General features: G+C 33.4%; 6 protein-coding genes and 1 pseudogene across 10 annotated transcripts; 3 read left to right on the top strand and 4 right to left on the bottom strand.

Moving 5' to 3' along the window:
• Positions 1-35,603: 35,603 nt before the first annotated feature.
• LOC125056567 lies at positions 35,604-68,575 on the bottom strand (annotated as a pseudogene).
• Positions 68,576-71,588: 3,013 nt separating this feature from the next.
• Positions 71,589-72,809, top strand: LOC125056834 (peritrophin-1-like). Its single transcript, XM_047660139.1, has 3 exons — positions 71,589-71,723; positions 71,792-72,324; positions 72,578-72,809. Exons 1-3 carry the CDS (start codon positions 71,717-71,719, stop codon positions 72,635-72,637), a joined length of 600 nt encoding a protein of 199 aa, XP_047516095.1. The 5' UTR covers positions 71,589-71,716; the 3' UTR covers positions 72,638-72,809.
• A 3,229-nt stretch (positions 72,810-76,038) lies between these two features.
• Positions 76,039-84,720, bottom strand: LOC125056564. Of its 4 annotated transcripts, none has more exons than XM_047659721.1 (6): positions 84,359-84,720; positions 83,571-83,740; positions 82,871-83,021; positions 80,288-80,419; positions 79,605-79,767; positions 76,039-77,962 (listed from the first exon to the last, which is right to left on the bottom strand). In XM_047659721.1, exons 2-6 carry the CDS (start codon positions 83,704-83,706, stop codon positions 76,664-76,666), a joined length of 1,881 nt encoding a protein of 626 aa, XP_047515677.1. In that variant the 5' UTR covers positions 83,707-83,740; positions 84,359-84,720; the 3' UTR covers positions 76,039-76,663. The 4 variants fall into 4 exon arrangements, with proteins under 4 accessions (XP_047515677.1, XP_047515679.1, XP_047515676.1 ...); XM_047659723.1 differs by having other exon boundaries at positions 84,600-84,715; XM_047659720.1 differs by lacking the exon at positions 84,359-84,720 and adding an exon at positions 84,138-84,270.
• Positions 84,721-85,290: 570 nt separating this feature from the next.
• On the top strand, positions 85,291-102,766 carry LOC125056466. Its single transcript, XM_047659572.1, has 5 exons — positions 85,291-85,507; positions 93,131-93,243; positions 99,771-99,931; positions 101,593-101,779; positions 102,349-102,766. Exons 1-5 carry the CDS (start codon positions 85,472-85,474, stop codon positions 102,500-102,502), a joined length of 651 nt encoding a protein of 216 aa, XP_047515528.1. The 5' UTR covers positions 85,291-85,471; the 3' UTR covers positions 102,503-102,766.
• Positions 102,767-103,661: 895 nt separating this feature from the next.
• On the bottom strand, positions 103,662-112,662 carry LOC125056465 (activating signal cointegrator 1 complex subunit 2 homolog). Of its 2 annotated transcripts, none has more exons than XM_047659570.1 (5): positions 112,512-112,662; positions 109,040-109,138; positions 108,056-108,181; positions 105,463-105,642; positions 103,662-104,919 (listed from the first exon to the last, which is right to left on the bottom strand). In XM_047659570.1, the coding sequence occupies exons 1-5, from the start codon at positions 112,584-112,586 to the stop codon at positions 104,701-104,703; spliced, it is 699 nt and encodes a 232-aa protein (XP_047515526.1). In that variant the 5' UTR covers positions 112,587-112,662; the 3' UTR covers positions 103,662-104,700. The 2 variants fall into 2 exon arrangements, with proteins under 2 accessions (XP_047515526.1, XP_047515527.1); XM_047659571.1 differs by having other exon boundaries at positions 109,040-109,135; positions 112,512-112,661.
• An 8,675-nt stretch (positions 112,663-121,337) lies between these two features.
• Positions 121,338-124,251, bottom strand: LOC125056778. Its single transcript, XM_047660065.1, has 3 exons — positions 124,108-124,251; positions 123,508-123,616; positions 121,338-121,673 (listed from the first exon to the last, which is right to left on the bottom strand). Exons 1-3 carry the CDS (start codon positions 124,123-124,125, stop codon positions 121,432-121,434), a joined length of 369 nt encoding a protein of 122 aa, XP_047516021.1. The 5' UTR covers positions 124,126-124,251; the 3' UTR covers positions 121,338-121,431.
• An 8,496-nt stretch (positions 124,252-132,747) lies between these two features.
• Positions 132,748-136,123, top strand: LOC125056782. Its single transcript, XM_047660068.1, has 4 exons — positions 132,748-132,779; positions 133,371-133,498; positions 134,367-134,490; positions 135,589-136,123. The coding sequence occupies exons 1-4, from the start codon at positions 132,756-132,758 to the stop codon at positions 136,111-136,113; spliced, it is 801 nt and encodes a 266-aa protein (XP_047516024.1). The 5' UTR covers positions 132,748-132,755; the 3' UTR covers positions 136,114-136,123.
• The last annotated feature ends 8,056 nt before the right edge of the window (positions 136,124-144,179 follow it).

Here is a 144,179-nt window from a genome sequence, read left to right as displayed (position 1 = left end):
TTCTCTAGGAAACCTACTCCGATGTTATTTATAGACAACGTATGGCTGACGTTACTCAACGCTACATAACGGCCGTTAGATAACGGCACAGCTTTTCTAGGAAACCTAAGCTTAATTATTATTTCAAGTGAAGCAGACAGCGAAAAATAGTGTAGTTGTTTAATTTGTGTATATTCGAGTAAATCATTCTATAGTATGAACGCAAATACGTAAATCCCTAATAAATTGATCTTTGAACGTCAGTTTGAATTAACGCGATAATATACTTGAAGACTAGGGAACCGACATTTGTACGGTTTTCACCTATGACTAACTTGACTTAAGGTCCTATGTTCCCTAAGTGGGGAAGAGGGCATCCAGAGTAGAAAACCAGCCTGATCGGTCTTGGATAGTATACAGTTTTCACCCATACTCTATACTTATGTGTTATAAATTAAATAAAGTGATTATCGCGGAAGAGGTCCCATAAAATCTTGTCAAAATACATTCCGAAAGCTCGTATATATAACAATGTAGACGCGGAGCTTTTAAAATCTCTTTAAAAAAAAATAACGCAATCAAATTGTTACTATTAATAAAACAAAATGAAAAATATTTGCGGTAATGTCCCGGTGGCATCCATCACTTGTTAATTGAGTAATGGCCGATGTGACAGCGGCTGATTGATCGGCGGCTAAATATGACGTATCGCTGTTGCGTCTAACGCACGCTTAACTTTGACTAAATGTTTATTTGGTTAGTTCGGGAAATTTGAGGCTACAATAGTACCACATAAGGGTAGCTTTAAATTTCTGTATTATTAATAAATTTTATCGAACGACACAATTTTCGGCTACAAATCAGTTGACGTTTATTGACGCGCACTCTGAAATGCGATATTACAGTATTTACTTTTTTTATTATAAACTCTCAGAGGCTCATCTAGGCAAGTGCCTATTAGATTACCTGATCATTTGGTAATCTAATAGAATAAATCGAAACAGATACAGAAATCTGAGGCCCAGACCTAAAAAGGTTGTAGCGCCATTGATTATTTTTTATTATTTAAAGCAAATGTAAGCAATCAACTTACACTTGTGGCCAATAAATTGTAATACGTCAGTTTAGTAATAACTGTGCCCTTTAGTTTTTCATACACTCATAAATTTTAATATAACATTCTCGTTACCGATAATGTCGACTACACTTATATTGAAAATAAAATATTATTTATTGCTACCAAAACTTATGTAGAATTTATTGGATACAACTAGAAGTTATGCTAACCCTAACCTTATAACATACTAAAATATATGTAAATTAACACTACAGTTATGTTACAAATGGCAATTTTGTATGGGGCCAATTAGTACTCTAACGGCAAGGGCTCCATCAATATGATACATCATTAGAAATCCCTGATACAAACAACGTCTTGCACAGAAAGTTTATCACCTACTTTTTATGGCACTTTTATATGGCAATGGATTATTATTATGAAATCAATATATCATATCTTTTTGCCTTTTGCCGAACCGCAACCACTTAGGAGGCTTTAAGAAAAGAGCGTACCTAAAAGGCTGGCCACACATTTGCAAACCTCGTAGAGTTGCAGGTGTAAGCACATAATTCTAATGAGACCTGCCTGCTTGTATGCGTCATGTCCCATAAACAAATAAAATATACTCTTTTAGACTTTACGCCGTGACGGAAAGAGAAAGAATACTGAGATAGACTGATTTTATTGAATAGGAATAATTGTTAGTATGCGGGTCATTTATTAAATATTGGGAGCCTTTGAGTGCGCATGTGATTCATTTTGTTAATCTCTAGAGATCTCATCAATGTATCATTGTCACAAACCTAAGTATCCGTGGGCATATATAATATTTCGAACGGTATAAGCAATAATAACATCTAGTAAGTGATTAAGCTATTTAAGTATAAAATCAAAACCATTCATTAACTAGGCGATATGGTTGAAAGTGTGCTTTTCAACACTTATATCGCGCGTTCGAAACCCGTTTGACAATATTTCTGTGTGCATAATTAAAGACGAGTACGTTGTATGGTGAAGAAATTTATCGTAGGAAACTGAATATTTTAGTGGGCAATCAATGATATCGATTTCATAGACATCAGGCGATCAGCCTTCTCTGCCTGACGCACACCGTTGACTTTTTGGGTCTAAGGCAAGCCGATTTACTCACGATGTTCTCCTTCACCGTTCGAGCAATTGTTAAATGCGCACATAGAAAGAAAGTCCATTGGTGCACAGCCGGGGCTCGAACCTACGACCTCAGGGACGAGAGGCCAACACTGCTCAATATTTGGTTTACGCTTCTAATTATTAACTAAAATATATATATGTAACGTAACTAATGTTAGGTTACATAACTTTCGCAATAGAATCTTTTATTTCCTATATAAAATGAGTTTCCATAATTTCTTTCACTTCAGAAGATTATTGCACGAACGGCATTATAAAAACGTGATAAAAATATTTAAGTAACATAAAGTTCTGTACGACAATAACATAGACCGCGGACGATAAAAGTTGAAAACACACAGTTTTATAAGTCCATAAAAATAACATTACAACAACAATAAAATGATTTTTAAAATTTCCGCAATGTGAACGATAAATTTTAATAGGTTAAGGGAATAACGGTTTAAAGAAAAACACATTAATGAACGTTGCTTAAAAGACAAGTTAAAAAACTCTAAATATGATTCAAGCGATTTGCTACAAAATATTTCTCCATAATTTTTTTTGTACGATATAGCCGTGTTTAAAAACGTGTTTTACCCCTTTTTCCAAGATGGCGGCCGCAAACCCCACTAACTTGGGTTTAAGCTTGTATTGACCCCCCCGACATGTCCCATAAATAAAATTGCGTCCTCTAACAAATTTTAAGTTTGGCCCTCAAATTGTAACATTTCAATGGACTAAATTACTAAAGACACGATTAGAAATAATCTAACACAGAACACCTGTTACGTCTATACGCCTCATTATAGTACTCTAAATCCCGCCAATTAATTATATCGACGATTCTAGACGTAAAGTGTCGGTAAAACAGTTAAAAAACAAAAGCATAACGCATTCGATTTTTTAACCAAGTACTTTGCGGCATTACGACGCCAATTCTCTTGTCTATGATCGTTTCAAGTGATCCTACTTGAAACAGATAAAATCAATACTCCTTGCAAAGATTTTTCCACAGATAATACAACAATATAACCGTTTATCGCTTCTGTACCAACGTGCTTCGGGCAAATTGAGCCAATCGACACACCTTTGTAGGATGAGCGAGTTTGATCAAATATTTGCTGCTTCTAGGGAATTTCACATAACGATGTAACTTTGTTCCAACTTATTGGCACATTTCAAACGATTTAAAGTTGAGCCTCTTTTTGTGTATATTGAAAAGTGTATGTCAAGAGACGTACTGAAATATTATATTGCATTTAAAGCATTACTGTTTTTGCTGTTCGGGAGTCATACTTAAGTTTTAACTCTGAATTTTCAAACTTAGAGGTTGATGCGTACTGAGTTCGATTCGTCAAATATTTCTGTTGTCAAGATTCAACAAGTATAGTAACTCTGTGTAAATAAACAAGTATTTGGGGTATGGTGCAGACACATCTATACTTAATATTATAAAGAGGAAAGATTTGATTTTTTGTTTGTTTGAAATGAATAGGCTCCGAAACTACTGGACCGATTTCAAAAAATCTTTCACCGTTGGTAAGCTACACTATTCCCGAGTGACATAAGCTATGTTTCATTTTCAAAAAAAAAAGGAATGCTTACTAAAACTTGAATAATCTAACCCAAGGTGTAAAAAAATAAACAAAAAACTTCATTCAATCGCGTGCGCTGCGAAAACTATTAATGATAGAACAAAATGATGTATTACAATTTTTCAGGACATATCACTATCTATAAAAATGTCTTGACAGCATGTGTCTATATTTTATAGTTTCGTCACAATAAGCGTCCTTTTATTAAAATACCACCGCTAGAAAAGGCTCTTTATTCGTATTCGTATATTCTTTCGTATATTATTATTGATCCTTATCAAAATAAATACCAACGTTTCACATAAGCTACAATTTAATGGCATAACTACCAAAAAAGCATGGTGGATTGGTGTTCTCCTGCCGTTTCTCTTGAATAGTTTACTACTATGTAATATAACAAAAATCTTAGCCACAGCAACGCTTGGCCGAGTCTACTAGTTTTGTAATATTTTATTAATGACAATTCCTATGGCAAGCAGGTGCTGAGTTTTTGTGTCTGACTAATCATTTTTTGTGTCTAATACATTTGTTCTCCCACCGTTTTCCAAAACCGTGTTAGCAAGTGTTTATTACATAATTGAATGTACGCAAACTAATACTAATAATTCGTGCAAATACACGAAATAAGAATCGCACACTTAAAAGTAGCCTCTGCATGTGACAGACATTATTTGACAGATATGTCAAATGGAAGAGACTGCCCACGACACAGGGAAACCTGGTGAGAGCTAGTGCACTTTCTCTTTTAACTTACATCCATTTTATTATGTGTTGTGGTTTTTTTTGCAGATTATCTCAACAAATATAGCATTCCTTCATATATACGGTTAGATTAAATTTTCACCACGATTGAAAACAATAAGTTTCCAATTTGTGTGGCTATAGTAAACACATAAATCTCTCACGCCCGTTCGAGCACGATCGGATATTGATAATTTTTACCCCGATCCTGGCAAACACTCCGTGACACTCCGGAAGGTTGTCCAAATTGAATCATTGATTGTTTCATTCGTGATAATTGTAATACACTCTATTGACATCATGAATATATAGAAAGAAAACAGATGTGTTTCTATGCTTTATATTTAAGTTATGTCTGTCAATTAAAAAAATAATATTTTATTTGTACAAAAATCTTATTTTTAATTAAGGTAAAGCGGGTCAAATGACTCTTCTGCCTACCACCAACGTTATGGATAATATATTAATTGTTATTTACTATCAAAAGTTATGTAAATGCTATGCAAAAGCAATATAATTTAAATGAATAAAATTTCTATAGTAACTATATTTCTCTATTTGTGAAAGATTCCCTTCCCTCGAGAAGAAATATGAAGGTGCTAAATCCGCATCTAGGCGTCCTTCTCAGGACCACCAGGTGGTAGAAGCACAGGCTGCCCTTCGTATTTTTGGGCAATTCTCCGTCAATAACTCAATAAAGTATGAAAAACGGCAATGCACTTGTGAGTCCTCTGGCGATGTCTATGGGCGGCAGTATTACTTAAGATCAGGTAAGCCTCCTGCCCATTTTATTTGTGTTTTTTATTCAAAGTGGCGTTTGTATTTTTGTATGTTAAACAAAAATGTTACACAGAAGGATAAAGACGCAAGAAAGAAGTGGCTGTTTGATACTTGCTTCGTTCCTTGCATCTATCTTTGTTACATGGACAAAAGTTCTTTAAAATTAAAGTTAAGTTAAAGTTTTTTAATTGTTATAAACTATGTAAGCAAGTGATGACATTTATTAAACAAATTTTAATTGACGTCCAATATAACCTGGAGCCTATGTTCAGCCTTCTACCGGTTTGCCCCCTGTGATATTAAAAAAAAATATATTTTAATCAGGTATAAACTTAAAATGGAACAAGTGCTATCTATATTCAAGTATGGCCCATCAAAATATATGAAAGAAAATAATAATATACATATCGTAGCAATATAGCAAGTAAAAAAAAAATCCATTCTTTCACTTGGAAGCATACAATCAACAAACACAAGTGTGAAGTTTTGAAATATCTGGTACATATCCGGTACAGCCTCTCTGTCTCGTCATAGAATATAAATAGCAGATGCTCTAATAAAAAAAGCAATGGAAATACTTTAGTTATGGACTCTGATTTTCGAATTTGTTTTTATTATATTATTCTTAACAGGCAAATTAAATTTTAGAGTCTAAGGCAAGCCGGTTTCCTCACGTTAGTTGTTATTGTCAGATGCATAGAAGGAAAATTCTACTACTGTTCGGTTGAGTTGAGACTGACACACCTACTGCTAGCCAGCAGCTAGCAGCTACATCTAAGAATGTAAGTGAATAATGAAGGACGGATCTGGTAAGCATTTTTTTACTTTTAGAGAAAAAAAAAACTTTATTACCCAACAACAAGGATGTATAGCTCGTGTATAGTCGTTTATAGCGGCTCTCTTCCATTTGACATATTGGTGGTTTTAGGAAATTGACGTAATAAATTCTACATAACTAGTTTGAGCATAGGACAGGCTTAAAAGATGTTGTAGTATTGTAAGTGTATAAAGTTTCGAATCTATGGTGAAAATTTTGTTTTTGAGAAAATAGTTAAAGAAAAAGTGTTGGGCCTAGAAAGTGTGTTTTTAGGTTATATGTAGGTTTGCATTGTGTATGATCTAGTGTTGTCGGTGTTTGTTTCAAAAAAGGTAGTAAGTAGTCTAATAGTTCGAAGTTTTGTTTCATAGTACAATTTTTATTCATAACGTTTCTTTTACCTAAACCATTCAAATGTTCTACATAGAAATAAAAATCCGTGACATCTAACATATCTCAACTCTATGAGTGGGTAGTGTGACAATGTGCTACGGAAGTGGGGAGAGGGGTGAATGTTTGTGACATTTTCATTTTTCACATTCCACGTTTACAAAAAAGCACACGAAAATTTCGGCAGCCATAAATATTATGTGATTTATTTGTCATATCAATTTTGCAACGTAGATTAATCCATTAAATTCAGGCATAAATTTCACTCATAGTGTCATTTCCGTCTGGTTATAATTATACACTTTAAGCCTTTGATATAATATTTTATTATATATTTACAGAATATTAAAAGTGTTTTAATGTTACTACTATATTTGTGGCCCTAAAGCAAGTTTTGTTATAGAAGTCTTAACTACGGATAGAACTAAAAATACGAGGAAATGCTGCCAGCGTTAAAGGTGCACTACCTAAGGGACCAAACTTTTAAAATTTGTTTTAATATTCTTTTATTATTACTATGTAGTAGGTATAATTGTGAATATTGTATAATTGATTGTAATAATTAACAAATGATATGTATTTCCCAAAAAAAAATGTTGACGACATTGACCTACCCAATAAAGCTCTTTCTTCGGTCAACGCCTTCCTATTTCAGAGGCCATTCTTTAACCACTTTCTCAAAAACCATATTTTCACTATCGCTTTGAAAGTTTATACATTCCCTAACAATCTTAAGTAACATCTTCTTAACCTGTTCTATGCTCAAACCGAAAGTATTCTTCTTGTGTAACAGTAGTTTATTAATAAAATTGTAAGTGTTATGTAGAATTATTTACGTCAAATATAGTATAAGATCCCGCTATACAACGACCTTCACCGAGATGCTTATTTAATGAAACTTATTTTATATTTAATTTAATATGTCAATAAATATAATCCATATGGGTTGCCTAGCAAATTTCAGTCCAGAGTATGTATAATTAATATTTAAAAAAAAAATTTTTTTTTATAATTTGCATGTAGTAAATTTTTTGAACTTTTTTCAATCAATATTTTTAATCAGGGTAGTATTATATATGTATCACTATAACCTTCTTTTATACTAAAGATGTATATATACTTTAGTGTCACATAAAAAATATACACATAAATAATTAATTGATTAAAAACAACCTAACGTTTGCATATTCTATGGGCTTCATACTTTCGATTGGTATAGAATTTATCTAATAATCATACCGGTGAAATGTTTAAAAAAATATATTTTTTTAAATTAATTAAACATACTCTGGACTGAAATTTGCTAGGCAACCCATATGGATTATATTTATTGACATATTAAATTATATATAAAATAAGTTTCATTAAATAAGCATCTCGGTGAAGGTCGTTGTATAGCGGGATCTTAGACCAATAACTTAAATTATTAATTTGTCAAATGGAAGAGACTGAGTCAAACGTCAAAATCAAAAATCATTTATTCATATAGGTAACACAATGTATACTTATGAACGTCAAAAAAGAAATGTACATTAAATGCTTCTAATTCTAGGAGCTGCCTACGACACAGTGAATCCTAATGCAAAGTGCTCTTCTTGTTAAACATCCATGTTTATTCTGTTAACTATTTCGTGTTTTTACAAGAAATTATTTGTATTTGTGATATTTTAATATGCATTTATCGTTGGTTGGATTGGGTATCATCTAATATATAAAATTCTCGTGTCGCGGTGTTTGTAGTTAAACTCCTCCGAAACAGCTTGACCGATTCTCATGAAATTTTGTGTTCATATTGGGTATGTCTGAGAATGGGGCAACATCTATTTTCCATCCCCCTTAACGTAAAGGGTAGTCCACGCCTAATTTTTTTTTAAATTTTTAGATACATTTAATTTTTTTATGATACAGCATTAAAAAATACATGCAATCCCTAATTTTCACCCCTCTACGATCAACCCCTTATTTTTTATTATAAATGATATACATGGCAAAACGTCGTTTTCCAGGTCAGCTAGTTTAATTTTATAAAAATATCATGAATAACTTAGACTGTGAAGACTGATTTTGGTTTCAACAAAAAAAATCTCTTTTTTATGTTAGTAGGTCCATTATACTTGCCTTAAAACCAAACAGATACAAATAATGTCAAACAAAAAATAGACTAGCAAGCTAAATGGAAAATCGAACAAAGAAAATGCATTTTTCATGTAGAAAAATTTAATAGGTTTCCGGTGAAGCTTACAAAGAGCAGGGTCAAATGTCGGCCCGCTGTGGGGTTGCATCATTATTGTACAAACCCTTGTCTAATTGTTTCCTTCGACGTATCAATTTGCAAGCAATTTCACCTCGAAAGTGAACTTTTGAAGCTTGAAAGTTCAACTGTGGAATGACTAGGAAGGTTTTTGAAATTAGAATAGATATGATTTTAATTATTTTATTATAAAATCTATATAATACAATAAGTAATATATAGATTTTATTCTATATATTCATTATACTTATGGTATTATTGTTAATTATACTTTATTGTCATTAATATATTACACCATACTGGTTACCAGGATTTAGTAAAAACTTTAATTCAGGAGTCTATATTTAATAAATTTGATAAATTAAACTAATTTGAAACACACGCATCGAATTATAATTTTCTCGTTCGGTTTTCAAAGATAATTTTAACCATTATATATTTTATATTTAAAAATATTCATAAGAATTGTTGTGTCGTTAGCATTACAACATTACAACCGTCTTGAATAATTGAAATTCAAAATCATTTATTCATTTAGGTAACACTTGGACACTTATGAACGTCAATAAAGAAAATACATATTAAATGCTAAGGGTCTGTTTCACAATGTACGGATAAGTTCCACATAAGTTCCAAATTAGCTATTTATTACTTATTTGTAGGATAAACACTATTGTTGCGTTTCACGACTGTCAGATAGCGCTATTCGTCACATAAAGTCCATCAAAAGTTATGAGTCCGATGAATGTCAAATAGAACAATTTATCTTCCAAATAATTTATGTGTTGCATAGCTATTTGGTACTTTATCCATACATTGTGAAACAGACCCTAAATGTTTCAAATTTTACATTTACTGCTTACAATTGACAGATTTCTCTGTCTGAGACTCCGAACCATAGGTACATTCTCAAAATCACTTACACTTATATACTATGTTCGCTATTCCTTAGCTACGGAATTCTTTTATTCAAGAATGCACCCATGAAATCCGATACTGATCTTGTTATATCAATCTCGCCTGACATCTTAATGGATTATAGAGACGAGGGGAGGCTGAGACAAAAAAACTTGCTGATTCTATACTGTGTAATTTGTTAAGTCATCCAACGAGATACCGTGTGTCGTATATCGATCTTTATTAGGTTAGTTTCCCGAAAATATCTACTGTATCGGCTTTTAACTTTACAAAATAAACGATGTCACTGTTGTAACTTTTTGTTACCTATTTTTAAATTCGGTTTTCCGACGCCATATTGACAGTTTGAAAAGATTCTTTTCGAGTTTTTTTAACAGTCAAAAGGCTAGCCAAGTGATGGAACGTCATCGATCCAAGTCATTTGCCTGTTTAATCAAGTGGCTGAACATGTTTCAGGCAGCTAGTTAAACGGCGCCGTTTAGTTAAACGGCTAGGCTGTTAATTGAACGGCTAATAATTAATTTTAAAAAATAAAAATTTGCATTTGTGTGAAATGCGGTCAAATTCTAGTTCGAAATGTTAACAAAAAACATTCCAACTGTTATAAAATACATCCATTATATATATGTTTAAATATTGTATTTAATATTGATCGGAGGGCGTTACGGTAGGCCTATGCCGAAGGACGTAAAAACAAACGCATAATTTTTAATTATTTTTATTATAACTATGCAGGTTAAGAACATTGTGAATTCTATATATTTGATTGTTATGGTTATAGTACGGTAGGTAGCAACAAATTCATTTTTAGTTTTTCTTATATTTAAATAACATAATATTAAAATTACAGACATTCTAAAATACTTTGAAATTTTTATAAAAAAAAACTTAAAGTCAGGTAGACTTATTTAAAAATTAAAAATTACGCTTCTTAAAATGCTTTTAAAATCCAGGATTATTACCGGACAGATAGGATGCGCACTAATCAACGCAACCGCTACCGCCAGCCAGATTGCCCAGACTCTAACCGGAAGTGCAAGAAGGAAGACATATCACAAAATCAGCTGACCTGAAATTCTTTCTCGAAAACGTTGCTACCTCCCGTACTATTAGGTTTTAATAAACGATAAAACTATATGTTTTTTGGTTAACAGTCTTTAATCAGTTTCTATAACAGAAATCGAATTTCTCCAATGATTAAAATAAATTTGTGTTCGACGATAACGCCCTATTTACGCCCTTATCGCTATCACGCAGTAAAAGCAATTTATTATGTTTATAGAGCTATAAGCCTTAGATGCAACTGCTCCTAAATAGAATCACGAACCGCCCATGCTTTTAGCTGAAAATAGTATCGCGAATACTCGCCCGAATTGCGACGATGTGGCGCCGACCAAAATTTATGTGGAAACTGGGGAATCGAATACCTTAAACATTGAAATTTTCTATTTTGGTTTAAAATTCGTTGTATTTTTCAATATACTTTCGGTTGTAATATATAATATACCTTAGTACATATAGAATAAAACGAAATGAATGTTTAATAGATAATTATGCGTACTCAAAAGTTATATGCAATTTTAAAATGTTATTGCATTTCGATGTACGACTCCGTACTTATAAACAAATTTTGATACGGGTAAGGCTGTTTAAGTTATATTTTTCAATAAGAATAACATTTACTTACATGAAAAAAAAAATTACACTTACTAAGGAAATATAAACAGTAGGTAGGGAACGGAAGACTTATTAATTTACAATATAAAATGCCAATAATTATTATAAATAAACTACTTTAAACTAGTAAATTTTATTACTACAAAGATTTAACTAAATTTTATTACCCTTGATGTCGCAAAACTGTCGCAAATATATCCAGTGACAACAAAACTGAGCACGGTTAAGTAGCGTAATCATATGCGGTATTAGTGACTGCTGGCGGAGAACAGGTGTCCACTCAGACAGCAGCTTCCGGGATCTGAAATACTTTTCAGGCACATACAGCTTAAGGAACGCTGGAAGCAGGCTCACGCAGTATATTCTATTTCGTGCAAAGTAGATTGCATATTGCTCTCTACGTAATTTATTAGAAAGAAATTTGTTATTAGACAATAATAGAATAGAAAACAATAAAACTACCTCACCATGCCTCCTGCTGATAGAGGACAAATCTTTGTTTTAAATTTATTTTATTTATTACTTAAGATGTCATGTGGAACATGGTGTAATGGTTGCAGTTCCTTACAAATGTTGTGTAAACCAAAAAACTTGGCGATTCAAAAGAGTGGCGGAGAGTTCATTGCCAGTTCTTTTCTTCCGTTCTACGCCCTTGATTTGAGAAGTGGTAGTAAATGTAAAATTAGAAGCATTAAATGTATACGTATATTTCTTTTTTGACGTTTAAAAGTGTAATTGTATTACCTATATGAATTAATGATTTTTGACTTTTGGATACTACAAAATATACAATCAGACAAGACTGTAATTTAATTTTTTTATACATAAATAGAATCGCATCTTCTATAACGCGGCCATAAGTACTAGTTAATATCCTGAGATTAATAAAAAAGCAATGACATCATATTAAATACTTGGCTTGTAATGTTGTAGACTTCAGCCTAATAATTATTTCAGTTTACGTAGCTTTTCTTGCCTTTAACAAAAAATATTAATTGTTTTAGTCTATGATCTATAAATGATGTCACATATTAGGTACTATTGTACATTAAACTTATCACTAAAGTTAAAAGTTCTTATATAATCCTAACCTATCAGTCGAGTTGTATATTTGTCAAATTTGCAAAACGTCTCCAATAATAGGGTGTACAGGAAAAAAGCCTTATAAAGTCGATATATAAATTATGAAGATCACTCAAGCGTAGAATGGCAACAGGAATCAATTTATCTTATGAAAGCATCGTAAAAGTCAAATATATAAAAATAATATAATTTATTCAAGTATTACCTTGTCTTTATATATTTTTTGTGAGACTGTTGGTCTAGTGGTTTTGATGTGGTACTCTCATAGCGGAGGACTCTCGTAGCAGATAGAACCGCTCGTAAATCATTGGAATCCGGCATACTTTAGACCTAAAAGGTCGATGACCTGTGTCATAGAAGGCTGATCACCAACTTGTTTATTATGAAAAATAAATGATCACGAAACAGATACAGTAGTCTGAGACCAGACCTTAAAGGTTACACGCTACAGGCGTTTTGACTGTTGATTTTCCATAAATAAGTTTTATTGCCTTCCTTAGTATGTATATAATTTAATAATACATCACCCAGTATAATACTACTTCGTACCTATGTTTCGACAGTTTTTGTCTTAATATATAAATGTTAACTGTAGTATAGAGACCCGACGTCGAGTTGAGGTTGCTGCAGTGCTAAGATATACTTTTTGCAACATATTATATTAGTTCCAATACTCGTAACTGACGCGCCGGTTTAAAACAGGTATCAAGATATTTGTAACCACAATTGTCTGTGTTTTGCTGTTGGCAAGATGATCATCATGCATCTCACGATGTTTTCCTTCATTAAGGACTGTTAATTAGGCTTTTAGAAAAATTCATTGCTTTTACCGGGGCTCAAACATACAACCTTTTAGTTGAATGTCACGTTAAACTGATTTTTTATATACAACAGGGGCAAACGGACAGGCTCACCTGATGTTAAGTGATACTGCCTATGGACTCAATGCCAGAGGACTCGCGAGTGCGGTGCCAGCCTTTGTTGGTACGCTCTTGAAGTACGTCGAATTGTATCGGAAATACTTCAGTGGGCAGCTGGTTCCACATAGTAGTGGTGAACGGCAATAACTGCCTTAAAAAACACTCATTTGTGGAACAACACAACTCAAATAAGTTTAAAAGGAAACCTATCCTAAGTCTAGTATTGATTCCTAACGATCGCAATTCGATGACAATTCGACAGACTTGAATTATTAGCATAAAACATCAAAACTCGCATTAAAGTGTCCGAAATTTCTGCAGCATCCCTTAAAATATTCTCCCTTATCCCCCGGGTTCAGTCGAGCGAATGTATGGGGTAAGTTACAAATTGAAGAGTGTTGTTTAAAAACCTAGTAAAAAACGTTACACACTGTCAGGCGTTTTTTTGAATTCAATCAAAAGTGAATGAGAAAAGTTTATATATATTTATTAATCCCGAACTGTAAAACGCAGTCGCTTTCCACCAGATTTATTTTTTTTGTCGCCATACGAAGTCGCGTACATTTTTGTATTATTTTTAATGTATAAATGTTGGATCAGAAAAAAAATTACATAACTGCCCTGCGATTCTGTAACTCACTTCACGAACTCACACAGCGGTTTTCGCATCGGCGGTCTCTCTCAAATCAGTCGTGAAGCAGTCATTTTATGATTTGGCATTCTGATAAACAATAAAGTACAAGCTCCCACCTTTTCAGAATGCCAAATCATAAAATGACTGCTTCACGACTGATTTGAGAGAGACCGCCGATGCGAAAACCGCTGTGTGAGTTCGTGAAGTGAGTTACAGAATCGCAGGGCTGGATCCTTGAATCACGCGTTTTGACTAAATAAATCTTTAGTAAAATAAAGACAATGCTTACTTTCGACTCGGTGCAAAAGTCTTTACTTTTCGGGGTTTGTCTTTGATGAATCAAAAATCAGAAATTAATTCCAACATTGCAAAATGTTGTTCCCGTGGGTCTTGACATAAAATGTAGTATGACAAAAAACAGAAAAACTAAAAATTTATCGATCAAAACATCAGTCGCCTAAACTTAGTTAAAAATGGTATAACAAAACGCAAACCACCACCCATTTATTGCAAACGTCAAAGCTGTAATGCAATAAATGGGTGGACCGATTTTGATGAGTATCCACTTAAGGATTCGAGAATAGTTAAGATTATTTACAATTAGATGTTTTTATTAATTGTTTTTAAGTTTTAATTTTTGTATTTCAGATGTGTGTACAGGACAACGTCTGTCGGGTCCGTTAGTCATTTAAATTAACTTTTTGTTAAGTAGTAATCGCACCAGTCAACCACTCATATTATTTATTTTTTATTTATTTAATCACACTTCGTTACATTAAGTAAAAAAAAACAAATAACATATACATAAAAATTATAAGGGATGTAACGGGCGGCCTTATCGCTAACAAGTGATCTCTTCCATGCAACCCTAGTAAGGGAAAATGTAAAAAAAGAAAAATTATGAGTAAGGCAAGAATTAAGCACACTAATCAAATTATAATCACTAGTATTCAATATGTGCTTATAGATAGATAGCTAGATATTGCGTTAATAAATCGCGCACCATTTACCACTTGCACCAAAATGTATGAGGCTATATTTTATTCAGCTACATAGAAATACTTGAACAATAAAATAATTATCATTTATCGGTAAGGAATTTATGTTTTGGAAGGAAATCCCTCTTTGAAAGTTACAAACAACAGGCTTATCTGGCTCGTTCTCAATTAATGTCAATAAAACTTTAACTAAACTTAATACACTGACATTTATATTTAGATTAGATTTTTTCGCTCGTATACACAGATATACAACCTCTTTTATACTTATGCTCTCTACAAACCTTCTTTATGGACGCCTAGACTGCCCAGAACACGTAAACTTTTCTGTCCCTAGACGTATAACGTACGAGTACTACGTATGTACTCTTTTCTCTGTTTAACATAATAACAAAATCCCCATAAGTACAATTTGTGTCCAATATAATGATTTTCTTATATGTGTTTAATAAAACAAAGGCCTCCTGTAGGAAAACATAGTGTTTAGTACACGCACACACATATGAACGCAGACACTAATATTCATATTTTATTGCTAAGATTTTTTTTATGATTTAGATTTAAATTTTTGATGACGTTTTCTGTTGGATACCTAAACAAATAGATACCAATTTAAGCAACAAAGGGAACTTTGTTGCGGTTTGGGTTGGGTTGTATTCTTTTAATGAGCTTTAGTGGCGTTTGTTAAGGAATTATTAAATAAACAAAATGACTGTTAAAAATGTCAACTACATTTAATATGATATTTTTGACGTGATAACGTCTTTAAAATCGTTTTAGTCGAGTGACATATTCAGAAACTTGTGTCACACCAAAACCTCACGAGTGCGATCGCAGGTATAACGAGAGAGAGACGGACCGATCTCCCGTCTCATCTCGAGCGCTGCCAGTCATTCCGTGAATGTATGAAGAAAAATGTATATCATAGTCGAATAAGTAAACTTGTCATTTTACACCCGAAATTTATCATCAAAAGTGTGAATAAAACGATAGATGTAATTTAAAATTTGAAAAAATTGTTATCTTCATTAATTCCTTACTTCCCAAAAACTTATATCACCAATAAGACGTTATCACGTAAACATCTCGATCGTAAACCTACTTTACAAACAACCAATATTTTTTTTTAATGTTATCCTGCACGGGGCAACTAACCAACACAGAGTATTATTAAAACAATAATATGCTAACAAGAACTTAAATCGATTTAATATATTTTGATATGTCTAGTCTACATTAACTTAAGTTTATTTGATATTGCGCTTTTAGTTATTCTATCGAACTTGTCTTGGGTTCGGACTTTTTAATCATACAAATTTCACTTAAAATAAGGCATAAAAATAAGATGTTTCGATTTATATAATCTGATTTTCTGTTTTCGATTTATATTTCTTTAAAGATGTAGAACGGAAAAGAAGAACTAGCATTAAAATCTCCGGCACTATTTTTAATCGCAAAGTATGTTGTAAAATCCACATGACTTCATTAAATAGGTTTATTATATTTAAAAGTCCTTTACCAGCAATGGTCACAGCGAAATGAACGCACTTCCATTATAATAAAAACATTTACGTTTGGCTTTCTTAAGATAATTCTATGTTTCCACTCGCGTTGAGTTCTGTGATATTGATAGGAACTAGCAAACACTAATAAATTATTATATATAACTCGTCGTCGTGTCGTCCTTTGTTATATATTGTGGTGGATGAAACATTCAACAATTATTAAGGTGGGTACAGACTGGTGAACCGTAACATGCAATGTGTCATGCAATGAAAGAATTTACCGTACACATTGCTGCAATGTATCATGAAAGGTAACACACAATTTCTCATAGTTTGGACGTCTTGTGCCCGCGAAATGTACATTTCACGCACACGCTACGAGCATTACAAGCCGCGCGCGGAGCGATCCGTGATTTGTCGGTTTTTCGAACGAACACAAAGGGGTGCGCGGTGCGCCAACGTGGACGGTCGTTTTGAAATCAACACGTGTACGCAACGAACATGGAGGACGACACTGCGTGGAGTGAGGAAAAGGCATTTTGCTTGATAGATGCGTACAGAGTTCGTGAAATTTTGTGGAACCCGCAAAATGAAAACTATTTTAAGAAAAATCTTAAGGTCTTCGGCGTGTTTTTATGAGTCTATGTATTATTAATAATGAAGTACTGATAATCGTCATAGCAAGAACATGGTCTTCGGACTCCATGCTTCGTGTGATCGACCGGTTTAAAAACGTGTATCGAACACGGCCCGTGTTCGCGGCAGAATGGCGGATCAAGACGAACGCGGGAGGTTCGTAGTGAATGCGCGTTAAGAGCGCGCTATGCGTCCACGCTTACAGCGAACATGCAATGAAAGGCAGAATAATACATTTCATGTTACGTTTCACCAGTCTGTACCCACCATTAGACGCTAAAGCCTAAAAGTAGAACAGAGTTTTAATAGAAATTAATTTGAGTATGAATTGTTCCAAATTTAAATTTATTCTTAACTGAGTTTTTATAACATTCGACCACATATTATGTACAGTTATGATGATAATACTTTTGCTCCAAAACACGAAATTTAATGGTTAAAGACAAAGTAAACTCAAGCGTATCTACATTGCTGTTACTCGCACCGTCTCTCCCGTGACACTTTGTCACGCTTTGTCACAAAGGGCTTTGTGTGTTACTTCCTACGTGCACCGCTTTGTACAAATATTATATACCAATAGCGCTACAACTTGTTAGGTCTGGGCCTCAGATTTCAGTAACTGTTCTATGCTCATTTCTAATAGGAAAGTAATTAGGCTTATGTGTCTGATACACACCGTCGACTGTTTGGGTCTAAGGGTGAGATCTATAGTGCGCACTTAGACTTTGCTCAGACTTAACTACAACCATTCTTTACTTTTTTAAAGGATAATAAAGAAGGTATTGCATGAAATGAAACATCAATTTCTGTCTTAGCTTGAGCTTAGCTTAATCTCACCGTTAAAATGTCTATAAATATACTAAATCATAGTTTAACCTTAGTGTTTTTCGTAAGTAAAGTCTGAGCAAAGTCCAAGTGCGCACTATAGATCTCACCCTCAGGGATGCCAGTTTCTTAACGATGTTTTCCTACACCATACGAGTACTAAAAGTGCATACATACGTACGACCGACGTACGACGTAGGGATGAGAGTCGAACGCTGAAGCCACTAAGCAGTGTTGCTGCTTAAATTAACTAGTACATAATATATTTTGTGTTACAAAAGTAGCATCATTTACATAAGATCTGCATCTGTTACATATATGTACGACACAATATATAAATAACTGCAAGCAATCCCGTGTACCATACACGTTTGCATGCGACGAAAATCCATTGGTGCAGTCGAGACTCAAACTCACGACCACACGATTGAGAATCCCATGTTTAGGCGTCATTTCTCTCATTTAGGTATTTATAGATAATACATATACGTTTTCATCTACCGGCAGTAGTGCCTCGATTGTGAAATTTGTATTCGTTATTGGATTATTTGTGAGATTTCTACGAGAGCGGTGTTGGCTTCAGAGTGCGACTCTCGTCCTGGAGGTCGTAGGTTCGATCCCCGGCTGTGCACCAATGGACTTTCTATGTGCGCATTTAACATTCGCTCGAACGGTGAAGGAAACATCGTGAGGAAAGCATGCGTTAGACCCAAAAACTCGACGCGTGCGTCAGGTACAGGAGGATACCTGCCTATTAGATTTACAAATAATCATGTAACCGATATAGAAACTTGAGGCCCAGACCTAAAAAGGTTGTAGAACTAGTTTTTTTCAATCCTATATATTTTGAATTAAACTTAATAATTTTATTTTACTAACGTAACATTTCCTGTTCCATTTGTAAAGTTATCAGTATACAATGGTATTGAAGTAGATGAAGTTCATTAGGTATTCAGGACTAACTCCATAGGGCATCGCCTGTTACTTTGAGCTATGCACTTAATGCGTGGCAACGCGCCGCATAATCATCCCCATGTACTGAACGTCTTTGTTACTATCAGTTTGTTAAAATTCACGAATAAATAATTTATTATTATTATTACGCCTTTATTGCTGTTACACCCAGTATAATATATTTATACTTATTTAAGTTACATAACCTAACTTAATCTAATAGATCATACGACCCGTTTTTGGTAATCGGCGTGTCATAGGCCTCTTCCAGCTGCTGCCATTCTTTTCTGATGATAGCTCTTCTTCTCAAAGTTGTGCCTTCTATTCTCTTTATATCGTCTTCCATTCTCTTGCTCAGTCTTCCTCTTTTCTTTTTCAATCGAGGTTGCCATTCTGTAATAATATATTTTGTCAGTTTCTATCGAGTATATATGAGTGCTATCTCTCGTCATGTGCCCGGTCCAGCGCCATTTCAATTGCCTTATTTTCTTTATAATGTCCTCTACTTTGTGTCGTTGATCTTACCTCTTCTGCCCTTTTTCGATGTTTCAGTGTTACACCCACCATGCGTCTTTCCATTTATCTTTTGTCACTTATTATATATGGTTAGGATCTTTTATTTATTTACAGAATAAAATGAAAAATAATCGAATAATTGGCGCTAACCTTCTTAGGTCTCTGCTTCAGATTTCTGTATCTGTTTCATGCTTATTTGTCGTTCTAATAGGCAAGTAGGTGATCAGTCTGTACCTGATACATGCCGTCTACTTTTTTGGTCTATGGCAAGCCGGTTTCCTTATGATGTCTTCCTTCAACGTTCGAGCGAATGTTAAATGCGGACGTAGACAGAAACTCCATTAGCACTAGCCCTCTGGCAATGTGAGTGTCTATGGGCGGCTGTATAACCTCATATCAGGTGAGCCTCCTGCCCTTTTGCCGTTTGTAAAAAAAAAGATTATACAACGCATGGATAAATTTTCAATCGATTAGTTCTAGAAGCTAGATGTTCTTTGACAATAAAACAAAAATAGCATATTTGAATTAATTAATATTGAATGTTATTTGTTTTATTAATAACTTTTGTTGTATATATTAGAAAGGACGGAATAATTCCCTCATTAAATTCTAACTTCGGTTATCAAAATGATTATATAACGAATACACAGTTAAGAAATATTTATACTGATGTCATTTACTTATTATATTATAAACATATATTAACCAATTAGCTTCATTTCCATGCTGGAATAAAAATATAGCTCATACATTGAGCCGCGACATGAATCTGCACTCAGTACCTACACCCTCATTGGAACTGAGATTGACATTTTACTCCCAAGTGGCTATCTCTGGTTACATTTAAATATAGAAAGGAATATTTCATATAAAACTGCTGGCTTGTGTTAAAGCTTTATTATATTTTTTTTTTATAGAAGTTGATGTTAAGATACCTTTGCTCATGGACACTCTCAAAGCCAGAGCGCTCGCGAGTGCGTTGCCGGCTTTTTAAGAATTGGCACGCTGTTTTTTTGAATGTATGAAGGCAGGGTCGTACTGCTTGCTGCTTGTCGATGAGACCAGATCTTACGTGCAAAAAACATTAGAGAACGCATGAAAGCAAAATGAGACCCGAGGGTTTATAACGTGAATTTCTTTCATTAAAAAGGTTTGCCAACAGACATTACAATAAAATCTTACATGTACACACAAAAGTAACAATGACTGATTGTGCACCAACAAAAACCAGTGACGCTTCAACCATTTTAGGTCCGGGTTAGTAAAACAACTATTTTCTCTCACCTCAGACTGTGTTATCTAGCTTGCTAACCTCAGATCAGACGCCTTTTAAGACATTACATAATTTGTAAGTCTAATCTCACTTAAACAATTCCTACGTGAAGAAATATAGAGCCTTAGCTTGTACAATAAAAAATGGTATCAAAAACGTCACGACTTCCTTTAACTATAATACAGACTATGTATTTATAAACTGCGTTAAAATTCTGGGATTTCATTCCTGTGAAACAATAACTGGATTTTTGTTGTCAAATAATATACCTATATTAATGAAACTGTTTCGATTAATGAATGTTAATCACCTATTGACACTATCACTTACATATTTTAGAGCCTAGTAGCCAGGCGCGAGACTCTCAATTATGAGGACATGGGTTTGAACCATGCTGTGTACCAATGGGGTTTCTTACCTATGAGGTGAGAGGGTGAAGGAATAACGTTGACAAGAAACCATCACACGACAGCATGCATAATCTCACTCACTTGGCTATAAAGAGAAAAAATAAAGTAGATTAGAAATCTGATGCATCCAAATGAAGTAAAGATACTGTTTTTTATACATTTAATTTTTATAGTACTAACCGTGCCCATTGGTCATTAATTCGTTCGGTATGTTATAATTTCCTCGATAAAAAATAGTTTCACAAGAAATACGTACGCTTACACTCGAATCTAGGTAATATACCCTAAACACTTTAAGCCTTTTCTTTATAAAATATACATAAAAAAATCATAAAGGTAAATCGGTTGAGTGCGTTTTCGATTTTTGAATTATTTTGAATTTGGAACACGTATATTATTTTAAACCTTCTTTCGATTTTGCGGCATTGAAGATCAGTGGCGAAATTTCCCTCGGAAACAGTGCGTCCAATCCATAGATTCGTGACCAAACAGATTAAAAACCTGTATAAAAGCCAAAGTTGGCCATTTCGAATAGAATATTTTTATTTTTTGTTGAGACTAATAAATATGTAGGTACAAATTTGAATAATATTACAGCACTCTATTTAAAAAATGCATTTTCATTTGTAACAGAGATTATGGCTGGACTAGACATATTTTATTTTAAGGGTTTTCAAGTTGCAAATATATTAAGTTCTTGATCAACGGTGAGTGTTTACAAAGTTAAAACGATTTTACGTCCGCCATAAATCAGCTCGGTAAAAAGTTTCCAAAACCAGTGAAGGCTTTTAACCAAAATGAATAATAAATGAAGATTCACGATGAAAATTAAATTAAAACGTTTAGACAAAGATGTGTTTCGTTATATAAAATATTTTAATACTTTTAGAGTTATATTACTATAAGTAAAAATCTATACATTAGGCCATTACTATCAGCATATCATTAGAATCAGCTATTCTCAGACTTACTGAAAATGAATAAAAAATTTCATAAGAATCGGTTGAGCCTTTTCGAAGTAGTATGGGATCGAACATTGTAACACGAGAATTTTTATATATTCGATTTATGAAATATATGAACATATTCTTCTCTGACATAAACGCGCATGTGCCGTTTTTCATTTGACGTATTCTGTTCTTTACGAATTTACGTAAAACATCCGCCCAAAGAAGTGAGATGGTCAAGTCGGAGTAGGGAATAGAATATAAAACAAGCTTTGGCACATGCGCACAGGCATTCTTCGTTTAACTTTGAAGTAGGTAATGGATAGGAAATTGATGTAAAATTAGTGAAGTGAAAGAAGTGAATTATAGTGAATCAAGTAATGTAGTGTTTCATTTCCCACCCTTGATACCGGATATATTATAAGTAACACTTGCCGTGGTCGGTTTCTTCTTCTCTTACATATCAATTTCTGCATCTCTTACATAGTAATAATTAAAAACAAATTTAAAAAGTTTGGTCCCTGTGGCAGTGTTCCTTTAACGCGGCAGCATTTCCTGTATTGCGATATATTTTAGTTGAGCGAGGAAATGCTGGAAAATAAAAATTAATAGGTCCGTCAGGGTTCTATCGTATTACCAGGGTTGAGAGAGTGTAAAGCAATCCACAACACAGTAAGGTAGACTATCATAATCCATCGACTACCCAAGTGATAAGAAAGGAAAAAAACAAGTTGATCGCTCGTGCAAACATCTCTGCAATGTACTCTGTATAAAATGTCTCTTATTAAGTAAAAAACTCGAAAATTACTCTTGTATTCGTATACTATAATTTACACATTAACTTCGACCACCAAAACTTCAGAAGCACTCTCGCAGATTAAAGCGAAAACCATACTTTTGACATAAACATAAACTTCCTCACTCACTAAGTATTACCCTAAGAGGTTTTTAAATTTATTCACCCTTCATTTCCGTACTTGGGAGTTCGACGATTAAATCGACCGAGTTAAGGGTTAAATTTGCATACAGTATTGTCTAAGATGTGAATAGAATTTCTGAATATTGTCATTTAATTGTCACAATTAAACCTCCAGTTGCTTTAGGTCCTTTGCTATATATATAAAAGTTCCGAACGATTCTGAACAAGCTCTGTAGCTTGCGGAGTCATTACAATTGACTTATATTTTTTGGGGCTTTATGATAAATAATAAGAGACGTGATGCTCATGTTCTCCATCTCTTATATTCCATCTTGTTCAACCCTATAACTTCTTCCTATCTCAAAAATGATTTCAAATTTTTGGGAGCCCATAGCGAAAACTATATCTATCCTTGAAATCCCATCTCATAACTCCTCCTTTCTTGGCGAGTATGCATGTACTGCAACGGAGTATTAATAGATAAATAAATAAACGTTTTTTTAGGTCTGGGCCTCAGATTTCTGTATCTGTTTCATTATCATTTGTTAATCTAATAAGGCAAGTATCAGCCTCCCGTGCCTGACGCACGCCGTCGCCTTTTTGGGTATAAGGCATGATGTTTTCCTTCATGGTTCGAGCGAATGTTAAATGCGCATATAGAGAGAAAGTCCATCTATATATTAGAGGAAGCTATACGTGTATAAAACAATACTACAGGCTACATAAAATTAACAATTAAATAATGAAGAAATGTGAAAGATTACTTACAATTACGTGTCTTACACATGCAACCCCTACATTCTATGAGCTTTCATTAAATGAAGTCATTGAAAATGCCAAGTATATCTAGTATACATTTGTATGCATTACACAATCCATATTGCATTACTATCAAACGATGTACCGCTGATTCGAACTTTTTTAACAAGAATCGTTCTGGCACAGATCCACTATAGGTCCTTTTTGAATGAGTGCAAATTGTTTTCTCTTTGGCAACAAACCAAACCGCTTTACCACCGCAAATGTTTCGCAAATAAATTTATACTTTGTTTATGCTGATGTTAACGAAAGTATAAAAAGTATTTTCTCGTACCTTGATACGTCTACTGAGTATGTGCGTGCTAGAATACACATTTGTTTTTATTATTATTATTTATTATATAGACATATCATTTATTACAAACAAAACACACACAAAATAACAATAATCAAAGAAAAAAAATTCAATAAAAGAAATATAATTTTTTTTCTTTTTCCCATTCGGTTCGTTTCAAGTATGTAATGCGTGTGTGCTGTAGCTGTAATTGGCCCTGGCTCAGCATTATGCTGAGGAGCAGAATGTTCCACAGCGCTGGTCATTCTGCCAAAACAAAAAAGAATGTATTAATACTTAGTAGAAAATAATAATATTAGTAAAAGTTAGCAGAATATATTAAGTGAAGATAGGTGTAATATTTGTTCCTTACACGTACCTTATATTTAAAAATACTTGATAATGAAAAACGGATCTGGCAGTAAATGTAAATTACGAGACATTTGGGTTCATTAAAATAAATAAATTAATCATTGGCGCTACAACGTTTTTAGATCTGGGCCTCAGATTTCTGTATCGTTTTCATGATCAGCCTCCTGTGCCTGACACACGCCGTGGACTTTTTGGGTCTAAGGCAAGCTGGTTTCCTCACGATCTTTTCCTTCACCGTTCAAGCGAATGTAAAATGCGCACATATAAATAAGGTCCATTGGTCCAGCCGAGGATCGAACCTACGACATCAGGGATGAGAGTCGCACGCTAAAGCCACTAAGCCAACACTGCTTTCTTGTGTTCAGTAAGATACATTAATAAATATATTTTAACCTGGACTTCTTTGCCTTAGATTTTAAGTTAAGTAACATTGTTTAAAGAGGAGGTTCTGGATTCCTGGCAAAACAATATATTTCATAACTTAATAATAATTACTTCCACTTTATTTTACACATTTTTTTAAACAGATCTTTTTTATTGTCAAATAGCCTATTCCATTGTAGTTATGTATTCCAAACGAACGCCGCGTTCGGAATAAGTATTATACGGTATACGTTTTGCTGAGAAATTTATATTATAATTCAGTTCATATCTACTTCAATACATACGTTATATTAGGGACATATTTTGTTAGGGATAAGCAGTCTGGAACAAAAGGGCTTCAGTATTTTTATACAAAACTAAATAATTAGATTTAACCTTTATTATTCGGGGATAATGTAGTACATTTTATGAAATCAGTCCATTCAATTTTGAGTTTGCACATTATACAAAGTTTTTAATATTATAATTAATATAATATTAATTTGAAAACGTAACAATATATTTTAATAATGTGAGATTTGATCACTACAAATAATATAAATATAATAATATGACTACGTATAATGTATATATATAATTCTATGTAATATTACTTTTAAGACAAATTTGTACGCCATATGTGTGGCAGCATATGCGACCTTTAGATCACATTTTTGTTACATATTCTTGCAAATTATTTTATTATTAAGCCATTGCATAGCTTTTATCGCGGGCTTTGAGCGCGGCGACCGAATCAAGGAATTCCGTAACGACAAAAACCTTATACACGATGACGTAATATAGGTGCGGCCATACGCGATAGAGCGGGACAGAACGCATACTGCATATTCCCATCTCTCTGACGAGATCGGTGACGTGCCGGTACAGCCGGTACGCGTTAGAGTGAGACAGACTATATAGGCGTGTTAGTCTGAGTCTGGTAGAGTTGTAGACTGAATTAATACCAAAGAAAAAAAATTGCATAAGTTAATAAAAAAAGCTATGCAATAGCTTTACCGCGGCAGTCCCCAAGTGTCCACACGTTTACCTTCTTATAACGTGTAGTGCGTCCGTTACTGTTATAACTCTAAAAATGATATACATACTTGTAATTTATTTACATCAGCATTTGGTTGTTCTAGCTTCTTTAGTGGCTTACGATGTTGTGTTTTCCTCTACCCTCAGCAATCCCGATTTATATAATACTAGCAAACTCGGCGAACTCCGTTTCGCCACCAGATGGCTTCGTTTTATGTAACATCTCGTTTGGTGATCCCGCTTTTCTGTTGAATTTTTACCTCAATTTTCTTTGCTATAAACCTCACGGAGCCCGAAACCTTTCCAACGAATGCAAAACCGTGGAAATCGGTTCGTGCGTTCTGGAGTTATAGCGTCAGGAAGGAAAACCCGACTTATTTTTATATAGTAGATATAGTTTTTTTATCACAAGATACGATGTTTATGGAAACCGGAAATACTAAAGAAATGTTTTTTGTATGACGTTATTATTATTATTCTAATAGGAGTAAGTTTTTAAAGCGTTATTGGATATCAATTCATAGTACTGATTGTTCGTGCAGATTGTAGGGAAAGAGATAGTAATTAGATGTCTTCTAATAAATGTACTGTTTTAAGTGCTTGAACATCAAATGACTAATTGTCTCAGTGACTTGGTTAACATGGCGTAAGGCTATATATATATAGGCTCCGTTGATTCTCGGCGAAACAATATTATTTTTATTAGGGTTGCCTGGAAGAAATCGCTTGTTAGCGATAAGGCCGCCCGTTGCAACAGGTTACAACTTTTGTAACCTGTTTTTTTATTTTTGTTATGTGTATGTTTTTGATTAAGGTAATAAAGTATAAATAAATAAATAAAATAAATATTTTTTTTAGATTAGTGAGCACATAATCTTACTTGTAAATAGTGGAAGGAGAAACATCGTATCACCTTCATATATTTCGTCTTTTGTAGAAGGAGAATATAGATGAAGAAATATCTGACTATATAAGTCATTGTTTTTACATTTATTTCTAAAACTGCAGACTCAGTTCTCAAGTATTTCGCGAAAAACGTCAAGGAAACCGTACCTAGGTAACCAACTTTTAAACATTTCCTAATTAACCCTAGATGCTAGACAGCTACCACAGCTCTTTATAAGGAGCTTGAAGAGCTCGTGAACTAAGCACTCTCCAATTAGAAGCAACCCTCTGCGAACTGGGGAAGTGTTTTTAAACGATTTCACGGCTATAACACAGTACCGGCACTTTAGACTATCCGACACGATGTCTTACGAGTACGATAAAGTACAGATAAAGTCTACGTGAATAAACCCAAGTATTGGCGTCCTAAACGAGAAACATCCGCCGGTCCTGTGCCCTGTTGTGTTGCTGGCTTTTAAGTGCAGTAGGTTATCCTCCACTCTGTCTTATATTTACTTCGAGTTTTTAAGTCAAGGACGTATAAGAAACAAACCATGTGGCTCTAAACCGTGAGGTTCAACTATTAAACCATGTTCCACTATTGTTGATAGGTTTCAAAGCAAAAATTCTATTAGTGAATGAATTACCATGAAATTACCTTCGCTGTTATAAATTGGTCATGGGAAAATAAATAATTTTCAGGCAGAAAGGTCTATTACATTATTTTTGTTTATGGGCAGACTTCTGTGATTTTGGCACAGGTTAGTAGAACATCACAGCTTCTTAATTCTCCATAAAATTTTAATTATCTGACATTGAATTCTGGTCGTATCGGTCTACGTAAAGTCGCACCACAGAGGGATGCTTCGTAGCGTTTGATACGCACTTTGGTAGAAAAGAATTACAGGAAACTATTATTAGCTCTAATATACAGTATCTATTCCAAAGAAATATTTTTAAAACTATTTTAATTATACTAATTGCTTTGTGAGTTTTACTATATAAAAGCTATCTTGAATGAGGACTTAGAGAACATTTAAAACTAGGTGCACCTATACAAAATTGCTATGCAAGTATACAGAGTATGTCTAGGCCAGTGTTTCCCATGAGGGCCCATGCCCCACAGGGGGGCAATTTGACTTTTAAGGGGGGCTATTCAAAAATATTACTTACTGTGAAAATTTACTTACTGTGTTTCGTTAACAATTTCCTAGTGATGTCTTCCTAAAACCTATCATTTAAGTCTCTTTAGTGAACAATTCAATTTTTATATAAAACTTATGTATGTTACATATGAATTTTAGAAAGACATAGTTGGGGCATGGCACAAAAACCCTAAGATCATGCGTTCCAATCCGCAACTGAGCTGAGCAACAGTTTTTTTTTACTGAGCCTCCACAGACCGATTTGATCGCGGCAGCTTAATACTTTTAGATATTATAATACGCCTGTTTATGTGCAGAATACACTGATATTTTATATCTACATACTCCGATTGCCCAACACGACTAGAGTATCATAAGAACAGACCATTGACCAATAGCTTTTAAGCTTAAAGATACCATTGAAAGTTTGCTTAGAAAAACGCAATTTCATATGGTCATCATTCCTCACCCGGGACTTGAACTCGAGACGTTAGGGGACAAGAGAATAGCGTACCTAAATGGCCGTCAACGCACTAACAAACCAGACAGAAAACACTTAACTGAAAACCTGTCAATGAATTTTGGTGGAAAAACGCACTACATTTCCATTTAACCGACTTCAAAAAACCCGGAGGTTGACAATTTGACGCATTTGTTTTTAATATATCTTATCTTTCATCCACTTTGATCCAAGACTGCAGGAAATCCCGTTGAGTTCGAAGGAAATTGAAGTTTTCTGGAAGCCAGTCGCAATTAACTTACACCAAGTCTTAATTGAATAACTTCTTTGTTAAAGACGAGTCTTTTAACTCAGGACTTTTCTATTGAATTGTTTCTTAAACGTATAAAGCTCATTGTTCAGATGAACATTTTCGATAGGAAATTGTATTTTATTTGACATTTGTTTTATTTTAAATGATATTGAATAAAAACGAACGAAAAAGAAACTATAAATAGATTTATAAAGTAATAATCTTTTGACCTTGACTTGTATTATTAAAAATTAAAGGCTATATATATATATTACAAGGCTAATACTTTCTTTTCATGTAGCCGCTACTTTATAGAATCACTAGCTGACCCGGCAAACGTCGTTTTGCCATGTTTTTCATTTATAATAAAAAATAGGGGTTGAGCGTAGAGGGGTGAAAATTGGCAGTTGTATGTATTTTTTAATGTTGTATCATAAAAAAATAAAAAAAATTTTTTTTATGTAAAATTAAAAAAAAAAAAATAGGGGTGGACTAACCTTAACATTTAGGGGGATGAAAAATAGATGTTGTCCGATTCTCAGACATATGCACAAAATTTCATGAGAATCGGTTGAACCGTTTCGGAGGAGTTTAACCACAAACACCGCGACACGAGAATTTTATATATTAGATATGTTTAAACCTATTCAATCACTTTGTCTATTGAGAATAAGTTCCGACTCCGTTCTGTTTGACACCGACTCCAAGAATTTGTCCGAAAGATCTTCAAACATTTAATTCTCTACTAGCTGGTGTCCGCGACTTCGTCTGCGCAGGATAAGTATTTCGAGTAGCTTATATATAAGCTTGTCGTAGAAAAAACCTACTAAAGATATTGTATATTTAAGATAAACATTTCCATCATACATTACAAATGTCTAGCGGTTTTGCAGCGCACGCCAGAATAGCTCGCAGATGGTAGATTGTTCCTACTTACTTGATATTTTGGACAATTCACACAATATCTTTATAAATTGTAGCCTATGTATTATTCTGATGTATTATCATTGTAAAGTTTCATTAAAATCCATATAGTAGTTTTACGTGAAAGAGTAACAAACATCCATCCATACTTACAAACTTTCGCGTTCATAATAATAGTAGGATTATATAGATGACAGATAGTCTAAAACAGTAACCGAATGGACTGGTCCAAAAGGAAAAAGAGACAAGGGCCAATAGAGTGATGGGCCGACGGGATCGAAAGGTAGCTGAAAAAAGAAATAAACAGGAAGGAAAAAGTTAGAGGAGGCCTTTTCCCGGACAGGGACCGCATCTTAGAGAAGTATTTTTTATATGTTTGTTTGTTAAATGTATATCAATAAGATGTGAATGAATAAAAAAAATATAAAAATAAGTGTCCCTACAACCTCTTTAGCTCTTGGCCTTAGATTGCTGAATCTGTTTCATGATCATTTTTCAATCTAATCTAATATGCAAGTAGGTGATCAGCCTCCTGTGCCTGACAGACGCCGTCGACTTTTTGTGTCTAATGTAAGCCGGTTTCCATTTTCCAGTTGCTCCAGTAAATATGAATATTAATATGAGTGTATGTATGAAACCAAAATCCTCGTCTTATATGATAAATACATACAATTTGTTTGACAGCGTTAGAAATGTTTCCACGCGAATCACAAAAGGTAACAAATTATGCTCTTAGCACACTTGAGGGTACTGATAAACACTCGTAAGCGCAATGAGGTGTGAACAAGGATATGACAGGACTATATCTCAAAACATCGATAAATCGTCTTTATTGTTCGAGAAATGTTTCAAGTTATATCAAATTTGCTTAACGTATTATACTTTATCATTCATTCATTCAATTTAACCTTAATTTAATCCAGTTTAGTAAATTAACCGACCTAGTTAGTCGTTAAAGGCATAGTCCGGAGGTCCAATGTTAGATTTTAGCAATATAGTTTGGCTTAGTTTCAGCGTGCGACTGTCATCCCTGAGGTCGTAGGTTCAAACCGGGGCTGTGCACCAATGAACATTCTTTCTATGTGCGCATTTAACATTCGCTCGAACGGTGAAGGAAAACATAGTGAGGAAACCGGCTTGCCTTAGACACAAAAAGTCGACGGCGTGTGTCAGGCACAGGAGGCATCTTGTTTATTAGATTGACAAATAGTCATAAAACAGATACAGAAATCTGAGTTGGCAAACTCTGAAGTTAATAAGAACTAAAAAGGTTGTGACGCCACTGATTTATTTTTATTTAATTTAAAAAAAATATAAAAAATAATCATAAGAAAGTAATTTGGAAAAACAAATTTGAATAATAAGAAATACAAAAAAATAACTATTTATTATAGGCACTTACAAATAATAGAACTTTTGACAGTTTACTCAACTGACAATGAAAAACATCCGATAACCTATGTAATACGTGGACTAAATTAATACAGCGAATCATGTGCCCTTTTCAGAAGGTTAGTCCTAGGTGTGGGCAGATGAAGATACGGCGTACAATGTCACCTTTTGACGTACCCACATTGAAGCTAAGGCACTGTAGTACTGCCGAATTACTGTCCGTGCCAGTAACAATTTTATGAAGAACAAGCGCCAATTCTCGGCTTACTCCAAGCTCGTAGGCCACAGAATCAAGGATTACTAAGGTCGGATACATGAGTGGGTAGATAGGGTACACACCGTACATCCTAAAATGTGCCACAAATGTTTATATATGTACATAGGTATATATATGCATTTATGTTTACCTAAATTGTCATTCATTTTAGATAAAAGAGTTTGCAAGATACCGTATACTGACGGCCGACCTCCAGTAATGGAGAGGCACTAAAAGAGAAGAACATACCGTAGATATGTTCTGTATGATGTGGTACATTTGAATAAATAAATAAATACATAGGCCAACAAAAGGTATCAATGGATGATAATAGTACTGTGTTAAAAGTCAGTGCCTCACGCATATACACCCTCATCTTTATTAAGGGTTTCCCTTAATAGAAATGAAAGGCAGCCCGTGAAACCCTTACTCAACTTACATGCCCAAGTTATAGGATACAGCCGGGATACAAAAAAATACTGGAAATATTAATATAAATATAATATCTAAGTAGCAGTGTTGGCCTAGTGTCTTCCTGCGACTCTCATCTTTGACTTCGTAGGTTCGATCCCCGGCTGTGCACCAATGGACTTTCTGTCGGTGCACATTTAACATTCGCTTCAACGGTGAAAAAATCGCGAGAAAACCGACTTATCTTAGACTCAAAAAGTCGACGGCGTGTGTCAGGCCCAGGAGGCCTGATCATCTTGTCTATTAGATTGACAAATTATCATAAAACAGACACAAAAATCTGAGGCAAGTACCTTTTTAGGTCTGTATATTAGCCATAGGTATAGTATCCAAGGATAATTTGTATAAAATATATGCCTCAATGTTTCGGACACAATAAGCAATGATAGAAATGCGAAGTTGTTTTATCATTTTTATATTTTTCTTGTGAATTATAAGCTTAAAGTTATGTTTTATTTTATTAACATATCATCTTACTCATACAAATGGAATGCGTTAGATCTAAAAATGTGTGTTAGTTATAGAAGGCTATTGTTTGCGTATTGAGAAAATAATATCGTTAAACACACAGAAATCAGAGGACAAGAACTATGGGTTTGGACTGTTATTTTGACGGAAGAGTCCTTTGATTTTTTTTGTAAAATACAATACAAATGTTAAGTGATAACGCCGTCCATGGACACACTCTATGTCAGAGGGCTCGCAAGTGCGTTGTTTTTTACAATAAAACACACATATTATAAACTAGCCGTTTCGCGCCCGCTTTGCTGGACGAATTAAAATAAATTTTATGTTTCATTATTTTATTTTTTTTCATATTTTTATTATTCTTCTTTTTAACTTCCCGCTAAGAAAATTTAAATATTTCGAAAATCGAGTTTTTAACAGATGTTGACGTTTAGAGGTTCTAGGAAGCCTCCCCGAATGTTTCCGCGGTGAAGTCCGTATGGATAAATTTTCATAAAAGTAAAAGAGCAATAAAAAAATGAAGGAACGTTGGAATTTAATAAATAAATAGCCATACACCATCTAGGAAATTTCGCATCGAATGGTGGTAGTTTCATGTCGATACGATCAGTGGTTTAAGCGTGAAAGAGCCTCAAACGAACACCATTTTCTTTTTATATATATAGATATGCTTCCGCAACACAGATATTTTAATTTAAATCAACCGTACTATAACGCTCTAACTCATGGCACACGCCAAACCAATACAGAGCAATGTAGAAGTTGATATCAATTATTTAACAATGCAATCGCGGGTGCCTCCAGCCCTCACGTAAATACTTTAATACTCTGTATCCAGGTCAGAAAACACGGGATCCGTGTCATACAAATTATTTAGCATTACATTTTTGCTTTAATATAAATTCTGCTGATGAGTCAACGAGTCGTCCATTTTTTTATTAGTGAGACTACAGCCTAACCAGCTTCTCAATAAAATCAGTGGCGCTACAACCTCTTTAGGTCTTGGCCTCAGATTTCTGAATCTGTTTCATGATCATTTTTAAATCTAATAGGCAAGTAGGTGATCAGCCTCCAGTACCTGATACACGCCGTCGATTTTTTGGGTCCATGTTTCCTCACGATGTTTTCATTCACCGTTTAAGCAAATGTTAAATGCGTACATAGAAAGAAAGTCCATTGGTGCACAGCCGGGATCGAACCTAAGACCTCAGGTATGAGAGTTGCACGCTGAAGCTACTAGGCCAACCTGCTGCTCACAGCAAAGTAAAATCCATTAACAATTAGGCAGAGCTAACGTACCGCGTAACAGACATGCATAATAATCATATATATAAAATTCTCGTGTCGCGGTGTTTTTTATTATAAATGATAAACATGGCAAAACGACGTTTGCCGGATCAGCTAGTAACTGTATAAAATTGTGCGTCAAAGTGGCGATACAGCAATTTAACTAAATCAAATTATCGAGAATAGTTGACAATTGACCTAAAGAACATATTACGTCATTTAATTATGAATCCTATTGAATTAAATACTATGTAGTGATGTTTGATTAAGAGTTACGAAAAATTTATATTGCAATCGAAATTCCTATAAAAGTTCGTTATTCCGCCCAAAAATATCACTCGCCGTTAATGTCATGAACGACAAGTCTTAGTATATTTACTACTACTAGGTACTACTACTGTCAATGTGTATGAGGAACTATCTTATAATATACTATATAAATATGTATGTTTCCCACAATGTTATGGGTTCAATTCCTGGAATTTGCACTGCAAATCGCCACGCCATAAGACATTCTGCACTTGGTATGCTGGTCATGTCTGCTGAGAGAATGTATGTCTCGTTTGTATATCATATAAATTTTATATATTAAAATTAGACAGATCAATTGAAACATATTTAGAGTATTTACATTTTTTAATTATTAATAATAATAGGATATATATAAAACAAAATTTTATTTAAAAGTTTGGTCACTGTTGCTCCTTTCATTCTGGCAGTATTTTCTTGCTGTACTTATTCATTGAGCGAGAAAAACTCCAGTGGCTCACCCGTACTATCTATCAGGCGCCAACTTCAATATAATTAGGGCCTGTGTACTTGAACCCCGGCCCAAGAGTCTCTACTCCAAAGGGAACAAAATCTAATAAAAATAATTAAAATTTATATTAAAACTAGCAGACCGGCCATGCGTTGCTGTGGCTAAGGTTTTCGTTATATTACATAGTAGTAAATTATTCAAGGGAAACGGTAGAAGTTATGTGAAACGTTGGTACTTTTAACACAGCGCCTTCTGTTAGAATTGTATCAAACAATAAACAAATATTTGCAATAAAATAATATTGCGGGTATAAATTGAGATGTAAGCTATCCTATCTTTTAAGTTAGATCAAACTGCACACGGTGTGCAAATTTGATTGATATCGGTTCGGTAGTTTAAGAGTCCATTGCGGACAAACAACCTGACACGTAATTTATATATATATTAAGATATATGTTTGGATTATATGCTTGAACCGATTTTAAGAAAGAAGTAACTTTTTCGCAATACCTAAAATACAAAACGATTTGACCTGATACAACTGTGGGAACCTTGATTTAAATCAATAAAACTATTCGGAAATCTAAATCTATCACTTTCCGAGTGAATAGTGTAAACTTACGAATTTAAGTTCCCACAACAGTTGAAAGTAAGTCTATAAAGGTGACATTCGGAAATGAGACTTAGCACGTACTTCCATATGTCAAAAAACATTGATGTCAATACATTTTAAAACCTAAACATAACAATCAAATAAAGAGTATTTACAATTTTCTTTACCTACACAGTAATAATAAAAATAATTAAAAATGTTTTTAAATAAATCAATTAGTTTGGTCCCTGTGGCATTGTACCTTTAAAGTTGACAGCATTTCCTCGCTGTATTGCGATACTTATTCGTTGAGCGAGAAAATTACCAGCTCTGGGGTCACCAGAACAGCACAGGCGCCAACTTAATTCTTTAATTAGCGCCTGTGCACTTGGCCCAAGTGTCTCTACTTCAAAGGGAACAAAATCGAAGTTGGTGGAAAGATTTTTGACGTAATCTTACCCTACGTTTAATATATATTAATTATGTTTAACATCTATAACGAAGGCTCGTTAACTGATACTGTAAATCCTTACAATTCTAAAGCAATGGATTATTTTGAATCGATTTTGATAAATTGTTGTTATCGATAATATAATTATTGTTCCTGTTGCTATATCAAATTGTTTCTTTTCCTTTCTCAGTAACTTAAATTCTCAAACATAACATGTTAAAATGAGGATAATTACGAAAATATGTTATTGAAAGTATATACCTACTCGTGTGAAAATGACATAAGAACTTAAGAAACCAGATCCATGCAACTTCCTCACAATCCATTTTGAAATATATATACGTATATAATTGTTTAAATAAAAAACATGTAGGTATATTTTAAAAATTTATTTCAAAAATTTAAACCACTACTATTCTTATCTATACCATTCTATTGGTTCTCTTTACATAGCTATTATGTTTAAAACATACTCTTTTGTTTGGCCTACATATTTTACAAAACATTACGTGATATTTGTAAACTAATTAATCGGATTTAGGATTAATACCAAATCTGTAATAATAATTTACTTATAAACGCCATCAATGTTGTTAATAGAAATTATTATTAAGCGTAAATTTTTAATCCGATAAATCAGTTTCTGAAATTGCCATTTTGACGTTGATGTTGACGATAAGTCAAAGGTAAGAACAATTGCTTTGATGAGGATGATATTAATTTATCCCTAATGGGAAAGGCAAAGGACTTTAGCCCATACAGCCAGGTCTTGTTAAATGCCGAAGCCACGTCTTCATTGTTCATCCATTTTAAATCATTTTTCGACAATTGCTTTGATTCATAATGACAATTGACATTAATTTTCAACATTATATGGTGGTTCAATCATTATCTACAACGTTTTATTATTACTTTGACCATGGAATTGATGAATAAGAAATAGCCGCAGCTGGCGTATCACATAATAATCATACATTATACCTGTAAAATTGTGGGTCAAAGTGACACATCGATCTAACCGCGGCATATCAATTGCGATTTCAATTTTCGAGAATAGTTGACAATTGACATAAAAAACACATGATGACGTCATTTAACCAGAGTCCCATTGAACTACTAATTCGTACTGATGTTTATCATGTGTTGAAACTTCATTTTGAACTAGAAGTATCACTCGCCATAGTTCATCAATTCCATGAATGACAAAAAGATTTACTCAAAATATTCACTACATTTGAAACGATTGTGCGTAAAAAAATTATCACTCGTGAAATCAATCTAAGTTAAAACTATCGTGTGCATTTGTTACATAAAATAAAATGAGAGGTACGAAATTTAAAACAGATGCAAATAAATATTTTTAAACAACTTCCTTCCTTATTCATAACTAAACAATTCTAATTACATTCTTAAAGTGTCTTTAATCTCGTTCTGATAAATTGTCCATACGCCGTAATGAAAACAGAGATACTTTTTATGAATTGTATTGATTTTTGCATCAATTATAAAGATCAGTCTAATTAGGAAAGCATCGTCGTTCAACAACAGTCGCACAATCCACCCTCGACATCTCTCTAAAAATCCTCGACAAATTAACCAACATATTCGCATCATTGTTCCTACATATCCAAAGATTCAATATATTCTCTGTGGGAGAGCACGTGTTCGAGAAATAGTAATAATACGACGTCAATTTCAATTTCTCAGCCAGCAATCTCCAATCGTTCCCTTTCGACGACTGGCTGTCCAACAATTTACACAATATCACCCTATCGGACTTCGTCAACACGTTAATCCTATAATAATTATTGTCCAACGTGTAATTTCTGTTTCCGTTCCTGTAAATAAAATCATACTTGTCCTCTTTTTTCGATAACGACGAATAATTGAATGGATTCTCCAGAATATTAACTGTATATCCCATCTCCGTGCCGGAGTAGCTAAATCGTTTATTACAATTGAGATTGGAATTAAAATCATTCGTTTTCAAATTGAAATTGACGGAATTCGATTGTTTCTGTTTCTGATACACCGTTATGTTTAGTTCCAGGCAATTGATCGCGTCGATTTGGGTCAACGCGAAAACACAGTACAAAGACCTAACGCTCATGTTCCAAACGTGTAAGTACGAAAGCTCCTGGTACTTGGCTTCTGGTTGTATTTTCCACCCCGTTCCCACATCTCGAACGTTGAAGCAGAGATCGGAGCAATTCTCTTGGAAGTACAAGGTTTTCGGCTCGCACAACAAGTACCCGCCCGCGCGCCTTTCGTTTTCAAAACACTCGTAGAACGCGTACGGTGTATCATTGCACACTCGGACGTTTAAGCAATAATGATCGTCGCTGGTTTTGTTAACAAATATGCCTAGCTTCAAAAGTTTCGCATCTAGGCCATTGAAACTTCGGCCGATAAGAACGAAGTCACTGAGAAATTCACACACTAAATAAACTTTAGTTGGATCGACTTGAGCGAATATTGGTGTTCCCGGAGTTTCTTGACCGAGTGTTAGAACTTTTCTCCATTCTCTTGAATTGATTTCCTCGGGCTTTTGCAGTATTGAGAGCATCCAGCTTGAGCTTTTTAGGGCGGCACAGTGCGGGAAAGTGAGGACGACCCCTTTAGAGAAGTGGAAGTTTTTGGGGCCGCACCTGATTACTGGGCTCAGTTGAGTTTCCCCTGTAAGGAATGCTTAATAAATAAATCTAATTCAGGGCAAGCGATTTTAGTTCGATGTTGGAAAACCTGTGCAAAATAAGAAATTAAGATGGAATAACAATAAAAATAAACTAAACGTTCTGGCATTAATTATAATGAAAGAGATCCTTACTTTAAATAGGATTTTATGAATATAATTTTAATATTTAAAATAAATATAAGATAAAATACTGACAAGCTAATCTGTTTTTAATTACTATTTAGTAGGTCGGAGTGATATTTTAAGGGTATTGAAATATCTGGGTCAAGTTATTAGTGAGCAATCACGAGGTGAATTAAAGGTTAATGTTGGATGTTATACCTAAATAGAAACAAAGTTTGGTAGCTTGGACTGAAATATTTTTACAGAAAAGTGTATCATTTTATTAAATTATTTTATACAGTTTTCCTCTTTCTGTCAATTTATACTAAATTCATTATATAGTATTTACAATATTCTTAACCTACATAGTAATAATAATAGTTAAAAATGAATAAATAGAAAATTAATGCAAATTTTAAAAGTTTTCTCCCTGTGGCAGACCTTTAATGCTAGTATTCCCTCGTTGTATTGCGATACTTATTCGTTGAGCGAGGAAAGCACCAGCCCTGGGATCACTGGTACTACCAACTAGGTCCCAACTAAATCTTTAATACTAAATCTATATATCTATGCTTTCTATTATTAGATTAGTATCATTCCTAGCTGATATTAAGTGACATAATTCCATAACTTTATTTTAATTAATTAATTCCGAATTCAAAGATCCATACAAAAATAACTTTTTAAAGATACGTAGATAAAGCCAACCAATTCCTAAAAGGCCGGCAAGGAACTGGCGAGCTTTCTGGCAATGTGTGTGCCAATGGGCCGGGCCTCCTATTACATAAAAAAACTACGATAATACGTCTTACTAAGTAGAGTTGGACTCCATAGAAACAACGAAAATATTTTTTGGCCTTTGGCCTAAGATATAAATATCTAAAGAGTAGACTTTTTACAACCTACCTTCTTGTAATATCGGCCTATTCCATTCTTCATCAGTGACGTCAAGGGAAAAGAGTTCCTCCCCTTTCTCCACAACCCCATCAGGGATGAACAAACTAACTCCACACTTATTCAAATTCAACCAATCGCCATCACCCAAAACAATCTTCGACGTGGTAGTTTCCAAAAATTGATTGACTTTAGAATCGACGGAGGCGTGGTTTTTTAATGATGGCGACATATCTACACTTTCATTGCCATATGATGAACCAGCTGGAAGAGAATTATCTTTAATTCGAAGAAAACTTATTGTTTTTGATATAAAGTCCCGTATTAGGGGGAATGCACATTTTTGCCTGTTTCATTAATATTGTTTTAAGGTGTAGAGGGCAAATTCGCAACAATTAATCGCATCTTTGCTATGCTCGGTGATAGAGGAGATATTAGGGTGTATCACTTATAATATATTATATATTTTTAAGACAACCATTAGTTAACACTGATTTGTGTCATTAGTGAAAAATATATAATACGCTTGCATTTGCATCAATACATAATTATTGTTTTTATTATTAACTCAGATGTGAAGTAAAGAAGATATTCAGACCATGAAAGAGTATTTAAAGTTGTATTGAACTCTGGAAAAAAATATTTTTTTTTTAATAAATATGTATCAAGCAAGATCCACTCACAGCTCAAAAAGCAGCTGGAGTCAGACCTCTCAGACTCTACGGGGTCTTTGCAAGCGAAAATCTTTTCGTTCGGCTTCCTCTCTTTGCTTACCTCATGGTCTATTGGTGTCATATAGCTGTAATAAATACGTAACATTACTAACTACAAACATGAAAACAAAAATGTCAATAACAATCCAATATACTGTAAAGTTGCCAATTGCTGAAAATCCCGTATTAGATTATTACGTAGAAACGCAAAAAAATATGAAAAATATTCTATAAAGTAGCTACCTAGTACCTAATAGAGGAAAATTTCAATATTGCCGCGTTTTGTAATTATGTATTTATTACGCATTGGGCAATTTCTCTCACGAGATCTCCATCACCATCACCATCATTTAACATTACGTATTACATTCTAAAACTCCATTTTTACTTAAGAACTTGTTCTTCTGTAACCAGCAATTAAGCTGTGGAGTAGTTCAGAGATACATTGATGTAAAGTTAATCTGTCTTAAAGTTGATCTGTATTATACATACAATACTAGAAGAAAAAGAATATATAATATAATAAGATATATTATATAATAAGATATATTATATAATAAGATATATTATATAATAAGATATAATAAATATAATAAGACTAGAATCCTAAAAAACCTATCCTTAAACTCCTAGAGCTAGTTCTCTCTTATTCATAACATTAAATCTTTTATTTACATTTTACTTTCAATTTGTGAAACGCTGAAAAGTTTAAAACTATATTTACGTTAAATACTCACGGTACCGCACCGTATCTCTGAAGATTAATTAAAACAAATAAATAATAATACTAACAATTATAACTGCAAATGAGAAATATATTAAATTGCATATTGTCTTTTATTTTTATTGTACATTTTCTTTTCTCGTTTATCATTGTAATGTTTTCCTTTAAATGTTGTTCACACTTGTCATTGATGCACATGCATGTATTGTGTTTTTGTACGCCGAGTATTCTCTGTAAGTGTTTCGTTAGTGTGCCTTTTAAAAATCAATAAAATAAAATAAAAATTATACGCAATATAACGACTGAATATACAAAGCAAAATTGTCCATTATAAACTTGTCTTTAAACTAACCTGTTAGCCAATTGAGGCACCTCATACAAATGTTCGTGACGGACACTGGCATTTGGTGGTCTGTGCGATTGTCTTGTTAACGCTACTGTTTGAAATTCCTCGTGGATCAAGTCTGGCTGGTTTGTAAGTGTTCTCTTTATTACGCTACCAAAATAATTTGACCCTACAAAAATATAAACGAATTATTTTACGAAACTTATACTTTGATTCTGAATGTTATATGAAAAATTTGATATTGAAATTTAAGTCTCACTAGACTTAAATTTTGTGTCTAATTGGCTCAATATCGTTGCTAAGCTAAGACAAGAAATATTTTTGATTCGATTTTGCGTAAAGTGCCTTTTTTTTACGTTTATTTTCTTCATTGTTCAACTCGTCTATATACTGTAAAGAATAACCTTATGCAGTTTTGAATGCGCAACCATCTTAGACCTGCACGGCTACCAACCGGCTTCCCTCTTGCGTAAAGTGTAAACATCAGAAAATTTATATGACAACAGAACGTCAAATGACAATAGACAGATGTAAAGTGTCATCTGTCAAAATCTGAATTAAACCTAGAAATTGTCTCATCTATTATATATTATCTTATCTACAAATATACTAAATAATTACCTGGCGGAGGTTTCACGTAGGGTGAGTTTTCCGTCATTTTTATTTTCATATATTTTATAACTAACACAGCGACTATAACGAATATTAGGAATGCTATTGATACTATTATGAATAAGGGCCAATATGATGAACCTGTAAACGAATAATATGTCAGAAATTACTGAAAACAGTTTTTGTTTGTAATAGTCACATTTCATTAATATAAGTTTTATAACATAGTCGTTTGTTCTTCAACTAAAAGAACCTTTATATACTTTTCGGCCAACATTTATGCACTAGGTTCATCAAAATATTCATTTATTTCATAAAATTTAGTTAATATTTTTCTCATCTTTATCTCCGTCTAAGTTAAATACTAATTAATAATAAATAAGTATCGTTAGTTAATTCTATTTCATAAATAATTGTCTCTCTTTTCATCACAGACTCAACACAACATGTAAGACAGAGACTAGAGTATTTTAGTGCGCAGTTTAGTAAATTAAAAACCAAATTTTTAAATTTTGTTGTAAGGAGGTGGGTAAAAAAAATGTATCTACCGTCATGTAACAGATCAGATTTCGATGTTCGAATACAAAGTGGACATTGTGCGACTTGATAATCCTTGCCGAGGCAGGCCGTGCTTGTAACGCAGCGCCTACGACGCGTTTGTAGACAATCCGAGTCGCAACGGGACCATTCCGACCATTTCGACCAACGACCTAGAAGGCAAAATTGTCCCGAAACATCCCAGTGACACACTTTATAAGGCACACATTTCTACGTATGTTCCATTGATGTAATTATACAGGCTTGGTGCTTTAGGTTTCTGAATGAAATATGCTCCTAGGTAAAAATATACAGAGGCAAATTTTAACATGTGTTTAAAGATTGGTCCTCTAATTTTCTTACTATTTTTATATAAATAGCGGCTGTCAACCTGGCATAACACATACGAATCTAGAAGGTCTGAATTCTGTTCCCGGCGATACAAAAAATAGGACACGGACGGCTGACTACGTTCTTACCTTAAAAATTTACTAATGAAACGACTTTGTAACTTGTAAACGAATAGGAGGCTCATCTGATGTTAAGTGATACCGCCCATGGACACTCACATGGCCAGAAGTCTCGCAATTGCATTGCCGGCCTTTCAAGAATTGGTACGCTCTTTTCTTGAAGGACCCTAAGTCGAATTGGTTCGGAAATACTTCAGTGGGCAGCTGGTTCCACATAGTATGCGGCAAAAACAGCCTTAAGACACTTCTAAATTGACATAGAATAATGTGTTATGTGATTTTATATTATTAAAAGTACAACGATACAATACTAAATTGACTAATTCAACGTAATGAAAGAATATTAATTAAAATTCTTACCAATAATAATATCCGACGATTCATCAGCCAGCTCATCTAATGTGTCTACGTAAACATCTGAGAAATATATTATTTATTTATAATCGCAATACAGCGAGGAAATGCTGCCAGCGTTACAGGTAGACTGCCACAGGGACCAATAAATTTGTTTTTATTTTCTTTTGATTTATTTTTATGATTTCTATGTAGGTTAAGAAAATAGTAAATACTGTATAATATTTGATTGTTATGATTAATAAATTTTTATTTATAATTGATGATTGTGTGGATTGTTATAATTGATCGTTATAAATGTACCACTTTCTTGCAAATAAATGATGTATTATTATTATTAAATCAATCTGAACTACTCTAGGAGTTTGATTCAACTAAGACAGTGCCAAGTATGACTTAATACTATGAAATTAGAAAGTCAACAGACTGTGATTACACTTCTGAATTTAGGATATCTTGACTAACTGAATAATGACTAAGAAAGCTTCTTTACCCAAATCACAGTCAAAACAATCCTGCGTTCTCTGAATACTAGGTCCAACGCATGCTTGACCGCCATTCATAGGTCTTGGGGACGTGCAGGTCCTCACTCGTCTCCTGCCGCGACCCTCACGAGGCTGTCCAGCACAGAAGCAGTCGCTCCATGTAGACCATGCCGTCCAGCCTCCATTCACTAAAATTTTGTTGGCAATTTTGACGATGTCAAGGATTGATATATATAGCTTTTGTTTAATGTTGTTGTATAACGAGCAGTGTTGGCCTAGTGGATTCAACGTGCGACTCTCGTCCCTAAGGTCGTAGGTTCGATTCCCGGCAGTGCACCAATGGACTTTCTTACTATGTACACATTTACATTGAATGGTGAAGGAAAACATCGTAAGAAAACCGGCCTTAGACCCAAAACGTCGACGGCGTATATCAGGCACAAGAAGCTGATTACCTACTTGCCTATGGCGAATGCTATACGCTCGATATTTATCGTGATATTTGGATCGTGATCCAGAATCACGATGTGTAGTACAGGCGTATCACGATACGTGATACGGATCGCTGGATTTCTAGAAATCTAAAAATCCACGATCCGTATCAATTATCGTCGATAAATATCGAGCGTCTAGTCTCTGGTCGATATTTATCGCGTCACAATTAATTCTGCCAGCGATGGAAGAGGACGCGCATATTGAGTCGGCGCCCGCCGCACTTCAAACAAACGACCAAAAACACTTGAAAGAATTTATACTTGTATTAGAAACACTACCTGAGATATGGGACAGCTCAAATGCAAACATAATTAATAAAGTGAAAAGGGTGAATGCGTATGAGCAGCTGCTTCAAATTTTTAAGAAAATTAAACCAGGCGCGACAGCTAAAGACGTGATTGCCAAGATCAATTCATTAAAATCGAACTATAGAAAAGAATTAAAAAAAATAACAGATTCGAAGCGATCGGGTGCTGCAGCTGAAAATGTATACAATCCAAAGTCTTGGGTATTTCATATGCTGAAATTTTTGAATAAAAATGAAAAGCCGATTGATAGTCGTCCATTTCTTGGTATTCCCGAATTTAATTTAATAAATTCAGATGTGTATATTTTTCTCTATCTTGAAACCAATGTTTCGCCCATTTCTTTCGCTTTATACGTTTTTTCAATGCTATCGCTAATATAATAGCAACGCAAGCTTTCTTAATATTGTTACTCATTATTATAATACGAAACGTACGAGTGTACTCAATGAAATTTACCGTCGTACTGACGCGATTCGTATCGAGTGTGTAGTATACTAAAAAAATACAAGATAAATATCACGATAAATATCGAGCGTGTAGCATTCGCCTATGAGATTGATAAATGATCATGAAACAGATGCAGAAATCTGAGGCCCACACATAAACAGGTTGTAGCGCCACTGTAGAGCGGGCGAGAAAAACTGGCAAGTGACTCCGTCAATCTTTTTAATCACCATGGTTTTAGTTAACAAAGACATTGTAAGAAACTGCAGCCATTGACACTATTCTTATCATTGAGCACCATGATTCACTTAGTTTGAAACACTGATTCATAATAATAAAACAACAAACGCAAACCGTCGGCAGACAAAACACGCCCGCACTTTCATTATATTTTATGATCTGAAAATAAGTGTTGTACCAACTAATGCTTTTTTAACGTTCCTTAGTTTCAACCAAATAAATATATCTCCTTTCTCTCTGAATTATAATAAATCTGTATTATAATATTAAACTACGCTTTGCGACAAAAGTGATGCAATACTATATTGTATACTGGAAGTAATTGAGTAGTTGGTGTATGATGAAATCAGTTCAGTTTTAAAGTTCCGTAATCTACAAATCTTTCCTCCCAAATATACAAATATTTTGTATTTAGTATAGATTATTTTTTTATAGAACAAAACGACAAGGGGGTAAACGGGCACGATGATACGGCCCGCCCATGGACACTCTCAATGCCAGAGAACTCACGAGTACGTTGTCGGTCTTTTAATAATTGGAACACTCTTTTCTTGAAGGATCTTATGTCGTATTGGTTTGGAAGTACTTCAATAGGTGGTTTCACATATTGGTTAATAAAAATATACTACTAGCAATAAACTAAGGTTTAGGATATGTTTGTAACAGAGAAAAAGTTTAATCTATAAATAAACATAGTTAAAATTGTTTGTATAAAATAAATATATCAGTGGCTACAACCTCTTTAGGTCTGGGCCTCAGATTTCTGAATCTGTTTCATGATCATTTTTAAATCTAATAGGCAAGTAGGTGATCACCATCCAGTGCCTGACACACGCCGTTGACTTTTTGGGTCTAAGACATGTCGGTTTCCTCACGATGTTTTCCTTCACCGTTCTAGCGAATGTTTCTTGCGCACATAGAAAAAAAGTCCATTCATGCACAGCCGGGGAGAGTCGCACGCTGAAGCCACTAGGCCAAAACTACTCCATATTGTATGTATACAAGGATTTAAAAATGTAATTTTGTCTTGAAATTTGATAACAACTCACCAAAGACTGTTAATAAGGCGGGCTCAGACATCCTTTTCCCCGCTACGTTCTCAGCGACGCAGGTGTAGTTCGCCATATCCTGTGAAATTTTATCTTTAGCAAAATATTTTTGCAAATTTATTCTACGCTCGGATATTGTTTTCCCAAGCCTAGATAAATCTTATAAAATATTACAATTGAAAGCAATTTTTTATGATATACGATAGTCCAGTATTAAACATTCGCTTCAGATATTTAATAATCATTTGAAATAATGTATGAAAAAAAGCAGTTTTTTTTAAATATACAACTATAAAGGCTTAGAACCTTAAACGGGGATAAATATTTTAGAAAAATACAAACATTTTTTATTAAAAAAATGTATTTAATTTATATATATAATTGTAAAATATTATTAGGAGAACAAAAAGAATAGGTACGACGGGGACCTAAAAATTACAGAATTAGATGTAGCCAACATTACAGCAAAAAATATATAACCTAACTTACATACTATCTTAAAGTACTAACATATAGCGATGACAGTTGAGTGTAGTGTTTTACAGCTGTTATTGAAACAATAAATTAATTAACAAACAAATACCTAAAGCAATAAAACCTATATTTATCGTAAATTTAATCTTACCAATAAAGTGGCCTGTTTAATAACCAAATTGCCTTCTTTAGTTATTTGTACATTGTCATCGGCTACGACGGGTCCGCCATTTTTCAGCCAGTACGTTTGTGGAAATGGCGCCGCTTGGGGTGGCTCACAACGGAATGTCGCTCCACTATTCAATTTCACCAGCTGAGATTGGGGTGCTAATATGAAATGCTTCTTTATATCTACAAATATGTAATAATATTAGAATAGAGCTGTATTGACATATCGTATAACTTAATGCATTTGTTTTGACATTTTCAACTTGGTGTAAAATCAAACAGTTTAAGAGTTATTTGATTAATTTTGCGGTATTATTTTTTTATAACTTACAAACACAATTACAAATTGCAAAGTACACATGTCAGAAGTGAAACTTCTTTGGCAAACTAATTTTTAACTCTTGTTTATATTTATACAATACTAGCTGGCCTGGCGAACATCGTACCGCCTAACAGTCGATTCTTTATTTATTTAAAATACTTATTCTACTATTCGGGACACCGGTCTAGCTAGTAAGATAAAAAAAAGAAAATTGATAAGACAACAAATACATTATGTCAAAAAATAAAGATTTACCTTCCCGGAACCCCTCCACTAACACTTGAACTTTATGCTATGGTATTAAAGTTCAAATTGACTTAAGTATTATTACGAATATTTTGTATGGGAATATAGAAAAGTGTTGTTTTTAGACTTGTTTACTATATTTTTTTTAATTTTTCTCCGTAAGAACCATCCTCGTACTTCAAGGTATATTATAAAAAAAAAATCAGACAAATCAGTCATGCCGTTTTCATGTTATGTCGTGACAACGGAAAACGGGTTTCATTTTTATATATATAGATATATAAACAAGATATATTTCCGAGACTTAGAGGGAGGGAAAAAGGAAGATTTGTTAGGAATTTAATGAATTTAATTGTCACTAAAATATTAAAAGTGTCGAAAATTAATACCCACAAATTATAAATTTAATTTTTTAATTTATTTTTTCGATAAAAAATTAAATTTACACGTGGCATTTTAATTTACAAATCATTGTCATATGAGATTTCAATAAATTATTTTGCATAAAATACTAATATTTCATAAATTCTCTTAACGAAATTTTTTTAAATTTTAAAAATATAATTCCTATAAGGTACGTCCCTTCTCACTCTTTCTCAATCGGTCTCAATCACTCTCCCCCTTTTTTCGACAAAAACGCTGCACATCTTCGTGACGTTCCGTAAAAATAGTTTTTATGTTATATATGTATAAAAACTGTATTATTAAATCCAAAATGAATCTTATTACACTCAGCGGTTTCCGTACGGTAAATGTATGATTTAAATAAAGTGTGTTATAAGACCAATTAATTACTTAAAAAAAATAATGGCCAAAACTATTATTCGAACTCTAGTCTCTATGAACCATTTTTTGAAATCCTAATATCAAAAGTTTCTTCTTCTAGAAGATTCTTCTGTTTGTCATAACCAGATTTTCAGAATTGAGTCACTCTCTCCTTGGTATATATACAATAAATGTTACAATAAATTTTATAGAACACATTTAGAGCTTAACTTGGTACAATATTAATAAACAATCTATAGATTGGAAATTAAAAAAAAATAGTGGCGCTACAAACTTTTTAGGTCTGGGACTTATATTTCTGTATCTGTTTCATGATTATTTGTCAATCTAGTAGGCAAGGTGATCAGCCTCCTTGGTTTTTGGGTCTAAGGCTAGACAGTTTCCTCACGATGTTGTCCTTCACCGAAAGAACGAGTGTTAAATGAATCGGGAATCGAACCTATGACCTCAAGAATAAGAGTCGCACGCTGAAGGCTAACACTGCTTTTAATCTATTGATATGAAATACTTAAACAACAATTAAATTGTCAAGTACTTTTTATAAAAAGATTAGCTATTTCATTAATATTTGACCCGAGAAAACTCTATCGATTTCGTGTAATTTAGTATTTAAGTTTAGTACTTACATATTTATTTAAGTTTTTAGTTATAAAAATAATATTATTAATTATTATACAACATCAAATTCGGAGTTACTGGACTTTTTGCTTTGTTTATAAAAAAAAAACATTAAATTTAAGTTTTAACATATTTGTGTTAAAAAGGCAAAAAACGCTTGAATTTAGCTCGCGTGCCTAAAATTATTACTAGTTCCTTCAAAGAGCTTTTAGGGAGGCTCACATGGGAATGGCACTTTTCAATTTCACTAGGATTGGGGTGCTATTGTGATACGCGTATATATAAACGGATATATATAGATATGTTGAAGTAAAATCTTTTTCACAAAGTGCTTCCATATCGCAAAAGTATTGTTATTTACAAAGATAATGAATGAATAAATAGTTTGTACATAATTGTTTTTCAGTTGTCCTCAGATGGGAGTTTTGTAACTTTTGTTTCATACGATATATTTAATTTGATTTATCTCATTTATATTTTATTATAAACTTAATATTATTATACACTCGAAGCATATATTTATCGGAAAACTTTAGCAGTTATAGTATTTTTATTTATTTAGCCCCGTGCTGTGTTAAAAAATAGCTACGCCATTGTTGATCAAACTATCTAATCACCTTGCTTCAGAACACCACCGTATAATGCTTTCAAGAGAAAGGTGTTTAGATTGTTAAAGTAATGACACGGTGCTTGTATAATGTAAGGGAGTTCTTAGATAATACCTTTTAAGTTACTAAGATATAATATAACAATACATAATTGAATTACCTTTAATTAAAATTGTTTTTAATTCATCCATCATAATATTATGTACCGACTTTTAGCCAATTTTTTTTTATGTTACAAGAGGCAAATGGGAAGGAGGTTCAGCTGATGCTAAGTGAGACACTCGCACTGCCAGAAGGCTTGCAAGTGCGCTGCCGGCCTTTTAAGGATTGGGGATTGGTACGCTCTTTTCTTGAAGGACCCTAAGTCGAATTGGTTCGGAAATACTTCAGTGGGCAGCTAGTTGCACATAGTGGTGGTGCGCGGCAAAACTGCCTTAGAAAACGCTCAGTTGTGGAGCGATGGACGTCAAGGTGATACGGATGGTATTTTGTATTCTGCCTTGACGTATTTAAAGTTTTCGAGAGTTTTCAAGCATTGTCAGTTACAATTATGTTAATAACGTTTTTATCTAGCGTATTCTTTCATCTAAAAATGTTCGTCCATTATTCTAAAAAAAATCTATTTAACTTACAAGCAAGTTCAATAGTCGCAGGCTGACTCCACACATGACCTCTGCTAGTCCAGGCAAAGCAAGAGCATTGGAATTTCTCACTTCCAAAATATTCATCGACTTTATCTCTTGTCACTTTATATTCCCCTTCAATAATCCTAACTCCAGTTTGAGGGTCCACAAATTCGAAGTTCGTTGATAGAGTTTTAACTCCATTACAGTTAAAATATACCTACAATAATACGATATTAATAGAAAGAAATCCAATAACTTTGGATGCTAGTAAGAGTACTTCACACTTAAATACTATTTTGTTTTTATTAAATCTAACTTATGAGATTACAAAACAAATGTGGTCAGCCAGAGACTGTCGGACCAAGACAGCATAATATTTAATATAATTATTAGGTCCTATTGAAATGTGAGAACGATAGTAATATTGATATTAACGTCATATATTCGTCTTCATCGTCAAAAAGTTAAGTTATGAGTTAAATAATTAACCATTAAATTGATTATTGTTTGCCCAAAGAAAACCTTTAATCTCAAACTAAGTTCTTTCCCATAGTAGTCATTATCATAATTTCTTAATAATGTGCTATGTATTATTCCTTACTTACATCTAAAGCATTTGCAGCGCTGCATTTTAAAATAGCTGGTTTATTTTTAACAACATACGTATTTTCTGGTTCAAGCAAGAATACTGGTAGATTATCATTAGTTGGATGTAGTGGGATCTTATCATCAATGTGTGATTCATCGTTTTTAATTGTGGTCTCCGTTGGGTCCTTATAATTACTGTCTTCATAGTCTAAATAGGTCTGTTCTGCTTCGTCTTCTTCCTCATCCTCTTCCATTTCCTCGTGATTGGGAAATACAGCTGGTAAGAAGTAATCTTTGATCTCACCCTTTGGGTGGTTGGTAAGAAAGTCGAGAGGTTTCTCGATTTCTTCTCTAATATCATTTTTCCCTTTGTTACCTTCATCTTTTTCAACATCTAAAATATTTTAATGCTTTAAGTTTATTTGAGCTTCACTTTTGTTTAAAAATTATTTAGGGAATTGAAGTGTTTTTTTAATAATTTCTTACTATCTTACCTAAAGTATGTCTCTTTTTGTATATCTACCTTTGCTCTATGATGAAAAGACACAAGTGCTTTAGTTAAAACAGGCTCAAACAAGTTTCAATAATAAAGACAATCAACTTACTAGTCACCGCATTAATGAAAAATACCAATTCAACCAACACTAGGTAAACCAGAAACTTCACTTCCATTTATAAGTAATATTTTTAAACTTTACATAGACACCATTCCTCTTTCGGAATTTATTCTGTTCCATATCCACTATCACATTTTTCCCAAAACTCAAAGGAAATTCGCGTAAAAGTTTCGGATTTCTCGTCACATCGCAATAGGAGCTAACGTCATGGGGTGCGGAATGGTACTGAGGGTGATTCGTAAATAATGGGGTGACTGAATTTCAAAGTGGCAAAGTTGTGTGCGCATGCGTGAAAAGTTATCCCTAATCGACGAAGTTGGGGATGTGATAAATGCTGATGAATTGATGTTTTGAAGTTTCGAGACTCATTAGCAATTGATGGACCTCAAAATTAAGAGCTTTTTACTTCACGTCTTTGAATTTTTTTTTTGATCTTTATAACATGTTAAAGGCTCATATTCTAATTCGTAATACTTAATCTTGTCGTGAGAACTGTGAAACATTTCAAACTTCGTACCGAAAAACGGTGAAGTTAGATTAGCGTTCTAGAATACGAACCTAAATGTAATAATTCAGTTTATTTAAAAAATAGTGGTATACGGCGAAAATTTCACCTTTTTTATATGAGAGGTTTTTTTTTTTAAAGTCAATTCACACCAATTGACCGAGTCCCATGCTAAGCTGGTGAAGCTTGTGTTATGGGTACTAGGCAACGGATATACATACATATTATAGATAGATAGACATATAAATACATATTTAAACACCCAAGACCTAAGCACAACACCAAATGCTCATCACGTCGATGTTCGTCTCAGCCGGGGATCGAACCCGGGACCCATGGATTCGCAGTCAGGGGTACTAACCACTAGACCAATGAGTCGTCAAATTATGAATAAAGTACAAACACGTACTCACCGTAATCAAACAAGTCTTTGGCTTCGATGTAAAAAACATTCAATTAATGCAAACATATTTATTTCAATAATTTACATAACCTGTAAAATAATGTTGTTAATATATAGGTTTAAAGACTTTCTCAAAAAGACAAAAAAAATGTCACTTACATGAGAATAATACTCTAGATATATGTCTGTTACATCCGTCAGAAAAAAAATCACTTCACACCATTAACAAAAATCGTAAATTATTTTGAATATACCTACCTATGTTTAGCCCGCGTTGATTTTGTGTGAATGGCAAGTTCTTATATGACCTCACTAGAAATAATCGTTATATTTCAGTTACATATTCGTCAGTATTTTATTTTTTTTATGTGACGAGGGGCAAACGGGCAGGACTGATGTTAAGTGATACACATTGCCAGAACGCTCGCAAGCGTTGCCGGCCTTTTGATATTTTGTTTTTAAGTTACCAAATACAGACAGTTATCAAATGCAGACAAACACAGCCTTCTTTACCAATATGTAATATCACTTGAAACAAAATTGTATACAAGTCACAGCTTAACATATCAGTTAGCCTCTTTTTGCAGCTGTATGTGGATGGACGAGGGTCCCAGCGAACAACTGCTGAGTGTTTGACAGCAGTATGAACAAAAATGGATGATCAGCCTTGAATTTGACAGTTTTCGTCAGCGACATTTGAAGCATGCTTGTTGCTAAAACACAATAATAAAAATTCATTTAGGCCTTAATATATATTTTGACATGACTCTGAGGTTCCAAAAACTAACACATATGCAGCCTTGCGATTCTGTAACTCACTTTTCGAACTCACGCTAATATATACGCGATAAGGAGGGTGTAGTTTATTGTTTAAAAGAATGCCAAATCGTAAGATGACTGCTTTACGACTGATTTGAGCGCGACCGCCGCTGCGAAAACAGCTGTGTGCGTTCGAAAAGTGAGTTACAGAATCGCAAGGCAGCGCTTATAACAACTCTCAGCCATACTATTAAATACAGTGTTATTATACACATCCATCAACATACTCATACGTTCACACATACTTAAGTTCTTAAACGAATTTGATTCGAAGTAACATTACGACTACTTTTTCTTTAAAAGATGTTTTAAACATGCACCAAGTACCACGGAATTGTAATCTAGTTACCCACAGGGGGCTACCTAGTGTGGAGACTAACGTTAGATCAATTTTGTCACAGCCATATTTCTGCCATGTATAAAGTTTTTATTTGTACCTAAGTTTAAAGTACAGACTCTTTCGCAACTGCAATAATAATTTTCTAAGCCATTCTAGCCACGCTGTGCTGATACCGATTTTTTATTTTTACCCACGATCCCACTGTACTGCCTTGCGATTCTGTAACTCACTTTTCTAACTACAAGCTCCCTCCTTATTAGAATGCCAAATCGTAAAATGACTGCTTTACGACTGATTTGAGCGCGACCGCCGCTGTGAGAGATCAAAAAGTGAGTTACAGAATCGCAAGGCAGTAATTGGGTCAAAGAAAGAATACTGTTGGGGTTCGAAGATAGGACTAGTCTAGGCTTAAACAATAGTTTATAATTCAATGCTGAAAAATTTGTGTGCGTAGCTCAGTAGCTTTTCGAATTTCAAATTTATTTTCGTTAGACAAAGGGCATAATTAATAATCTTGACATTAGATGGCGTATCAATTATTGTGTTGTAAACTAGCTGTTATTGACACGTGATTTTTATTGTTATTGCTTTATCAGTTTTACAATGGAAGTATTTTTATTAAAAAGGGGAATAACCCAAATCAATTTATGAGTTTGAGTCATTATTTTTTTATGAACACAATTTCTATCACCTTTTCAGTTATAGCCACTATAAAATTGTCTACTTGTGTGACGCAGATAAGTATGTACGCCTATAAAATAAATAAATAAATAAAATAAAAAAGCCTTTTATTTCCAGTATTATATAAGTTTACACTTCTTACAATTTATTTTTAGTGTTAGTTCATGTTATTAATCTATATTAGTTAAAAATATATACATATATATTCCTTTTAAATACTTAATCTACTGGAACCCCAAGTTGGGTGTAGGCCTCCTCCAGTGACGCCCATTTATCTCTGTCCTCGGCCACTTCACTCCAATTTCGACCAGCTATCGCTTTAATGTCGTCTTCCCATCGTGTAATAGGTCTACCTTTTGTTCTTTTGCCTAGTGGGCCTTTCCAGAAAGTTACTTTTTTAGTCCATCTATGGTCAGTTAGCCGGGCAACATGTCCTGCGCACTTCCATTTCAGTTTTTTTGCGTAGCTTAAAGCATTTGTTGCTTTGGTTATTTTTCTTATTTTAGTATGGCGTATTTTATCTGATTTTCTGATCTTTAGCATACTTCTTTCGAGTCCTCTCTGACAGACGATTATCTTTTTTCTTGTTTCAGCAGTGAATTTCCACGTTTGGCAACCATATGTCAAACAAGGCAAGAGGCTTGAATTCATGACTTTGGTTTTAATGTCTTGTGGTAGATCACCTTTAAAAATTTCCTTGAGACCCCAAAATTTGTTCCATGTTAATTTTATTCTTTTCTCTATTGCTGTATTTTTATTTTTTCTGTGAAAACTTATGGTTTTTCCCAGATAGACATAATCTTCAACGTATTCCAATGGTTTGTTATTGATTGTTATTGGTCTTTGAGAGCTGTTTGTCATTGTCTTAGTTTTTGTAATGTTCATCTCTAGGCCTACTTTTCCACTAGCTTGGTTCAGGGTTTCTACCATGCTCTGTAGTTGGGAAGATGACTCGGATAACAGTACTAGGTCATCCGCGAATCTCAGGTGACTCAAGTAAGTACCGTCTATGTATAGACCTTGTTTACTCCAATCTAGCTTGCTAATGATCGACTCAAGAACAGCTATGAATATTGTTGGAGACAGCGGGTCCCCTTGTCTTACTCCTCGTTCTATTGGAAAACTAGGGCCTAATGTTTCAAGCTTAATTTTACCTTTATTGTTTTTGTATATGGATTTGATGATTTTTATATATATTTCCTCTACTCCCTGTTCTTTCAAGCTTTCCCAGATGCTGTTATGTCTTACTGTATCAAAGGCTTTTTGGTAGTCTATGAATGATATATAGAGTGTTCTTTGTTTTTCCTGATACTTTTCCATTATCAACTCAAGGGTATGGATGTGGTCGACTGTTGAAAAGCCCCTTCTGAAGCCTGCTTGCTCCACTGGCTGTTTTTTTTCCAATGTGTCTCTAATCCTTATGTTTATAATTGTGGAGAAAAGTTTATATAGACTCGGCAGCAAGCTGATTGGTCGGTAGTTTCCGATATCCTTCGGGTCGCCTTTTTTGTAAATTAGTATGATGTTGGATTCGGACCATTGGGAAGGTGTTTCCGACTCTTGCAAGATCTTGTTAAACAGTTCCGCTAGCGGCAGTGCTAGAGTTTTGTGTCCAATTTTTAGTGTTTCGTTCGTAATATTATCTGAACCAGGGCTTTTATCTAGTTTCAGTTTCTTTATTGCTTCAATTATTTCTGTTGCGTCTATGAGTTTAACGTTATTTCTAGGTGTAGCATCTGTTTCTGTGACAAGATTAAATGATTTCGTGTCTCTGTTTCTGTAAAGATGTCTATAAAATTCTGTTGCGGTAGATATGATGTCGCCTCTAGTGTACATTTCTGTATCTTTTTTCCTCAGTCCTTCTATCCATGATGTATTAGTTTTGAGCTTCTTATAGGCCTTCTTTGTACTTCCATTTCTTTGTAGATGTTCTTTTATTGTGTCTTTCCTATATCTTTTGTAGTCTGCTTTTATATACTTATTGACTACTTTGTATATTGCGGACAATTCATTTTTCTGACTTCGTGATTTGTTTTTAGTTTTCTGTAGTTCCTTCCTTCTTTTTAGTAGCCTTACTGTACTTGCCGATAGTATTTTATGTTGTTTATTTTCTTCTCTCTTTGGGCGAGCTTGTTTCAAGCTAAAAGTGATAGCCTTTTCTATCATGTCGTAGCAGTATTGTACCGTGGTGTTTTCGCAGCTAGTTGTAGATAGCTGTGATATTAGGTTTTCGTTGAACTTACTTATTTCCTCTTCGCTCTTTAATTTGCTATTTTGGCTGTTTGTAAACTTGGCTCTTGATATTTTTTGTTTGTTTAGTGTTATTGTTGATCTGACTATTCTATGATCGGAATTGTAGTTCAGATTGAGCGTCTCGATGTTTTGGAATATTCTATGTTGGTTAGACAAGATAAAATCGATTTCGTTTCTGTATTGTCCGTTAGGAGATCGCCAGGTCCATCTTTTGCTCTGTCTTTTTTTAAAACATGTGTTTATTATCATTAATTTGTGTTGGAGCGCAAACTTTACTAGTCTTTGTCCTCTTTCGTTTCTCTCGCCGTATCCATGTTTTTTAGTAACTAAATATTCGTCAGCTTTGGGGGTTACAAGCTTGGCGTTGAAGTCACCCATTAATATTATGGTTTTTTGCGCTGTGCCCAAGGCTTTCTCAACTGTAGTGTAAAATTCTTCTATATCAAGGTCGCTTGCCGCTTCTGTTGGTGCATAAACTTGTATAATGGATATTTTATGTCCCTGTATATTTATGTTTAGTGTTGCCACTCGCTCTGTTATGCCATTGAAGCTTATTATGTGTTTTTTGAGAGACTTATTTATAATGAAGCCAACTCCATGTTTGCCAGGGGTTTGCCCTATGTAGCACAGTATAAAATTTTCGTACTCTTCTATTTTATTTCCATGTCTTCTCATTTCAGATATTCCGATGATATCGTATTTAATATCTCTTATAGCCTCTTCAAACTCGAGCAAACGGTCATACGATGAGAGGGTTCGGACGTTGTATGTTGCGATCATTAATTTGTTTTTATGCAAGGTGTTTCCCTGCTCCGTTGGTGTGATCATTGGAGGGTTTTGGTCATACTGTGTGTTGCTGTTAAGTGTTGCTATATTTGTTGCCATATGTATCCTGTTGGATGGAGGGTAGTAGTCGCTGAGCCCCACGGTGACCAGCCGGCTTGGGGTGGTTGGTGCATGTTTTCTTTCGTTGTCCTTTGTTGGTGTTGATCTACAGTTAGCATTGTTTTTGTTCCGGTTGTCGGGGGCAGTTAGTTGTTTTTTGATAACTCTGAAAGTGAGCTAGACCTTCCCCTTGCTATATAATTTAATAAATTAGGTTTTATTACATCCTTTGTATTCGTTGCAGTTGGCATCGTTGCTTTGTTAGGGTTTGACCTCTTTTGTGTAGGTGATATCGGCGAGCCACTCTGTTCCCGCTTCCTTTTTTCACGGCCTTGATCATTTGGTTTCTTAACGATTAGCTTATCATATTTGATATATGCAAAGTTACCCTTGTTTCTTTCTTCCTCTACTTTTGGTTGCAGTTGCTTTCGGGTTTCTAATATGTGTTTCGGGTAGTCTTCTTTTACATAGATCCCAGATGGAAGGCTGGATTTATTTTTAAGTATCAAATGTTTTTTCCAATTTGTCGACAAGGAAACGACAACTGGCCGATTCTTGTTAGTTTGTGCTCCAATTCTGTAAACATTGCTTATTTCTTGGCTGTCTAGATGTAAACCTGTATCTGTTATAATTTCTTTGATATAGTCTACCAGTTCAGATTCCCTTTTTCCCTTTTCTTGAACTCCAAAAAATACCAAATTCTTTTTTCTTTTATCTATTTCCATTTGATCTAGTTTTTGTTCAAGTTTTGCAATCTGAGTTTTTAATTTTTTGTTTTCTTGAATAATTGAATCAATCTTATCATTTATCGCTTCCATAACGTTTGTGGTTACAGCTGATGTTATAGTTAGAGTTTGTTGGTTCAATTTTTCCTCTAATTTTTCCTCTAATTTTTCCCAAAGCATTTCGATATTTTTATCCATTTCAGGGAAAAGTGGAATTAATAAATTGTAACACCTTTTAATAATTTTTTAAATCTTGCAACACTGCCCGGCACTGCTGCGTAGGTTGGTACTAGATGAGATGTCAGTTGTCAGACGCGAATTACGATTGAATTGTGTAATGGCGGACTATGAACTTTCACTTTTTACTGGGATATCAGAAGTTGTTTCGGGATTGTTTTACGATATAGTTTTTAATCGCACTGTTTTTATAACTGTATTCCTTATCTTTGCACTTTTCTTATAACTTTATTGGTGAATTGTAGTTGTATGTTCAGTATTTTGTCACTTTTCACTATTTAATTACGGAGCTCAATTTTGTACGTGTTTACGTTTACGACCAGTGTTGCCAACTCCCGCCTAAATAGAAAAAAAAAAAATGTACGCCTATATAGAAAATTAATTAAATACATACAGATATATGTTTGACTTATGCCTCCAGACCTACCTTCCTATGACTGGACATCTATGAATTTGAATTTAATTCGTTATAAATATACAAAAATCTATCAAAAAGGAATGAGCCATGTTTGTAATAATTTTGGCAATCAATTTCCTCTATATAAAACCAGTAGGTACCTTTGATCAGACTACTGTATCTATTGTTTCATCATTTTTTTTTTTGCTAATAGGCAAGTAGGATCAGCCTGTGCCTGTTAGCCCTACGTTATCTTTTGTTGCTAAAACTTAACATACACAAAAAGTCCACAATCGGGGTTCGAACCTACGACCTCGGTCGCACGTCTAGCGTCTAGGCCAATACTAATTTCAATTTCCTCTATAGCTTATTAATGCTTATTCTATGAATTGAAATCGTTAAATATGTCGTGAGCATCGTCAACTACTCAGAAGGAATAAGTATTTCTATGAATGTAATGTAAATTTTTAATAAAAAATGAATTACTGATTTCGTAATCGTATTTTCATTTGGTAAAAATTATACTTACAAGACGAAGCTGCTGCCTCAGTGCCTCGTTCGTTCACGTCAATAACTGCCTTTTGTTTCGCTTTGGAGACGGTAACAATTTTATCCCTCACAATACCAGTTAAATCGGAATCGTATTCATTGAATATTTTTCTTATTCCCACCTGTAATATACGTAATAGGCATAGGTAAAAATAATAATCACTCCAAATATTATAATAGCTGTTCCCTGCCACGATTCGCTGTGGCACATTGTGATTGAATGAGAAATGAGAAACAAAACAAAGAAAAGATTTCATATAAGTTTTATTTTGAAGTACTTGTGGAAAAAAATGAAAAAATAAAATAACAAAAAAAAATTAGATAAAAGCAATCCTTGATGCGGATTATATATCATGCTAAAACTTCAGCTCGATCGGTGCAGAACTTTTTGCGTTTTTGAAGCGTACACACTACACAAACCAACATAACATTTTTATATACACTGACGGACAAGTACGCAAGAATAACAAAAGAGCATCGTACATCTATAGAGTTAAAAGTCATTCCACTACTATTGGTAATATGCTAAGTAAGATTGACGACCTTCTTAGCCCTTTCTTAAATCTACAAAGTAGTTTTATCGATATTAACAAAATAAGCAAGTCATTCTCACGAGCAAGACAAGGCTTATCTAAATTTTTAAGTGCTTGCTTTTTATTAAAATTCAGCTATTATCGATCTTTTAAAACAGTTCAAACCAAAAAATCTTATACACAATATTGCTTGAAATTAATTTTGACTGTATTTTATTTCAAGCCATTTTCCTCATGATATTGCATTCACACTACTCTTAAAGACGATATTTTCATCTTCATAAATATTCGTACCTTTTCATACATTTTCCTCAAATCCATTTCACTTTCTAACCTGAACTTCGGTATCGTAGCCTGCACTGTGTGCACCAACATGGAGTTTAAAGCGGAGTCTAATATTTCTGGTGCTAACTTTATTTGATGAAGGAGAAGCGGCAAACCGTTTCGCGCCTTGGGTAATATAATTATTAGAGCAGCTGTTCCACCGGTGTATGGGAGTTTGAGAATCTAAAAAAAAAATCATTATTAAAAAAATGTTTTTGTAAATTACGAATTTTATTTTAATTATTACACGGGTCAACACGAATTTTGAGTCTGCGTTCTGTACCTCTGATTTTGATTATTTATGCCTAACTAATTAAAGAAAAAATATTTTTATCTATTAAAGTTTGCTTTTGTAGTTACTACAACGAAATTTATTTTTTATGAAAGAGCTCTATTTACATTGTATTGTATATACATTGCGTAAAGGTACAAAAGCAAACTTTATTTATTATAAATAGAGTTTCTGCTTCTTTTTCGATGTATACAATCAGAAAATATTCACTAAATAACAGACTCAAAAAAAAATATTTTTTTTGTTGACTTGTGTTATCCAATTTTACCAGTGAGGGCCCTAATAATGTGAGATAGTCTTAGTGTCTGGTTATATTCGAATTATCAATGATAGCTTCAGTCGTAGATTTTTCTATTAATAAAATTCTTGTTCCGCCAACTTTTTGTCATTGTATTGTATAAAATATATCTTTTTCCAAATAACTAAACCGAACATACAAAAATAATAAAAATTGATCCAGCTGTTTATGAGGAGTTTGATTGACATCGCCAGAATTTTATATACATATAACAACATCTAAACTCTGTGGTTTCAATCAGTACGATGACGTCACATCCCGAATGGCGTACAATTATTAATAATTTAGATTGGATGATCAATACACTTTCCTGGAAAGAATGTATAGGACTATTATAATGTATATATGTAATGCGTAGATTACAGAATATTTATAATACCTGTGCATTGAGGGCCGCACTTTCTGTATAATTGAAATGCGAATTTACAGACATCATATTTACGCGTCGAACATCTATGGGCGTATGAAATGTCGCCGTTTCTAATTTTTTAAATGGCGTTTCCCACTTTCCCTAAAATATAATTTAAGTTAAAAATATGGGACATATATAAGTGGCTTAGTCGAGAGACGGGAACTGTCTGCGTTCTCTTCTTCTCTCTTCTGCGTCTATATCCAGTCCAGTTACTTTCCAATGGCAAACTCTCAAAGACACACACACACGAAGACGAAGCCTTTGAATCGTAAATGAAGTCATTTTACTGTGTAATAAGTCATCCACATAAACAAATATTACTATAATAGACATGTATGTACTCGGTGTACGCACACACCCACAAATCCTTTTTTTACACGCTTTATATTAGCTTCACTCGTATGTATGTATGTATGTATGTATGTATGTAACCGACTCCTTCGGACTCGATTTTGACCCACTTTAAACGGACAGATTTTATTCAAATTTTGCGCACGTGTCAAAGATCGATGACAATGCAATAATCCGAAAAAGAAAAAAAAAATAACTAAAAAATAAATAATAGTTAAAAAAAAACTAAAAACACGCTTTTAAAGCACATCAAACTAAAAAGTGTTTTGTTCATTACCATTTTCAGCCTAAATTAGGAATTGTTTTTCACTTTTTAGTTTGATGTGCTTTAAAAGCGTGTTTTTTAGTTTTTTTTAACTATTATTTATTGTTGTTGTACTCATAGCACACACGCGCCAAAAAGTATATTGCTCCGAATATATTAAATTTCTTCTTAAAAATAAGGTTAAATTTGCGTAGCCGAAACAATTAGGTGAAAGTGAAAGACTCATTCCCCCATTCCTGACACCTCAGTAAGAGAGAGACGCGCTGGACACTGATGGCTACAGATGTTTCGCTCTAGATGTTGCTGTTTTTATTTATAGAACACTGGCAGGACGCTTACCAGATGTTAAGTGATACCGCCCATGGACACTCAATGCCAGAAGACTTGCGAGTACGTGCCGGCCTTCTGAGAATTGGTACGCTGGTTGTAATTCACTTGAATCTTATCTTTCTACTCGAATAGAATCGCGTGTCTTCTTTCCAAATCTCATACATTGTTTATATTGCGCACTACATGGCGCTGACTCAAAACAAGGAACATTAACCAAAGCAACTATAATAAATAGTTATTTGTAGTATTACAAGTGTAAGTAAAGGCGTTGATTAATCCAATTGCATTGTAAAGGTATTATTAGACTTGAACAACTATTTATAAAACGCCGCTTCCACAAGTTCCATGAGACATGATTATTTTCTTCAACCTATCCGGTGCATTCTTGACAGAGCGGTCGTGATCGTTATGAAGTATGAATAGAAGGGGCAGATGTGATGGGCTTCACGACGTTTCGCCATCGTTGCCTATTAGAGGTCATCCTGCTGCACTGATTTAGTGAGTCTCCTACGGCAGACTTGATTTGGTCAGTCCAACGCGTAGGTGACCTTCCGCGCGGTCTATTCACAATAAATGATTATTTTACTTACATTAAAATATATAGCATTTATCATAATTAAAGACATCTCTGGATCAATTTCCTCTGGTGATATCATGTCGTGGATCATGTTAGCTGTTTGGGACTCCACCTAAAATTATTACAAGCTTTATATTAGCTTCACCTGTATGTATGTATGTATGTAACCGACTCCTTCGGACTCGATTTTGACCCACTTTAAACGGACAGATTTTATTAAAATTTTGCGCACCTGTCAAAGATCGATGACAATGCAATAATCCGAAAAAAATAAATAAAAAAAATTTAACTAAAAAATAAAAAATAAATAATAGTTTAAAAAAAACTAAAAAACACGCTTATTAACACGGTATTATTGTGAAAAGGCGTGGGTTGCTCTATAGACGAAAAATACGGCCAAGAGCGCCCCACGCTTTTTCACAATAATACCAGTATTTTTTGTTCATTACCATTTTCAGCCTAAATTAGGAATTATTTTTCACTTTTTAGTTTGATGTGCTTTAAAAGCGTGATTTTTAGTTTTTTTAAACTATTATTTATTTTTACTCTAAGTCACTCTGACAAATTGTGTTCACATTGTTATATTGAGAGAAAGTATTTTGTTTTTCTTAAAAAACATTTCATTCATTTGATTTTTATTAATGAGAAATAGTAACTGTTATATTGTAAACGTAAAATTTATTTAAAATTTTGATTCAGTATTTTTCTACTTAAAATTATTAAACAATAGTAATACACGTTGACTATGAGTGACTCTTTATACTTAAATGTGCTGTATGTGTATTGGAAATTTCAGAAAAAAATTCGTTACATAATACTTGAACGCTCCCTTGGACACTTTCTTATGTTAAATATTCTAATCAGTACATTAGGTGTTAGACATAATTTACTATTTCTACTACCTACTTTATTTAGGATCGTAATTTTCCATGATTTCTTAGTAAAGACAAATCTATTAAAAGAAATGGCTTTGACCCGAGTGCAACAGTGTACGAGGATCATAATTAGATCCTGAGCCACAGTAACCATGTTTGGTACATAAGAACAATAATAATAATCGATACAACCCTATAGGATCTTGGCCACAGATTGTATCCGTTTCTCTAATCAGTTTATTTCATAGACAAATCCATCAGCCTGCTGTCTGACACATGTCATCGATTTTTGGATTTTGACACATGTCGTACGAGCAAGTGTTTTTTTTTTTCTATGATTCAAAGTGGCTGTGGTTTGGATGAGCTTATAAGCTAAACTATAATGTGCGTCTTTACACACTTTGTAGCATCTTTGTAGCTTGTTACATGGACAAAAGTACTTTAAATTGTTATAATACAAGTTTTTTAATTGTTATACATTAAGTAAGCAAGCGATGACATTAATTCAACAAATGTTTGACGTCCAATATAACCTGGACCCACTGCACCCGGGCAGTGGCTTAACAATAGGGTGGCAGGGCTGGCAAAATGCCACGGGCCCCCGACCCAAGAGGGCCCCTGACCAAGAGACATTATGTTCTTTGGATAAATGTGAAGTCTCCAATACGTATTGGGCTACCGTGGAAACTACAGACCATTCCCTCTCGCCTAAGAGAGGAGGCCTATGGCCTTTAGTGGGACATATACAAAGTGTAATGAGTACGCTGAAAATCTCGAAGTTTATTAAAACTAAACTGAGTACGTGTCGATTTTTATTGGCCCCATCAAAAGAATTTGCCACGGGCCCCAGATTGTATAGTTACGCTACTGCCTTGTGCCTCAGCTCAGAACGAGGAAGTGTTAGGCATTTATTTAGATACTGGTTCAACAATGAAATCTTAGGGCATAAGAATTGAAGCACTCTCTCTAACTCTCTATAATAATACACATAGAAACAATTACCCATCCATTAATCTTGTCCGCAGTTATAACTGGAGATTCGAAATCAACTCTTTCTGCGCTAGAACTGAATATTTCCTTCGTGTCTGATTCAAATGAAGATGTTAATCTGGCCTGGGTACTGATGTATAGTCTACTAGCCATATCCAACTTCACACCAGGCAAATAACGCAATTCCGCGATCAAGTGTTTAAAATGTGATTTAATCTGTGAAGTAATCTCAAATATGACAACTGTCTTAGTTTAGTACAATTCTGGATGTTTATAATATACTTCGTTTTTAATGTACTGTCACCACGGGCTCTTTAAAGTAAAACTTCTTTAGGCGCATGAGGTTAAAATTTTTACGGACCGTCACGAAGTTGTGCAGCGTTTTTGTCGAAGAAAAGGGAGTGATTGAGACCGATTGAGAGAGAGTGAGAAGGGTGACCTTCTCTTTTTGAACCTTATAGAAATTTCGTAAAGAGAATTTATGAAATATTAGTATTTTATATTTTATGCAAAATAATTTATTGAAATCTCAAGTGACGAATTGTAAATTAAAATGCCACGTGTTTTTATAATCGAAGAAATAAATTAAATGTATTATTTATATTAACTTTCGACACTTTTAATATTTTAATGACAATTCAATTAATATAAGTGCAAGTGCGGTATCTCGGACACATAAACATAGTGTCAAAATATTATAGAACACTAAGACTGTTAATGAACATTACCTTAGTTTAAGCTATTCATTAGTATTGTAAAAAGTTAGGTCAAAATAATATTACTTATTAGCCATAATTATTGTATTGACTAGATTGTAATACATGTAAAGTCGCACTCTTTTTTGTGAACTTTATTGTAAGAAAAAAAAATGCAGAAGAGTTTTAATATTTATGTTAGGTAACCTACCTTCTTTTGACTTATAACTCCGATAGCCTCAAGCATTTCATCCAAACTGGTGTTAACAGCACCGAGAGCAAGTTTGCCGATAGGTAGCAGCGCTGATATTGGGGAACATATTGTATTGGAGTCTAAATTATCTAGTGCGTGGGCCTATAAAATAAAACACCTTATTCATATAATTTACATGATGCTTACTGTGTAATTGTCCCGTTCTCTCAAATTGTATTCACGCTGTGATGAAAAGAGATGCCTTATGTAAAGGACAAGAGAAAAGACAAAATTGGTTCTAAAATGTAAATGGTACTTCCTGTCCAATTCCTTCCCGAATGTCAATGACAATGTCCTTAGGCGTTGGTATCACTCAACATCCAGCCCGTTTGCCTTTTGTTCTTTCAAAAAAGACAACTGCCTTATAAAACGGTGTATAAAGTTTGTACCGTATTCGTTATCAAGTCTTCGATGTAATTTTCATATTTAACTTTAATAAGGCTATCATGGTCACAGTTATTTTTTTTAATAAAGCGATTAATAAGTTCGAATATTGTCCTTTTTTTTAAATTCTGTTCAGACTCCACACGCAGCTAAAATAATAACGCTTTATACGAGAGATTAAATTTTTTATGTAGACTTAAAGTGGCGTACGTCTCCCAACCCGTCTTGTGTCGGTTGTAATTAAATTTTTCTATGTGAACAATGAATACTTGCTCATACAGTTAAGGAAAAACATTGTAAAAAACATATCGAAGAGCCAAAAATCGCGTGGCTCATTGTGCTTAATACAAAAATGTATCAATAATACAGATACATAGCGATCCAGACATTGGGTACAAAAACATCGAGATTTTCGTTATAGTTTTTGCTAGTTTTTGAGTGAGATTCACAAATCAGACAGCGTGACTCCGGTACAACAAACAAATCATTTTTAAATCTGTTACGACGAAATACATTTTTGACATCATTTTCTTGTAGCGTCTCCTTTTGGAGGCTGGCAATCACCATGGCTTCTTTAATTTTGAATACCATGCTTCTAAAACAATATCCTGGTGCTTTCCATTTACCTCCATAATAACCTCGCATAATGCGGTCATATGTATTTATAATTAAAGAATGCCTGGATTTATAATATGTTTTTGGATTTATCTTCGTCCGTATTATAATTCTAGGGGAATAGAAAAGTGCAGCAACAAAGTATTAAATCGGTTCCTAAGGTACAATAAACTCAAAAGAGAAAGAAAAAACATGGCAGAGAGTTGCACAGTGCAGACAGAAATAACGTGATTTGGAGGAGGCCTTTGCCACAAATAGGCACACAGATATCTAGCCATTAAAGAGATGATATCTATATAAATGTATTCTATACATTGTATTGTATATCTGAAATTAAAGACTTTTATTATTATAATTCAACAATAAAGAAATGTCAAATAATTAGGCTATGGCTCGACCATTGTTATAAATTATATAACAAAACGCAAATGACAACTCACGTCTATGGTTTGTTTTTAAATTACCGTGGAGGAACACGTTGAACATAGAGTTTTAAGTTGTCTTTATATGAGAAAAAAATCGACTGTCCGTAAAGTCGGTTTACTGACTATAGTTGAACGTGACAACGTCATAAGAAAATACTGGTGGAATGGTTGCATTTTTCAAAAGAAAATTTTAATGTTATTTGTTTGATAGATATTTTGTATGGATATAGAGAAGGAGGTAAATGGAAATCACAATTGAATTGATCAAGTTACATTTATTTGTACGCATAAATACAATTATGTCAGTTTTTTAACGAACGAATGCTGCCGAACGCGGAGGCCGATTGTGCCTCTTTGTCGCTCGTTCCGCGCTCTCGCTTGAACTTCAAGCCTTAAATGGAACGCCTAACGGCCTGGCCACGGGGATCGGCGGTGCGAACGGCGATGCGGGAGGCGAGGCGATCATTCGCGCGGGGCCGTTTGCAGGCCACGGACCAGTCACGTTTGCCGCCGCGACCAGTAAGGAAGTTCGACAGCGAAATGTCTTTATCGAAATCATCTCGATATTGCTTGGAAAGTAATAAATAGCTTTTGGTGCAAGACCTAATATTTGGAGAAATTGTGGAGAATTCCACAAGAAGTATGAGAAATTCAGAATATATCCAGAAATATTTTTTTGAGTATACCAGAATGAGTATTGAACCTTCAATTATATTCTTATGAATATTCAACCAGAATTGGAGAAAAAAGTTAATGCAAATAGAATTTTAAGTGCCGCTGAAAAATTGTTTTTGAGATTAAGGTATATTAAATTAATGCTGTGGATGGCCAGACTTCCAAATAGCTGGTATAGCCAGTATTTCAGTAACAAAAAACTCTGTATTCATTTTTCGCCGCGACCACGACTAAACTTATTTATTCCCTTCTCTATTCGCCGCGACTGCCGCTCGACTCCGTGGCTTGCACCGTACTGATTCATGCATTTGTTTCGCTCGCCCGTCGCGACGTCAGTCGCCCGCGCGATTCGCTCGGTACATTTTGCCGGTCGCATCGCTGGTCGCCGTTGCGCGTGGCTTGATTAGTACATTGCTATGAGTTTATTTCAGTCGCTAGACGCATCGCGGTTCGCACCGCGCGAATATTCGCGTCGGCGAATGTCCCGTGGCCAGGCTGTAAGAGCGAGGTAACGCCGCATGCGTCATGTTTTTTCGTACAGCCGGCTCCATCGAATTATAAGACGTTGTCACGTCAAAAGTAAAACATTTCCGAGCATGAGTTTAAAATAAACAACAAAATTACCACAAAAAACGACTTTCTAATCCTTCCTCGCATATCTAGATTCTTATAAGAATTCGTTTCCAGGCTTCCCCCTGAATCTCTCATCTTTTTCTTTCTTCTTGTGTCGATTCCATTGACAAGGAGTATCATAAAAACTAAAACAGAGACATGAAAGTAGAATATGAAAATATTTCCAAGACCTTCTCTAAATGTTTTTCACATTTTCTGTAAGAGATTCTAATATCTACAATAGATTTATTTGTAGCATTTTTACACGCCCGCTGCTCGCAAACAGCTCGCGAGCTGCAAATTCGCGGCATATTTGCCAGATGTGGACGCACCCTTAGGTTTATTATTTTAGTTCCTATCATATTCCAGCTTTTAGTCGAAGTATGCTTACTCAAATAATCTCGACGTCTCTGTTTCTGAATGTATTATTTTGTTGGAATGTCGAATTTTAATTTTTAATACCAAATCATTGTCAAAGTATTGACCGCTTCTGAGTAAGAAAAGCCAGATGCGGACGCACCCTAACAGCGTGCTGGCGGCAATAGCGGGAAGGCTGGACTAGTCATTGCAATGGACTGCAAGTACCCTTTTTAGTTTTGTGATTTGATATACTTTAATAAAGTGGTACATTCCGATTGATTAATTTTAAAAATCTGCACAGTCAGCCATATATAAATAGGCATGCAAATCATATTAATTATAATAATTACAAAATATTCTCCCACACTTTAAAGGTACCTTTAATTTTGATTTAATGTTTGAAATTTAATCACCTTCCCCTTGAAAGTATTACGCAGCAGTAATATATAACTTCTAGGAAGGTGATTAAATAGTTTGAAATCCACCCACCGTAGTAGATTAGCCATTAATTTACGAATACATATAATATTTATTTTATATACGTATATATAACGCACGACTTCTTCAGTCAGCGTTGCCCATGTTTCATCATCAGCCAACTAAAGCGAAGGTCATATTTAAGACAATATTGTAACAATGACAATCATATGGACTTGTTTTCCGCTTGAATAAATAATAATTATGAATAATAATAGACATCAATAAAAAACTTACGAATAAAAAGTTTCATATTCGCAGTAATTGTAATCGTGTGATTAATACCGATGCTTTAAACAATATGCAATAAATCTCTTATCTAGCTGATTAGTTTGACAGTACGATTTTCTACGTATCGATCAATAAACTAGCCAATCTAATTGGGAAATAACTATTTCGACATATTCATTTAAAATAAGGAAGCACAACATACATGGTACCTACTTGTTTGAAATAACGTATCGAAAATATATTTAGTTATAATATTGGTTAAGAATATTGTCAATAATGTATATGTACATTATAATAAACAAAAAATAATAAAATAAATCAGCGGCGCTACAACCTTTTTAGGTCTGGGCCTCAGATTTCTGTATGTGTTTCATGATCATTTGTCAATCTAATAGGCAAGTAGGTGATCAGTGTCCTGTGCCTGACACACGCTGGCAAATTTTTGGGTCTAAGGCACCCGGTTTACACAACGTGTTCTTTCACCGTTCGAGCGATGTAAAATGCACATAGAAAGAAATCGGGGATCGAACCTACGACCTCAGGGATGGGAGTCGCACGCTGAAGCAACTATTACGTTAATATAATCGTAAAGCTTGTTATGGACTTTTTCGGCTCCCGGGTGCAGCGTTTTTGGTTTATGCGATTACTAAAAAAAATGCGCCTCAGATTTCTGTATATGTTTCATGATTATTTGTCAATCTAATAGGTATGAAGGTGATCACTGATCAGCCGGTTTCCTCACGATGTTTTCCTTCACCGTTCGTACTAATGTTAAATTCGCACTTAGACCGTTAGTGCACAGCTGGGGATCGAACCAACGACCTCAAGGATGTCGCACGCTGAAGCCATTATTTCTAAGTTATATTAATACATTGTTTATTCTCGTTGTATCATAGTGCGTAATAATTTCAGCAAAGATTTTATTCTAAGAAACATGACTTCCTTAGAAAACACTCAGGCGACAGGCCGTGTTACTCGTGACGCCTTGGAGTGTCACAAGTGCATCCTTGTAAATTACATGCCCCTAGTCCTTAGAAACAAGACATGTTTTTACCATTGTTTTCCACGTACGATAAGGCTACAATTATGCGTAATATACTTGAATTACGTACCGCATACCGCCGTAATGAGTGTGCGATTCTTTCGCGGGTTTTCTTATTTCAAAATTATGAATTTTCATTATTTAACAAACAAATAACAATCACTAAACATATAGCTAAAGTTGGAGTATATAATACACAAAGGTTTCAATGTTTACGAAAGTAAAACATTTATAAAAATGATTAATTGCATTTATATCTAAGCAATACCTAATTCGGCTGTGTTGTGTGATGGTGTGAAAGTAAGGTTATGTACAAGAGGTTGTGTAATGTGTATGTGGGGTATGCTCGTGATTTATTTATTTACAGCCCATAAATGGCCTTAACAAAAACCACTATAAAACTTCAATACAATTACGCCACCTTTACACGCTTAAGCGCTTTGCGTTTCGTTATTAATTATGCTTAAACCAAATTTTATCACAACCAAATCCCTACGAAGTTCTAGTGAATCATACCCTAAAACCCCCATCAAGAACTTAGAAGGGTAGAGGTAAGGAAAGATGTTGTACTTTCTTTTATATAAATTTCTAAGGAACTTCTTTTGCACCACGTGAGGATCGTAAAACAAAACACGATTACGAATCTATTGGGCAGGAACATGGAAGTGCAATTTTTCTAGAAGTGAGCTGCAATTAATTTCATTTGAGATGGCATGTAGCATTATTTCGTATTGTTTACGTCGAGAGTCTAAAGTATTAATTGTAAAATGTTCATTGAAAGGTTTCATTGTTGAAATATGTTCTTGAAAGATTATAATTAAGGCTCGTTTTATATTTATTTTATCGAATTCATTTAAGTTGCCGTTATGATAGAAAAAAAAAATAATAATATGATACAAACTTCTATGAGACCCCAGATTATAAGTATCAATCGTGCCTAACACATATCGTCTTCTAAGTTCAATCAGGGATTCACGATGTTTTCCTTCACAATACGAACAATTGTTAATAGAAATCAATTTCCAGGCGGTGTTTGACCGTTCGATGGAGTATCATATCCTTAGGCCGTTTCACCACTGCTCCGGTCCGGCAAACGTTAATTACCGATCCGATTTAGAAACTCACGACAGTACTTTGGTACTTCTCCACTACTCCGGCATCCGGTTTTTAACGATCCGATAACTTGCTAGATCGGAACGCGGTGGTTAAGTATCCAAGAGGTTATATAATTATTATTCACAGGTTTATTTATAGTTTGTTTAATTTGAAAGAATCTGGATAACCTGGACCAAACCAAATTATGTTGCTATTTATTTATATTTTTATATCATAGTATTAGTGAACTATTTATTGAGTAGATTATAATATTTTAAGATAGACAATATAAAAAAAGTAATAAACTTGCCAGGGCAATAAAATATTCAGAATTTAGAACGATTTCTTAATTAAATAAAGTATTTGGGTTTTAGTTAATATAGGTGTTGCATGATAAATATACAAGTATCGATTATTGTCGGATCGGATATTATATGTAGTAGAGAAGCGCAATCCGGCATTCCGATAATTTTCTCATGACTCATTTCGGTATCCGACGCCGGACCGGAGCAGTGGAGAAAGGGCTATAGGATTGAATCACCCACACCATTCCTCATACTTGGGAAATATCAGTTTTTTTCTATAGTAACTTATCTCATAATATATAGCCTAGTAAAATACAAAAACTTTGTCTAGATTAAAAATTAATATATTTGACAATTATCTTCATACTCTATAAGATGCCATGTCATTCACAATGTGTAGACTAATGAAAAGCGATGGTATTTTTGTACGATAAATCGGCATTGTCCTTGAACAATGAACATATCAATTGACGCCTATTTTCAAAGAGCTCAATCATAAATTACTCAAGCCTGATAATATGTTTTATGTTATTATCATATTCGTAATTTTATTTACCTTTAATGAAAAACATCAATTTACTTTCTTCCGATAGACAATTAAACAATAAACTTTATCATCTTTTACGGCTCATGTTTTATCAGAACTTTTGATAATATTTCAATTGCTTTGATTTCAAACGATAACGATTTTTAAGTTTCCTATAAATACTAATATAAACCCACTCGAGACAAGCATTCATACACCTTTGATCAATCATGAAAGGTAAACTTGAGGATTCAATAAAACAAAATACGTGATTCGATAATTAAACATAATTGTATCTTTTCCAGTTGCAGGTTTATTATTTTTGGCTGTGGCCACACTGGCCCAACGCGACAATCCCTGTCCACCAGAGCAAGCCGTTGATTGGACAATTGAGAAATTGTTCGCCCACGAAGATTGCAATAAGTACTACCAGTGCACACACGGTTATCCCGTTGAAAGAATCTGCCCAGAAAGTCTCCACTTCAACGAGCGCGAATCGATATGTGACTGGCCAGCTAACTCAAACTGCCAACCGAACACCCCACCAGAAACAGAAACCGATGAACCAGAGTTAGCATACCAATCAATAGTCAATCATGCATCAATCCAGAACCTATCAGACGAACCGGAAATTGTTGACGGGGATGTAACAGAAGTAGAAGTCCTGCCAACAGAGAAGCCAGGCATTGAGTTTCTGGAGAATGGGTGCCCAGTAGATCCCTTTATTCATTGGCTTGTGTCTGAACCAGAAAACTGCGGCGTTTTCTACGCTTGCGTATGGGGCAACAGAGTTGCAAGGTCATGCCCTCCTAATCTTCACTTCGACAAAGAACAACAGGTCAGTTATAAACTATAAGTAGCACACAAGTATAATTTATTATTATTTCGCATTACTTTGTGTTCGTCACATTTAACCAGATTTAGAAAATATAATTTTACGCGAAAAACTATATTGGTGTATTATATTGTAGCTATTTTATAGAAGTAGGGAAAATGTGTTTAATAATGTGTACTACATTCATAGATCTAGCCCTCCAACACTCTGCAGCAGAGCACCACCTAAAAATAATTAACAAAATAATTTGTTACAGGTATGCAACTGGCCTGTTTTCGCTGGATGCCAAGGAAACGCAGATGGTAAAGCGGAATAAGACAGAAAAAATACCTTCTATTTAAATGCTTTAATTATTGCTTTAGACTCCGAAGTTTTAATAATATAATTGTACAACATATATCTTTATAATCACAAGAAATTATTTGATTAACCTACCTACAACTAGACGTTTTTAGATTATTCTTAATAAATATGAATTGAACTTGAAATTATATACGTTTTATTCTCCTATATTATCAACAAACTGAACTAAATAAAAAAAATATAATCAAGAATTATTATTATCATTAAAATGACAGTTCGTCTCAACAAATTTTCATACAAATTTAATTTTCGACTTTCTACATTCACTACCTACTGTTAAGGCATCTTGATTAAACCCCCTGAATACAATGTCTTGATAAAATCGTAAACTGAAAATCTTTTAGATCATATTATTCAGTTACTATCCTGAAAAGCCATTATATATATTTATTGCCACAATAATTAAGGAAATCATACTTTTTAACTCAATTAACTAATACTCTTTATGATAAATCTATAATATAATGCTAACACCTTTTTAAGCTTTAAACTATCAGAATTTAGCGTTATATTTAAAAGTCTGTGGCTACAATATGACATATCTACATTATGTCTATGAATTTGACAACTGACAATTGTTTTATTCGGTTTCGGAACAGGGTTCACAACCGTACGATAATTATCGTACATTTGCGATAATTTCATAACTACGTACGATGTACGATGGTACATGACTATCGTACGCAGATTGTACGATAATTTCCAGTCTGATAAAAAATTTGATGATTACACAGATAGCCCAATAAAAATTACAGTTTTTAGTGTCAGTGCCATCTATTGGCTTATTTTTCTATTAGGAACTCTGCTGCTAGGAACTCGGCTGTCACAAGGCAACTACAGCAGATGAACAAAGCGTTAATGTACAAACACAAAAACGCATAAGAATGCACAGCCAAAAAATTCACGATTTGTATGGTGACGCAGATTTGGAAGTCTTCGATAACATTTTAATACCTAACAAATTTTAAGTGATAAAAATAATATGCGATGTTTACGGACAATAGGTATATCACTTAGAGCGAACACCATATTGTTCAACGAGAAAATATTGCGTATTTTTGTTCCTCTTTGACGGAAGAGATTGAATTATTATTATTTTTTTCAATTTGAAAAACACAAGTTTACAAGATTTAAACTATAAATCGTTTGCAACATTTTATTTTCACGATTCATCTGATTTTTTAAAGTATTTTTAGCAATTTTCCTGACTGTACGATAATTTATCGTATATGGATCACATATACGATAATTTTACGGCCCTGGTACGATAACTGCCTGGCTTCAGGTTGTGAATAGGGATGGCGATTCTTTACGAAAAAGATCGATTTTTAAATCGATTCGAATCGTAGTCTAATGAATCGATTCACGAAAAAATCGAGGCCTACAAAATCGATTCTTAAAAAATCGATCTTTTTTTCAAGTTTGCGTTTACAATGTAAATTTGTATCAATTTTACTAAAAACAAGATTAATATTGCAATTAACGATATCTTATCAATAAATAGATAATTGGACATAAAGTAATCGTGAATGAAGTATGAACACTTCCATCAATAAGAATTCCACATATTACTTATTAGTTATTTCAATGCTGATTATTCCTGTGTAAAAGTAAATTTAAATGATAATCACAACTAACAGAACAAACTGAAAATAATAGCGTCAAAGTAAAAAATAAGAAGCGCTTTACTTATTTACTTACCTACTCTCAATTAGTTATTATTTCGCAACAAACACTACATGAAAATCTGATGAAAATCAATCATGAAAATACTTATATTACGCTAATAACAGTATTCATTAAACGACAACAACAAATGAATAATGCAATATCAATCGTCACAGATTATAAATACATAAAGTCAAAGACTACAAACGTAACTTTTTTATTAAAGAGAGGCGAGTAAAGGATACTAAACATACAGCCATCTCGCGAGTTTATGAGTAGTTAACTCTTTAACCGGCAGCACTCTTATAATTCAGGCACATTCAACTAAATGCAAATAATTGTATGGTTTATACCAAAACAGAAAAAATCGAATGTCGATTTTCAAGGGTGATATATCGATTCAGTGAATCGATACAGTACTTCATATCGATTTAAAAAATCGATATTTTCTGCTCGAAAAATCGATTCTTCGATTAATCGATCTCAGATCGCCATCCCTAGTTGTGAACACTGTTTCGGAATTCGGCATTGTTCAAGACTCAAGTGTTTTTGTATTTCGGCTGTCTCTACTCTGAGTTACTCTCTAGGATTCCTTAGTAGTATAAAGTATTGATTATTGCCAAGGTCAAAGAGACTTAAGTAGTAATAAATACATTTATCACTTTATTGTATAAACCTATTTCGTAACCCAAAAAATGATTCCGAGTGAGATCTTTGCTGAAGATATGATGAGTACCATCATTCGGTACGGACTCTACATTGGGGCAGCATTTCAACTAGTTTGCTTACTGGCAAGTGTTACCCTAACGGACGACCAAAGTGAACCTTACCCATATGAAAAGGTATTGTAATTTGTAATATATACTAAACAATTATAATGTTATAAGTTGTGTGCTGTTGTCTATTTAATGAGAAACCTATCATCTACGCTCCTAAAATTTAATACTTACATTGACGTACCTTATTGCTTTGTAACTTTAATTCATGAACTAATAACATTGCTAAGTTCAATTAGTATGTATAATATTAAAAGAACATAATACTATTTAAATTTATGATGCAAGTTTTAGGCATCTACTTACAAAAACACAAAAGCCAAAACCACCTACTTGCATTAGTAAGTTACATGAGAGCAATTTGTATTTTGATACAAATCATAGTGAAAGATTATTGCACCTAAAATAATTATAATATTTTCTAAATGTTTAGTCCTACACCGACAGCGATGAATGTAGTTCAGAACAATCATCTCCCGGACATCGAGCAACAATCTCTAGAGCACGAAGGCATGACAAGAAAAAACGGCGTTAAGCTATGAGTGCTACTTTTATCAATTATTGTTTAGTTCAGAATCAGTATAATTGAAGTTGAGTAAACTTAGTTCTGTTTAGCTTTGATGGGTCAGTTTAAATAATACTTTTAAATTGTGGAAATGTTTAACTAAGTAAAGCAATTGGCTTAATTTGTCATAGATGTATTCATTACGTATTTAATAGAAATAGATCTCTAAAATGTATTGCATTTAAACATGGCTGTTAATTAAAACCGTTTTGTAAAGAGTTTTATAATTTTTTTATAATTATTTGGTAGATTTAAGTGAAGGGAATACTCAAATATGAAATTCAAATAGCTTTTAAGTTTTTACGTATTATATACTTTTAATGTGAATTGAGAAATAAAAGACTATTATTATGAAAAGCGTTTATTATTGAGACTAGAAAGTTTACAGCTTGTGATTATTGCTTTTAATATCTAATAAAATCTCATTTGATTTGTGCAAGGCACTTAGGTAAGTACTATAACAATGTTTAAGGCACATTTTCGGCACCATATATTAAATTACATATACACATTAAAAAAATTGTGATGGCACATTAGTTTCGTATTATACATATATTAAAATATATATCTCTATATCAAGAATACTACAAAAATATCTTACCTAATTTTATAACATGAATAAAATTTATTTTATGCTCTAACATACTTTAAATACCATATTTTTGTACATAATTATTTAATACTATACCATCTTTGGTTGTAGTTCTTTTTATAAATATTAATTTATAGCACCTTGTAAAAATATTATTAAATATATTTATTCAATAAAATGTGGTTTAATATCACTTTTGATCAATAAAATAGAGTATAATTATAATTTTTTAACAATAAATAAATAATTTATAACTTTAAATTCATCGAAAACATTTAGTTCTTAATTTCTAATGTACAGCACCAGACAGTGCAATTTCTGTATGCACACAAATACATATAAGTACACAAATAAATGCATAATCATTACTACGAAAAGCTAACTCGTTGTCATATTAAAACTTGGTGTCTTCAAAGCCGTTAACAAATCATTATTAAGAAAACGTTTAAAGGTCTCCACATTTTTAATACAAATAGTAACGCAACAAGATTTTTTATCTCTTTTGTCATTGGTTTGACAGCAGGTGCTATTATCTGTATCACAAGAACATGTCAACTTCTTTAAACTCTCGGCGACACTGGCCGGCGTGTCATCGTAGCACTCGTGCGTATAGACTCCATACTCTTCTAAATTTGAATTATTATGTCGTTTATGATAATCTAAGAACGTGTTGTGGTTTGTATCTGTGGCTTTACCGCATCCAACTGCGCATTTCATTTCGGCGTGATTGCATTTGCAGTTCACGCATGAGCATTTATCTTCGCAGCAATCTTTGCTATTTGATTTTACGTCGTTAGAACAATTACCATTGGGATCGCATTTACAATTAACGCAGGAACAAATGCCTGCATCGGCCGCTAATTGTTCTAGAGCATTCCTCTTCTGTTTGCCGAATATATTCTCTGTCCTAACCACATACATATCGGATGGCGGTTCATTGTCAAATAGAAGTGTGTCTTCTAAAGCGAGATCCGTATTAAACAGTACGGAATTGGAAGGATTAATTTCAATATTGTGCTGAACTTTTGGGGGTGGCGTATTTAGAGATCTGTCAATCGAAGGACCGGGTTTAAGAAAATCTATTTCTGTCGGACGATCGAAGTTTGTTACCAATTCACTGTCATTAAACACTTTATCGCTGACATCTAGTATGTTAGGCGTATCTAGGTCGAAAGTTTCGACATTCGCTGTAGGTACTTCTGAATTAAGGTCTATGTAACTTTGCATGTGTGTGGGGACAAAAGTGGCAAGGGTGAATATATTTTCTGGTGTTTTCTCTTTGATGCTGACTGGGGTTTCTTGTATGGAAGCCGCTAAAGCTGTGACGTCAATCCACGGCGCCTGTAGTTCCACTTCGTTGGCTAGGGCTAATTGCATCGCTTTGGGTTTGATGTCCATATTTTTATTCCAGTCGATTTTCTTGGTCTTATCATCGAAGGGGATTAGGTCAAGATTTGTGATGTCGTAGTTAGCGTTATCGTTAGTGTTGTCAAAAAGTAGTTCGGTTATGTCGACGTTGTTAGAGAGAGGATTAATATCGTCTAGGCTGCCGTCAGTGGAGTTGGACTCTGTGGTGATTTTTCCGAAGGATTCGAGGAGGCTATCCCAATTCATCCCATCTGGCGGTTTACTGGGAAGGGGTTCTGATACTTTAACTGGTTGCGGCTCACTTTCCGTCTGAAAAGTCAAATGGGTAATATAGTAATTGCAAAACCTCTAGTCCAATCTGTGAAATATATTATTCTTGGCTGAACGTGCACAAACGGCTGTGTGCACAAATGACTCAGATTGCAATTGTTTTTTCTTTAGAAAAATAAACAACTTCAACGGTATTTTGTTCAATGTATTTTGAATACACAAGAGAATAATATATCCTACTGGTTTAGTGTCTTGAAGCACACTTTCAAATAATAATTGTTATGCCGATATGTTGCTGAAAGTTTATAAAACTTGCCAACTACTGCTGCTGTCGTTTGGCCACTGAATTAAAAAAAAAACAACATATCACTACAACCTTCTGGTCTAGGTCTTGCATTTTGTATCTGTTTCGAGATCATTTTTTTTTTTTCAAATAAACAGTGATCAGTCTGCTGTGACTGACACATGTCATCGAACATGAGACATGCCGTGAAAGTGAAACTTCTTTGGCAAACTAATTTTTAACTCTTGTTCATATTTATACAAATCTAAAACTTTAGATTTCCGAGACTTAGAGGAAGGGAAAAAGTAAGATATGTTAGGAATTTAATGAATTTAATTGTCATTAAAATATTAAAAGTGTCGAAATTAATACAAATAATAAATTTAATTTTTAAAATTTATTTTTTCGATAGTAAAAACACGTGGAATTTTAATTTACAATTCGTCATTTAAGATTTCAATAAATTATTTTGCATAAAATATAAAACCCTTCCCACTCTCTCTTGATCGGTTTCTCCCTTTTCTTCAACAAATACGCTGCAAATCTTCGTGACGTTCCGTAAAAATTTTACCGTCATGCGCCTAAAGAAGTTTCACTTCAATAAATTATTTGTTTTTGTGAAGCGGCAGTAATTTCAAGTTGTTGCGCCTCAAAATTATTTTAACGCGAACAAATGAAATAGGCTCAAGCAGGGTAAAACATTAGCACCATCTTATTTTTACAATTACATGATAGCTTACTTAACTTCAAGTAGATGATCCTGGGTGTTGTATCGTTGAACAAAAAAAAATACCATTATAACAGCGGATTAGTCATTTAATAATGCTTTCTTTAAAATTGATCAGCCCACTACCGAATATATCCAGCTCCGGATAATCCGTCATAATCGCGAAGAATTCGAATGAGAATTAGAGGTTACTACGAATATTATTTAAATACATATAAAGAAATAATTAATATTAGATTAGATTCTTTAGATTATTGATTATATATTATGTGTTTACCGATGTTACATTAAGTTCGTTTGTTAGTCTGTGGAAAACACGCTAATAGTCAAAAATCATTTATTCATGTTGGTAACACAATGTACACTTATGAACGTCAAACGCTTGGCTTGTCATTTAAATTAATTCGATGATGTGTTTGTTAGAACATTTTGGATTATAAAATAGAATAAAAGTGATTCTTTTAAAATACATATTTCAGCAACACATTTGAGTTTCATTCATACATTAGTATGTTATCAACAATTATTTCTTAAGTATAAGTTGTGTGTTAGGTCCATGGAATAGATAAATAAGAATTAAAATAGTAATTATAATCATACCGCAAGTGTATAACGCGTCATTAAACAATCATACAACTAATGGTGAAGCCGAAAGGCATAAATGTTGGTACCTGATGTTTAGCAGCGTGGGCTCTTAGACTGGTGGGCGTTGCGAAATGTTTTCCACAAGATGGTGCGGCGCACGCGTGCGGCCTCGAACCCGTGTGCGTACGCGCATGTGCCTTCAAATGGTGAGACGCGGTGAATGATTTACCGCAACCGTCTGTTCCACATCTGAAAATAAGATATGAAGTTGGAATGAAATAATGAACGAGATTATTATTAATATTTATTAAACCAAATAGTTAATATTTCTTAACCCCTAGACGACATGTGATCTGTGTCAGTGATAATTGGATGGATTGCTCTGATTCAGATATGCGTACCAGTGCTATGTGGAACCAGCTACCCACAAAGTATTTCCGAATCAATTCTAGGTCTTTCAGGAGAAGTGTTCTATTAAAAGGCCGGCAACATATTCGCGAGCTCTGTGGCATTGAGTGTACAGAGGCTACGGTATCACTTAAAATCTGGTGAGCGTCCTCCCCGTTTGCCCCCTGTTATATTTAAAAAAAGTGACTTAAAGCCGGTGGTGTTGCAACCTTTTAAGGTCTGGCCTAATATTTCTGTGCATGACACACGCCGTCGACTTTTTGGTTCATCGTAAGTGCGTTGCCGGCCTGTAAAAATAATCTGAAATTGCTATTAAAACCTTGTCTATCGTAAGACGTTATGCTAAGTAAATATATCTCACTTGTACGGGCGCTCCTGTGTGTGTGTTCGTATGTGTTTCTTCAAATCGCTTAGCGTCGTAAAGAACTTTGTACAACCCTCAGCCTTACAATTAAATGTATCACCACTGTGTAATCTTTGGTGAGCTCTTAATCTGTAATTGTAAATGAGACGAAACAGATAAAAAAAGTTCGTTCGTTTTTTAAGGTAATTCAGTCAAATTTTAGTATAAACTTAAAAAGCATAAACAATAAAATTCATCACGTAATGTCAACAATCAAGACCGTCAACCTTATATAAGTTCGGCAACCAGTGCCATAGAGTAACACAGATAAGTGCATAAAAAACAATTGACAAATGACTTAGGGAGCGTTCAAGTATTACGTCACGCAATTTTTGTAACGTAACCATGTAACGCGCCGTAACGTTTTTCTGTACCCAATAGTAAAACGTTTCGTGACCACCCAGTGATGTAAAGTACTCTATTATGTGGTGTAAAGTACTGGAAAGTCGATAATAATATTAACAATAACGCGTAATTCAATCCCCGCCCCGCATCGTAACGTTTTACAAGAAGACGACCCCCCCCCCCCTTCCCAAAATTTGTTACGTAATAGTTGAACGCTCCCTTAGACGGTGCAAAAGTAGAGTACTACTGATAAACTAGAACGTTTCTTGAATTACAATTACTGAACCATTTATTTATCAAATGGTTAAGAAAAACGAATTTTCAATTAAAAAGTATTATGTTCCAAATTAGCTCAATAAACAACAATATAGGAAGCGTGCCAAATATCTAGCAATTCTGATCTCTGGCACAATACATTTAACGTGCGAATATCTTCCTATCAGCAATTTGTCACCTATCAATCCTGTAACATGTTCGACATGTGATGTGATAATTGCGATGTTTTATTTATTTCGTTACCTTTTCTTCCAGACAACCAAGGTATGGAGAAAAAAATATAAAAGTACCTACTGAGGGTACAGTACAAGTGCAATAAAAATTAAATGACATGTATTCACTAGAATTAATACTAATCTAAAAAATTGTTTTTGAATTTTTTTTAAAAAAGTCTAAGAGCACCTAGCTAATTGTTCAAAGTATTTCTGGACCCCTTAGGTTACTTCTAGATTCCGGCAACGCACCAGCGAGACTACTGACAGTATTTATGGATATTACTTAACATTTGTGTTATATTTTTCTTAAATATATATAAAATTCTCGTGTCACAATGTTCGTTTCCATACACCTCCGAAAAGGCTCGACCGATTCTTATGAATTTTATGCATATTTAGTCAGTCTGAGAATCGGCTACTATCTATCTTTCAAACCCCTAAATGTTAAGGGTGGGCCACTGCTAAAAAAATATTTTTTAGATAAATTTTTTTGGTTTTATTTTTTTATGATACAGCATACAAAAATACATACAACCCTTAATTTTCACCCTTTTACGATCAACCCCTATTTTTAAGTATAGTAGATAGTTATTTTTATTGAACTAAAAAAATGTTTCCTAGAAATAATATACAAAACAACGTTTGCCGGGTCATCTGTGGGCTAGACCGAGGTTGTAGCGCCACTGGTTGTTAATATAAGTCTAATATATAAGAACTGAAATCTTTAGAATACCTCACTAACAATTGGTTAAACAAAATGACCGAATTTCGTAATAGAAGACCACGAAAGGAAACACCAAACATGATAAGTATAAACTAAAAATTAAAGGGGAACCACAAAATTTCGTGGCAGATATGCGGTATAGAAATAGTTAAGCTAATACATTCAAAATTGACTCTTAATCCAACGACATAAAGTTGATTCACTAATTTGCATTAAAATCGCGCGTTGATACGAATTGGCAATTTCCCAAGTGATCATAAATCTTAAGAGTTGTTCTGTTTAGAAACTCATGTTTCGAAAACAATAACCCTTTTGTTGGATTGCATAATCTTTCAAGTCCAAGGTACTAGTGACGTCATCATTAATGGGGCTTGGGGCTGATAACCTTCTCTATTGCACAGAAGCAATGTTATAATTTATTTTTAATGTGTTTGTATAAAATAAATTTAAATTGTAGCTGAAATAAATATACTTAGGTAGAATAATGTATGTTTACTTTAGATATATTATAATTTAATACTTTTAATGACAAATATATTAAAGTAATTAGATTTTTGTTATTTATCATTCGTTTTGCATTGTTTAGACAGAAATGACAAATAACATACCTTGTTTGACCATTTTTTACGAAGATCGAACCTTGTATGTACATTATGTATATAATAATTCGGGTAAATTACTTAACAAACACTTTCATAAAACTATCTAACTAAATATATTATTATACATACAGACCAAAGATTCAACATAAAATGGCTAGTAATAATGAAGTGCTATATAACATGCAATTCCTTATACCTGTACTGTATTAACAGAAGCAAGATAAAATTGGTAGCTAACCAAATACAACAAAGACACCATACTAGACAGTATATTAGTAAGGACAATAGCAAAATGATTCTGTAACTGTATATGATGAGTAATTAATAGCAATACATAAATAAATTAATTCAAATTTAGAATGTACGAATATCAATGTACCTGTATAGAGTGTTGAATGCCTTATTACAATTTCCCATATTACATGCAAATGGTTTTGCCTTTGTGTGGGCTCGCACATGAATCTTGAGACTATAGGATGTGAGAAACGCCTTATTACATGATGGCATCGGACATGTGAACCTGTACTCGCCTGAAAAGATCAATAGGACATAGCTTAATTAACTAAACCCGATAAACTAACTAAAAAAAGAGTCTTGTTAGTAATAGGTGGTAAAAATAAATTATTACTCCCAAAGTTTAAAATACCTTTTAAGTAATATAAGTACCTACTACATAGCAAAAATAGTGATGATACTATATAATTATTAGGTTTTTTTAAGAACTTACAGGTGTATAGTTAAAACAGGCAGCAAAAAGTGGTTCTAGTAAATCAAATAGATATCTTTTAAGAGTCAGAAAATTTTCTTGATTAATTTTCAAATCTCTAGGTCTTTAGAAAAATAGCCAAGATTAGAAAACTAAGAATACAATATATATAGGTAAAAATACTAACATCAACTATGTTCTTAAGTAAAATTGTTACCAACTTTCAATTGACTAGTTATACGTATTTGGTATCCAAATTACATATTTATTTCACTATATTAAGAATTGATACATTGATTTCTAGAAATATAAATACAATAGATGGTAATATATTGTTTGACGATATGGTGTGTTAGAAATATTTAATCATTACCTGTGTGTGTTTTCAAGTGGGTTCGTAGATTACCAACTGTACTATATGTTCTCTCACACCCATCATATTCACATTTATATCTTGCACTATTATCTTCTTTTACCTTGCATTTATCGATACATGCTTTAGTCTCCATGCTTTTTGGCAAGATTGGTATATGTTCATTATTTCTGGAAATTCAAAATTATTTTTAAATTTAACACTATTAACTACAAATATATAAAAAAGATTCGAAAATATAAAAAGTATTATTAAGTTAATTAATAAAAACCTTTTAGACAGCACCCATTTCTACCAGATAGCTTTGATTGACTGAATTGGTATATAAATTGATATTTAATAAATGTTCATCTTAAAAGTATAGTCAAACTGCATTATTGCATTATGCTTTGTCATAGTTGTCTTAAATGTATGTTATGCTAAATATTGTGTATTCTCAGTTTAAATACGAAATATTTAGGCAGAGATTTTGTAATCATACATAGAATTATGTTTATTGGTTAGAGTAAGCAAGAAGCAAAGCGTGGTTTTGTTGCGCAAATCGATGTGATATTTAACGTAAGTTACCTTCCAACCATTAATTATGAAACCTAAGAGTATTCTTAAACCATAAGACGACACAAAATTAGTATAATCACATCTCATAGTGATGGTAATGTACCAAAATAGACTGCCCAAAAATGTATTTGTGGGATAAGGACAGCATTAACATTTTAATCAATGAATGAAAGAGATCGAAGATATTATTGACAAACAGCTGATTTTTTCAAAATAATACAACAACTTACCGCAGTATTGAACTATTTTAAAGATTATTAATTACATATAATTTAAGTCCAAAAAATTTGTGTGATTGACAAAATAATTTAAATATAGTTTGTTGTAGTTTAGTTAGCTTTCAATAGTTTATCGCTGTCCTTGAAACTTTGTTTACTGCTGTCAAACTCTGAAGACAAATTCTTCTTGTTGTTGTCAGAAAAACACAAAAGATCAAATGTCTTAAATAATTGAACAATACTTTGTACTAACTCTTCTTTAAAAACTGTTTCATCCCTAATTGTTTGTGATTAACAGGATTTAGATATTAATTATACTTGCTTTATAAATATTTTAAAATAAGCGAAGTCCAAACTCTAGTTGTCATGTATCATTTGACACTAGAAGCATTTTGTATTTGCTGTGTGCTGACACTCACGACCATAGAATACATTTAAATACTGACAATTAACATCTGGGGACCCAAACATATTGTAAAATATATAGTATTTTCTTGTTTATTTGCGGGAATATACACTAAATTACGTTTTTGCAATATAACCTTATTATTAGATAAAATATTCGTTAAGGTTATAGCATGAATGCCAATGAATTGTCCGGTATAAACCGGACCGACCAAGTTATTGACAGAGGGCGCAGTGACTTTTCACAACTGTTCGAACTTTACTTAAATTATAATAAGGAAATTTAAGTTTATTGTCCCTTTCTGAGTGTCTTTTACTAAGGTTACAAACATACAGTTAGTTAATACCTTGCATTTTGTGAATTTAATAAAAAAATCCTTATTGTATTTAGTAGACAGTACCTACTCAAACTCAATAATGAAGGACTTTTATAAAAAAATCCAATAGATGGCGTTGAAGTAATTAATAATTGATGAAAAGAGAGAGTCAATTTGTACTAGAATTGGTATTTGCGGCAGCAGTATACACTTTAGACCAAGTTCCCGTTATAATGAAAACCACTTGTTGTCTACACGGGCAGTGCGCCGACCGCACGCCCTTCTACAACCGCGAATGTGTAATCTCTACATTCGGGTCAAAATTCGCAAATGTACTAAAAGTGTGCCGCGACAATATTTAATTTAAATTTCAAATAGTGTAAATGAACGTTAATTTTTAAAAATGTGCTTAAAAAGTTCATTAGTGTGTTTTTATGTGGTAAGTTTAATAGATAAATGTATTTATGAATTACTTTTAATAATAATACAAAATAATTATTTGTAGTACATTATTATTTCAAAAAATGGATTCGATATTAACAGGGACGACATTATTTTTATTTTTATTCTTAATATGATTTAAGATATATTATTACAAGTTAATTTAATAATAAAGCTATAAAATGATGTAGTATTTTATATCACTATCCTATTATATATTAATTCGATTTATTCCTGATTTAAATCACTTATATAACCTTCAATTTTTTGAATAAACCTTCATGTCAATGAGAAATTATAAAAACCTTACCTTGGATTGTTTCTTTTAATAATTATTAATTATTAAATTAACTTACTGTTGACTGACTCATTAGTTATGCATTTAGAGCGAACCGTTCAGGAAGATAGGTAAAAAAGGTGTGCTGTGGGTGAAGATATCATTCATTTACTGTTATCCGCAAGCCCGTAAGCGCATTACCGTGTCATTAGTCGAAGGTTGCTGACCGATGCTGTTTCCTATAATTTAAGTTGGGACCGCACTGAGATTAAACTCACGTTTTAACATTTTGGCAAGATTTTTACGACATAAGTAATTGTTATGTTTCAGTTAATTTACATTATTACTGATATACTGTCTATTAGTAAGAAGTTTATCACGTTCATAGACAGACGCGGCCATTATTAATTTTTGAAGTTATACCCAACAGAAGTATCTTTTGGCGCGTTAGGGAAAAATGATGTGAGTAAATTTTTACGATGTGCGCACACCGTCACAAAAAGCCGACACCCTGAAGTTAGGTCAACACATGTTTTTCAAAAAAAGTTACCAACAAAGTAAAAGTAAAGACATCTACGTATGTTTTCGTGTGAAAACTGTATTCACGATATTTATTTATTTTATATGTAAACATCAGCCAATTTTCTCTGGTATAAATTCAAACAAACGAAGGAAACGTAGCATTAGATCATAACTTAAACTATTCCTGTCTTAAAAGTTATTCGTCTTGATCCCAAAGTGATAAGAAAAAATTCTTTAAAGCGTGTTAAAAACATGTGAAGAGATATAATCCTAATAAATGTCTACTAGTTCAGGCTTAATGATGAATCGGGGAACTTTTTATTCTACTATTTTGAAGCGGATAATCCCGCAGTGCGTCCGACCTCAAAGCTGGCGATGTTACAAACCCGCTTAACAACTTATGACGCATTGTGAAGGGTATAATTTAGCAGTAATAACAGCGTGAAGACAGTTACAGGGTTCTTGGATATTAGGAGCTTGTTTGAAATAGTAAACGTCCAAAATGTTTTTTCACCGGTAATTGAACCTAAGTTATTAGCCAGCGTTAAGCGCTGGCGCTCAATGATTTCAATTAAGCTTCTTAGCGTTAATCCCGTTGAAAAATATTTCTTCAAACCTAAACTATATTTAAATTCAATTTATTTTTTCCATCAGTTTGTAAATGGCCAATAAGGTAAAATACAATTGTTACCTTTGACATATCGGTGATATTAGAGTAGTCAAACTTTATGATCTTTTAAGTACAATATACTGTCCCCGTGGCTCAGTGGTTAGGGTATTATCGTAGCAATATATATTAGGCCTGGATCCAAAAGTTTATAAAAGTAATAATCATATAAAAAACTGTTTGCTCCATTGCGGAATTCATACCTACATAGCATAGCAAACGGGCAGGAGGCTCATCTGATGTTAATTTATACCGCCGCCATGGGCACTCACATTGCCAGAAGACTCGCAAATGCGTTGCCGGCCTTTTAAGAATTGGTACGCTCTTTTCTTGATGAACCCTAAATCGAATTGTGTTAATTTGAGGGTATCAAGGCGCGGAACAATATATGAGGTTAAAAGACACGTGAACGTTTAAAATACCATCATTAACGTAAACGCATAATTATTCTAACCACATACCTGACAAAGCGTGTGATGGCTTATCAGCATGAGAGTCAGGAGAAAGTATATTTAAATGACTTGCTTTTATGACTCTTCGGTATCAAATAAAATAACGTATTTATTCGTCGCCAGAACTTGAAATGATTCTTAAAAAACGGACGCAAAAATGCGCTATCTATATATAATTATATATATTAACAAAATTTCTTATTTGTATTGATCAGTCTTGTCAGAAATAATTATATGTCTTTAATTAGATTATTAATTGTCTATTTTGTTTTTACAGATGTTCATTTCATTTTGTTTGTTAGTCTGTGGAAAAGACTAGATTTGTTTGTCTATGTATGTGTTAGTCATTTAAATTTGAATACGAAGTTTTTGTTGTGAGTACATTTTGGATTGATTATAAAAGAAATATAATTAAATTGATAAAATTAAATCCGAATCATTTGGCATTTTAATTCATATCGCTCACACAAAAAGACATTGAATTGATAATTTCCTTTGAGTTTTTTTGAAGTCGGTTACAGCTAGTAATAGGTAAAAAACAAATTTGCTTAAGATATACGACAGATCTTCAACTTAAAATTCGATTGCAATACTTTTTACTTTATTCAAATTTATTATCAATGCCTATGCTTCCTGTCTAAGTATTTAAAATCACAAGTAAATAAACGAATTAATGAAACACTATTTCACTATTGATTTATATCATGGATGTTTATTTAAATATTTTAAAACGGGGTTTTCTTAACAGGTGCCCAATGATGGTAACATGACATGTGGGTTGTGACCCGATTCGACAAAAGTTCAAAGTTGTATGAGTCAGCGATTTGTATCAATAGTTAGAAAAAGAGCTCATTACGAATTTAATATAACTTTCAAATTCACCCTTGTGTCTCACAAGAGATATTTTATTAATACTTATTTATTAATACTTAATAAAAAATATCTCTAATACCACATGCATTCCTTTTCAAAAATATAATCGACTGCAAAATAAGTGTTAACAATATTTCTATGTATCGGCTTTAGGTATCTGTACTAAGCATTTTTTTATTGTCACTGAGAAAAAAAATTAACTGCACACAGAGTTAATTATTATCTATTTAAATTATAGTAATTCTTAATATTACTTTTCAAAAGATTGTAGATCCTAAAAGGAAAATTGTTGGATACAAAAAAAAAAACATGTAATCGTTTAACAAGAACTGAAGTCTTGAGTTTGGATCACTTCTTTGCACTAATCAACTTGTCTTTCTATGTTCTTGTGACTTGATGTGACTTTCCCAAATAGGGCATAGGACATTCAGCCTAGAACACCAGCTTGATCGGTCTCGGGCTCTTCAGTTCACTCCAGGAGCTTTTGCCTGTGTAATGATGCTTCGGTGCCGGGTCAGTTATGGGTGGCCATTTTTCATTTTCTCTTGGGGATTCCACTCGAGAGCTTGCTTGGCAATGTGAATTGGATTCATCCGCAGTGTGTGGGCAACCCATGGGCATTGTGACTACACTCTACGCTCACTCGTACGGATAACATCGTCAACCCATATGCCATAGACACAAAAATCGACTGCGTATCTCAGGCACAAATGGGTGATCATATTGATTAATAATATGCTGCTGTTTTGTTAATATTAATTACTAAAGGTCGCCTTATACACTTGATATTTACCTAAATTGTGTACTAGTAAAAACAAATTCTTCGTTGTTAAAAAATGAAATTGAAATTTCAAATAAAGATTATCCCGTTATCATACTGACCACTGGTCAACAATGATTATTCAAACAGCGTCGTGCTGTCCTCAGTGCTCTAAAATATTTACTTTCTCTGGGTTTTTCAACAATTTTCACTTTTTTATCTACTTTACCTCAATTGTTTTTACCTTTGAAATTGCTTATAACGAAATGTTACACTCATAAATTATTATCTGTGAATTCCTTATCAATTAGGCCTTAAATAATTACATTACTTTGTAATAATTCATTTCTTGCTTAATATCTACATTTGAAGCTTTCAAATCTAAAAATTTGTATTCTGTATATAGCAGTCCTTTTATAAATTCAAATATAGAACTTTGATTTGTATGATAAATTTGAATTTGGAACCCGTAAGAGATCTGTCAACCACAAACTTTAAAAAGTGGTTTATGTTCTGTGGCTTTTAATCGAAGTGGAAGTCTGTGCACTTGTCATGTTGAATTTTCTTTATAGGTTCAATGACATGTTATAAATCTGGCCTAGAAATATGACACGGCCACTTTCTTCGAGGGCTTTACGATTCAACGCACATAACTATACACAATTACTCTTCCCTCTTCCGGTCTATATTTCATATTATATTAGTGTATACATATTATTATCAGAAAAAAATAAATTAGGTTAATTTCATTATTGACATTAATTTTTCTGCTAAATTTTCACCTGAAAGAAATCTATTAGTGATCTGTTTAGCTACCATTAGCACTCCAGACATACTGTGCATAGGCTTTGACCGCATAAGAAGTAAAATAATTCACACTGGTAGCAAAATCATCGTCTTAAACAACTTAAAAATCCAAAAAATATAAAGATTTGTCTCTCTTTGGAGACTTGAGGTTTAGGCTCCATTTCGGGTTTACGACTATCCATTAAACATTTAATTAACTCGGAAAGCTTATAAGCTTTATTGTACTATACTAATAGGGACGGAAAGAAGATATCATAGCTATAGCAAGCAAGCATGGAGGATGTGGCGAAAAACAAAGATGAATGTTTAGGCTGGAGGAGGCCTATAGGTACACAAAACTTTATTTAATGTAAAACAGTCGAAATTCAATTTTATATATATATATTTTTAGTTGTGTTGTAAATATTTTATTTTTATAAGGTTAGAAATAAATAAAGACTTGATAATAAATAATAATAATAGGTGCACAAACATAATACTTATAATAAAATAATGCTTAAAATTAATAAGTTAAAATTTTCTTAACCTATATAATAATTAAAAACTAACAAAAGGAAAATTAAAACAAATTAAAAAGCTTGGTCCCTGTGGCAGTGTACCTTTAACGCTGGCAGCATTTCCTCGCTGTATTGCGATACTTATTCGTTGAGCGAGGAAAGCACCAGCTCTGGGGTCACCGATACTTCTATCTATAAATATGATAATAATTATATATCTATAAATAGCGCCTGTGCACTTGAACCCCACGGCCCAAGAGTCACACGCCAAAGAAAACAAAATCGAAATTGGAGAAAAGACTCTTTTTTCTATTTAAGCCGTTTGTTACTGTTAGGGTCTGTTTCACAATGTTTAGATAAAGTACCAAATAGCTATGCAATACATAAATTATTTGGAAGATAAATTGTGCTGTTTGAAATTCATCGAACTCATAACTTATGATGGACTTTATGTGACGAATAGCGCTATCTGACAGTCGTGAAATGCAACAATAGTGTTTATCCTACCAATAAGTAATAAATAGCTAATTTGGAACTTATGTAGAACTTATCCGTACATTGTGAAACAGACTCTAAATATTATAATATATTTGATTGTTATTAGTTTACATAGTAAAATATTAGAAAATAATTATTGCAAAACAGACCTTAAAATAATAAATATATAATAAACAACCTAAGAAAGTGATAATTCCCTAATCAGATTCAAATCGTTGAGCTTTAATAACTCTTCACTGACATAGATTTCCTAGTAATGTCTGTCTAGATATCTAGTTCTTGACTTGAACAGGAATTGTGCCAATAGGCCATGGCACACATTCAGTTTCTGCCTATGAGCACGTTTGACCGTGAAATCGTGCGTCGAAATTATATCGTGAATCATGATAATAATTATTGACTTTGTCCGTTCAAATACCTACTTACCTAGATATTCAATTTATTAGAAAAAGATCCATCTTTGCCTCTATTCAGAGATTCGTTTGTAGTTTATTATTTGTTTAATATACTTGGTTATAAGGTTTTAAGACATTAGACACACAGTGTAATATGTAACAGTAATATTAATCTAATGGCTTGCATTCGTCTCGAAACCTAGAGGTATTGAGTTCGAATCGTGACTTTGCATCAAAGGTCGTGTGCCCCGTGAGGAAACAAGCATTCCTTAGACTTGACTTAAAATCAACGGTGTGTCAGGCAGAAGGCTGACTTGCCTATTAAGAAAAAAAAGAGCGCGATACACATATGAACATAAATCAGTGTAAGACCAAATGTAACCCCACTGTCTTTTGTGAAAATTTTGGGAACTTTTTTTTTAATGAGACCTGATCTTTATTTTTGAGTTAGATTGATACTTTAAAGGTGAAAATATAAAATAGACTCGTTATTCATAGACAACAAACATAGAGTTGAACAATTCATTCAAAAAAAAATTATCTTTATGTTAAGTTCGATTCAAAGTCACAGAACACTTAACGTCAGAAAAGAAGTTAAATTAATTCTAAATGTACATTTACTACCAGTTCGCAAGTCAAGGGCGTAGAGCGGGCAAGAAGAACTGGCAAGAAACCACTCGTCATTCATCGTAGTGGTACGAAATAGGTCTGATCACCTTGGACTTTTTTTTTTATGTAACAGGAGGCAAGCGGGTAGGAAACTCACCAGATGTTAAGTGATACCGCACCGCCGCGCCGCCCATGGACACTTACATTGCCAGAAGGCTCGCAAGTGCGATGCCGGCCTATTAGAATTCGTACGCTCTTTTTTTGAAGGAGTACCCTAAGTTAGGTAGGTTCCACGTACAAAGTTTTGTCCGATAAAAGAATGGATACAATGATCCCATGACTTATTTACTATTGTTAAAGGCTGATAAATAATAATAAAGTATTAACAATATTAGCTCTTATTCTTTACTTATTCTATTCGCACATCATTTTCGATTGTAAAACTACAACAAAGATATTGTAGTCAAACCTACGAAACAATTGAAAAGTGTTTTCTATGAATTAATATAAAATCAGATTATTAATTTTTATTTCCTACTATTTACAATATTCGTAACATGTACGTACATAAGTGACAGCAATAAAGCTACACCGCCATAGGAATCAAAATTCTTAATTTGTTATCATTTTCTATTAAACAATAAATTTTCAAATTTCACGTATTAACTTTCGATATTTTTCACTTTCAGTTATAAATCGGTTTTTCATGGCTAATTCGCAAATGCGATTCCGTACAGCTGTTTGGCGTTTATTAGCTTTTAATCGTTTTACTTTATTTATATAATTGGATTTTAGATACAATTTTATGGTGACGATAAATTAATTAGTTATTATTTCTACTAGGTTTTGTTAGAATATAAACCGTGTATTAATCTCCTTAGAAATTTTCATTTATTATTACTATCAAATATACAGTATTTACAATTTTATTAAGCATAGTAATAATATAAATAATTAAAAACTAATAAAAAGAAAATTAAAACAAATTTAAAAAGCTTGGTTCCTGTGACAGTGTACCTTTAACGCTAGCAGCATTTCCTCGCTGTATTGCGATACTTAGAAAAACAAATAAATAAATATTAGACTTTCTAATTAATCACATACTATTAATATTAAGATTTTCTTCATGACGTTTTCTTTGCAGTAAGAGCATGATTATATTGTATTGTCGATCGATTGGTCAACTGGGATCTGAACGCACGCGCTCAAGTTAATTCGCGCGAAGAACACTTTCTTTCTCAAAAAATGTATTTTATATTTTCAGGTTATAATCACGAGTTGCGTGGTCGGTGATTGCGGGCCTCGATTGAAGTATGCCTGGGGTGACGCTCTTCAAAGCACAGATTGTCCTGGACCAGATGGTGTCCCATATCCCAGGTACATTGTTATTTATTAACTGTCTGCATAATAAATCCTAGGTTTGAAATACTGTTATATGTCCTCATAAGACGTTTAAATGCTGGAAAAAAGGTTTATATATTCTCTGTTAAAGAAAACACGTTCGTTTTTAAGTCAAAATAACAATGATGTTAGGATAGTTCCACCTGCAGTCCACTTTTGACATCAGGGGAGTCAAAGACGATTAAAGTAAATAGACAAATTGCTAAAGAAAAGTCGCAACTCGGATAGATGTCAGAGGCTGTATCCAAATAACAAATATGTATTTATTTATTCACACTTCGTTGCTTTATAATATAAAAATTTAACATAATTACATGTAAAGGAAAGGCAACTGGCGGCCTTATCGCTTTCGAGCTATCTCTTCCAGGCAACCACTGTGATAATAGAAAAAAAAACCTAATAATTCGAAATTTTTCGAAATAAAATTACTTTAAGGACCTATCTGGTCGCCAAACTCCAAAAAAGTACATTGGTTCTTTCCATTTTCCGTCATCGTTTCTTGTAGTAGGGCGAATGGAAAAAATATATGGTGGAGTTGAATAGTTTATGTATCCATTTTGAAAGATCGAAACATAACTTCGCTCCATAAAAAAAATCCAAACAGCCAATTTTTGACACTTTAAATTCATTTTACGACGAAAATGTATATGGAACATGATTTTGAAATTTACACGATATATTTTATCGCAAGCCAAGTAATCCATTTCAGAAAAAAATGATAAAATTACATTAATTGTTATGTTTTATTCTAATTGTTGTTACGGGCCGGCGCGCCTCAGTGCTCCAGCTCTCCACTGCGCCCCGCAGTCCACCCCGAGACACTGGCACAGCAATTCGTGCTAGGATAGGCCCTTAATTGTCTTTGTTTCGACTGATCCTTAAACTTGCAGCAACACTTAGGTTATTTTATCTAGTTATCACAAAACATAATATTATTGTACCACAAAGAATGGTCCGGCGGCCGTTGATACATAGTTTTAAACAATAAGTAACCTCGATATATCCTTGACTCGTACCTACGAAATAAGGTAACAATTATCAGTCGTATGGATAAGGAAACAATTAGTATTGGAACAGAGGAGAGGTTAGACAGCATTACTTGAATTTAAATAAAACCCAAAATAGTTCAACATACTCAAACACTCACTAAATAATATATATAATTAAGGGCGTAACGAAATAAATTAAATTGACAAAAATCTAAACAATATCCAATGCATCTTAGCTTTATATTAAAACCACAAAAAAGACACAGTTGTAAGAGAAATCCATTGGATTGATCGACCATGTCAAAAAGATCATCCTCAACAAAATTCTTTACAAAAATATTTTTTTCCAATAATTATATTTTTTTTACATCACACATTATCCGTTCACTGAATTATATTATTATAGACTAGCTGTTCCCTGCCACGCTTCGCTGTGTCACATTGTTGTTGTGATTGATTCTTTGAGAAAATGAGAAACAAAACAAAGAAAACATTTCATATAAGTTTAATTTTGCAATACTTCTGGAAAAAAAATGAAAAAACAAAAAAAAACAAAAAAATATATACAAACAATCCTTGATGCGGATTATATATCATCTGTCATATTTTTTAAGCGTACAGAAATCAATAGATGTGTAAAAGCCCATAATTATGTGGATATGGATATCACCTATTGAGAATGTGACTGAACGGAACATAGAAGGAAACGCACGAACTATTTTCTTGTGCACAAGTCGACATACTTGATATAACGACCGTGCGAGGCGTATAAATATTTAATGGTCTACGGGAATCTAGTAACCAAGTTCATTCACTTGAAGTCATTAAAAACAAGTGAACGCTGAGCCCTAGTAACACTGCAAAAAAAAGTTTGCAGTCTAATGGTGACTATTTTAGAAAGTAACGATGATTCAGAAATTAGAAAAACGCTGACGCACTTTTCGAATAAGATTCAGACTCGATGATAAGTATGACTCCCAAATCCAGTGGCGGGTTTACCAGCAGGGTGAGTAGGCTAGAACCTAGGGCGCAGTGGCGTAACAATAGGGTGGGAGGGCTGGCAAAATGCCACGGGAGCCCGACCCAAGAGGGCCCCTGCCCTAGAGATGTTCTATGGATGAATGTGAAGTCTCCAATACGCATTGGGCTAGCGTGGCCATTCCCTCTTGCCTTAGAGCCCTATGGCCATTAGTGGGACACATACAAAAAAACTGAGTATAACGTGACGATTTTTACTGATAGGGACCCATGAAAAGAATTTGCCACGGGCCCCAGATGGTATAGTTACGCCACTGCTAGGGCGGCAGATTTGATAAGCAAATCTTTTTTTGGAACCAAGATTTCTGCATGACGGTTTTCTGATGTTTTACATATGGAAGTCTGAAACAAATTTTGCCGATGACATTCCCCTCTCACTAATTGTCATTGTACATTTGGTAGCAAACTTCCATATTCTAGAGTAAATCAGCTAGTTCGCTGCACACCAACCAGTAATAGACCTCTGCATCATCAGCTCACAAGATGAGTGAAAAGAAAGAAATTGTAGATAATGTATTTCCCTCTTCCCCTTCTACCAACCCATACATGTCAGTCCTGCTACTGATTGGAGGCTGCTAAAAAACCGAACAAAATTATTTTACGTCTAAAAAATATTGGTTGTTTGAAAAGTAGGTTTACGATCGAGATGTTTACGTGATAACGTCTTATTGGTGATATAAGTTTTTGGGAAGTAAGGAATTAATGAAGATAACAATTTTTTCAAATTTTAAATTACATCTATCGTTTTATTCACACTTTTGATGATAAATTTCGGGTGTAAAATGACAAGTTTACTTATTCGACTATGATATACATTTTTCTTCATACATTCACGGAATGACTGGCAGCGCTCGAGATGAGACGGGAGATCGGTCCGTCTCTCTCTCGTTTTGGTGTGACACAAGTTTCTGAACATGTCACCCGACTAAAACGATTATAAAGACGTTATCACGTCAAAATCTAGTACATGACCATTATAAACTTGACGGCAAAAACTTCACAGCCTAAACTTTGAAAAGTTGTAAAACCGCCACGCCCAAATCGTACCTATTGGGTTTAACGGCAGTCATACGACATATAAATTTTACTGTAAGAGAGCTCCTTGTGTTATCAAAACATGTTTTAGGCCAGACATAATGATTATCATTGACTGAAGGTTTGGTCAGACAGCGGACGGGAATTTCGAAGAAAGTTAGAACTGTTATAAAGTCCTGTAGCGACATCTACAATCTGTACGAACACATCACACCTCAAACACTATTAGCCAGTGATTAGGGTAACAAGGAAGGATCCCTGAGGTTGGAGGAAAATCTTCATTCACAGTATTTAAAAACACACATGTGACATTGTATAACTGTCAGTCAAACAAGGGATCAAACTGCAAATTATTTGGATATACATTATACATATAATTTGATTCAACGATATTTCTAGCGCCCAGTTAAGCCAAATTTGGAGAACACTTTTACTGACTGTACTTATTTGTCTTAACGTTTTTCAAAGATGTTACTGAAAAATGATGTGTGGAGGAATGTTGCGCTCTTCTTGCGATCTAAAGGGTGCATCTTCAACCAGTCTAACCAATGACTGTCTTAGAAGCCCCAGTGGCTGAGGTTATATAATATATATCCTTAGCAGATGGAATTACTTTGTTAGCATGATTCAGGATATCGTAATGATTATAGGGGTCGCTACACAATTCTTATGTGTTTTTAAATATAATTCGCATTAATTAAATGATTCAACTTTTGGAAATTGCTACAGTACACGAATCCCGTTTTCTTTAACAATAAGAAAATAACGGCCATGGGAATTTCCCACCCGAGACTGGCTCATTATGTTGTCAAGTATTTTGACTCTACACATCTGACAGGCTTTATTAATTTATAGAAGCTGTGTTTACAAACGTAAACTTTTCAAAATTTGAAATAAGAACCAACCTTTGTTTATAAAGTGCCCTGTAAACGATCAAATTTGCTTGACAAACTTGTTTGTCAAACTTCACGTTTTCATCAAACAATAGCTTAGACGATCAAACCAAATATCTATCAAATTTGTTAAATTTCTAGTAGATTCTCCTTTCGTGACGTGACGTCGCCGTGCCGAGCGATTCAGATTTCAGATGACGCATTTTTGGCATTGACTCTAGCACTGTGTATCAAGACAAAAAAAAGAAGACGATGGAGTCGAGAATGGTTGAAATTAAGAGATAAATATACCCACGAGAATTTGCTACGGGAAATATTGCGTACAGAACCTGAAGACTACGCAAACTTCCTGCGCATGGACCATAAAACTTTTGAAGATTTACTGACTATACTCCATACGGTTTTATTTAATAAATAAAATAAAAAGCCTTTTATTTCTTGCTAAACGATATACAAAATAATATAGGTTTACTAAAAAGAAATAGGTTTACAAAAAATCAGGATAAACAGATATGAAATGCAACATAAATTCTTTGTTAGTAATATTGACACTCATATTGTCACTGAGCGTAGCGTCCTCCTTGATGTCAATATAACGAGTGAGATCTTGTTTCAAACTCGACATCAATCCAGATTTTCATCAAACACGACAAACACGTAGAATGTTTGACAAACGCGTCAAACACAGCAGTACACTATCAAATAATTTGACAAACACGTAAAATTTGACAAACAATTTGATCGTTTACAGGGCACTTAAAGTGCCCTGTAAACGATCAAATTTGCTTGACAAACTTGTTTGTCAAACTTCACGTTTTCATCAAACAATAGCTTAGACGATCAAACCAAATATCTATCAAATTTGTTAAATTTCTAGTAGATTCTCCTTTCGTGCCGTGACGTCCGCGTCGCCGTGCCGAGCGCGAGTAATTCAGATGACGCATTTTTGGCATTGACTCTAGCACTGTGTATCAAGACAAAAAAAAGAAGACGATGGAGTCGAGAATGGTTGAAATTAAGAGATAAATATACCCACGAGAATTTGCTACGGGAAATATTGCGTACAGAACCTGAAGACTACGCAAACTTCCTGCGCATGGACCATAAAACTTTTGAAGATTTACTGACTATACTCCATACGGTTTTATTTAATAAATAAAATAAAAAGCCTTTTATTTCTTGCTAAACGATATACAAAATAATATAGGTTTACTAAAAAGAAATAGGTTTACAAAAAATCAGGATAAACAGATATGAAATGCAACATAAATTCTTTGTTAGTAATATTGACACTCATATTGTCACTGAGCGTAGCGTCCTCCTTGATGTCAATATAACGAGTGAGATCTTGTTTCAAACTCGACATCAATCCAGATTTTCATCAAACACGACAAACACGTAGAATGTTTGACAAACGCGTCAAACACAGCAGTACACTATCAAATAATTTGACAAACACGTAAAATTTGACAAACAATTTGATCGTTTACAGGGCACTTAAAGTGCCCTGTAAACGATCAAATTTGCTTGACAAACTTGTTTGTCAAACTTCACGTTTTCATCAAACAATAGCTTAGACGATCAAACCAAATATCTATCAAATTTGTTAAATTTCTAGTAGATTCTCCTTTCGTGCCGTGACGTCCGCGTCGCCGTGCCGAGCGCGAGTAATTCAGATGACGCATTTTTGGCATTGACTCTAGCACTGTGTATCAAGACAAAAAAAAGAAGACGATGGAGTCGAGAATGGTTGAAATTAAGAGATAAATATACCCACGAGAATTTGCTACGGGAAATATTGCGTACAGAACCTGAAGACTACGCAAACTTCCTGCGCATGGACCATAAAACTTTTGAAGATTGACTGACTATACTCCATACGGTTTTATTTAATAAATAAAATAAAAAGCCTTTTATTTCTTGCTAAAAGATATACAAAATTACATAGGTTTACTAAAAAGAAATAGGTTTACAAAAAATCAGGATAAACAGATATGAAATGCAACATAAATTCTTTGTTAGTAATATTGACACTCATATTGTCACTGAGCGTAGCGTCCTCCTTGATGTCAATATAACGAGTGAGATCTTGTTTCAAACTCGACATCAATCCAGATTTTCATCAAACACGACAAACACGTAGAATGTTTGACAAACGCGTCAAACACAGCAGTACACTATCAAATAATTTGACAAACACGTAAAATTTGACAAACAATTTGATCGTTTACAGGGCACTTAATAGGTATAGTTTTGCATTGTTAGCAGTAACAGCGTAACATTATATTAGTTTATAGCAACAGAGCTAGATGGCGCTAAATTAAATTAGATTAAAGCTTTTAACTGAAACTTTTTAAAATAGATTCGGTATTATACCTGCTCAATACTTTAAGCGCTTTTTTTACATTAAAAAAAACCGTACCTGTGAATTTATTACTTATTGTAGTTCTTATTATGACCAAATTCACCAGCTTTTCGTCTTATTAGTAAATAATATTATTTTGCAAACCCTACTACATTTATTTTATTCAAAGCAAATCCTTTTCAGGCAAATGGTAAACCGGGCGTTAAAATCGGGACCCTGGGGTCAATCTTCACGTCAAGGGCGTGATATGAAAACAGTGAATCCGGGGCTGATGCGAAGAGCATTATTGGAGGCCCATGAAAAATACTCCGAGGGGTTAATGCTTGCGCCGACTAATAGAACAGGTAACATTTGATTATATTATATTTCGAAAATCATTTGTATCGCATTTGTAGCGACACCTACAATCCACAATTAGAATTAATACTTTGCTGGCGTGAATCGCGCTACTGCCTTGCGATTCTGTAACTCACTTTTCGATTTGGCATTCTGATAAAATGACTTAGTCCATTGAAATGTTACATTTTTTAAGCCTAACCTTGCGTTTTTTAGAGGACGCAATTTTATTTTTTTGATGTGTAGGGGGGGTCAGTGTAAAGCTAAAACCAAGTTTGTGGGGTCGCCACCCTTGTCCCACGGCCGCCATCTTGGAAAAAGGGGTCCAAAAACCACGTTTTTGGCTATATCTCCTAAACTATCCATCCTACATTTAACTTGTAAAGACACATTTTGTAGCAAATCGCTGTGCCTACAATTATGTTTATGTTATTATAAAAAGTTATAAGTAAAAAAAGTGAAAATATTTTCTATTTCTAAAGTTGACTAGGTGCGTCAATGCTCATGACAAGCCGATCAAAACAGCAGTTTTACCTTATTTTTAAGATCTCTCGTTTATTTTAAACAAATTTTCCAAATATATTTTTTTTTATTCCTACAATTTTACTTATTGGTATTCCTAGTAGGCCTATTCCACAGACAACTTGCTGATATGGTAATCTTCGACATAATTATATGTATTATCAATCAGTTATTAGAATGGTAGCTAGCTATCACTTTTTTATTTATAACTTTTTGAATTTTGGATTTATGATAAAAAGTTACATGGACATAATCGTAGACACAGCGATTTGCTACAAAATGTGTCTTTGCAAGTTTTATGTACGATGGATAGTTCAGGAGATATAGCCAAAAACCTGGTTTTTGGACCCCTTTATCCAAGATGGCGGCCGTGGGACAAGGGTGGCGACCCCACAAACTTAGAGTTAAGCTTGTATTGACCCCCCCTACATGTTCCATAAATAAAATTGCGTCCTCTAAAAAACGCAACCCCAAATGTAACTTTTCAATGGACTAACTGCTTCACGACTGATTTGAGCGCGACCGCCGCTGCGAAAACCGCTGTGCGAGTTCGAAAAGTGCTGAGAAGTTACACCACATTATCCACCGAGGCTTAGGATATGGTTAAACTCTGCTACTTGTGTTTGTATCGACTTTATTAGTCCTCAATTTTTAAAGAGACATTTTAGCTTATACGAATGTTTTAGTCCCAGTGATTTTACCAAGTGTTTAGGGGAGATCTGCTACATGAAAAAAATAAAGATTAAAATACAGAATAGCAATATTTATCATCTTTGGTTTTGTGAGTAATACTCATTAAATAAGACTACAGCGAAAAAATTGGGCCAGTTAAAGTTAAATCAGTATAATGCAGACCTTATTTATTTCGTAATACCACTGTTAACATAATATTTTATATTATATAACAAAAAACAATTACTAAAGATGATTTGAACGTTTTTGTGTGTGTTTTCGTTAACCTTCAAACATTTACAAAAGGAAAAAATCAATAAAAATTATTTAATCAATACTTTTAGCTAAGTAAAACCTAATTTGGCTGTTGTGTGATGGTGTGTATGTGGGGTGTGCACATGATGCAGGTAGCGCTATGGATTTTCTTAATACATATAGCATATTTTAGCTATATTATCAATTCATCTATTTTCAGCTCGTGCATCGAACCTTCCGGGATTAGCACCAAGTCCTTCGAGCACTTGTGGCGGAACCAGATTATGCAAAACCCGCTATAACACAACAGCACCTATGTACGGCGTGTCTTTGACATCTGGTCAACCTGTCACTATCGTTCAGAAATTCCCTGATCTTCTACAGCAAGTCGTCTTTGAAGTTTGCGAGTAAGATTATTTTCGTTCCTACCATTAATTGTGAATTGTGACCTCAGTTCCACATTAAACCGTTACGTAAACGAAATAAAAAAAAACGTGTGGCACGCGGTTAAGCTATTGCATAGCATTACTCGAAGAAAATTAGAATCGCCTCTCCCATCTCTTTCCGCACAAACTCTATTGGACTTCAAGAGTATGTAGTTTCTGCATTTGTTCGAAACTCATTCTTGAAGTGAAAACTTCTTTTGCATCGTTGTGATTTGAAAGTCGATGCGAAAAAGCGACAGTAAAAAGAGACAGACACGTAAATTCATAAATTTTAATGTGGGAGAAAATGAGATAGAAATTGTGATTGAAAAATGTGTATTTAAAAAAATTTGATGTGCAAAAAAATTTAATAAGAGATTTATTAATTAATTTTTAATTTTTTTAGTTATAAAATTAGATGAAAATTTTACATTTTATTTACATATAATTATTAATTATAAAAACTTTTTGAAGTGAAAACTTCTTACTTACTAAAAAACTGTAATACTTGACAAAACATGAAGATTTTATACATTATTTTTCCCTTTCAGGTCAACCGAATGCTCAGTTATCCGTGGTTCGTGTACACAGACATATGTTCCCTACCTGTTTCTCGTATTGCCATTGGGGCCTGTGACCCTAACGGGGCAGGATTACGTTCTTGTTGAATCTGGGTGTGTGTGTAGGCCAGACCCGGTTGTGTAGCGAATATTTTGATAGAATTGCCAGAATTATTTGGTTTATGCAAGTATTTTTTAACGGAAAAACGTAAATTATTTTCACAACATTTCCGTTAATGGTAGCGAGAGTTTATATTGTTGAAGTTTTATAAAAAACATTGATTCACAATTCACAGTTCACGATTTACGATTTGTACATTTCATTTTTCATACATAATAGTAAATGGATCTTGTCATACGGTGTAGGGGTCTTTATATTTACGCAATTCATGTAATATTCAGTAGGGCTATTCTGTCGCGATATTTGTACGCAAACTTTTAATTTACAACGCTATTTTAAGGGTAACCCTGCTGTTGTTGATAATTAATAAGTTTAGGAGTTTGAAGAGTTTTAAAATGTTATTAAAAATTAAAAAGTTCTGTGGGGTCATTAAATAAACATTCAAAATATGTTGTGGGTTATAGGAATCATTCATAATTGTTTTTACTAATGAGTAGCAAAAACTATATTAGAAATATGGTAAAAAGTATTAATAAAACAGTTAAGTTAGTTCAAAAACGCATTTATTAGAAAACTTAATAAAATACTTAATTAGACTAGGTTTTGTATAGACTGAAATTTTAGTATTTTGTTAATTTATTTAGAAAAATATAATTATATTTTTTCAAATGTTATATTTATTATATATATTATAATTGTGTTTAAGTTATTTTAATGTTTAAGGGACAACGAATTTGTGTAAAATAAATTAATTTTTTGAAAAAGGCTTTTCTTTCGTAATAAATTAGGTAAATATATAATAATCACGTATCCCTAACTTTAATAATGCCTACTAACTCATGTGAGACTGATCTTAAATTAAATTATAACGATTCATGTGCACTTTTTATTATTTATTTTTTTCTTTCATGTATTCTTTATTAGTTTAGTTTGTTTCTTCTTCTGAACAACTATTTGTAATACATGCATTTTTGCACTTCTTGCCTACCTTATGTAATTTAATACATTTTTCTTTTCTCAGAGTGGTTGCCTGGAAGAGATCGCTCGAAAGCGATAAGGCGGTTGCCTTTCCTTTAGGTACATGTAATTTTGTTAAATTTTTATATTATAAAGCAACAAAGTGTAAATAAATAAATAATGAGAAACTGTATTCTTTGTTTGGCGCATGCAATAATAAAAAAAATACTTATAAAACATTTTATTAACAAGATTTTATATCACACACTGAAAACATAATTCAACTTTAAATTGCGGTACATAAGCATTAAAATATTTTAAATAAATTTGTTAATTACTTAACCATTTTGGACTAATTCTTAATCTAATAGTTCGCAGACTAAAAGCTAAAATCTAAGAATATAAGACGGTATTTCTACTTAAAATAGCTTGTGTCAAAGAACTTATCTTCATGCAAAGCTCACCTTTTATACAATTCTAAATTAAAACAATTTTATATGGAAATATGAAAAGCCTAAGCGAAGTAAACGGTAGTTCAAATATGCACATTGTATGGGAAATCTACATTTTCCAATCGTATCTAAGACGAATTGAAAAATCTATATAGAAATTTGATTGAAAAGGTTACAAGTATTTAGTGAAATCGGAGCTATATGCTTTGGAAATGAATAAAGGGGGTTGACTTTTGATTCATATTGATTAGGGCATTACGAAACTGCAGATAGAATATTTATCGTGGAAGTAAATTGGAAGGAAAGTATACAGTTAGGAATGGAATATGATGAAAACTATATATGCATTAATTTGGCACTTAGCAAATGAATCCCTAATAATGATTAATATGACTGAAGAAAGTATATGACTTAAGAGTAATGATGGTATTGAATAGAAACCACTCACAATAAAAGAGATAAGAAATTATAAGAGATAAAAGGAATTTTCCAGCTGATAACAGTAATTTTGATGTACACTTAATTGATAAGAAGATATCGTTATTTATAAACAGTTTGATAATAAATTGTAATTCGATTTAAATTAAGAATTGAGATTAAAAAAAAAAATGTGATTTTAGTGAATAACACGAGATCTTTACGGTCAATCGAAATAATATCATAAAATTAGAAAAAAATATAGAAACATGAGAGGAAACGGAATTAGAAGTCAATTGATAACTTTTATAGTTAAGGCTAAGTTATTTACATCAACCGTAAAGCCTTGTGATAATTTTGAGAATATAATTAGTAGTGTACACCGAAATTGCTCATTTATTCATAACGGTAATACTGTTGCTGTTGAGGCTGTGGTCGTTGTTGCTGGTGTGCCTGCTGTTGCTGTTGTGGCACGTATTGCTGTTGCTGTTGCGGCACGTATTGCTGTTGTTGTTGCGGAACGTATTGCTGTTGTTTTTGGGGTGGCTGAACTTCTTGCGTCTGAGGCTTGGGTGTGGGGAACTTGATTACGATGTCGGTGGGTTTACGAGACACCTGGTTGGGAAAGATTAAATTGTAGTGACAATTAAAATATAGTACAAAGTAAAGAACGCGTTAGTTATAGTCGAATACTATTTTTGTGTTTATTTATTAAACTTTACCACATCATACATAGTACTAAATCTCCGGTATATGTTACAAACTCTTATATCCAAAATGTATGACAATTTAGGTAAACATATGTTACAAAAAAATATTAAAAAATACATTTATAATATATACCAGATACAATACGATACCAGAAAGTTTTGATAAACAGAAAAAAAGAAATCCCAGCAAAACAGGTTAGGTTCGAGATAGGCACTTAACAATGCTTTCTTTAAAACTGATCAGCCCACTACCGAATATATCCAGCTCCGGATAAGTAATGTTTAGTCCGTGTTATAAAATAGTATATTAAGAAAAAGTATATATTATGTTTAGCTTCACAAAATTAATTATTATCTATAAAAAAAGTTTAAAGTAGTAGAAATTATCTGCATTCTTAAAAATTATAGAATTTTAAATGTTTATGGAAAATATAAACTATTGGATTACCTCGGCTTTGAAGCCCTCTTTCGGGTCAGCGGTGTAAGTGACAGTTCTGATGAAGCCATCACTGTCTACCACAGAGTAGGATCCCTTGATGACATCACCGTCCCTCTGTTCTTTTCTGTTCTGGTAGTTTGTGTATTGGTCGTCATTCACGTCGAAACCGAATTGGTAGGAGGGGCTAGGCTGTGAAAAGAATAGCATGTTGTTAATTAAACCTACTTTTATTCACAAAATAAGCTAATTATCGTCGCCATTAAAATACGTATCATTTCAATATATATTTTATACACGAAAAGAATTACATCTTTAGATAGATTTTATATTCATATGTATTAAAGAACCAATTTTAAATATACCGTTTTGCCAATACCGGCGATTGTTTAAGTGTGCGAAATTATCGTCAGAGTGCGAATTAACTTACGGTAAAAAGGTCAATGAACTTTCATAAGTTATGTATTAAAACGTCAACTTTATTCGACCATGAGTATCGGCTTATTATATAGTGTTTAAAGGTTCGAACCTCGGATGTACAATAAACTTTTCTGTCCATGTGCGGATATAATACTCGCTCGTACGGTGAAGAAAACATCGTGAGGAAACCGGTATGCCTTCTCGAAAAGTCGACGGCATGTCAGGTAAAGAAAGCTGATCTCCGTTTTGCCTTTTAGAAATAATAATCACGAAACAGATACAGCATCTTAGGCTAAGACCAAGGGTTGTGGCTGTGGTTTTTTTATTATAAAACGTAGTTTCTTTCTATCTTCAGTCTATATTTGATACTTGCAATGTATGTAAAGTAGAATCTCGAGAATAGCAAATTTACAACTTGAATTAGACGTAATACGTCTATAGTACAAAGAAAAATAAGTTCGATTTTAATAATTTGTCGACAATGTAAACCCCAATCAAGTTAGGTAAGTTTTCTAAGAAACAACCCACCAAGTTTCGTAGAAAACAATTTAGGAGTTATTGTTACCTCTGTAACTTAAATTTTATTTATTTACCTCTTTAAAATAAAACCCAATTCCACCTAAGCCGAAAACCTCTAAAAGTCTAAATCTCTATTTGTCCAATCTTTTGGCGTCTCCCTTGATATTCGAGTTCTATTGTAGGTACTAGGTATAGCGACTGATCTAAAATCTCTTACCCAATTATTAACCAATATTCAACCGTTTATAGAAACTGGTACACTTTACGTACACGTACGGGACGAATGATCTACTTTCACTTCAAACTTGCCACAAACTCGTTATAATAAATTACTAGCAGGGGAGAACGTTTTATTCGCGTGATAAGCTTTTCCATATTACGTGGATATGCAAATTACGTTAAGCATTAATTATGCAATCTAATTGTTTATAATTTACTAGTTTGAATATTTATTCTTTATAAATTATTTTTTATTTATTTTATTCTTATTAATTATACATTTGTATAATTAAAAATATGCGTAGAATATGCCTCTACATATTAAAAAATTACAAAAAATTGGATTTTTCTTACAACCCTTTGATAGAGTTTATTGCCAGTTATTCCGTTCTACGCCCTTGATTTGAGAAGTGGCAGTAAATGTAAAATTAGAAGCATTTAATGTATATTTCCTTTTTGACGTCCGTAAGTCTACATTGTGTTATCTATCTATAAATGATTTTTGACTTTGACTTTTGATATTAAGTTAAGCTAGCTAAGAATCTGTGCTTGACATATGTCGTCGATTTTTGACATGACATGTTTCCCTTCTTCATATAAAGACTCTTCGATTCCAACGCACGACCTGTCTTAATAGCATTACACTGCTCTGATTTTGCAGCAATAACCATAATTATTCTTTATGTAACCGCGTCGAAGTAATTTGTTACAGTCAGGCAAGTATGTGGACACGAGGTATTGCCTCATGACCGTTTTTAAAGTAGCACATTAGTTTGATCTTGATATTTGTCAATTGTATAACTTGATCGACATTTCAGGACTAAATTATGATTAAACAGGCAGTTTTATGTCAAATTTCATAAACCTACTAATTAAATTATACGATATACATGCTAGAAATGTTATACTTATTTATGTTTATTAAAACAAGTCAGGTACGTAACGATTTGCTTAACAATTTACAAATTATTTTGTTTAATCCCGGTAATTGAACCTAGAAAACCAATCAATTGCAATGTAAGTTGTTTATTGTATAAATGTTATCAAATAAAAACGATTTATTTCTTGCATGTCGAATAAAACGTAAAAAGATAGCGAATTAGGATCTTGCAACCCAAACACGAGTAGGTGGTTTATAGTTAAATAAAAAAGCCAGTCTTTTTAGGTCTCAGCCTCAGAGTTCTGAATCTGTTTCATGATCATTTGTCAATCTAATAGGCAAGTAGGTGATCAGCCTCCTGTGCCTAACACACCGTCGACTTGATGGGTCTATGGCAAGCCGGTTTCCTCACGATGTTTTCCTTCACCGTTCGAGCGAATGTTAAATTCAGAAATTATTGGTGCACAGCTGGGGATCGAACCTACGACCTCAGGGACGGGAGTCGCACACTGAAGCCACTAAGCCAACACTGCAATTGTTAAATTATATTATTATTGAATGCCTTACGTCATAATCTTCTGGGTCTTTCTGCTGCTCAGGTTGGGGTCTGTATTGAGGCTGTGGTTGAGCTTGGGGCTGAGGCTGGTACTGAGGTTGCGCTTGGTACTGGTCTTGACTTTGCGCGCTGTAGGGCTGTAAGAAAGCTTCATTAACACAAATGTATATAGGCGATAGATGAAATATGTAATCAATCATTTCATCGATCCTGAGAAATTAGTTTATATTTTTGGTTTCAGACGCACGAAATAATCGTCTGAAAAAAGTTGTTACAATAAGGTAAGAACCACTAGTATGATTCCTATATGTCAAGTAAGTTGAGGCTTTAGAGGAAAATATGTAATATACTTGATATTTGTGTTACATATATATGTTACAGTTATGATTTAAAAATAATGTGAAGATCGTGACATTTATAGCAAAAATATTAGAAAACTATACATTAAATATTCAGATAATAATAACGGCAAAATAGTATGTTTTATATCGAAATGCTAGTTGTATTCTCACCGGTATCATAAACTTTTAAATACAAACGCAACCTCAAAATAACTTTATTCATATAGGTAACCAAGTAAACTTATGAATGTCAACAGAAAATATGTTAAATTGATTCTAAATTTACATTTACCACCAGTTCACAAATCAAGGGCGTAGAGCGGGCAAGAAGAACTGGCAAAAACTCTCCGCCACTCTTTCTAATCGCCAAGTTTTGAGTCATACAAATATCAAATACTCTTATATTACATACCTACCCTTTTATTGTTAAATGTAAAGCGACTACAATCTGAGACTAGAATCAGGAAAATGTCTAATCTAAAATTATCTGACTATTACTAGTACTATATACAACAACTATAGTCAGTGATTAGAGTGGTTAATGATTTTCCGTTTATGTAGGAGAAAGGGCTCAACTTTCTTCCTCTACATTCTTCTTCAAACCTTCTTGGCCAAGAAGTTAGAAACAATTTACGTTGTATAGAAGTAACTCACTAGTCTAGCTGGTGCAGCCTGTTGCGGTCGTGGAGCATGTTGCTGCTGTCCCTGGCCAATGTACTGCCTCAGCAGGTGTGGTGGTATACCTTCTTCCTGCTGACAAATACTTTGTTGTAGTTGGATATATTAAATCTTTTCAGTTCTAGAGCTACATCAGCAGCAGATACATCGTAAAGTAAAGATCAGATTTTTTATTAAAGCGAGTTTATTTGTTGAAGTTTTACCAAAATTATAATTAAAATTTAAAAATCGTTTTTATAGTAAGCATGGTCTAGGGTAGAGTTATTAGTACCTTAACTCGTTTAATCTGTCTAATTGTTCAAAAACCAAAGAATTTTTTTCATAATTAAAGTAGAAGAAAAAATAAAAATAAAATGGGTGTTCTAATAAACAAGCAACTTTTATAAGAAAATAATATCAGGCGCAAAAAATTGTATCATGAAATTTTCTTCGTAATTCTTTTTTACTAAGAAAGTCCTTTATAATATTATAAACATGTAATATCGAACAATGTTATTTAAATATCTGTCTAAATAAATTGTCCTACATAAAAGAGTGATATTATAATGTTTAATTGCCTTAATGTAAGCATTCATTAACATTAACTAAAATGTATAAGTTGGTAATATAAATTAGACAAAAGAAAGCGTAATAATATGATATAATAATTACGACACAGATTGTTTTTTTAGACCTTAGTAATGGTCGAGACTTCTTTAATGAAATGAAATTATTATTTCCAAATGAAATCCTGGATCTCAGTCGCAGCATATAAGGCATTTAAAAATAACTTTTAATAAGCTGTCAAATCTGTCAGTTGTCAAAATAACATACCTAATGCCACTATAAGGGTCTATCTTCAATTTGAAATGTGTTAATCATTGCATTTTTACAATAAAAGGCTAGATTTATTTCATTGCTTAGATTTTAAATTATCCCGAAGAGATTGTATAATAACAATGATAAGTGTCAAAAGATCCTAAAAGAAATAGTTGACAGTTGCCACAGATTATCATACAATTGATTTTACAACGAAGCCGTAGAACCTACTTAAATTAAGATCATACTAACTAACCTTAAAATCATGACAGCTATGCATAACCAAAATCAACCGGTTTCCTTACATAACAGTAAACGCTCTAGTTAAAATATTGCACACAATTAAGTAATGATTGATATGTTTCTATTTATTTATGAACTCTACGCTCACACTCCTATAATCATGGTACGGATTTTTAATTATTCTACACGAATAATTAATAAGGCTAAAGAAAATGTGCTCTGATATATAGGTTTTATATATTTCTGTCTGATATATATATATATATATATATATTTCATATATATATTTCTTATATAAACTAAAAAAGTTGTGTGCGCAGTAAACTCAAACTCAAACTCAAAATATCTTTATTCAAGTGGGTAACCAAGTAGGTACACTTTTGAATCGTCAAGTTAAATTAATCGTAAATTTACATTTACTACCAGTTCGCAAGTCAAGGGCGTAGAGCGGGTAAGAAGAACTGGCAAGAAACTTTCCGCCACTCTTTTTAATCGCCAAGTATTGTCATACAAATTGTTTGAACTGGAGCAATTCAATCCCAAGGATTAGGATCATTTAAGTAGTCCTCAAATTTATAAAAAAGCTTTGTTGATTAATTTTCGTTTAACGAGGGCTTTGAATTTATTTAGTGATAATTCTCTAATTGCGCTTGGGAGTTTGTTGTAAAAACGAATACAATTTCCATATAAGGAGTGATTTATCTTTTGGAGCCTGGTTGGTCGTACACTCAAATTAGTTCTATTTCGCGTATTATACTGGTGAAAGTCACCATTTGTTTTAAAATCGTTTATATTTTTTTGGACATACAACAAGGCTTCAAGAATATATTGACCAGATAGTGTCATAATATTTAATTCCTTAAACTTATTCCGTACCGACTCCTGTTAAATACTGTCTAATAGTAATAATAAAACCTGGTAGATTTTTATACTCGATTTCTTCTATGTTATTTACTTAATATATTAAATTACAGAATTAATATTAATTCTATTTATAGTAAGATATTATTTTTGCTCTTATTAAATTTATGCTTGTGGGCGTAGGCGCCTATTTGTGCGGCCGTTTAGTATTGGAGTCTATCGAAGTACCTATTAGTCCTCCCTATTCTTGAGAAAACTAAACTCGTATTATCTCAGACAATTTACACTTAGTGTCCTGTTTTAAAGGCACGTTTATATGTGAAATGTTCCGTAGAGTCTGGCATGAGACCATTCAAATGTTTAATGTTATCATATTAATAATTCTATATATTATTAATATTTCTATTTTTTATTTGTTTTAAATATAGATGTACAGTTTGTTCTTAGTAATCATTTCATTACAAGATACTTTTTTGACGCAATGTAAATAAACTGTTGAAATTATTTGTGAAAATTAATCAATTTTTTAATGAATTACTCAAAATACAGAATCATAAAAGCAGTATAATTTAAATCAGTCGATTCAATATTTTATTATAATACCTGAAACAAATTTTGTTAGAATTAAAGCACGGTTCCACATATCGGATATTTACTTGTATATTCTGCAATGATAATGATCGGTAAATTACGTTTTAAGTATACTGTATTTCTTGTGTAAATAAATTATTCAAATCACGTTCTTAGTATTTGTCTCAGAACGAAAATTAAATGCAAGTATTCACGACGGAAGTATCGTAAATTCACTTTCACTCCAATTTTCAACTGCACTTCTCTCTTAAGTGTAGCATGTTGTTTCACATGTTAGATACATTATATTATATACCTACATTAGCTCAGTGCGACATGCATGTACCTACAATTCACCAATCTTTCTAACTAGTAAGCATCCCACTTAGAAACTTCTAGTATACTTAAAATATACTTTAAGCGATTTTTAAGAATAAAAAAAAATTGGTCAAACTTTTTGAAAACTCATTTGAAAATTTTACTTCCAGTTTTGGAGGTCAATTTTTTTCAATATTTATTTTCTAATCAATAACGAAAAATAAAGATTTAATATATTTTTTTAAAATTAAAATATTAGGTAATATCCAGAACTTACACTGTTTAAAACAAAGGTAAAGTATTTTTAATAGTATATAAATATAAAATCTGCAATTGATAATATGTATTTAAATTACGTAACTCTAATATATACTTTTATTAATTACTTACTACCAAAACTCCTAATAAGTAACGACTATTAAAATGCACAAAGCATTTTAATATATAAATAGTTTGTACACTTCTGACATCTATTATGTAATTATATCAGAACAGTTTCAATAAAAACTGTAATAAAATTTTTCATTGATTAGAAAACAAGGTATGTCATTTTGCCCTAATGGCCTAAAGACATTTTAGTAGTACATTGGTTATGCTATGATACATGAGTGCATGGACAGAACCACTAATCAAAGATCTGGATAAAAATATAGCAAACCTGTACTTGGTACTGCGCGACAGGGGTTCCTAGCGCACAGCCAACCACCGCAAATACAACACAATAACGCAACATTGCACACACGAGCCTTCGAAATAAAAATAAAGTCCACTCCACACACGGGTCCCACAACGTTTGTAGGCCTGCGCGTGCGCTGATACTTTATATACTGACACCCCTTCTATTAGCATTGGGGGATTGACAATTCAGTAAGCCTTTACAAGCCGTTAAAAATATATATCAAATTACGAACACATACTCGCATGTATTCAGTAGCCCTTCAAGGGTCTTTAACTTAAATTACGTCATCTTTCGTTATATTTTTAGGCAAGTTTCTGGTCATATATGGCTTTTTTTATTGTTCCTAATAAGCCTACATTTCCCGGCTTCTTAGGTCATATATGGCTGTTGCATGACCTACAATTATGGGTCATTACCATCAGTATCATCAATGTCAGAGTCGCTTGACATACGGAATTCTTACTAGGGCTAAGTCTATTCTAAATATTACCCTAAAATGTATCTTACATCACGTGTATTTATTGTACACATACACATAAACTCAAGGTCCGGAAACCCTTAACCATTAGACTTACACTGCTCTTATAAATTAAATATCCTTTTATAAAACAATATTCCTTACTACGTGTAAATAAATCAATGGCGATTCAACCTTTTTAGGTCTGGGCCTCAGATTTCTGTATCTGTTTCATCATCATTTGGTAATCTAATAGCCAAGTAGCCTTCTGTGCCAGACAGACGCCGTTGACGTTTAGGGTCTAAGGCAAGCCGGTTCCTCACGGTGTTTTCCTTTACCGTTCGAGCGACTGTTAAATGCGCACATCGAAAGAAAGTCCATTGGTGCACAGCCGGGGATCGAACCAACACTGCTCTCTTTACTACGTATAGTTCACATAATGTAATGAGTGTAATGAAATGAGAGATTAAAAACTTCAATTAAAATAATATTATTAATATCCTACACACAAATATGCAGTATTTACAATATTCTTAATTAACATTAAATAAAAATGGATAAACAGAAATTAAAACAAATTTCAATGTTTGGTGGCCGTGTTCCTTTAATGCTGGCTGAATTTCCTTGATGTATTGCGATAATCGTTGAGCGAAGAAGCCTCTGGGATCACCGGTACAACCGCGGCAGCTTAAATCTTTAATCAGCGCCTGTGCACTTGAATTAGCTTTATAATTTTAGCTTTATTAGACTAACACTTAAGTAATAAAATATAAAACATACACAGACACACACCCACACACATACACATAATTTACACATCCACACATACCCCATGTGGTTTCCTCTATATATTGTAATTTATTGTATTGTATAAGATCTTCTGTCGATCCGAAGTAGTGGAGGCCTGATGACCTGTAACACAGGTACTCTTACCTTTAGCAGGCATCAGTCTCACACAGACTAGCTTTTTCCATAAACAGAAGTCAGAATATAACTGTCACTTGCTTATGTCCTAAGTTTAAGTTTTTGTGAGAAAATAAATAAATTTATCGGGTTCTGTAGTTTATTGGGCCTTTATTTGGAATTTCATTGTGAAAATTACAGAAATGTTTTACTTGAATATAAAGCATTATACTTGAATCCCACGGTCCAAGAGTCTACCGCAAAGGAAAGCAAATTAAGGACGGAGGTAAGATATTAGATATTATTCATATGAAAACATAAGATTTCCTTGTTTTCATATGGAATAGAACTTCTAAAAGCATTCATCATTAATGAAAACATTAAATATTGGGTCCCTTTATGATTGTATTTTAATAAATGTTAACCTTTAAAAATCGTTTCTGCGCTATGATTAGAATAATGAAATTTTTTTGCCATTGTAGGCAAACGGTGTTTCATAATTGTTGATGTATATCATAGAATTATTTGAATAGCTTTTGCATTTAGCCTTTTGACTAAAGTTGATCTAAAGTTCAGATCTGAAAGGCTTGTTTTTTTATCATTATAATATTTCATAATACTTTGGTTTCTTTCAAATTATGTGAAAAGGAAATAGTATTGTCAATGTAAGTTTCACGTATATATGTATATATATCGATATCAATTCCTAGATTTCCATAAATTATAGAATTCCATAGATAAAAAATTACAGACACGTGTGTGGCTGCACGTCTCAACTTAATGTCCTATGACCCCTGGATGGGGCAGAGAGCGTCCAGAGATACTCTTTCAGTCTTGAGCCTCGCTCCAATTCTTTTGACTCTCTTCGCCTCATCTGCAACTGCACGGCACCAGGTTTGCTTGGGATGGCCACGCTTTCGTTTTCCTTTCCTCTGAGTGTATGGCCTAACCATTCCCACTTACGTCACTTAATCTTCTATTCGGGGTTTCTCGCCAGTGTCCAAAGTTGCTCGTCAGAGAACCTAAAACTTACCACAAATCTCGCATAGACAAAATTAGATTTTATCTTTTCGAATAGGCACCATTACAGCTTAAACGTGAAGTCATACACATACGAGTATGTTCATATGTTCTTTGTGAACATTCGCCACGCCTTGCATTTTAAGGTCAACCAAACTGTCACACCAAATGTATTGAGAAAACTATTTCAAAGGACCTTCGGCAACAATATGCTTTATCTAGAAATATCTAGAACATACGAATATACAATGTATTTTAAATGGAGACTAGTTATTTTTATATTTTGCTATTACATGTTATTTATTTCATTATTAATGTATAATATTTGTTGTTGGATGGTAGTACTAAAATAAGTAACAATTTTGTCAAATTCAAATACACTTATGAACATCAATTAACAAATACATACGTATTAAATTCTAAATGCTTCTAATTTTACATTTACTGAAAGTTCTCAAACCAAGGGCGTAGAACGGACGAGAAGAACTCGCAATAAACTCTCCGCCACTCTTTTTTGTTTTACAAAATCTTTGTATGGAGCTGCAACCGCACCATGTTCCACATGACATTTAGATGTCCTGAGTTGTACTAGTAACTAAAATGGATCTGAGTTAACTAATTGGAATAAATTACTATTATTATTAACCCGATTTTTTGAAGTTATACTTCTTTAGGTGCGTTATGAAAAATTGGTGAGAGTGAAAATTTACGATGCGCGCGCACCTGAGACACAACATTGTCAGTGTGATTATAGCCGGCGCGAGCGAGATGGGAATAAGACAATCTTCAAGTAAAAAGAAATAGAATATGCGTGAAGTTAGCAGCTATGCCAAGAATTTTGAATGACCATAATGATCTTTGTAATACCTTTTAAACAAATAAAGGAGTTTTAATTATTTTTCAAAGAAATTTAGCAATGCTTTTTCACAAATACCTATTGTTACTTAGTTAAAAGGTTATGAAACATACCTTGTTATTAAATTGAATGAATAATATAATAAAATAATAAATAATAATTAATATAAATTAATAATTGTATAATATACTAAATATTAAATATTATTAAATTATTAACGTTAAATATTTATTATTAATTATTTAATATTTAAAAAAAGATAAAGAAGGCCAAAGAAGTATAACTTCTTACGCGCGTACATAAGTACACGCACTCTTTTTTTAACCTAGAAAAGATTATCCTGACATACTCGGCTCTGCGACCCAAAAAGTGTTTTAGCCACCGCAATGAGAATCTTCCAGCACTTGAAAGCTTGTCCTATATAATTTTAATTAAAAAAATAATATTGTATTTAAATTTAATTACGTATAAAGGTGAAAGTCACGTCAAAGCCTTGATCAAACCCAATTCATTGACCTGATAATAATAATAATAATAATATAATAATAAAGCCATTTATTCCAAAACTTGCTTATGTTTTACAATGTTGTTAGTACTTAATTGCTTAAATTTAAAATGGTTACTTATAATTACCGTTAGTATTATTATTTATGTACAAGGTTTGGATCCCTGTTGGGTAAAGGCCTCCTCCATCCTTTTCCATGACTCCCTGTCTCTGCCTATTTGTATCCAGTCGTTTCCTGCGACGTGTGTTATATCATCAGCCCACCGTCTTAATTGTCGACCAACATTTCTCTTCCCCATGGGTCCTTTCCATCGTGTGGTTTCAATGGTCCATCTTCTGTCTCGGTATCGTGAGATGTGTCCAGCCCATCTCCATTTGAGTAAGAGTGCGTGCCTGAGAGCATCAGTTAATTTGGTTTTTTGACGAATTTCTTCGCTCCTAATTTTGTGTATTCTCCTAATTTTCAGCATACTCCTTTCCATTGCTGTTTGGTTACTTTTAATTTTTTGTTTTATTTTATTTGTAAAGGTCCAAGTTTGGCAGCCATACAGCAAGCAAGGTAACAGGCATGTATCAAATATTGTCCTTTTCATGTGTGAGCTGTAATTGCCTTTTAAGATTTCTTTTAATGCCCAGAATTTCTTCCAAGTTGTGTTGATTCTCCTTGTCACTTCTTCTTCGTTATTTGAAGTTTTGAAGGAAATTTGTTTGCCCAAGTATATGTATTGCCTGACGTATTCTATATTATTACCTTTTATCACTATCTGGCGCTCCCGATTGTTCGTTAGTATCTTCGTTTTATTTACATTCATTTCAAGGCCGATTTTGGAACTTTCGCAGTCCAGTGATCTCATCATTTCGTCTAAGTCTTTTGCAGTCTCAGCAATAACAGCAATATCATCTGCGAACCTCAGATTGTTTAAGTATTGTCCGTTTATGTACACTCCGCTGTTCTTCCAGTCTAGTTTTTGGAAGATAGTTTCAAGGACTGCTATAAACAGCTTCGGGGAAAGAGGATCACCTTGTCTAACTCCGCGTTCTATGTTTATTTCGTCACCTCTAGTTTCTAATTTAACTCTGCTCGTGCTTTTTGTATAGATATATTTCAAAACATTGATGTATTTCTGGTTGATATTTGAATATTGTAAAGCGTTCCAGATTGCACAGTGACTAATGCTATCAAAAGCTTTGCTATAGTCAATGAACGCCACATACAGAGGTCTATTGTATTCTCTGTATTTTTCTATGACTTGTTCTAATGTCTGTATGTGGTCCATTGTGCTGAAGCTTGATCTGAATCCTGCCTGTTCTTTTGGTTGCTGCTTATCAATATCGTCAGATATTCTCTTTAAGATTATGGATGAAAATAGTTTATAAATACTTGCCAGCAGACTTATGGGCCTGTAATTCCCTATATCTAAGGGATTTCCTTTCTTGAAGAGAAGGATTATATCCGATGTACACCACTGTTTTGGTACCTTTTCTTCATCTAGTATCTTATTGAACAATCGCGTAAAATGATATGTTAAAATGGGTGCTCCTATTTTAAGTGCCTCATTGCATATTCCGTCTGGTCCGGGACTCTTCTCGGCTTTCAGCTTTTTCATATGATCATAAACTTCGGAGTATTCAATTTGTCTGATGTGATCTGTCGTGTTCGTATGGGTTGTTTGCGATATGATTTCGGGGTTATTTTGTTTACTATATAAGTTTTTGTAGAAGTTAGTAGCGTGATTTATTACATCTTTTCTGGATTTTGTTTTTAGTGAGTTATTTTCAAGTTTTTGAATCCAGGACTTGTGTGTAGTTAGTTCTTTGTATGCTTTTTTGGCACTTCTAAAATGTTTAATGTTCCTTGTAATAATCTCGTATCTGTGGTTGTTGTAGTCCTTACGGATTGATCTATTAGTCTCTTTGTATATTCTGCTTAGTTCTGTTTTCATATCTTTAGTTTTGTTCTTTGTGTGTAGTAGTTCCGTGCGCCTTTTTAAAAGTTCCATTGTGTCTTTTGAGAAGATATTGTGTTGGTGGGGATACATATTGGTTTTGTATTTTAAGCTCTCTGTTATGCCTTTTTCCAGGATATTGTAGTATGTTTGGATATCAATGCTGTCTGTTTTTATATTTTCTGTATGTTTTTGTAGATTTCCGATGTAGCACTTTATTTCTGTTTCTGTCTTGGGGATATTAGCTGGTGTTGTATAGGTTTTTCTGCTCTTTACTGGACTACTCAAAAGTAATGTTGCTCTCACTAATCTATGATCGGAAGAGAATTCAACTTTGTTAAGTACCTCAATATTAGTTATAAGTTTGTTGTGGGTTATCATAATAAAATCTATTTCATTTTTAGTTTTGTGGTCGGGTGATAACCATGTCCATCTAGAGCTTGCTTTCTTTTTGAAAAATGAGTTCATTATGGATAGTTTGTATTGATGAGCATAAATTAAGAGCCGTTCCCCTCTATCATTCCGTACTCCGTAACCAAATTTTCCCATTACTGGATAGTAGTTTGTTTTTGGACATCCTATTTTCGCGTTGAAATCTCCCATGACAATGACCTTCCCTTCTGTCTTTGTGTGAGCAAATTCAATGTCTTTGTAAAAAATTTCAATTTCTTCCTCTGTTGATCTCTCTGTCGGTGCATATGCTTGGATTATTGAAAAAGAGAAGCAATCAAACTTCATTTGTAGAAGTGCTACTCTTTCAGAGATTCCTATAAAGTTGATGATGTTATTTTTATACATTTTCTTGATAAGGAATCCCACTCCATATAGTCCTTTAGTTTCGCCAATATAGCAAAATATAAGGTCGCTGTGCTCTTCTATCTTACATCCCATTTTTCGGACTTCTGCAAGGCCTATAATGTCCCAGTTAATATTTTTTAGAGCATTAGTCAATTCAAGGAATCGTTCTATTGATCCTAGCGATTTTACATTATAATTGCAGATTTTGAGTGTTTGTTTCATACCATGATCTATTTCTCTATTTGGTGGAGGGTTGTAGTCTGATTCCCCACGATGACAAGTCGGATTGGGGAATGTTTTGTTTCTTTTATCTATTAGTTCTCGTCTGTTTAATGTTTTGTTCCGGTGGCTGATGGCAATATCCTATAGATTCTGAACGGTTGGCACATTGGCAGAAGGTAAGGAATTACTTCTATTCCTCATTATGTCGAATGCATTTAACCGAGCTGTTTTTGTTGACAGTTGTTGTTTGTGAGGGTGCTCTATTGCGTTAGGCGAGGTTGATGTTTCCCTTTTGCGTTTTTCGTTACCTGGTTTGCCCTGTTTAATAATTAGCTTGTCGTAGTTTATGTATGCGTAATTGCCCTTCTTCCTTTCCTCTTCCACTTTTGGTTGTAGTTTCTTTCTCATGTCCAATATTTCTTTCGGGTAGTCTTCAGATAAATACAAGTTTTTCAATTTCTTTTTATTTACCACTATCTCGTTTTTCTTCCAGGCGTTCACGAATGTTAGGAGGATAGGCCTTTCTTTTCCGTTTTTTGTGTTATTTTTGCCAATTCTATAGATCGTGTTCACATCCCTATCTTCAAAAGTAATGTTTAAATCATGTTCAAATTTCTTTTTGATTATTTCGATTAGGTCGATAGTCGATGTTTCGGTTTCTTTTACTCCATATAAAATTAGGTTGTTGTATCTTCTATATTTTTCAAGATTGTTTATTTTTTCCTTTAATTTCTCATTTTCTGATTTTAATTCCTGCATTTCAAGTCTAAAAGGAACTAGTTTTTCATCAATCCGTGCCATAATGTCATCGGTTTGTTTTGACATTTCTATTTTCATTTGTTCAAAAAAAGATTGAAGGTTATCCATTTTTGCCGCTATCGCTTACGTGAAATGAAAGCTTGTCCTATATAATTTTAATTAAAAAAATAATATTGTATTTAAATTTAATTACGTATAAAGGTGAAAGTCACGTCAAAGCCTTGATCAAACCCAATTCATTGACCTGATAACGGAACTACAATTTAAAAGATATAAATTTAATTATTCATTGATAAGTCTATTATTATGTCATTATAAGGCTTGATTCTCACGAACGACGGTCTAATAGTCGCCATAGCATGCGTTAAAAACGAATGTACAGTAGAATTTTAAATCATCTAGTCACACTGAGGATTTATATTCCGGAATATACAAAAGTAAAAACGCTGTCAGAAAAGATTTGTGACAGCTCCGAGATTGACGTGTACGAAATGACAGCTTACACGCACTTTACAGTAGTTCTAAGAGGTTATATTCGTCGCTAAAACTGATGATTTATTCATTCAGTATAGCTTTAATTGACTGCTCTCTTCTTGCTCATATTACCTCTTTATTAAATGAAAGATATACTAAACCCTTAAGAAAGGGTTTCTCTGCTAAAGTATTTGTAAAATATTTTGTAAAAAGTCATCAATATTAAAGTAATTGACGACATTTTTATTCTTTATAACTAAATACAATCTTTGCCCAAAAATTGAACCCGTTTCCAACTAATCTGACAGATGTCAGATTTATGATTAAAATAATCTAATAGCGTTATTTTACGTCGTTCCAGTGTAAATCGCCTACAGTCTATATAAGTGGCAACATAATGTTGTAATAATTTAAGTGAACGGATTTGGGTATTCGTGTGTGTCGGCCGCAGACGGCGCAGGCGCATGGTAATTCGATATAGTTATACAATACTTTATCAGGATCTAGAGTAGCCTAAAGGCTGTTGTTTTTTACCAATCATAGGCCAATACGTGTACTCCACACTCCGTTAATTAAATAATTATACCAATTTAGTATTCAATAGAAATATAGTATCTATCTAATTTTGTTATATATTACAATGGACTTTTTTTCTATGTGCGCATTTAACATTCGCTCGAACGGTGAAGGAAAACATCGGAAACTGGCTTGCCTTAGACCCAAAAAGTCGGCGGCGTATGTCAGGCACAGGAGGCTGATCACCTATTAGATTAACAATTGATCACGTAACAGATACTGAAATCTGAGGCCCAGACCTAAAAAGGTTTAAGCGACTGTTTATTTTATATAAAAATAAAACATCAAATAACTTATTATATGTCTATTTATTAATTTACAATTAAAATAACAATCAGATCACTCATAAACACTAAATAAAATACAAAAGTTAGTTCTTCTAGTTAAGATGCGTATTTATTCCCGACATGATGCCTCACGCCCCATTTGTAATTAGCATTTTTATCAGTTTTCACAAATGTGTGTACGGGACCAGTAACGCCTTTGTGACCATCATAGTCGTGATCGCGGTCGTAATCATGATCGCGGTCGTAATCGTTATCGCGGTCGTAATCGTGATCCACTTCATGGTGTTGACCACGTTTCGATCGATTCCAGTTCAGGTGCCTCATTGGAAGTGGAGGAACTGAAAAATTAATGAAATGTTATTTTATTAATATTGACTGTGACCAGTGTTTTAATTTAAAATTTATTTCATTTGCACTTTATTCTTAGTAAGCTTTCCAAAGAAGTTCTATCTGTCTGACCCATGAATTATTGTGATACATGTTATAACAGTAGATGATATCTGGACATCTCTTTAATTCTAAAAAAAGCTTTATTCATTCTCATTTAATATGTTTCTGAGTGCTTCTTTGGTTAAAAGATAATATGAAATAGTAAGTATAGAGCAGGACTAAATTAAGTCTTTCTATCTATGATGTAGTGATGAAATAATATAAAAATGTACTAATTGATAAGACTCATAATGTATATAACTTCTATGTAAAATTCCTTTGCTATGTTAATTTCCATTATGTGTACCACCAAAACTTTTTGTACCATATTCTTGCAAATAAATTAAATAAATTATTATTATTATAAAACTTTCCAATAATTTCAAATATGTGTTAACCCTACGTTAAAATTTAAATAAACCAGTGGCGCTACAACCTTTTTAAATCGGAAGCCTGAATGGCAACGCCATTCAATTAAATTATGGCCCTAATGGGCAAGTAGGTGATCAGCCTGTACCTGACACACGCCTTCGACTTTTTGAGTCTGCGGCTTCCTGAAGATGTTTTACCCTACGTTAGCATCCTATAAAACAAATGACTGGCTAAGCTGGTCAATGAGATTAACTTGTCATCTACTATTTCAAACGTTAACCTTGTATCGATAAACAGTAGTCAACTTAAATTACAGGTGTGTATTACTAACCGCCGACAAATCGGATAACACACAACATTTGTATGTCTCAATAAAGAGATGTGTGACAGTGTTTGTAAGTAGTCGTTACTTTTTGTATGACAATCGAGGTTTATATAAATTTACCTGAAACATCCGAAGATCTTCGTACTAGAGTTTTTAAAAATTTACTTACTTATTTTTGGAAAAAAAATATTATTCTATTAACGATTATTTGAGTGCAACGTTATAAGTAATATTAATTTGATAATGTCATAAGAAATTTTAATAATGAAATGATGTATTAATAAAATAATATACAAATTGACAAAGTGATTGATTACGTAATGTAATATGTAACTTGTGTAAAATAAAAAACTTGGCGATTAGAAAAAGTAGCGGAAAGATTATTGCCAGTTCTTCTCTTCCATACTACGCCCTTGATTTGAGAACTGGCCGTAAATGTAAAATTAGGGCCATTTCATACAATTATACTTCTTTTTTGACGTTTATAAGATGTACATTGTGTTTCCTCTATGAATAAATGATTTTCAATTTGAAAACTATATAAAATTCTACCTTTTAATTATTTAAGACAGATTTACATGCCATTATGTGTGGCAGAATATGCTAAGTTTAGATTGTACCATCATGACATTTTTGTACCTTATTCTTGCAAATAAATTATTATTATTATTACCAGACTTGGAATTCCGAGGTTTACATGTTTTGCCCCTTGGTGATAAATAAGCATTTATCTGCAACTTTAACAAGGGCCTAATGTAAAGCTAACATCATAAAGTTATTTAAACATAATCAAGGTTTAAAACGGCCTGTTTTTTTACCCCTTCGTGATTGTTACGTCTGTATGTGTGTGTCAGATTTAAACGTAATTACCAATGTATAAGTGTGCCGAGCGTAGTCAAGCGTGTGCAAATAAAAAATAAAGCTTTATAGCTTGGCGACTGATTGTCATAGTTACAGTTGTAGAATTGAAATCAAATGAAAGATCAAATTGGTTCTACCGCGGGTATAATAACATAACAAATTTTCCCATTACCTATATAACTTACTTGGTATTCTGTGCGGTATCGGAGCATATCTTGTAACTCGCATGGGCCTCACCGCGTGATACGGTGATGACCAAGCTTCAGTAGCCACCAATAAACTTGTCAGTAACACCTGAAACAATTTTATAAAATCCTTAAGGAGTTTAGCCTTGATGCGACTTAGGTCATTGACCCGGCGATCATTCCCATCTGTACACCAGATATTTATTTTCATACAACTGTTGTTAGTACGAAAGGAAAGATGAGGAAGCATACCTTAGACCAAAAGGCTGTTCACTTACCTACTTGTATCATAAAATAATAAAAACAAAAAAATGAATAAAAAATAAAAAATAAATGTAGGGGTGGACTCCCCTTAACATTTAGGGTGATGAAGAAAAAACCTAGCCGATATGCACACAAAATTTCACGAAAATCGGTCGAGCCATTTCAGTGGAGTTGTCACAAACACAGTGACATGAGAATTGTATATATTAGATATTAATAACCCCTAACATCAAAATTGTAAATAGATTGACCTAAACTAATATACTGCATACGTAAGACAATTCCCACGGCATTAACCGGATCGAAACGTCAACATAAAATTACATAAAAACTTACCAAAGTGTAGCAATCCATATCAGAGAGTAATGGAAGGTAAAACCAATGCGGCTTTTATAAAGAAAGAAATAATACTTTCTATCGGCTACACGCTTGAGTGGCCGATTTGATCTGGTTTGTACCTTCACAGTTTTTAAACACTGATGCCTAGAGACCTTTGTAGGGCGTAATAATAAACTGTCAATACAAGAGTCTTTCAACTTTGATTTTGTAAGAATCTATTGGGATATGGGGTTCAATGCTACGGGTGCTAATTAAAATTTTAAGTGGGCGCCCGGAATACAGCTTTCCTCGTTCAGCGAATAAGTATCGCAATACAGCGAGGAAATGCTGCCAGTATTAAAGGTCAGCTGCCACAGGGACCAAACTTTTTTAAATTCTAGTTTTCTTTTTATCTATCTTTAACTGTTATGTAGGTTATCTCAGATATTGATTACAAATACTATTATATAACATCGCTTTAGGCATTGCAATGAAAAAATCTTTTTATCAATTTTTAATTACTATTATTACTATTTAGGTTCAGATTATAAATGCTATATATTTGTGGGTAGGAAGTACATATATATATATATATATATATATATATAATATAACTAATAATATTGTTTTTAATATTCATACTTAATGTTACGTTATCTTTACTAAAATGATGGTCAGATGTAAGTTTCCATATGTAAGAGATTCCATGGAGATAATTACTTCTTCATTTCATATTAGTCACCTTTCTTCGAAAACGATTATTTTACTTATTTATTTTACTATGTTCTAGTCATAATTCTTTGCATTGATGGCACTCCTTAAGTGCGTAAAGCCTCACACATATTCCACCACAATATCCATATCGAAACATTTTTTAATTATCCGATTTATCGCTCGTTTCTGAGGATGTCTGTCTTTTTTACATCAAAAATTTATTAAATTTTGACATATGGTATGCCATTCGTCAGTTTCTTCCCGATGATTTCATTACGAAAGTGTTAATTGTTGGAAATATATTATTAATTACTTACATTTAAAATTATGTATTGTGTGATATCACGCAAGTTTATTTAGCAAGTTCAGTGAAGCAATACTTATCATAATTAAAAGTGCGTGTGATTTCAATTTACTTGACGTGTTAAATTTGGCAAGTTATACAATATTTTGTATGATTATTGATTACTATCGACCCAGTTTAATCCGATCCGTATCGCAGGTTACAAAGTGCGATACGTGTCGTAATTTTTTCAGTCGTTTTTCTATAGAAAATGACTAGTAAATACACTTTGTAAAAGCCGTAAGGTACATAGATTCTATAATTCAACGCCTTGAATATCATAATTATGGCCTAATGTCAATTTGACAATTGACTGTTAAGTTGAAGACTATTGACTACGTGAAAAATAAATTCTACTCATGACATTGTTGCTGTGCTGAGTGAAGGAGAAACGTTTACGTAAGAAAATATGAAGACTAGTTTAACAGAAAGCTAAGACCCATCTCATTCAAGACCTACCTGGTGGTTCGGGGTTCGATTCTGGGCAACTTCCCACTTATAATTTTGCCCAATGAAATATTACACTTCACAATATAAATCCGATTTTAAAATAAATTATTTTCAATAAATAATGTAATAAAATTATATTGTTCCCAACATGGCCGTCGTGAATCACGACAAATCGATCTTAAACGTAATTTTATCTTGACTTTAATTGTTCGAAATAGAGGTTAAGTACGAATCGATAAAAAATACGGTCAAATTCGGTATATAAACCTAAAAAAAATGATTACCTTAATTAGCATTTTATTTAGCCAGCGCTAAAAATATCATGATTAAATACAGATACATCTGTTACCTGCTGTATGCTTCTTTATCCCGCCACAAATGTTATAGGGATTTACTTTTGATATCAAAGCTTTAATGCGATGTCTGAGATGATTCAATCGTAATTATAATCACAAAATAATAATTATAGGCACGTCTTTTAAAGTTGAGAACATGCCTAAGAGGAATGGAAAGAAGTATGGTGGGTGTAATACTGACACATCGAAAAAGAGCAGAAGAAATAAAATCAACGACCAAAGCAGAGGACATTATAAAGAAAATAAGGCAATTGAAATGGCGCTGGACCGGGCACATGACGAGAGATAGCAGGTTGAAATGGACAAAAATTATTACAGAATGGCAACCACGAGGGAAAAAGGAAAAGAGGAAGACAGAGCAAGAGATGGGCAGACGACATAAAGAGAATAGGAGTTACAACTTGAACAAGAAGAGCTAATATCATAAAAGAATGGAAGCAGCTGGAAGAGGCCTATGTTTCACAGAACACCCTGATACCAATTGGTTCGGCAAGTATTTCCGAACCAATTCGACTTAGGGTCCTTCAAGAAAAGAGCGTACCAATTCTTAAAAGTGAGGAGTCTAAAACATCACGTGAGCCCGTTTGCTTCCTATAACATAAAATATCACCTTAAAACTTAGAAGGGGATTAAGCAAAATGTACGTGGTATGAAGATTTTCTTGAAGAAATGAGTCTATGCAGTGCAATAGCCTGCAGCAATGCAGCTTTCACTTCTAGATTGAAATTAATAATTAACTTAGCTGTGCACTTTCTATTGTATATACTTGGATGGTAGCGAGAAACTGCCTAGAACCTTAAGTATGGCATACAGCTACTAATACATACTCCGGTCTTATTCATAAATAGATGTTTTGGTATGACCATGATATTACATGTCTTTATTTATTAAACACTATTTTTGATAATCCACAGCCTTAATGCCCGCCTTCCACTGCGAGCGGAACGGACCCATTACGGACTCCGCTATACTCGTAACGATGATTTTCATACATGTGCTTCCACCAAAGCGGAGACGAGCGCAGCGGAGAGAGCGAGTTGAAAAAGTCACATATGAGGTTAGCGAGTTGACCGGGTTTCCCACGGAAATGAAAATGTATGAAAATCATCGTTACGAGTATAGCGGAGTCCGTAATGGGTCCGTTCCGCTCGCAGTGGAAGGTGGGCATAAAAAATATAACAATATTTACTAATAAAGGCATAAACTATTAAATTTATGTATTTTTTAGTCACTTGTACTAGACCATACTGTCATTCAGACAAATGTAAACAATCGGTATAGCGCGCGACTTTAAAAACCAAGAAGCCAGTTCAACTACGTAATATCACGCTTCAAGAAGTTCGGAATGTTCTTCACCACCATCAACCATCAAATAAAGACACAAAGAACAACAGCGGGTTCACACAGCCGAAGTTAAAAAAAAATAAATTAATGCAGTTTAGCTTACACGCTAAATATAAACTAAATATGCAATCTATTGGCAAACGGTTATTTATATTTTTTTTAAAAGCCTCCTCTAAATTTTTCCTATATGTGCGTTCTCTAGCGGTTTCTAACAGTATCGTGTAACGTATTTAATCCCATTAACGAACTGACTTAACGTAATCGTATGGTAACAATATATTGTTGTAAAGAAAATGTGCAGAAGTCTTAAGGCGTATTTTAAACTACATACATACGGAGTTTGCTCGGTTAGAATTCCTATTGTAACCTATACAGTTGATGGCTGGAAATCTTCCACAGTTCGTTTCACAAGGCATTTTCTTTTGCGAACTAGCGAACTGTGGAATCGACTCCCGGTGGGGGTCTTCCCACGAGAGATACGACCTCCAAATGTTCAAAATTCGAGTATACTCCCTCAAAGGCCTGCAACGCACCCACTAAAAATGGGTGTCTATGGGCTGCGATGACTGCCCTTTTTGGGCGACCCGCAGGCTCGTTTGCCCCCTATTATATAAAAAAAAAGTTTGTATGAATTTTGACAGTTGAATGACAGATCCGATTTCACTTCCCGTCCCTATTATCTCCTTCTCTATCTTCCTTTTAATCTCTACAGTACACATTACCTGTCCACACTCCAACTAACGTATTAACTGATGTGAGACTGATCTAAAATTATCGTGATTCATGTGCACTTTTTCTTTATCATGTGTCCTTTTTTAGTTAAGTTTTATGTTCCTATTATAAGCCCGGTATTGTCTAAATAACTAAATGTTTTATGTTCTTTTGCCTTACTTGCTTTCCTAATTAATTTAACTTTTTTTTCTACAGTGGTTGCTTGGAAGAGATCGCTCGAAAGCTGTAAGGCTGCCAGTTACCCACCTTTTCATTTAATTATGTCAATTATATTATGTTTCTGCAATGTGTTAAGAAATAAATAACTATATCAAAGCTTTACGTTTGTAGAAGAGTTTAAAAGGGTACTCGTTATTTCATCGTTACATCTCGAATTTGTACTGAAATTTCCAAAGACTAGAGCCAAAAATCAGAACTCCATATTGCAATTGTGTTCAGCGACTCATGACAACAAATGAGAGATATTAATGTTTAATTATTTTTCGACACTTCTGTCCCTGACTGTAATTATGCGGCATACTTTCATTTGTTTCATAATGACTTTGAAGGCATTTAAATCTCTGGAGATGTAGACTTGTATATTATATGTATTACTAGCCGTTTCGCGCCCGCTTTGCTGGACGAATTAAAATAAATTTTATGTTTCATTATTTTTTTCATATTTTTCTTTTTAACTTCCCGCTAAGAAAATTGAAATATTTCGAAAATCGAGTTTTTAACAGATGTTGACGTTTTGCGATTCTAGGAAGCCTCTTTTGTTTTTATTAGCGGGAAAAATTTTCATAAAAGTAAAACAGAAATAAAAAAATGAAGGAACGTTGGAATTTAATAAATAAATAGCCATAAACCATCTAGGAAAAATTTCGCATCGAATGGTAAATGGTAGTTTCATGTCGATACGATCAGTGGTTTAAGCGTGAAAGAGCCTCAAACGAACACCATTTTCTTTTTATATATATAGATTACGTCCGCGTTGTGTAATTATTTTATTAAGTCGAATACAATCAGTGCCATGACAAAGTTTGACGGCTCATTGGTCTAGTGGCCAGTACCCCTGACTGCGAATCCATGGGTTCGATCCCCGGCTGAGACAAACATCGATGTGATGAGCATTTGGTGTTGTGCTGAGGTCTTGGCTGTTTAAATATGTATTTATGTGTCTATCTATCTATAATATGTATGTATATCCATTGCCTAGTACCCATAACACAAGCTTCACCAGCTTAGCATGGGACTAGGTCATTTGGTGAGAATTGTCCAAAAAAAAAAAAAAAAAAGTTTCTACCTCTAGACTTATTTGCAACATCTCCTAGCTACTGGGGCTTTCGGCCTGTCGGTACTTCGACTAGTTGCCGATCCCTTTTTCATTATAAGAAACGATAATTTTTACCAGATTATAGGTGATCAGCATACTGTATCTTAAGAGAGATTTGGAGTCAAGAGACTTCAGGCGCCAATTATGATTACAGCAGTTCATTGTGAACATAAACAAACATCCATTGGTTACAGCTGAGGTTCGAATGGCTTACCAGGGTGACATAAAAATGACAAGCACGCTTTTAAACGCTTGGCTAATTTAATGTTTCTCAATACATTGTAAATAAAAATTCCTAAAACATAGGAAATGTAAACCTAAAGAATAGATAACTAATATGACGTAATCATTACATCAATAGAACCTGCACTATTTAAAGTAATACTTACCACAAAACAGCGCAACTGTTAATACGCAAATGTAATCAAAATAATTATATGACTCAAAATTAACATTAACTACCCGATCTTCAATATTTTGTGTGTACACTTATATTAACACTAGCTGACCTGGCAAACGTCGTTTTGCCATGTATATCATGTATAATAAAAATAAAAAAATAGGGGTTAATCGTAGAGAGGTGAAAATTAGAAGTTGTATGTAATTTTTAATGCTGTATCATAAAAAAATAAAAAAATAAAAATTTATCTCAAAAAAAAAAATAGGTGTGAACTGCCCTTAACATTTAGGGGGATGAAAAATAGATGTCCGATTATCAGTTACACCCAATATGCACACAAAAGTTCATGAGAATCGGTCAAGCCGTTTCGGAGGAGTTTAACCACAAACACCGCGACACGAGAATTTTATATATGAGATTTAACATTCCTTCCTTCATTTCACATTCTGTAATCTCCAAACATTAATTATTTCCATGGAGATTAAGCTTATGTATTAAAAGCATAATAATTCCGAATACCGTAGTTTATTAAGCAATAATTACAAGAAGCAGTTAACATTAATTATGGAAAAATAATACAAAAAACGAGCTCGCACCTTGATGACTTTCTATTAGTTATCTAATTGGAAATAGGAATTAAAACAGGAACAAGATGGAAAATGGAAAGAAACCGGTAAAGAGATTAAAATAAAGCTGTTGGCACATCGGGAAATAAATTGAATAGTTATGAACGAAATTTTGTTTTATTCCTAACGATTTAAATTTTAACCACCTCTGAACAATATCTATATAAAAAATTGTTCGGAGGTTATTTCGTAATTCAAGGTGAAACTGAAATTATTTTAAGACTGTGGGCACATATATTATGTCGCATTCTGAAAGGTTCCTAGTTATCCTTGTAACAAATGGAAGTTTGCAAGGGCAATCATCCCATAAAGCACAAACAAACAATACGCGCTCGACGATTATTCCAATCTCCGTTCCCACTACCCCACCACCTTAAATAAAAGCCAGTAAATAATGATGGGATATTACATAAACTATTATTACACGGTTGAAGATAATTAGCGGATATTGTTTTGCTCCTGTCTCGTGTTTCGCTCGACTGAACTTATTGCATAATTTAGACGTCAAAATTTTATTTTTGAAGTGAAATCTTTTTTAGCGGCGTTGTACACTTTTTTTGGAATGGGTAAAAAATAGAAAAACACTTTTTTACCGGATTTGAAGTTATGGTTTATTATAAATTTACAATTATTTTACATAATTTTAAATTTAACCGACATTTCGCGTGCTTTACAGCGTGCGTGGTCACGGTCAAAATAATTGTAAATTTATAATAAAACATAACTTCAAATCCGATAAAAATGGGTTTTTCTATGTCTAAAAGTTATGTCAATAAAAGACAATACTATGGGTAAAAAAATTTAAACTCGCGTCAGGACACGTGACCTGATCGAAAATTCGTAAGACGGATGGAGAGTAGACAGCTGGCGCGGTGTATTTAATGTCATATAAAATGTCATATTTGTGTACGATAGCGCAATAAATAAATATTATATTATACCACATAAATGATAGTACTTTTATTCTGATAATTAAAGCAATTCGTGCAAAATTATTCCCTAACCATTCCAAAATATCAAAAATGCACAACGTTAATTGTCAAGTTTCACTTCTGCCGGCACTCCCGGAGTGCAATCCGTCGTTTAATTTAACATTCGACTTGGAATCAATTCAAAATTTATATTATTGGTAAATTATGAATATTGCAAAAAAATTAAGATCTACATTACATCTAAAGTTCTGAAATCAAGGGTGTAGAGCCAGAAACTCTCTGCTACTCTTAATCGCCAGGCTTTGTTTACAAGAAAATTGTTTATAACTGCTTCACCTGACATATTGAAACCAAATGTCATCTAATATATAAAATTCTCGTGTCACTATGTTCGTTCATACTCCTCCGAAACGGCTCGACCGATTCTTATGAAATTTTTTATGCATATTCAGTAGGTCTGAGAATCGGCTACTATCTATCTTTCAACCCCCTAAGTGATAAGGGGTGTCCACCCCAAAAAATTTTTCTTTATTCTTAAGTTTTTTTTTGTGTTTTTTTTATTTATTTTATATATTATTTTAGAAATTATTATAACCAATTACTCTTTAGTTGATAACACTTTTTTATATAGTCAAAGACAAATCATTTATTTCAACTAGGCCTACTACGAAGGCACTTTTGAAAAGGTAGTTTTATATGGAAAAGAATGGGCAAGAAATTCCATGCTCTTTTAAAATAGTTTTTACAATATTTTGTATACATTGATTTGATAATTATATTGTATATATAACAAACGGGCAGGAGGCTCGCCTATTGTTATGTGATACCGCCCCTGGACATTTACATAGACAGAAGCTCATAGCCAGGAGGTACGCGAGTGCGTGGCGGTCTTTAGGAATTGGTACGCTCTTTTCTTGAAGGACCCTAAGTCGATTTGGTTCGCAAAACTTGCCGAAAATACTTCACTTATAAAATAATTATAATAATGTCTTTTTACGAAAAATCATTTATAGTTTGTCTTTAAATGTTCTCTTTATTAATAACTCGGGTTATTTTTTTTTCATACTTAATTTTGTTCTAAAAAAATCATTATTTTTTAAAAACATATTATTACAAGTATTTCATTATTATGAACAAAAAAGATCATGAATTAACCGCATTTATGATGTGCACTGGTATATATAAAGGTGAAACCGCGAAACATTCATTTAAAAAAAAACTAATTTATTCATATAAAAAAGTATCAAAAAACATAATAAATAATTTATGCACGTAAAAATTCAGAATAGCTTTTCAATTCTAAATTTGAATTAATTTGAGTGTATTCTTTTGATAGTTACCTTGAAAGCCTCCGACTCGACATTTCTTCAACCTATTTCTTAACTATCACCCAACAAAGCCTATAAATAAAATTACAAACTCTATTGAAAATCAAATACTGTCAACATCTCAAGATGTCACAACGTCTCAATGAAATGGTATTGTTGTAAAAAAAGTGTTTCTTTGAGTGAAAGTGTATTTGAGGTTTTGCGTGATTCAAATAATAGAAAGAAAGTTATAGATTCTATAGTGTTACGTAGTAGTATTATATTTTCATTATTGAACTAGTTTTAATGAATGTGAAAATCGCGAATTGAACATTGATTACATAACTCGTGTTGACAATGTAATTTTTAATTCCTGAAAGTCAAAGTTACAGTTTTACTAGTGGTCAATTTTATATTTTCATTTATCGAGGATTTTTGCTACCATTACACCTACCTTATTAGATTTCCTTTCTTGAATAGTATGTCCTATTGGAATTGTGTTGGGCGGGCGGGAAATCCGCTATCTTAAATCAACGGATACTAATCAATTCATCTTTTTTTTTTAATATAGAACAGGAGTCAAACGGGCAGGCTTATCTGATGCTGACTCAAACCGCCGTCCATGTACACTCAATGCCAGAGGGCTCGCAAATGCGTTGCCGGCCTTTCATTTCTGTCTTATCAAATCCGTCGATTACAAGTGAAAGATAACTTTTGTTGCACTTATAATATTCATAAATAAAATTATTGAAATGTTTACAGAATTGGATTTGGTCGATATTGGTGATATACTTTGGCCAAACATGGAGTCCAGTAAGCGGTGGAACCTTGCCAAATCAGCCAAAGCCGTCCGCAACAGGTGTAATAGAGTCACAGGCAAAATTTTTCCAGTAAGCTTTTTAATATAATTTAAATATCATATAAGAAACTATAGTTAGTATAACCGCTTTCCAATACATGTCGTTCGCTTTGAATAATAAATAACGATAATAATAATATTTGACGGCCAATAGCCACAAGTAATCTAGTATAGTTATATGCTATAAATTTTTTATATTTTGGTGGTACGTATAATTAATCCCAATCCCATTTGTTCTACTAGAGATTGGTATTACAATCCATTTCTCATAACCGATCGATGGATCGTTTTTGCAAAATATCTTTGAATTGGACATATATAATTTTGGAATTTATCAATCTAAATTTGCAAAAATCTGGATTGGAAATAATTATAGATTTTTTTTATTTTTTTAAAGACAATTCACTCCAATTGACCTAGTCCCATGCTAAGCTGGTGAAGCTTGTGTTATGAGTACTAGGCAACGGATATACATACATATTATAGATAGATAGATAGACATATAAATACATATTTAAACACCCAAGACCTAAGCACAACACCAAATGCTCATCACATCGATGTTTGTCTCAGCCGGGGATCGAACCCGGGACCCATGGATTCGCAGTCAGGGGTACTAACCACTAGACCAATGAGCCGTCGAACATAGTAATAGTAATAATGAAAAGTGTATAAATAGAAATTGAAAGCAAATTTAAAAAGTTTTTTCCCTGAGGTAGTATGTATCTGAGGCACCTTAAATGCTGGCAGCATTTCCTCACCGATTTGCGATACTTATTCGATGAGCGAGGAAAGCACCTGCTATCCAAACGCCAACTTAAATCTTTACTTAGCGCCTGTGCACTTAAGAGCCTACTCCAAAGGGAACTGATTAATTCATTATTACATAATTATTATAGGGATTTTTTCTCAGTACAGTTGAGCCCTTACAAGATTGAGTTTGGTCACGTTTGTGAAGATCCCAATACCTGGGAACAGCGCTACGAGAAGAAAGATTATAAAAACCACAGGGATATGGGAAAAGTAAAATTTTCACATACGCTTACCTCTATGCTTCTTTTTCTATCTTCTACTCTTCGCATCTGTTAACATTGGTACTGGGATTAAGATAACCGTCTATTTCATGTTTTTGTTTTTAATCGCTTTCTCGTGTTTTATCAGTTTAATGCTTATTATTCATATTTATTCTATCCTACATACTAATATTAGGGGCCTTTACTCAAAAGAAATAATTTACAGAATAAGTGTTTTTCTATTTGCTTGCTTATGAATGATGGTGAGCTATTTAAGATTGAGTAAAACTCAACGTCGGAAGGTGAAAGAGGTTATTTAAAACATTCTATTTACAAATCATTAATAGTACTTACTTTATAAAAAAATAAAATATTATATTTTTATTTATTATATTAAGGTTAATTAATAACAGAAATGCAAGGCAAGGTTCCGAAGATACAGCAGTTCCCCTTTGAATAGCTAGACTAGTTCTTTGTCCGAGGTAGCTGCCAATTCTTCGGTCTCCTGTGATGTTGACTAACCTTTTTGCTATTTCCTTACAAAGCTTTATAGTGCTAGGACCCCACGGACCAAGAAAAATAAATAAAATTCATAACTTATGCAATCTTTTCGCTTCGCTTGGCAAGGTATAGGCACTTACCCACGTCGGAGGACTTTGATCAAGGTCACCGGCTGGGCAGCTCCCAACACTTCACTGAAAGACACGAACGATCGAGACCTTCGGCTGGACTGTATAACGCTAAAGTACGCTTATGCTTTTTATATATCTATCTCTGTTATCTATGTCACCCTCTTATTTATAAAAAATGTCAAATAGTAAGAAAATATTGATTAAAGTATTCTGATAAGACCTTTCTTATAAGCAAGGGGTGTTAAAATTCTTAATATATCTCTTCGTTTTCCTATTTTACTAACTGTTATACTTAACAAGCAATATTGTAATAATAGCATATTAATTTAATGTACTGAACATTTTAAAGAAAAGTTAAAGTTCTTATTTGAAGCTTATTTATGACGACTTAATACCGCTTCTTATTGGATAGGTAACGTTATTTTATCTATCTTCATGGTATATATATTTTTATTAAAAGAAATTGTAATTTTTAGGTGCGATGGGGTGATAAAAAAGGAGGCTATGGCGAACATTATTGGGACCTAAACCACGCTGGTCATAACAATGACCACGATGATGGAGAGTACCATGCAGATGATGACTCATATGATGAATCTAGCGAGCAATCATCCAACTACGAAGACACAGAAAAAGATACGAATGAAGAAAGTGAACGCAGAAAGAGAGCTCACACAAACAGTAGTAAAGAGCATCGAACAATTGCTCATGATGAAAATGAAGAACGAACACAAAAGAAACAAAAAACACTCCAAGAACCAAGTAAACGAGTAAAGAATGATATTGTTCTCATTGTAAATGAAAGGGACAGAGCTATTAAAGAACCAAGAAGGTTTCTGGAGCCTCCCAATCAAGACTTAGATAGACAAAATCCCGGTGTCAGTCAGCCAACCAGTCAGCCATCCAGTCAGCCTAGACTTTACTTTGAACCAACCACAGGTCATGTTATTGATAGAAGAACAGGTCAAGCGTTCTTTCTGCAACCGATTGTGGTTAATTAGTTTAAGTTAAATAAGACATAATTTATTTTAAATTTTAATCAAGTTTATATTAAAAGTATTGTTATTAACTTTTTGTATTAATGTATTTTGGAACCAGCCCCAGTTATGAATTTTTTTATAAGCAGTGGGAAAACGGACAGGAGGCTCATCTCAAGTTAAATGATACCGCGGAGTGCGGACACTCAATTCCAGAGGGCTCGCGAGTGTGTTTCCGGCCTTTTAAGAATTGGTACGCTCTTTTCTTGGAAGACACTAAGTCGAATTGATTCGGTGAATTGCTACTTAATACACATAAAGTTTCAGATTGAGTGTAAAAACATACTGAATTAACTTCAACAAATCTTTACTTTTTAACTTCATATTTACGTATATGATATGCATAATGCGGCATTAAAATAGAAAGTCTTTCATCAAAATTGAATGATAAAAAATCGTCACACCAAGTTACTACAAAACTAAATTTGAATTGTTATTCAAATTCGACTCAACAAATCGAAAGAAATCGAGCCTCAGTAAGTCGAAATTTCAGCAGTTAAATCATATGTATCTCGAAATTCGTCGAAAACTCCTTAACTCGCATTTCTTTGCATTTCCCTTGACATTCGAGTTATAGAGATTCCACTGTACTAAGCTACTAATTAGAAATAAAAAACGCACAAAAAACTTTAATAAACGTAAACCAATTGGTTAAGTAATTACTTAAGACAGTAAAAATGTGACCGAGCTACAAGACCAGAGAAACGTCTTGAACTACTACTACACGATTACTACAGCACTGGATGCCTTAAGATAAAGAATTCTTCTCCCTTCATCCTCTATTCATGTTTAACATAACACTTTTTATACACTCTTCACCCTTTTGATAAACAGTGGCACGCGTCACAACAAAAAACCGGATGCTGTTGCTACCCCATTAAAGCTGACTTATTGTTATGCAAGTACTTCAAACCTCAAGATTGCTAGAATTACCTGTGATTGTAATATTAGTGAGAAGTAAAAGCCTGCTATTGCGTAAAATATGTGCCTATGGTTGTTGATTTCAAAATATGTAGGTATAATTCTAAGGCAGTTGTTATCAATGTTTTTCCTAAAAGGTTTTAAGAAAACAATGATGTATACGTTAATTAAAGGTTGTGTGTCGAAAATATATATTTTTTTATTGATAAAAGCTTGACAACGCTCGGCACATTGGTAAAATAGCCACAATATACGATTCTTAATGTGACAAGCACTTATAGGCAAACATGACACCAACAAGAAAATACAAATAAGATAATAAAAACAAAACAATTATTACACTAAACAAATATTACACGAAACAATTATTACACAAAGCAATTTTTAAACAAAACAATTAAAATTACAAAAACTAAACTCGATGTTAAAGTGTGAGGGGAGCAGCTATATCCAGACCTAGTTTGTAAAATAACGCTTAAATACTATTAACTATTCAAAGAGGTTTTACTTTTTTATCTGAGATTTTCTCTGGAATTTACAACACAAAAATCATATAAGCTTACTAACACTGCACTACAGTTATATACAACATTATTTCTAGTAAATAATTTATATTTCATAGTCTTATATATTCTTAAGTTAATTTAAGCGTTGAAAAAAATATTGCATATTTGCAATGGTGTGAAAAATGCTGCATTTAATAAACACCGTACCGATAAAAACACTTGTTTTTAGATTTCTAGACAACAGTATTAACTTGTTAACTACATATATGATCAGCCACATGTTACAACAACTTGTTGAGTTCTGGACGTGCAGGTTTCCTCACAATATTTTCAATCACCGCAAGCATTTACTCACAGAGAAATCTATTGTCGCCATCTATTTTTTCTAAAATAAGAGATAGAATCATTAAACGTCTCTATAATAAAAATAGAAAAGGTGAAATAAAGAATATTAGATATATCTTCAAAGTTCAAACCGTTTCTCACAAAAATAATATACAATTAAATTAATACAATTACCATAGAGAGGGTTCAGAGGAGTTGTTCGGAATTATACGTAGTATCACCTCGACGTCCGCTGTTCCACAACTGAGCGTTTTTTGCCGCGCACCACCACTATGTGGAACCACCTGTCCAATGAAGTATTTCCGAACCAATTTGACTTAGGAAAGAAATGAGCGTACCAATTCTTAAAAGGCCGGCAACGCACTCGCGAGCCCTCTGGCATTGAGAGCGGTATCACCTCACATCATATGAGCCTCCTGCCCGTTTGTCCCTTTTCTATATGAAAAAAAATAACAGTCTACCTACAGAGCAATATTTGCATATAAGAAAACGGTAATTTGTTTCAATACTCTATTTTTAGTTTTTATTTATGAAGTACTATTAATACATTTAAAGAAAACACTTTTTACTAGATTGAAGTTATGTATTATTATAAACTTATAATTATGTAAAATAATTACAAGTTTATAATAAAAAGTGTTTTCTTTAAATGTGTAAAAGTTATGTTAATAAAAGACAATACTATTAATACAGCTATTTTTATAGCAACAGTTGTCTATATTCCCACATGACCGATTGTAATCCTTGCCAAAGGACCGTTACCACGTAGGAAGTCCTGACCAAGTCCACCCTTCTTGCATAAACCAGTATTACCAGTTTTCTAAGGGAATTGTAGACAGTGGTATCTCTTACATTCAGACCTCTATTCCCTTTAGCTAAGCATTACAATTGTCTGTGCGATTACAAAGAAGTTCTAACACTTGTCGAAAGGGTTGTTGTGTAAAGAAATTACTCACCTTCAACTTCGACATGCAAATATGGGGTCATTCGGTGTCCTTTCCCACATAAGCGGTCAGACGGGTTTTGCCCAACCCTTGTATGATAAAGGACAGTGTCTTTAGACACCATTGTCCACAACTGGTTTGACCAGTTTTGTCCTGAGAAAGTTTTGCAAACGTAATTTCTTTGTCTTCTAACGTACAATGTGTTTCGTAAAAGTTTCGTAGGAGTGAATTGAAGTACAGTTTTAATCTACACTAGGTAAATGTCAAATATATTACCTAACTATTTTATATGTAGTAACCCTTTTCAGCATACAATTTTCGATATTCTTAACCCAAAGTAAAAATTAACGCGCCATAACAAATAATCTACCACGGACGCACGCTGTTGCTGTAATACCTATTACGCAGGAAAAATATTTGTGTTAAACTGCAATTTTCGAATAAAAAGATACCATACTTTTACTTGAAAATGCGCTTACGCAGGTCCGAGCCATGGATGTCGAACTTGACGCGGCGATTGTGGGGCTGGGTCTCTCAAAGCTCTCTGCTCCTGAGAGAGCGGGAGCCTACCCACTAAAGCACCTCACCCTCCACACGCCTTTAAGGTGGGCCCTCGGGATTCGCAAGGCATTCAACCCAAGGGAAAAGTGTGCCTTAATGTATGTCTTATCATGTTAACGTATACCTCAGCCATTTTGATATTTAGCCTTCCTTCTTAAGATTCAGAAACCATACTTAGCGTGTACAAACTCCCGTACATCATGTGTGTTCAATTTTGACACACCGGAGTAGTTCGCGTGTCACGTTTCAGACTCTCCTCCTTACTCTAAAGAATACTTTATACATTTAAATATAGTTATTATATGTTTTAAAACTATCTTATCGTCCTTTAGTCCCCTTAGAAGTTTAAAACAGGGGTCAAGAAACGAACTTTCACACAGGTTAAACAATAGCTAGGTTTATCTGATAAGCGTCTACCGTTATGTATCCAATGCGGGCTGTCAAAAGATCTCAGAGATTATTATAACGTCCGGTCTATAAAACTGACTTGACCTTCTAAATCCCGAGTTCAAACTTTGGTACACCAATGAAGTAACCGGCATGTCTAAGGGTTGAAGCTTCAAAGTCTTCTTGTAGGTATAGATATACCTACAAGAATAAATAAATAAAGACGTGTTAATGTAAATAATTAAAAATAAATAAAAATCGTTTATTTACTAAGATAGTGGTACAATTAGATCGGTTAATTATAAAAATACGCACAATCAGCCATATATAATGTATGGCTGATTAATTTAATAGGATTAATGTAATAGGCATGAAAATGTCATATTAATTTTTATTATGTCACTAGCTGACCCGACAAACGTTTTTTGCCATATATATATTAATTCTAAGAAACATTTTTTTAGTTCAATAAAAATAACTATCTGTTATAATTAAAAAATGGGGGTTGATCGTAGAGGGGTGAAAATCAAGGGTTGTGTGTATTTTTGTATGTTGTATCATAAAAAAATAACCACAAAAAATTATATTTTTTTTTGGGGTGGACATGCCTTATCACTGAGGGGTTTGAAAAATAGATAGTAGCCGATTCTCAGACTTACTGAATATGCATAAAAAAAATCATAAGAATCGGTCAAGCCGTGACGGAGGAGTATAGGAACGAACATTGTGACACGAGAATTTTACATATATAGAGATATAATAAGAACATTAACATAATGTCATAATAATAAGTTAAGTTATTTAGAATTGGTCTCAAATTATGGTCTAAATACTAGCCCACGCTATACTCGAAAAGGTACCTGGCCTTTAAAAATTTAATCACCTTCCCCTTGAAAGAACGACACGGCAGTGATCTATAACTTCTAGGAAGGTGATTAAATAGTTTGATAGCCATGGCGTAAAAAAAAATTTCACGATGTACGTGGTGCAGCCGTGTTGGATCCCTCGGCATATACAGGCAAGTCTCTCAAATGTATTGATCAATTTTGGATGCTTTTTTACAGTCATAACTACTTCAAGGGTATATAAACATGGTACTGTCGAAATACCGAGTTCGTAAAAAAATGTTGTACATGAAAACCGATACCTGAAGCGATGACCTATAAAGCACATCGCGCATCTGCATTATTATATTAAATTTAAATAATTGTCATTATTACCAATAAAACGTTTGCATAACAATATTAACAAAAGCACGTGTTGACCCTTGAAAATGGTCCATACATTGCCTTCTCACATCTTCGTGACGTGTTTTCAGACGCGCCCTTTGGTTCTCTGTTTACAATTCATCACCTTTTAATAAAAGGACAAGACGTGGCTAGGCTTGAAATGTATCTATAAAAATTGTTTTATGAGAACTGCTAAAAGCGTGATATAGGTTTATTATTACAAGAATGAATCAGATTATAGAAGTAAAAATTTGTCCTAGATCACGTTCCACAGATTACAAACCTGAATATGAAGAAAATTTATTGTAAACACAATGTCTCATTAAAACAAGTGAATAACGAACAATTACGTAGAAGTTTAGACATTCTAGTCAGCCTACGACAAGATCTAATCACATAACGTATTAAAATAATTTAAATTCAAATACTTGTGTATCTATAGAAAATCTGATATTATTAGTGAAAATTTGTACTGTAAAAATGACCCAAAAATATCAACAGACAATTCCCATATATTTTCAACTACAAGTGGGGGGCCTCATAGCCTAGCGGTCTTATTAAGTGGCAGCTAGGTGAGGGGTACCGGGTTCGATTCCCGGTTCGAGGGCAAGTTTTAATTTAATTTAAATTTGTTCTCGGCCTTTGGGAGGGTTGTGCGGTACCGGGCGAGTGCCTAAACCGTACATGGAGGACATCATCGAATTTCTAAGACAAAACGCACGAATGATAAAAATCTCATACTTGACGCTGGCTAATGCACAAACCGTGCCAGAGCCATAAAAAAAAAGCTACAAGTGACAGTTATATTGCAAGGTATTTTAACCCTATTATTTTGTTATTGCGAATTCACCTTTGACATGCAAATATGGGGTCATTCGGTGTCCTTTCCCACATAAGCGGTCAGACGGGTTTTGGCCAACCCTTGTATGATAAAGGACAGTGTCTTTAGACACCATTGTCCACAACTGGTTTGACCAGATTTGTCCTGAGAAAGTTTTGCAAACGTTACGTAATTTTTTCATCATTGTCAATGAAATAGATCACGATTTATTTGGACAAGATTGCTGACTTGATGATTACTTAATTAAATTGTTAATTTTAATTGAAAATGTTGAAACTATTGGAAAATAATTGAAGAAAGTGAGGTCTTTTAGTCTTGTAACAAATTAGGTGTAATACAATAACAATGTTTTACCCAGTTTGAAATATTGCAATTTATTTTTTATACTCTGTAGGAATATTTAATTTGAACGTCACAATAATCCAGCGGCGCTTAATTATATATTTATATATATAATTATAATATAATATGATTATATTTTCAACACATTTTATAAACGATTTCAAAAATTCGATAAAGGAATTTTAATTTTAATTTTTTTTTTAATTTTTAGTGATCAATTAGAGATGTAAATTTTTTGGGTGTGACTGAAACTTTCAGACAAATCATTATTTTAATGTTGTTAGATCATTAAATATTTTATATATCAGTTATTTTCACACTTTTGTTACGTGACTGACCAAGTAGTTATTTTATTATTAACGCCTGAAAGAAATAACCTAGCAAAGTATACAGTTTCGCAGCCTAATAAAATATATGTATTTTTTTTTCTTTTTATAAACTTCAAAGTTGAGAAAATGAAGGCACTTCGACTTTGAAATACAGAAGTTTAGTTTCATAAATTTTGATTAGGGTGATCTAAAATATTTGAACTCGGCCGATCGTCCCATTTTTGATTCACTTACTGCTTTGTTTCACTTGGATTATGTGCATTTTTATTTTGGTTCCAATTATTTTTGTTATTAGTTACGTCCTCAATTTTATAATTTTGTAGTGTGTAGTGCGTATTGTGAACTATTGTTCAGGCAAAGTATCATTAGTATCAGTCTAACCTCTCTTATTGTTCACAAACTAATATAATTTCTCCATATCCTTACAACTGATAATTATTGTGTGCCTTTCTTCTTATTAAGGATATATCGAAACGAAGTATGTACTCAGGGCTTATATTTTTAATACAAAATTGTATATCAACGGCCAATGTGTAGTATTCTAGTAGGTAAACCAAATATAACATTGTACTTCCTTTAAAATATTTATAAAATTTTGATATAGTGCCGTCATTGTTTGTTAAATAATTAAATAATTAAACAGCTAATAAGAAGTGCTTTTTGTTTTTACCAAATTTCCCAAAAAACTTTTGTTTTAAATAACATATTATAGTTTCTTTAACCAGAAAAACCTTAGAAAAAGAAACGCCTAGAAAAACAATATGAAGAAAATTTATTGTAAACACATTAAAACAAGTGAATAACAAACAATTACGTAGAAGTTTAGACATTCTAGTCAGCCTACGACAAGATCTAATCACATAGTTACTATGTAATAAAATAATTTAAATTCTAATACTTGTGTATCTAAAGAAATTCTGATATTATTAGTGAAAATTTTTACTACAAAATGACCCAAAAATATCAACAAACAATTCCCATATATTTTTAACTACAAGTGGGGGGCCTCATAGCCTAGCGGTCTTATTAAGTGGCAGCTAGGTGAGGGGTACCGGGTTCGATTCCCGGTTCGAGGGCAAGTTTTAATTTAATTTAAATTTGTTCTCGGCCTTTGGGAGGGTTGTGCGGTACCGGGCGAGTGCCTAAACCGTACATGGAGGACATCATCGAATTTCTAAGACAAAACGCACGAATGATAAAAATCTCATACTTGACGCTGGCTAATGCACAAACCGTGCCAGAGCCATAAAAAAAAGTGTGTAGTGCGTATTGTGAACTATTGTTCAGGCAAAGTATCATTAGTATCAGTCTAACCTCTCTTATTGTTCACAAACTAATATAATTTCTCCATATCCTTACAACTGACAATAATTGTGTGCCTTTCTTCTTGTTAAGCATATATCGAAACGAAGTATGTACTCAGAGCTTATATTTTTAATACAAAATTGTGTATCAACGGCCAATGTGTAGTATTCTAGTAGGTAAACCAAATATGACATTGTATTTCCTTTAAAATATTTATAAAATTGTGATATAGTGCCGTCATTGTTTGTTAAATAATTAAATAATTAAACAGCTAATAAGAAGTGCTTTTTGTTTTTACCAAATTTCCCAAAAAACTTTTG

This window comes from Pieris napi, chromosome 15 (assembly GCF_905475465.1).
Source record: "Pieris napi chromosome 15, ilPieNapi1.2, whole genome shotgun sequence".
Lineage (NCBI taxonomy): Eukaryota > Metazoa > Arthropoda > Insecta > Lepidoptera > Pieridae > Pieris > Pieris napi.
The sequence above is the reverse complement of the archived record's forward strand: the minus strand, read 5'-3'. Positions and strand labels throughout refer to the sequence as shown.

Coding starts and splice junctions, on each gene's coding strand:
- LOC125056834 (XM_047660139.1), top strand. Junction 72,325..72,577: donor ACTTCGACAAAGAACAACAG/GTCAGTTATAAA, acceptor AATTTGTTACAG/GTATGCAACTGGCCTGTTTT.
- LOC125056564 (XM_047659720.1), bottom strand. Junction 80,420..82,870: donor GCATTCAACACTCTATACAG/GTACATTGATAT, acceptor TTACAATTACAG/ATTAAGAGCTCACCAAAGAT. Junction 79,768..80,287: donor ACACAGGAGCGCCCGTACAA/GTGAGATATATT, acceptor TCTTATTTTCAG/ATGTGGAACAGACGGTTGCG.
- LOC125056466 (XM_047659572.1), top strand. CDS start 85,472: ATGTGCTTAAAAAGTTCATTAGTGTGTTTTTATGTG. Junction 85,508..93,130: donor CATTAGTGTGTTTTTATGTG/GTAAGTTTAATA, acceptor TTATATTTTCAG/GTTATAATCACGAGTTGCGT. Junction 93,244..99,770: donor GATGGTGTCCCATATCCCAG/GTACATTGTTAT, acceptor AATCCTTTTCAG/GCAAATGGTAAACCGGGCGT.
- LOC125056465 (XM_047659570.1), bottom strand. CDS start 112,586: ATGTTGCGTTATTGTGTTGTATTTGCGGTGGTTGGCTGTGCGCTAGGA. Junction 109,139..112,511: donor TCGCGCAGTACCAAGTACAG/GTTTGCTATATT, acceptor AGTATTTGTCAG/CAGGAAGAAGGTATACCACC. Junction 105,643..108,055: donor AAGACCCAGAAGATTATGAC/GTAAGGCATTCA, acceptor TTCTTTTCACAG/CCTAGCCCCTCCTACCAATT.
- LOC125056778 (XM_047660065.1), bottom strand. Junction 121,674..123,507: donor GATACCGCACAGAATACCAA/GTAAGTTATATA, acceptor TTAATTTTTCAG/TTCCTCCACTTCCAATGAGG.
- LOC125056782 (XM_047660068.1), top strand. CDS start 132,756: ATGTCACAACGTCTCAATGAAATG. Junction 132,780..133,370: donor CACAACGTCTCAATGAAATG/GTATTGTTGTAA, acceptor AAATGTTTACAG/AATTGGATTTGGTCGATATT. Junction 134,491..135,588: donor ACCACAGGGATATGGGAAAA/GTAAAATTTTCA, acceptor TGTAATTTTTAG/GTGCGATGGGGTGATAAAAA.